General features: G+C 35.9%; 2 protein-coding genes across 3 annotated transcripts; both read left to right on the forward strand.

Moving 5' to 3' along the window:
- The first annotated feature begins 5,581 nt into the window (after positions 1 to 5,581).
- LOC140850415 (PTEN upstream open reading frame MP31-like) lies at positions 5,582 to 5,810 on the forward strand. Its single transcript, XM_073241079.1, is given in 2 exon segments — positions 5,582 to 5,648; positions 5,650 to 5,810. Coding segments are annotated over 2 exon segments (96 nt in total). The 5' UTR covers positions 5,582 to 5,606; the 3' UTR covers positions 5,704 to 5,810.
- A 24-nt stretch (positions 5,811 to 5,834) lies between these two features.
- Positions 5,835 to 103,920, forward strand: PTEN (phosphatase and tensin homolog). 2 transcript variants are annotated; one of them, XM_017660895.3, is made up of 8 exons: positions 5,835 to 6,596; positions 28,534 to 28,618; positions 64,649 to 64,692; positions 65,931 to 66,169; positions 79,579 to 79,720; positions 84,800 to 84,966; positions 87,622 to 87,846; positions 100,450 to 103,920. In XM_017660895.3, exons 1-8 carry the CDS (start codon positions 6,518 to 6,520, stop codon positions 100,633 to 100,635), a joined length of 1,167 nt encoding a protein of 388 aa, XP_017516384.1. In that variant the 5' UTR covers positions 5,835 to 6,517; the 3' UTR covers positions 100,636 to 103,920. The 2 variants fall into 2 exon arrangements, with proteins under 2 accessions (XP_017516384.1, XP_017516385.1); XM_017660896.3 differs by lacking the exons at positions 5,835 to 6,596; positions 28,534 to 28,618 and adding an exon at positions 61,132 to 61,155.
- Positions 103,921 to 144,179: the final 40,259 nt, after the last annotated feature.

Raw genomic sequence — 144,179 nt, forward strand, 5'->3', positions numbered from 1 at the left:
CCTTTCCCTGTTTCAGCATTGTATTTTGCTTATGTAACTTGCCTTTTTAGTTCACAGGTCTCCAAATGAAGAGGAGCAGCATCTGAAATGCCTCATATACATCTGGGCCTAGTGCATGTTACTAGATCTTGGACCCAAGAACCAATGCCATACAGAATGCTAATTTTGGTGGAGGGAGTGAGTGTATTTTGCATGTCTGTTTACAGATGTGGAGGTGTGAATTGGGGCCAGAGGGTGGATTAAAATAGAGTATTTCCAAGTTTGACTGCCAATAACTCCTACTATCCTAGCCATTCCTTTCATTAAGAAGTAGTCTTTTTCCTGTCCCCTTGGATCTGGGTTGGCCTTGTGACTTGTTTTGGCCAAGAAAATACAATGAAAGTGATGCTCTGGGACTTCTGAACCCTGATTTTAAGAGGCCATATAGCTTCTGCTTTCTCCCTCATGGTATCCAGTTACTGTGTAAAGAAACCTGTGCTGGACCACTGAATGATGAGCCATCACTTGAAGAGAGAGAGGCCCCAGCCATTTCAGCTACCCCAGCTGAGGTGCCAGATCTGTGGATGAAGCCATTCTGGACATTCCAGTCCCAGCCAAACCCACACCTGAGGGCAACCAGCTGACATCATAGGGAAACAGAAGAACTGTCCAGCTTTGCCCTTCCCAAACATCAGGATTGTGAGAAAAATGCTGGGGGGTTTTTTAAGCCACTAAATTTAGGGTGTTTATTATGCAGCAATATATAATTGAAACAGTTGTCATGTCAGGATATTTTCTTTTTCTTTAACTTTACTCCATGGGCTGTGAAGAGGTTGTAACAGTGTTAGACAAAGAAGCCAAGTTTACAAGGGGACTACATTCTATAAAGGCTGGACCCTATACACCATAGTCATTGCTCTGTCCACAGAACTTAGCACAATACTGGCACATAATGGCTCCCAAACATTCATTGATTGAATCATTAAATGAATGAAGACCACCTACCATAAAAAAGGTAGACAAAAATATACTTTAAATAGAGTTTGTCCATTGCATTTTCTCTTTCAAAAAACTGCTCTTTGTTGTCAGAAAACCTGATGCCTCAGAAGTCAGAAGGATGTTCCAAAGGGAAAGATTTGTAGGAGTGAGGCAATGGCCAACCCTGACTCCTTCTCAGTGTCCCTCCTATCCCTAGACAAAAGAGGACTACTTGGAAGTACCTGGTAAATGCCCCAATACCTGCTGGTATATAAACATTATTATCTTTTTCTATTATAGGAAGATGGAAGAGGTTTAAAAAAAAGTAAAATATATGTTCAGTAGGGCTAACGTTAGATATTAAGGAGTAGAATAGCCAAGAGCCCACATTAGGTTGGAGACTAAAATAGTCAAAGTGGTTTTGTCATGTTAGGTCTTTTCTATCACTCTTCACTCCAAGTCACAATTTCTGAATGCCACTTAGACAAAGTGAGTACCTATTCTGTTTTGTGATTCTCCCAGGAGTAACCAGCCCAACTCTTATTTCTCAGAGGTGATAATTTCATACTGTACACTTTTCTACTGAGATTTGAAAGGAGACACGAGTGTCATCTGAAATATCTCCAGGAGAGATGTAGGACATGAAGAGCTTATAAAAATGGAAATAATTCTTTTAGGATATAGTTGCTGGTATGATCCTTAACAGAGTCTTCTGGAAAAATGTCTCAGGCAAAATCTTTTCATTTGAAGGAACAGCAGTATTTGTAATTAGGTTAATTGAAATAAATAAGGGAAAAGCCTTCGGACCCTTGGAAGACTCAAACCTTTGATATGTTTTTTTCTATTCCATATTAGTTAGAAAACAGTGGTTAAACAGATAAAAATAGAGAAGATTGCTTAAAATTTAAAGCCATTGATTTAGATCTCTATTTGAAAGGTCAGTATGTGGGAGATGAAAAAGGCATGTAGTGATCAGAGTGCCCAACAAAAGAGATTTTACTAGCAGGAGTGACAAAGAGTACATCAACTATTTATATCACCCACTTCAAGTTGCTGGTCATTTCACTTAATGAAATAAGAAAGGAATTTTCTTTGGACATTCTTTGAGTGTAGTAACAATACAGTTTTGGAATCAGCTGTTACAAACTATAATTAAAGCTAGTTTATCATGTTCACTAATTATTCTACATAGTCTCCCTGAAGCTTTATATAATTCTCCCTTTGTTACAAGCCTCTATTTCTCCCTGGGGCATTCTGAATCCAGACAGGTAAAAAACTGAAGTGCTTGGAAACCAATGTGTTGTAATAACTGTTGAGCCAGGCAGATATTTGCAATTGAACTTGAGGGTCAGGTATTTAAAGGTTTCGCTCTACCACCTTGGTAAGATGTCTTGGGTAGAAAGAATAAGTGAAGGAAAACAAAAATTGAAAAAAGAATATATTAGTACTATGATCAAGAACCTATTTAATACTGGGAAGGGGAGGAGGATTTTATTCAGCAACTCCTGATAATCGTCTGATACTGCTCTCAGGCTGGCCAGATACCTGCCAACATCAGTGATCCTTTCATTCACCATCAGAGAAGTAGAGGGACTTGATTTTGATAGGAGGAGCAAAGCTCATTTTCTATTTTCTTCTTCAACTGATGGAAGTGCTTTTGGGCCCAGTCTCTATTCCAGCACTTTAATGCTACTGATGCACACTCTTTATGCTCCAGAATATCCTCTCTCCTCATGCCTAATACCAACAGGACAGGAGTGAACTCATTTTCTTCCCAGGAAGCAGATTTCAGAACTTCTCAGATACTGTGAAACTAATCCTTATAGTGTAGGCTCTAGAGGAGGAGCAAAATACGGCACTACTAATAACAGGGATTCTGGGGACAAGATAAACAACCTGGGAAACAAACAGGACATTTCACCCATACCCAACCCACTTGACTTCATTTAACTTCATCTTCATTTTCCCTCTCCCTACAAAGCAATAATTAATAATCAACTGAGCACAGCTCAGATATTTACCATACAATCTAGCAGAACACCTAGAAATCAGGAACTCCTCACCTTGGTTATTTAGAAAATAAATCTCTAGCTTACACTAGGCTGTGTAGACAGGACTTTCGTTTCTGGAAACCCAGTGGAGGTCTTTCTCTTTTCTCAGGTTGCTGTCCATTACCTCTCCCCAAGCTGAGCAGGACCATGTACAAAACCTGTCTCTAATGAATATCAACATTGAAGATTTAGCAGGTTGCTAACTCCTGCAAAGCTATCTTAAAAGGATGTTGTATATAATGCAGTTTTATGGAGCTTCAGAGATCTCTAAGAACATTGTAAATATTCCAGGTTTACACAGTAGTCCTGGAGTTAGGTAATGGCCTGTGGCTTCTAAGCTAGCTCTCTTGGGGTTTCTAGTCTTAAGGGGCTGCCTGCAACTATGATGTGCTCATATACAATCTTCTTATACACTGATTAAATCCTCTTTAGACCTTCCGAGGCACGTACTCATAATTACTGCAATACACATGCAAATTGATCCCCATTCTCCCAGGTTAAAAAAAAAAATTAGAGCCAGTGCCTCAGCCTACGTCTCAACTTAGATACTTTGGGACTCAAATTGTCTCAAGTTCTATTTCCCAAGCGAAAGAAAAGGAAGAAATTCCTAGATCGGCGTTGATTGATGCCCATTTTCTCCACGCAGAAGGTGAACAACTCGCTTTGTAGCCGATCAACGTCAGGGTAAACGTGCTTCAGTTCTCAGCATTTCTGCCAGCGTTCTCCAGACTGGTCAACCAATCCGGGCTGTAAGCCGATTTGACAGGTTTGTTCTGGGCTGACCGCCATTGACTAGGTTCTCTGACCAGATAAGTCACTTGGCTGAGTCTACAGTAGGTGGGGCGCGCTCACCAGCTCAGGGGTAGTGACTGGAAGTTTGTTGCAACATCGAATTTGAGCAGCGGGCTGCTGCAGAAAGATACCCTTGCCCTAAGGGGCAGAGCACTAGCGTAGATGTGCCAGGGCCCTGGGGCCCAGCCGCTTCTCCCACCGTTGGGAACGCGCCGTGTTAGCCGATCCAGACCTAGGGGTCTCAGGTTTCGGCCCTTTCTTGCCCTGTGGGTAGCAGGTGAAGGGTGGGACCAGCTCGGGAACTTTGCTCTGTGGTTGGAAGAATCAGCGGCCAGCGGTGCAGGGAGGCGGGGGCACGTGCTTGGATGGGAGTGCTAGTGTAATCAGCTCCCCAGGCGCCAGCCCCGACAGCACCCCGGCGGGAGGCTAGTCTGAGGCTGTTTTCCACCATGCCTAGGGAGGCTCTGGAGTCCCGCTGCGCCACAAGCAGGGAGCACGCTAGGAGGAGGCTGCGAAGGTAAAGAAACACTTGCTTCAGGAGATATCGTGGGGGAGTGAGAATTTGGAAAGTTTCCCAACTAGGAACGCACGTGACCTCCTCCTGAAAGTAGTTCCGACAGGGACCGTGTATCCCTCCACCTCCTTTTGAACCTCGTAGGTCTCCTCGGTCCCGCCCACTGGCAGGGGCTGCAGCTTCCTATGGTTCCGTATTTCACGCTCCGACCCAGCAACTCCAGCCTCCAGCGTGCACAGCGGCGCTAGGAGAGCGCAGGAACTTGGCCCCGGGGCGATCCACCAGCCGGGTTTTCACAGCGACCCAAAAGGGGTGGGGCAAGGTAGTCTCTAGGGACCGAGCTTGAGTTCGACGCGGTGAACTGAACTGAAGCCCCGGAGGGAGAGGTTCTCTGTTCTCTGCGGGGAAATGCAGGGGGCAGCGGGATGCAACCATGTCAGTCCACCTGGACAGTTCATCTTGGGGACCTAGACATTCAAGGACGATGTGCTCATACTCAGCGCCCTCGGGAGCTTTCATATTTAGAGCAAATGAGCTGAGTTGGGGAAGCGGGAGGTGGGGCGATGAAAGGGAGCCGGATGAGGTGATACACACCGGAGACACAATAGGGGGTTGTTCTTTGTGCGAAGATTGACACCTTGAGGACACGGGTGTGGGTAGATAGGAGAGGTAGGATTTCTCGGCAAAGGCTGCAACAGGCAAATCCCTGCGAACGGCTATGATCCGCCTGGGGCGCTCAGGAGAGAGGCTGCAGGCCAGGCCGGGGAGATTTGGGGGTGGAAGCAGGGACCGTTCCCGCTGCAGGGACCGCCCCTGCATTTTCCTGTTCGCCGAACAGAGCAGTCACCAGGTCCTTTCCACCTGTGCACAGGTAATCTCAGATTTGAGTGACAAGCCTCAAAGCACCCGCCTCTGCCTTCACCTTCAGTCCACCCCGTCGCCCCGAAATAATGTACCCTGCCTTTGGCTGGGTTTTGGGGCACAAGCCAAGGCATAGCCCGTTCCTCCGCCCTGCGCCGCTCCAGGTGCAACTACTGACGGGTGCCTCGGAACAAGCCCGAGCGAGCCCCGAGCAGTCATACTGAGCATGCTCAGAGGCGCCAGGAGCTTACGGGCTCGGCGCTCGCACCCGGAGCTGCCGCTTTTGTACCCGCCTTACCGCCCCTTCCCTGTCCAGCCTTTCCCACCCTCGGCGCGGCCTCGTCAGCCTTCCGCCTCCCCTCGGGCTCCCGAGGCGCCCGAACTCCCGGCGCGGCGGCGGAGGGGGCGGGCAGGCAAGCGGACGGGCGGTGATGTGGCGGAACTCTTTGTGCACTGCGGCAGGATACGCGTTGGGGTGCCGGGACGCGGCTGCGCTCAGTTCTCTCCTCTCGGAAGCTGCAGCCATGATGGAAGTTTGAGAGTTGAGCCGCTGTGAGGCGAGGCCGGGCTCAGGCGAGGGAGATGAGAAACGGCGGCGGCTGCGGCCCAGAGCCCCTCTCAGCGCCAGTGAGCAGCCGCGGGGGCAGCGCCCTCGGGGAGCCGGCCTGCCGGCGGCGGCGGCACCAGCGGCATTTCTCGCCTCCTCTTCGTCTCCTTTTCTAACCGTGCAGCCTCTTCCTCGGCTTCTCCTGAAAGGGAAGGTGGAAGCCGTGGGCTCGGGAGGGAGCCGACTGAGGCGCGGCGGCGGCACCTCCCGCTCCTGGAGCGGGGGGGAGAAGCGGCGGCGGCGGCGGCGGCCGCAGCGGCTGCAGCTCCGGGGAGGCGGTCGGAGTCGCCTGTCACCATTTCCAGGGCTGGGAACGCCGGAGAGTTGGTCTCTCCCCTTCTACTGCCTCCAACACGGCGGCGGCGGCGGCGGCACGTCCAGGGACCCGGGCCGGTTTTAAACCTTCCCTCCGCCGCCGCCGCACCCCCGCTGGCCCGGGCTCCGGAGGCCGCCGGAGGAGACAGCCGTTCCGAGGATTATTCGTCTTCTCCTCATTCCGTTGCCGCCGCTGCCAGGCCTCTGACTACTGAGGAGAAGCAGGCCCAGTCGCTTCAACCATCCAGCAGCCGCCGCAGCAGCCATTACCCGGCTGCGGTCCAGAGCCAAGCGGCGGCAGAGCGAGGGGCATCAGCTACCGCCAAGTCCAGAGCCATTTCCATCCTGCAAAAGAAGCCCCGCCACCAGCAGCTTCTGCCATCTCTCTCCTCGTTTTTCTTCAGCCACAGGCTCCCAGACATGACAGCCATCATCAAAGAGATCGTTAGCAGAAACAAAAGGAGATATCAAGAGGATGGATTCGACTTAGACTTGACCTGTATCCATTTCTGCGGCTGCTCCTCTGCCTTTCTGTCACTCTCTTTCTTAACGTGGGAGTAGACGGATGCGAAAAATTTCCATAGTTTGGGTGACTATACCATTTAACCCTGGTCGAATTTCCAGATCATGTGTACTTTGTGTCTTTTTTTGAATGCATTCAATCTAGGGTGTGTTCGGCTAGCCGGAACTCTTGCCTGCTTGTAAGCGTCAAGGCTCCGTTTGGTTTCTTAGTTTGTCTATGGGGGTCTCTTCCTAAGGGCTATTGTCCGTTAATACAGAATACAAGTACAGTGTTAGTGGATTAGTGAGCTCGGTAATCCGGTCTACTAAATGAACAGAAAAAGACGCTTTGAGGTTGAGCCTATTTCGATTAAATCTTGGCTGTAGGCCCTAGATCAAGGGTATAGATTAGATTAAAATGAAAAAATTAGTGTTGCACGTACGCACATTGCATCAGAATCTTGCAGTGATTGTTTTTAGTTTCCTGGGTTGCATTGATAGATTCTTTTAAAATGTGAGTTGTGAACCGATACGTGTAACTTTAGCAGAATCATTTGCAGCATATTTGGTGCTCATTTGAGGCAAAAGTAGGTTTGTACGTTTAAACGAAGTTAATTACAACTTTGAACTGCCTTTAAAAGTTTCGTAGTTTGAAATGAGTAGTGCCATATATAGTAAGGCGCTCTTCTTACATCTTTGTTAAATTTGCCTTTTTCTCTTCTGTTGGGGTGATGTACGATAGGGCATGAAATTTGCAGTTCAGTAGCACTTTATTCTGTGCTCTTGTCGCATGTAATAGAATAGAGATTGAATGGTTTTTTGATCCCAAATGATAATGTTGTATACGTTCAAGGGTATTGTGTATAGCAGATGGTGATTGCAGAGATTAAATTTAAATGTTCACTTGAAATTTAAGTATTGTGATGCCAGAATTGCTACACATTTTAGTAAGGTTTTAAGTCCTCTGACACCATTGGGTATCTGTTAATTTTACTCTGACTTGTATAGAATGTCCAGTATAATTTACCACCTAGTAACCAGAAATGCTGGGAAGAGTGGATTACCCCAGCTACAGATTGTAGGTATGTTAGCTTTTTTCTTACAGTGTATTAAATTAACTGAGTCAGCTTGTTGAATAAGATAGAAACCCAACAATTTTAACGGGTGTAGTTTTGATTGTCTAAAGGTTAGGTCTTTGCACTTCAGAAGATAGTGGTTATTGAAAGGCATTAATCTTTGCAGTTTCAGGTACAGTAAACTGATTTTGATAAGGTTGGGGATGAGCCGTCCTTTTTTGTAGAATGGAAAGTATCACAGGAGTTGGGTTACTGGTAGGCATGACAAACGGAATTAAGCTTATTGGTCTGAAATGATTGAAGCATTTTATCAAAGGCCACTATTAAGACCAGAAATTTGGTGATGCGAATTGTAGCAGTGGACAATATTTAGTTAAAATTATGTAATTGCATAAGTGTTATAGAGTATTCTCCATATTTATTAGCAAATATCAGTAAACATTTTAAAGATTTGAGTGTCCTGCTAAAAAATGTAAGATTTTTTTCTTTGAAGAAAAACATTTGAAGAGGTTTTATTTCTTTGGATTATGGAGCTGCACATAGATGTGCACAGCCAATGTTTTGAAGAAAAAGTTTGCGGAAGAAGTAGCTTTACAACACACAGAATGTGACAATTTTCTGTTAACTTAAAAAAGTAATATTTTTTTAAAAATTCAAAAATTTTGAAGTCTGCATCAATTGAAAAACTTTACTAAGACCGAACTTGACCCACTTGTCCAGAAGATAATTAATCATGGATAATCTCTTCTATTTGTAATCTAGTATTTGTGTGAATTAGCAGTCTTTTAGATTTATAGGAAAAAATAAATGTTTACTTAACTTTTTTTAAAAATCACCCACTCAAAAAAATTTCTAGAATGCTGCACGGTAGATATACTGCTTTTTGTACTAAAAGTACGTTTATGGTTTTTTACTTTACCCATTTAATCAAAAATTATCAGGGCTATTATAAGACTAACATTATTCTACCAGGATCTTACATGTGAGCAGTGAGGTGATTGGTCATTTCTCCTTTGATTTGCGAGTATGTGTTCCTCTATGCATGAAATTCATGTGACTTAAAACTTTCTCTAAAACTGTACTTTTAGTTATGATATGCATAGAAAGCAGTATCAATTATTGCATCAAATGACTAATAACACTTAATTTCTAGAGTTGTGGTTTTATTGAGCGAAATACTGATATGAAAAAAATCGTTTAGGAAAAAATTGATGAAGGGCTTGCTTTTTTGAGATTTACACTTCCAATAATTTTCACATACCAAAGCACTAAGGTTTGCTTGGTTTCACTTTAGTGTTTTGTTTGTTGTGGGGGAAATTAAAATGTCCATTGAAGACAGTCTTTGTCAGGTGGTAGTATCTAATTCAGCAGCTAGCTTATTAAATTCCTTTATGGAAAAATAGGTAGTATTTTTATCTGAAAAAGGTTGATAATGAAGTGATTTTTCTGAGGAAAATAGAGAATCATACTTGAGTTTTAAAATATTTTTGCAAAATTGAATTATTCTAACTGATTTGTTGATGGGGTTTTTATTAATGTTAGTCTGGAAAGTAGTGCTCAACATGAGACCTAAAAATTTAGCATCTTTAGATTTCATGGAAACTTTAGGCTTATTTGTATTTTTGTTTTGATAAGTTCATGTATTTTCAAATATTAACCTTTATAGGAAATATTTTTAACTTGCAGAGGGTATAGTGACTTGAACTTAGTTGTATTGTCTTTTAAGATTAGTGATTATTGAAATGACCATATTGTGAGGTTTTTTTAAAAAATTATTCTATTTGCAGTTTTTATTTCACAGTGTTTTATGTCTAAGTTGTATTTCTTTTCTGAACAACATTAGTGGGCCACCTAATTGCTATGACAATTTACGAACTGCATTTTCATAAAGCTTATTCAAGAAAGAGTAATTTACATTTTATGTGACTCTTAAAATTAGGAAGTAAGAATTTTATTGCTGTCCATTTTAAAAGTTTGCACAGTAGTACAGTCAGCAATGCAGATTTACCTTGTTTATCATATACTAAATACTAAATGAGTAAACAAAGTATGGTGAGATAAAAGCCCTTAATTGATTTTTTTTTTGGATGAGTAGAAGATACATTTGTGTGTATTACCTTTCAGAATTTTAACATGAGAAAGGTAACTGGCAGTATTTTTTGTGTGAAACAGTATCTGCTTTTTCCTAATAATCACATAAAATACACAAACCTCTTAATATTACAGAATTCCTTATTTTTTGGAAGTGGTCTTTTCAAATGTTCTCATTTTGAGATTTGCCCCATTTACTATTTGTTCATTGGTGATAGCTTAGTATTTTTTAAAAATTTTAAAGTCATTTAAGTATCTTCAGTGACTTTAATGGAGCAATATTTATTATGGAAAAGTCAGTTCACAAAGTTTCAGCATTAATTCACTGTAAGTAAACCTTCTATTTTAAAATTTTTACCGCAGCCTTTTTAGTAAGACAAAATATAGAAAATGTTTTCATATTAATATCGTATGTGAAAGCAAGTTTATAAAGATAAATTTAGAAGTGTGCATGTATGGACAGTTTTTCCCTTGACATATTAGGCCTTGTTTGTACTGTAAGGACAGATTACAAAAGATACATTATTAATGATAGTACAAGTAATTTATTTAATACCATATTTGTTTTCCTGTAGAGACTGTTAGTTCTGAAGTTTTAGTTCTACTTCATAAAACGCTCACTCTTCTCTTTCTCTGTTTCTATTAGATAAACTTGGTTATAAGTGGAGTCAGTATTGGAGAGTTCTTTTGTGGCCTGAATACATTAAGAAAAAGTGTTATAATTTGTTCTAAGGATTGTGACTTACGACATTGGTCTGCCTGTGAGATTGGTTACAGTAATGATTTCAGTAAATATTCAGTTCTGCTTTACAATTGCTTTCTAACTGAAATTAATGGAGTTGCTATCAGAGTTATCAATAATGTCGAGATTAGACTGAATAACCTTAAGTCGGTAAGGATTTGCTAAGCAAACTGATATCCTTAACTCTTTTACATGGGCCATATTACTGCCACATGCATTCTTTGCTAGATGGTCAAAGTGTTTTGGTCTTTGACAAGTGATTCTCCTGCTTAATATTGAAGATATGCACTTGCTATTGTACATTACTTTGTTTTGTCAGGAAAGGTGAAATTGGTATATTGGATTTGACTCTTCACGTGTCCTCTAATTTTTTGAAGTTTTTTCATTGGTTACAGAAAAAGATTAGCAATTTGGTTCCTTTAAGATAATTTGCACTGGAAATTTGACTATTAGAAAAATATTAATATAAGAATAATATAAATTGGGGTGAACTAATTTTAAATGGTATATTTTAATTTCAGTATAATTAAGGGAGATTCTGTTCATTTGCAACACTTTTCATTAAGAGGTGGGTGAACATCTTCAGGGTATAAGGTTATATACTTAGTAGTGTTGAAAATATTGACAGATGGATGCTGTGGCTGCACCTGCCAGCAAAAGAATATTTTTAACCTGTAGTTAGTGTGGGAAAGCAGACTGTTTATGCATTATATTTTCTTCAGTCAAACGCTCTCCCAACTGAGCTATTTCGGCAAGGACTGTTTATACATTATATTTTAAGTGGTTATACACTTAATTATCAGGAGTCATCACTTCAAGTGTGGACAGTGTATATAACTTATATTAAGTGTTTGAATACTTTATGTCTAAGTATTTAAATAAATACAAAGTTAGCAAATTGTCATAATTCTAAAAAAGAAACTTTAAAAAAGATTATCTTGGTGGATATTGTTTTATGATTTTCAAATGAGGTTACATCTATTTCAAATTACATTAAAATAATGAGTATTATTTTTATCTACACGTTGTGTGTACATTGTTTCATTTTAGATTTTAGGGTGGCAGGGTAAGCTCTGCAGCCAAACTGCTTGTGTTGGAATCCTCTCTCTGCCTCTTAGTAGCTGGGTGAGTTTGAATAGGTAACTTAATCTTTCTCAATCTAGTGATACTTAAAATGGGAATAATGGTACTTACTTACATAAAGGTTATCTTGGAGGATGAATGAGATAAGTAGTTCACTTAGTTTAATACCCGCCGTATTGCAAATACTTAAGTGGTAACTGTTATTACTCTTACAGTTAATTTTTAGATCACCCATATGTGAGAAATTATTTGTATTTTCATTTATGGGAGGAGCAGTGATTGTAACTCAGTTTTCTATATTTTGGATATGCTAGAATTTTCATTGATTTAAGCTTTGAATATTTTTAAAAACAGGGGTAATATGTCTGTGATTTACTGTTTATAGAATGTATGTCTGCTCACTCACACTGCTGACCAAAGAAAAATTAATCATGCTAACCAAAAAGTATTTACTTTAAGATACTAAGGTAAGATGAAAACTTCCTATAATGGTATAATGAAGTAGAAGTTTTAAAAGAAAAATTTTTTATAATATTAAATTTATTTGAGTGTTAAAGGTCAATTTAAGTAACATTTTAAATCACAGATTAATCTCTGTCTAAAATGAAAGAAAACTTTTTATGTATGATACAAGAGTTATGTAAACTGTTGCCAACAAAGGTATGTTTCTTGGCATTTCTTTTTAAGTTCAAAGTTTTGGGGGAGTCATGCAACTTTGAATGCCAAGTTACGTTATTACAATACGCTTTACACTTAATGTAATCTAGCATTGCATTAATATAATACAAGAATTTAAATTTACTGTTAAACCTTTATGTTATTGTATTCTGTTTTCACATTTGATTAAGAAATGGGAAGAAAGAGCTAAAAGATTTTTTCTGCTGTTATTCTTACCAGGTAGGGGAAAGGATAGACTAAGCTGAAGACCTGCCTAGTGAAGGCGATTGCATGTGCATAGGGATCATTCTTGTTTTTCCTTTGCCTGTGTTGGTCTCTCACATAGATCACAGTATCCTCACTAGTGAAGTTTTTGACTTCTAATGATGTTTGCTTGTTTATATGTTTTGCATTACAGAATGGGTGGTGACTGTAATGCAATGTGACTGTCTGATTATGTGATTTTTACATCTTTTGTTTTGTGTTGTATAAACAAACCAGTTGTGTTTTTGTTCCAAGTCTTAAGATGTAGAATTGAACTGCATTTTGACATCTGGGAAAACTGAGTTGCCTAAAACTCTCTTACTCCTACCCTCTTTTCTATCCTTCTAATGCTTCATGTACCTATGCTTTGCTTTATATCACTACTATTGAAGTCTTTCAGAATAGTTTTGTATTTTATTTCCTTAGATTTGTTTTTTTTGTAGAATTTCATGCTAAAATACAATAAGGTTCTCTCCTTTGGCAGTAACTGCAATGATTGCATTCTGCTAATTTTATGTTCATTGGATTTTTTGAAGAGGATGTAATTATTTAAGGTATTATGAAATGCACTGTGATTTGAATCTGGTAATCTTTCAATCAGATACAGTCTTAATTTATAAATAGAGCATACATGTATAAAATTTTGAACAACTCTTTGCCCTAAAATGTATACATTTTTGTATTTCCACTTAAAATTCTTTTGCATTCATGAATTAGATTTTTCTTTTTTGCATATTCTGCTCATTCTGAACTGATTGGAAATTAAGTGAATGGAATTGATCTTTTTCTACTTTTTGAGATAAAAGTTTGGGGGCTGTTACTAGCTTGATTTTAAGGTGTTTACTTTTAAAACATTAAAACATCTATTTATGAATAACGTTACTTGGAGTCTGTCAGAGACAAATGGAATGCCTGGGCTTTTTTGTTTCTGTTTTTTTTCCATAATGTAAAAAGAGTGATTGCCAGGCTTAATTTAGCCATATTGTAAAATTTATTTAACATGTTTACTTAATCATTTGTGAAAGATGAGATATGAACAAAAGAAAAGAGGACTTGAGTCGGAGGTTTTTTCTTTTTAATCAGTGTGATAGAATTAGCTAACGTACACCTTAACATGTCTTTATTTGTTGAGTATTCTTTTTTATTAACAAAGCCTTTTTTTTAATCATTAGTTTATTTGGTTTTGCAAAGAAAATAAGAGACATCCTAAGAGATAGAGCAAACATTACTTCATTTTTTTGCAGTATAAGAAAAGTAGCTCTAATATGAATCAGTGACTTGTTAAAAGCTAGTAGAAGGGTGAGTCCAAAGAAAGATGCAGGGTTTTTGGGGACCTGGGGCAGTATTTTTCCCATAATGTTACATCAGTGGATTTCAAACTTTAGAGGGTGTCAGAATAACCTGGAGGGCTTGTTAAACGATAGATTACTTGCATTATCCCCAGAGTTTCTCCTTCATTCATTCCAGGCTGGGGCCTGGGAATTCGTATTTCTAGTAAGTTCCCAGATGATGCTGATGCTTTGGGTCTGGGAATCACCCTTTGTGACCCTGAACCACTGTACTATCTCCCATTAATCAAATCTTTAATGTTTTTCTTCTTTAGATTAATATAATTTACACATACATTATCTCACTGGATCTGTAAACCCTAAAAAGCTCAGCGTAGCAAATATTATCCTTGTTGGTGAGGCAGTAAGGTTAGAAAGGCAGCATAGTGATATGGGAAGAGCATGGATCTTAGAGTTTGCTAGACTTAAAGTCTGACATAAAACCTTGCTCAGCCATTATCAGTTAAGTAATAAAGATACACTACTTAACCTTAGTGAATGAACCTTAGTTTCCACATCTCTAACATGGTGGTAAAAATCTTTTAACTTGTAGGATGTTTTTTTAGGTTTGTTGAAAGTATAGGATAGATGTTTTTAGAATGTTGGTTCCAACTGGGGGTGATCCCCTACTACCATGCCTGGGCATTTGGCAATATGTGGAGACATTTTAGTGGTCGCCGCCAGGGGATTGAAGCAGGAGGGATGCTGTTCTCATCTAATGGGTAGAGAGGCCAGTGATGCTGCCAGACAGCCTGCAGTGCACAAGGCAATCTCTCCCATAACACAGAATTACCCAGCTCAGATTGCCAGCACTGCTGAGGTTCAGAAACCCTGGTACATAGTAAGTGTGATACTTGAATAGAAGTCATTAATTTTGCCCCTTACGTTGTATTTAAGAAGGTCAAATTGCAAATAAATGATGGGGGTAGGCTTTTAACTGCTAGGTTTCTGACTGCTGCTGGGTCAGTGTTCTTTATTATAAGAATTTTGTCCACAAAAGATAAGCCTGGTAACAAAAAGGTTTATTTGAAGAGGCTCCTGTGTTATTTGGTTGATTGTGAAAGTGTTACTTGGAACTTATGTTAGAAAAGAATGAAGATGTTGTCAGTTAACAGGTTTAAGTGTAATACACCTTATGAGATATTCACAAGGATGTTACAGGAACTGCTCTTACAGGATGGATGTGCTTTGTTAAAAGAAAGCTTTTTTTGATTCTTATATTGCCAATAGCTTTTAAAGTAAACCTTAGATTGTTTCCATTCATTATGTAGTTGTTGAGCGGTAGAGAGATACTTTGCTCCCAGGGTCCTTGTTTTTTGTTGTTTAATACATTCTTAGTCTTACACTTTAATTCTAAAGCTGCTTTTGTTATAGTCAGATATGGTGAAATTAAGTGGGCTGATACAACATGGCAAATTTCTCACAAGTTATAGAAATTTCTCATTTTTCCAGATAAAGTAGAGCTGACTCTAAAGTTCTCTGTTGCATGTATTACATTCTTTCTAGAGCCTAAATTTGCTATGTCAGCCTGTTGAATTAAAGTGGTTTATTTATCTAAATTAAAAACTTGATTAAAGTGAAGTTCTTAGAAAAAATTGGGATAGAGTTTTAGATTAGTCCGAAGATGAGAAGATGTCAAGGTAGTAGCTTAGTGGATTCTGAGTTTTGTTTTGTTGTTTTGAGGGCAAACATGATTATGAAAGTGTTTAGGAATAGATTGCTAAGATTTTTTTTTCTCTTTCATTGATTTTACAATTTATTTTGCATCTCTCTTTGCACAAACAGAAGAAAACGTCAGTCCTGCTTTAAAATTCTTATCGTATTTAAGTTTTGACTGAGCATTGATTCATTTTGACATTGCAGGAGACATTTCAAAGATACTGACTAATATTTTAAAACCAGGACTGTTAATCATGATAGCTTCAAATTTGTTAAGAAAAACAGTATTTATTGCTGTAGTTTATTTAAATAAGGCTTATAGTGTTTATTTCAGTGTATGAATAAACACCATTTGTTTACTGTACTTAGGGAAACTTGTTTTAGAAAAACATGACAAAGAGAATTAAAAAAAAATTACCCACTGTCTTACTTCTCTGAAACTTCATGTTTCCTATTAGCATCTGGTTTTGTTCATGTGCATCTGTTTTTAAATGAAATTCACCATAGTGAACTTAAAAGGTATATATGTGTTTTTACAATTTCTCGAGCACCTCATAATTGCCCTAATTATTTTAAATGGTGAAGTCATGAGAAATATTTAATTATTTCCCTGTAGTTATTTATTAAACTTGTTTCCAATATGTGGCTGTATTTCTCCTTCTACTTTCTGATTTTTCTCAAGAGTGGATTTAAAATGAACTAAATATTAGGATTTTTATAATTTGATTTACAAAATCACAGTGTTACACAAAAAAATAGCTGAAGTGTTGGAGTTTTTCCCCTCGTTTTCTTAAAGGAAAGCTGTTGCTTAAGATTTTAACTGTATTTTACTTAGGTGAGACAAAATTAAATTTATCTAAACACTTTTGACCTGCCAAGTTTCCTTTTCCTATTGTTGGAATAATAAATTGTGTTGAAATTAAAGTGGATATTGAAGGAATTTTAATAAGCTATCACATTTTATACTTAAGTGGTTATAACCTTGTTGCTTTCTGGCTTTAATCAAAAGGGTATGGCTTGTTATGATGTTACTGTTCCCTGGAGCATATTTTCAATGATATAGTTTATTTGCATAGTTACCTAGTAAAAATTGGTGGTATTAACTGGTGGAGGGTTGCTGTGTATTTGCATTTATAATCAGTTTTTGTGCTCAAAAATGGCATTTGCTTATGTCAGATTTTATTTTTAAGATATTAAAATAGAAAAATTACTTTAGCATTATTATATAACTTTCTCAATGAATATATGTGGTTAAAACAAAATATTGAGGAAGAAACAAGCTGTTCTCTTTTTTAAACAAAATTACTTGTTAGTATAACATTTTTCCAAGCAAGATAAAATTGTTTCAATTCTTACACACAGGAAAATTTTGATCTAGGTGTGGTAATACCTTGTTGGATGCTAATGAAAATAGAGTGAAGGTAAAAATATTTGTGAGTATATTTATGTTTTTTGAAAACAAGTAATCTAACATGAATAGTTTTCATGGACTAGTTTTAGGAAATCTAAAATAGTCTAATATACAAAAGTATGGTATAATTTTGCATTGTCTGGGTTCTGTCCAGTATACAAGATTATATGATACTACAAAATATGCTAAGGTACTGGTTATTAAGGCTATTTAATACTGAAAAGGTCACACAGATTGTGGTTATTGTATAGTGTCCAAAAGCTAAGGCTTGCCATCTGTTATTCAAATAAAGGAAAAAAGATAATCTAGTGATATAAGTAGTTTTGATACTTCTGTTTTGGGAATCATCTATTGATGATTTTTTAAAGATTAATAGCAAATTTTAAACTTGGGCTAAAGTGAGACTTACTGGTTATGCCCGTGTTTATGTTTTTCTACTAAAACACAAAGATACTGGTTGAGAACTAAAAATTATGTAATGGAAGTCTGACTTTTAATCATTACTTTCACAAGATTGTTTGGATATTTAAGTGGAAACATGTTTCAACTTGAGATATTAAGTTATATAAGATTTTTGTATTTTTGAACTGTGGTTTTACTAATAGGTGATGTATAGAAATTCATTATTTCAAAACTCAGGGAACCGACTTAATTATTATTCCTTAAAGATTTGCTTTAAATATTTTTCAGGTTCTCTGCTTCTACTATTACACTCAATTCTGGTCTGTACTCTGTTTAGCAAATGAGTTGCCCATTTAAAAATTATGCTGTTGGCATTTTGAGCCATTACAGAAGTTGTTTCAATAACAATTTCTTTACACCCCCAAGAACTTGGCCTTGCCAGGTTGCATACAAGTCTTTAAAATTTCATATTGAGCTTAATATGATATGAATAATTTTAATCTACTTTTATTTATTATGTTAGCTGTTTTTATTGATAAGGTCATTGTCATGCAAAATGATGAATATGATCACATAAAATATTTCAGTTCAGGTATGATTTTGAATGTACGTTCTCACGTGTAACTTGGTGTTTCAGACCCTTTGTTTTTTGTATGAAAAACATCTTGCCAATATCAGATTAATGTCTGATGAAAGTAGATTGTTTTACTAGCAACAGTTTATAGAATTTGTTCAGGCTTGAATTGTAGGCCGTGAAAAGAATGGTGCTGTTTTGGACTTTTTGAGATAGACAGATAATGTGTACATTGAGTGAGGCACATACATAGGTGAGAATTTTATCCAAACACTGCAAGTTTAAAAGTCTTTACTTATTTTGTTTTCTTAATAATATTTAAAGGGTGTGAGGTGTTAAGCATTCCTTTCCCTTGTTCTCATTTTTATCCCTCTCATTTATTGGTTTTTCTGTCTTTCTGTGTGTTGCTTTTTTAAGTTTGTTTGCTGTTTGAAAAAAGTTGACTCCTTAATCACTTTTTCCTTCTAACGTTTCAGCTTAATTATTTTCCAAGATATTTTTTAGCATTTTCTCTGCATGTGAAGATTCAGCAACTAATCATGATCAGTAATTGTGTTCTTTTCCCTCAATTGCAGTAATTGGATTCATACTGAAATGGTATCCCTTCAGAAACAAGCATTTACAGGTAGCTGACTTAAGAGTGTTACCTGTTTAAACCAAGACTCATATATTTTAGTATATTTTTGAATTGCATATGATTAAATTTTAAAATGTGAATTTTGACCGGTATTTTAGTTTATGTAATTTCAGATTTTTTTGATAATTCATTTATTCCAATGATTTGTATAGTTGATATAATAAATAAATACCTTCAGTGGGGATATGAATCATATTTTGCAATGTTAGAACAAAGGCAATTATCATAAAATTAGTAATTGATTCTTACAAATGGAGTAATGAATGTGATCTAAAATAAAATAGTGTACTTAGGCAAAACTTCCTTTGCTAATTGGGAAAAAAAGCAAGTCATTTCCAAATTGTTTCCAGGCTTAAGATACAGAATAAAGACTTGGTTTTATTATATTAAAGCCAAATATAAAATGAAGCAGCTTAGCACAGATTGTGGCTCTTCTCCTTTAAAATGGTTTAATAGGTCTTTCTTTGAAAAAGACATTTGATTGTTATAAATTTAAAATTTTTTCAGTTTTGGCTTATCAAGAAAAAGGAAACCTACTTGCTGGAGAAAGATTTGTATTAGAACTTTGTTTTCTTAGTACCTTGTGTGTGTGGTAGTTTTTGAATCTTAGGAAATTAGTTCGTGATGATATCTAAAAGATCAAATAGGGTTGGAAATCTTGGAATCTTATTTTTTTCAAAATGCAGTTGGCTAACATTGAGTTAATTGACACAAAATATTACTAGGCCTTTGTCATTAAACTACTGACATATCCCTTGGCATCTGCTGTACCTTACCCGTTTGAATGTCTTTTTTCTGTAAAAGTTAATGGCCTTTTGTCTTTTTGCATAACTATATTGTAGCCAAAATCACTTAAGTGTTTTAGGTTGTCACTTTTGGTAAAATAAATGATTAAAGCATGGCTTTTATAATAGAATGATATTAAGGAAGTAACTTACAATTCTAGAGTTAATATAAAGATGAGAGCATAAAAGATACCCTCTTTTGTACTTTACAGTAATGTTGGATCAGTGTCATAATTTTAACTTTTATAACCTTATACTTTATTATGATTTTTCTGTAGAAAATTAGACTTAGCATTTGGCTTAGTTCAAGTATATAATATTGACATAGGTCTAATGACATTTTGAAAGCATTTTGTAAGTTATAGCCATATTTTGTTGATTTGTCACTAATAGTCATTCTGAGATGTTTTTTTAGTGGGAGCAAAACCATGTGAGAGTGGTGTGTATATTTGTGTGTGTGTGTGTATTTTAACTGCAGCTGAGTTCTGAAACAGGAAATCAGTCTTATCGTATTCATCCAGAGACCTAGGAAGAAGGCAATTGTTTGGTATACTCGTTAAAACCAGTTAGTTGGGCAACTTAAATTTCTAGAGGTTCACAGATGTAAGATTGAACAGTTGTAAATACAGTATTTCATAATTAACTACTTTGAGGAAAAGTTTATTAGTCAAGGGGTCTAATAATCCCTCAGCTAATACACTAAAAAATTGTACTTTGGATTTTAGAGTATTGCTAGCATTGTCAGTGACTCGATAAGATATTTTTCTCTGGTTCTAATTTGATTAAAGTTCAGAGTGTCTTGATTATTCCTTTAAAAACTAATTTTTTTAACAAAATATAATTGTAATATATCTGGCTTGAAATAATTTCAAAATGATTCTTTAAACAATCCAGTAGAAAAAAAGTTACCTTCTGTTTGAAATGTTTTGTCACTGGAAATTATGTTTCTCTGTCTATTAATGTACATATGTACATAATTACATACTTATAATCAGTGTATTCATGCTGTCTGTGATCTCTTTCCCAAAATAATTTTCATCTATCAGTGGATACTTGTCATTTTTAAAGCTATGTAAGTAATATTTCACCAGGCTAACTACCATGATTTGAGTTATTTACATTTTTTCCTTTCATAAATAGCATTATTACGAGTATCTTTTTGTATAATTTACTTTTTGTTGTTTTGTTCTTAAGAGTATATTTGTATATTGTTACAGTGGGATTGCTTGAATAAAAGGTACCACAGTTTCATAGCTCTTTGTTACAGGTCGCAGACTTCTTGCCAGATGAACCTATTTATAGTATTGCAACTAAATGTTACTAGCAATTCTTGATGCTACCTTTGAAGAATGTGATGTTTTCATTTAGAAAGTGAGATCTAGGCTTCTATTTCAAAGCAAAATTACTTGTAAACTTTTTGGTCAGGATGAGTTGGTGTTATATAAAAACATAAAGGAAAATTCTGAAGTTTTAATTGTTTGGAGAAGTAGAAAATTAGAGTTCATAAATTACTTGGCAGTCAGTTTTCCGCTAGCCAATAATTTTTTTTTTTGGTATCATTAATCTACAATTACATGAGGAACATTGTGTTTACTAGACTCCTCCCTTCACCAAGTCCCCCCCACATACCCCGTTAGTCACTGTCCATCAGCATAGTAAGATGCTGTAAAATCACTAGTCTTCTTTATGTTGTGCAGCCCTCCCTGTGCCCCCACACACACATTATACATGCTAATAGTAAGGCCCCCTCCTTCCCACCCATCCTCCCCAGTCCCTTTCCCTTTGGTAACTGTTAGTCCTTTCTTGGGTTCTGTGATTCTGCTGTTTTGTTTCTTCAGTTTTTCCTTTGTTCTTATATTCTGCATATGAGTGAAATCATTTGGTACTTGTCTTTCTCCGCCTGGCTTATTTTACTGAGCATAATACCCTCTAGCTCCATCCATGTTATTGCAAATGGTAGGATTTGTTTTCTTATGACTGAATAATATTCCATTGTGTATATGTACCACATCTTCTTTATCCATTCATCTACTGATGGACACTTAGGTTACTTCCATTTTTTGGCTGTTGTAAATAGTGCTGCGATAAACATAGGGGTGCATCTGTCTTTTTCAAATTGGCTAGCCGATAATTTATAAAAAGGAATCTAAAATTTATGCTAAAGTGAATTTAAGTTAATACATTAAAATTCCTTCTATAATTTGTAAAAGCCTGTGTTGAGTTGCCTTGTAATGAGCCATTTAAACTAAAATTAAATAACAGGACATTTCTAACTCATGTAACCTCACATAATAACACCTTATTTGCAATTTTAAAGCCCTTTGCAGTTCTACAAATTTACAGGTATTTCCAGAGACCTTATTTGATCCTTGAAACAGCCAGTAAAGAACTTACAGCAAGTGTTATTTTACAGAAAAACAAAAACACTTGTGACCAGAGATTGAGTATCTTACTTGCAGTCATAGACTTAAATTGAATGCTATAGACTAAATGGAATGCTATAGTCTTCTATATTAAATGACAATATGCATTAGGTGCTTAGTACAGGACCTGGCACCTAGTAAATACTTAAATGTTCCTGTGTTTTATGTTGTTCCTGCATGCATGCTTCTTTATTCTTAAAACCTTCTTTTTTTTTTTTTTTACATTACTGTAGTTCAGGCTTTTGTAACTATGCACCCTTTTCACTTTAGAACATAAGATTTTAGGCTGCATTAATTTGATATGTAAAGGACTGATTATATGCTTTTTATATTAGGGCAAATTGTTATTAAATAATGAACAGCACTTTATCAACTGGAAAATTTAAGGAACAGTTGTTTATTTTCTTCCCAAAAGCATCTTCAATTTAGAGACCAGATATAAACATTTAATACATTAATAGGGGAAAAATAAATATAGTAAGAAATGAAAACTCTTCCACTAAATAAAGTCATAGAAGTTCATGAGAGTGGCTGGTATTTAAAGAATAATTTGATTTAAAAAGTTGATACTAATAGGTATAACTGTGGCACACCTAATTTTAAACTTGGTAAAATCTGTTGAAAGAAGTATAAACCTGATGTATTTTATGTATCAATGGCTGAATTTCTTTTCCTTTGACTTGAGCCTTAAGTGTTGATTGAAAGCACTGATAGAAAGCAGGAAAAAGCTCCAGAAATTCCTGGAAAATAAAATCAAATGATGAATCCCTGATATTTGCTAACTTGTTTCTCTTGCTAGTCTGTTTATTCGTTCATTCCTGCTGCTGGGTTAGCTGTGTTCCTCTTGTGAGCCAAGCAACTTCAGATTTGCTTTTGGTGCTTTTGATCACTACCTCTGTAAGTCTGTATGTCACTTTCTATTTGGCCAGTTACGTTCCCTGTTGTTACTGTAACTGTGTTAAAGCTGCAGGTTGTTACTATAACTTTCAGTAACATAGAATTTTAAAAATAGCTTATATGGAATCTGTTGAAATAATTTTCCTTCAAATAATTATGGCAAGAAGAAAAGGTAGTGAATACGAGCGCTGCATTTTAGTTTGTAAGTTGTTTTGGGGGTAAGCATATCTATATATTAAATAAAGCACTAAAGAATCTTTTGACTGCTTTATTTTCAGTAATCATGCTTAAAATAAGATTCAGTCTATATGTCAGGAACACATTCTTATAAAACCTGGCTTAGGGAGCTATTTCTATTTATTATCCTGTATTCGAAAAGTCTAGTTCAATTTTAGTTTATAAACCCCAATTTTTAGGCTCAAATAAAATTTTGCGATAAGGTAGACTCATGACCTCAACTCACAAGTTGTTTTCTAAAAGAATTTTTGCTAATTAAATGTAACTTAGAACATATTTTTAGTGTAAGTCTTGATTGGATGCTTAGAACAGCCCATAAAAATTTATTTAGCTAATATAGTCACATTTTATAATAGGTCAGTTATATTATGAGTTAAATTGACTTCTAAGGGCAGACTATAGAACTTAATTACCATTTACTAATTTTTTCTTTGCATCATTGTAGCACAAATCAAGACTGTCCAAATGTATATATAATTATCAAAAGTAATCAACTAATAACTTAATATCTGTTTATTTTATTGAATGTAAATTATACCTCAATTAAAACAAAAAGAAATTGAACATATTTGTTCAGAGGTAGGGGGAAAAGTTTGTCCAGTTTATCTCAGATCTCCTGTAGCTATGGGCAAGGTAGAAAGTACCATGTATTCATTTCTTCTGCCACTCTCATTATTCCATGTACAGTGGCCACTGGTGTTTGGGGAAGGAAGGCTTTTAGAGTAATACTTCAGATATGTTCTTAAGTTAAAATAAGTACTTAAAAGGCAAGGTGACATAAAGATTTCAAAGAATTAAAAGTTTCTGTTAGGCTTTGGTGCTCCTTAGAAGGATTAAGTTATTCAACAAGTCGGTGTCATTGAAGAAAAAAAGCCAAATAGTTACCGTGAGCCCTTATGATGTAGGACTGAACCAGTTGTTCAATTGATAAGACAACTATCAAAGTGCTCTGAGCATTGTTCATACATTCTTTAATCATTTTAATCATGCTTTATCATAAGTTCTTTCATTAGCTCCATTTTACTTAGAAAACAGGCAGAGAGAGAGAATGCAACTTGCCCAAAGTTTCACATAAGTGAAGCTGGGGTTCAGACCAGGCAGTGGCTATAAAACGTTAAGTTCTTAACCATGGTACCACACGGCCTGCAAGTAAATCACTAAAATATCCAGCTTCCTCCAGTGACCTATAATTAGTATCATTTTTTATGCTTAGTAATTGTAAGTCATTAGATGAAAACTTTGTATTAAACACTCTTACTCAAAAATATATCTAGTAAGTACAGGTTAAGGTTATTTTGTATTAGAAATCATGCATATAGATTGTTTTTTCTCAGTTATTATTTGGTTTAAAGTATGTTATAAAAATTTTAATGTGGGGAAGCAAAAATGTTAGAAAAATTTTGTTTATTGTTATAATTCTTGGCCTAGGAAATATTTGCTTCATCATTCAGCACTGATTAGTTGCTGAATTCAGTTTTGAAAATGCCAGTAGATTTTTGTATTGACTTTTAGAAGTTTTCCAGTCTTAACATTTGATTAATCACTTTTATTTATAAACTTCTTCCTTTGAAAATGTTTTATTTTTATTGGTGACTTGGAAATAATAAAATTCTTAGTTTTTTTGTGAGGCAGCATGATATAAAAAGGTTGAGTTTTAGAGTTACGTACACAACAGGTTTGAATTATAACTTACTACTTAGTGGCTTTTGGACCTTGTGCAAATTACCCAATTTTTTTAACCCTCAATTTCATCATCTGTGAAATAGTAATATTACCTTATCAGATTGTTAGGGTTAATTGAGAATGTATTTGGCATACTGTCTGGCCTATGTTCTCTACATCTTTCTAACTAATGATTGAAGTCAGAATTTTGGATAAAATCTGAAACTATAAATAGGGAAGGTAAGAATCTGAAGGGAAACCTTAAAAAGACTGAATTCCTAGATTCTATTTAAAGGAATGACTGTATTTGTGCTCTGTAAGAGATTGCATGACCATGTATTGTTGGTCTGCAACACACTCTCTTGTTGATCCTGGCCTCTATTTATCCTTAAAACTAGAGGATTTTCCATCAGTCTTGCCGCCTTCTCCAAAAAGCACTGTGTGAGCTGTACTGGACTGCTTCCTGTTTCTGAATATTTTATATATTTCTATATCTCTGCTCTGTCCTCTTGGAATGTAATTGCTCTCGTTTCTTCTTCTGGCCACTGATATCTGACTTCTTATAAGGATTATCTAATGTATTACCTAAGCTTTCTCTGTGCCCCTGCAGAATTAATGCCTCTCCCGGTCTTAAAATATCTTGATCTTACTTATAATAACAGATACTTTGGCACAGTTGTAGGTCTGTGTGTCTGTTTTCTCTGATAGAATGGGAACTCTTTGAATGCAATAGTCTGCTTACTTAGCCTCATATTCCCAGTGCCCCTTGCACAGAACGTTCAATATGTGTTTGATCAGTGAATGGAAGGGGCCAACTGAGCTTACTTTAATCAGTATATAATGTCCCCACTTCTGTATAGCTATAGACAATTAGTTTTCTTAAGTAAGTTAACCAAGCCTTTGCAACCTTATATACTTGATTAGTTAGTTTCATAGTGCAGAGATAAATTTGAATTTAATCCTGGTTAAAATGATAACATTTCAAGGGGCTTTTCACTTCTATGCTTTTCTATAAGGCTAAAAAGTCTTACTAGCATTTTCAGTGAAATTAATGGCTAGGTTACATAAGCTTGTTAGTAATTATCATTTTCTGTACTATTATTGCTAGAATTATCTAACATAGTAGTAGTATAATAGTTCTTTGGTGCATTGCTTTGGAAAACTTGGATGATTTCAATTTATATTTTTGACTAAGATGTATTTGTAATTCTTTTAGCTAGGAATCCAGATTGGTGGTAACTGCTACTGCTTTAGGTTCCCTACTGCTACCTCATTTTTTTCTGTTATTTCACATTTTCTTATGTTTGTGCTCCAAGACAAGTTAAAAGTAAAGATTATTCACTTTCAGGAATTGTACTTGATTTGAGCCTCTCTTCTCTTATGCTTTTGTTTTTCTCATGAATGTACAAAATATTCTGAAGCATTTTGATAATTGCAAGCTCTTCTTAGGTAGGGTAATTTCTTATAATAGAATAATATATGACAGAATATTCATGATGTTAAAAATGATAATCCTCACAGTTTTATTCTGTAGTCTATAATAGAAAAAAACCCTTTGAAGTTGGTGAATTTATGTATTCTCAAAGTGACAAAAATTGTTCCTGGCACATAGTAAATGCTATATACATTCATTCATGCATGCATTCATTCATTCATTCATTCATAGAGACCATTTTTAAAAAGTGCATATAGCAGTTTTAAAAACTGCATATAGCTGACTGCAGGGCAAGACAATATTTTGTCATGACAGTAAATAGACTTGGATATAATTATAAAACAAACATAATTTAGAAAATCTGTTATAGAAACAGTACAGGTACATTGTACCAAAATTAGAAAATACAAAACAAGCAAAAAAAATGACAAAAATATATGTATTCACACCACCTAGAGATTATTACTTTTAGAGTCTTAGTTTGTAATCTTTTTGTCTACATATGTCTGTATGGATGTGTATATATTCTATTACCAAAATGGTATCACTGTACATTCTTTTTAGAAACCTTGTTATCAGTCAATAATGTCTACTTTTCTATTTCAGTAAATTTTCATGTAATCAAATACCCAGATTATATTAAAATTTCTCTAACTGGCTCAAAAATGTCCTTTATGGCCTGCTTGCCTAAAACTGTGTCCAGAATGGCATTGTACCCATGAACTTGGCTGTTAGAAGTCTTAAGTCTTTTAAAATCAGGATTGCTAATTCATCCCTCCCTTCTCACCTTTTAAGATATTTGACTTTTAGAAAGATACTTGAAAAGATACTAGGTCATATCCTACAGACCTTTGGCCAGTTTACTTTATCATTATCATTTAGTTTGTTTATCTCATATATTTTCTGTAAAGTAAAATTTATATCTAAATGGTTGATGGGTTCTTGAGTTGAAAATAACTTGGCTAGCATAGATGATATGTCCTTCATATTGCATCACGTGGGAAGTTTCATTATGTACTTAATTTTCTTGGTGATGCCAAGATTGACCACTGAAATTGAGTGATGGCAACCTTTTCTGCCTGTTTAATTATCTTTGACTCCTTACCATACCAAGAAGTAGAGTAAAATTGTAATGTCCAAATAACCCTTGAAATAAATCCTTTTTAATTGGTTACCAATTTGATATTAGGTTTATCTTCTTCTGATTGTTTCAATGTATGCTTCTCTTTTCTATGAAGCAGCCATTTTTATTAGTTTTGTGTGTGTGTGTTGGGTTCAGGTCCAAGCAAATATATGTATAAATATTATGTATTTTATCTAGAAGGAAAATAGTATTTATTTTATACAAAAGGTAGCATACTGCATACCCTGTGGTGCTTACTTTTTCTTAAAATGTTCTGTAGATCTGTCCCGTCAATACACAATAGTCGTATGGGTAGAACATACAGTACACATAAAACCTTTTCTTAAATTATATTAAAAGCTTTCAGTAATTTGAGAGTTTATATTTGGATTGAAAAAAATCAACTCAATGTGAATGAAGCAGAAAGTAAAGAAAAAAGGTCTAGAAAAGGGTACTCAATTTGGTGAATTTTGAATTGTATTTGAAAGATAAATGGGTCCAGAAATAGGTAGACAGAGAACTTTAGAGAGAGGGTCTTGGGGAGAGGCTTTTGGCAGCTAGTTTGGCTGGTTTGAAATGTCTGTATCGGAAAATCCTGAGATTACAGATTGATGGAACTCAAGAAGAAATGAGAGCTGAAATGATGGACAAAATGCATGGAAATGTAGATTGTTTGTTTTTCATAGTTTAATGTAAATTCTTCTGGAGTGTAGAAGTTTGTTTTTATGCCAACTATTATGTGTAACAACAGAATGAAGTGGGAATATTAAATATTGATTATCTTGACTGAACATGAGATTAAAGTCTACCTTAGTTCAGTATTTATTCAGTGATAAAATACCAAACCCTAAAAGAGATATGAGTGGTTGTTTCAACCTAATCATCATACAGAATAGGAAATTTAAGTCTAAAAAGATTAAGTGACTTGTCCAAATGATAAGGCTGGTTAGGGGCACAGCCAGCTCTTAAATCTGACTTTCTAACTCTTGATCGTATCTACTTTTGTATATACTGTGGGGACCTTGTATTACTATGAAGAATTAGAATTTATGCAATTTTTTGCTTTTATTTTAATTTTGGTTTTTGTTGCAAGATACTTTAGTACTGTGGTTTATAAAGTCTGAGGTTTTTGGTTTTGATATATACCTAAATACTGTACATATGAAGTTACCTTTTATCTTAGGTGCATTTTTAATGTACTAAGTGGAGGGGTTTGAAAATTATTTTGCCATATAATTGTTCTGAGAATCTTTATTTTGGAATTAATAATACATTACCTGCATTTCTTAATTGCGCATGATGTTTTATAAGTAAATACATTTGACTTGACAACCTTTATTAGCATAGTTATAGTAGGGAAAGCTTTCTTTTTTATAATCATCTAATATTTTTAAATGTGTAATGTGCATTGTTACATATTTCAGATATTTCCTTAACCTAAGTACTCAGATATTTATCCAAACATTATTGCTATGGGGTTTCCTGCAGAAAGACTTGAAGGCGTATACAGGAACAATATTGATGATGTAGTAAGGTAAGAACTCTTAATTTTCTATTTCATATATTGATGTATTATATCCATATTGTATTTTCATTTAGAAAAGATTTCGAAATAAAAAAAGATGTACTATGTGATGTCAACTTTGTTTTTATTATGTTGGTGTTCTGTAACTGCTTTTGTTTTGCTTTATCAATGGTATACATCTTATTTGTTAGCACTGACCTTTTACATAACGGGGTGTGCGTGATTTCATGGACTCTATAAATGTCTCTCACTAGACTAATGCCTGGATTCCATTGCACAATAATATTTGCCTTTTATTTCACAATTGACAATTAGGCTTAAAAACCTTGAGTGTATTTAGTCACTTAAATTTATTCACCCTAAGGTACAGATAACTAATATACCATGTATTTTTTAAATAGAGCAGTTTCTAATAGGGCATAAGTGTACCAAGCACCTGAAGAAGTATTTGGTATAAGGGATCTAGAAAGGAATTGCTGGGCATACCAAAGCCTAACTTAGGCCATTTTATAGTTTTGCATAATTTTCTAAGTTATTATCATTCAGCTCAGAACTGTACTTCTCAAGGCCCATTTAAATAATTTTTAATACATTTATGACCTAAGAATACATATTTTCTGAGAGAAGAAATTATGTCTTGCTTTGTAAATAGTCTTAATATATTTTTGATTTCAGAGCAAATATATATATTGATTTCAGAGCAAATATATATATTCGTAAATATATGAATAAACTAAAATGTCAGGAACTTTAATGACTTTTAAAAGTTAAATTTTTGTATTATTTCCTTGCCCTTTTTGAAAAGTATCTAGTATTTTTCTTGGGAGACTTTCAATTTAAATATTTGGTGGTTATGAGAATTAAATGTTAAATGAATAGGAAAGTACTTACTAAAACATTGTGCAGATATAGAATCCTTTTATAATAGTTAACCTAAGTATATAAGCCTACACTTGCACCCTTATATGAGCTAGCCTTAAGTAGTTTTTCTAAGTGGTTAATTTTTAATAATTTACTTTGAACCGAAGCATTTACATTTTTACTGCAGATTGACATTTTTGCAGCATTGAGTTGTGTCCACTTGGACTTCTGTAGTGTTTCTATTGTATTCAGAATTAAATTTCAGTATCTACAAAAACTACAAAAACCCTAAAACTTCTTTGTTGTTTTTATTACAATTATATGTGGTACATGAAGCTGTCAAGTGCTTTTTAAGAACTTGAGAATAGGGAAATAAATTTGCTTTCTCATGGACACAGTGAAAGGATTCTTAACATTGCAGATTCATGGGACAACAGCTTGATATGGTTTAGTCATTAATAATATACATCTACAGAAAATGCAATAGAAAATGTAGAAAAAAGAGTGATGGAAGTAATGTTGAATGGAGAGATCTAACTGGGAGATGGAGCGGTGCCGTCACCAGGCATGTATTCTTTGCTATGGTGCACGAGTGTTTATCAGGCCTTTTTATGGCCTATATGAAATACCTCACATGATGATCTACTTCATACTACTGTTATTCTGTATTCAACCAAGTACTAATTCAGCCAAAATCAGATTAGTATTCATACAGAAAAAGTATGAGTACTCTGAGTAGAGGACATGTTTCCTGATCATTGTAAGGATAGCTTTATGAATTAATCTTGTATGTTCTTTTGAATGTAAATTAGTCTCTCCTGACTGATGAATAAGTCACTCAAGCTGATGAATCATCTTTTAGGTTACTAATAAAGTCCAGTTTACAGATCTATATATTGCAGTATCTGACCTTAAATTATAATTATTTCACCAAGAAAATACTATTCTGGGAAATAGTTTAATCTATCGTCTTCTGACTTTATAATCCCTACCTTTATACCTCTGAATTAAGATTGATACATTCAGTTTATAATCAATAATCAAGGTTGAAGTTTATTTTATCTGCTTTAATTATCTATTTTATCTGGCTTTTGGTTTTTTTCAAACCTTTAATTCCTAAAAGAAAGCTTATGTGTACAGATTATTTAGCCACTGGTTGCTTTACTCAACTAATTTTGTCACTCCTCTGGTAATGTTAATAGCATATAAAAATGAAGAATTGTCAGCTGAATTATGGTAGCTCTCCTGTGGTTTGTTTGCTTCTTTTTTTGATTGAGTAAATGTCCAGTAAGGCTTTGTTAGCTTCCATTGCTCACCCCACTCTTTCTTATTTTATGAGAGAAAGGATGAACAGTGACCAGGAAGGAAGGTGTAATTTTTTCTATGAGCTAAATTGAAAATAAATAATTCCTCAGTGATTTTCCTATTAGGATTAACCTCTCCATGGAAATGACTGTCTCCAGTGTCTAAATGATTGAGTTCCTTGGTTGCTTCACAGTTTATTGGAGATAGTAGTAATAATCAGTAGGGATTCCTTTTTGGTTCAAAGGTAATAACATCTCAGTGAAAAATGTGTCTTTATTTTCTTACCTCTATTCTGTTAACAAACTATTTCAGTTGGATTTTCCTTTGCCTCTATATTGGGATGTCTAAAGAATATTTAAAATTATCTTCTCTAATTCCATATTTTTCCTATGATTTTCCCACTAAGGAAATAATTTGTAGAGTTCAGACTTTGTTGTTGTACATCATTTCTTTGAGTAAAATAAGCTCAAATTGAAAATAACTTTAATGCTTAAGTTGACCAGTATTATTTAACTGTTTTGGGGTATGGTTTGTTGAATATGGCAATATGACATTTTATACTTGAGGTACTCAAAATACTTTTGTTCAAATATTTAACTTCTCCTTTTGAGATTACCTGCTAGGTTCAAGAATGAATGTAAAAAATAAAAAAGGAGAGAGGAAAAAGTTAACCAAGCTCAAATTTTTTAATATCTTAACTGCAAATACTTTGTTTAATAAGTAGTCAGCATGGACAGGGCCAGAGACATCTCATGCAAGAGAAGTTGAAGAGCTAACTCTTCTACCACTCTCTCTTCCCCTTCTTTCTTGCCACTAAGCTCTTACCCTGACCAGCCAGTACTATGAAATGGTGTTTTATTCAGATTATTAGTTGATATGTCAATGTGAATCTTAAGCCCTCATATTGAAGTTATCTTATTTATATGTTACGTGGTATAAATCAAAGGCCTCATTAACAAATTGATGTTTCATGTGTTTAACAGACTTAGCTTGAAAACTGTTCTGTACCTAATAAATCAGGGAATTATAGGCTTAATAGTGATGACCTGGCTTTCTTAGTGCACAACCTTTAATATGCTACTATGCACTGTAAATCTCCCAAGAGTGAGATTCTAATATGGTGCTTTCCTTTTCCTTTTTTTCTTTTTCTCTCTCTTCCCCTCCCTCCCTTCCCTCTTCATTCTTTCTTTTCTTTTATAGTATATTAAATAACATCTCTCTAAACAGTGTTCCATGGAGCACAATTTGAGAAGTGTTCAGAATGAGAAAAAATATATATTATAGCAGGAATAACAATATTTCCCCTAGACTTGATCAGTAAGAAATAATTTACTTCCTTTTGTTATTGGAAAGATTTTAGATGTGGGAAGATTCTCATATTTATTGTAAGGAAATGCTTAGAGCTCTGTCTTCTTTAGTGATTTTTTCAAAAAGCCATTGTCTTGTATATGATCAGTGTTGTACCCATACATAAGCAGATGTATCACAGACTTAAAAGAGTCCATCTTTACTTTCCTGCTTTATATGTTTTCTTCCAAAGAAACTTCAAATAGTCTTCTTTTAATTATATGTTGATCTCTCAACCTTAATTGTATGTTAGTTTTTTATTAAAAGAGGAAGTGTTTGTCATCCTAACATTATCATTATTGGCTATTTAGTTAAAAAGAATGCAAAAAGAGATTATTTAGAAGAAAGCTTTAAAATAATACTAATTCCATTCTCCGTTTCCAACAACTTTTGGCTTTTCCCCTAATATTTCCTCTCTTTTTTTTAACTTGAGGTGAAAATCATGTGATACAAAATAACCATTTTGAAGTGTACACTAAAGTGAAATTTAGTTTCTTCATAATGTTTTGCAACCGCTACCTTTATCAAGTTCCTAAACATTTTTTATCACCCCAGAAGAAAACCCTGTACCCATTGGCTGCCTCCTATTTCTTTTGTTAGTCTTATTTCCTCACAAATAGCAGAGCTTTGATTGATTTGACTGTTTGTGTTACCTGCACCAATTCAATTTTTTATACTTTAATAATAGGTAACATTTATTGTACATTTATTTACATACATGTGTTACTATTGCATAAGTACTTTACAAATGTCATCCTACTAAATCTCTGCAGTAAACCTGTAAAGATCCCCATGTCATAGATGGTTTAAAAGAGGTCAACTTTCCTAAATGCCACAGCTGGTAATTGTGAGGTTGAGGGTTCAGTCCAGGTCTACCAGATTTCAAAGCTGATTTCTTTAATAACCATGTAATCCTGTATATCAAAGGACAAAAACTGTTTAAGTCTTGGGCTAATCTAGCCTGTTGATGTTCTTTATTTGGCCTACCACACTATTGGTCCATATACAGTATGGAAAATCATCAAGCAAGGTTTTTTCTGGTATTACCATACCAGAACATTTCTTTAGGATTTGAGTCTCCAGATTGAAAAAAAACTTACATGGTGCCAAGCCCAGTAAATTAAAATAGGCCTATACCAGGCATATTATTATTAAATTTCTTTAAGATACTATTATTAAAACTCATAAGAAATAATGAGAATGTCTCAAAACTTTCAGGATCATTTAGGAATGATTAGGATATAAGTGGCACCTAACTTCTCAGCAGTAGAATTAAAGATGAAAGATGGAGGACCAACACTTCAACAAGTTGTGTATACAGCCTAGAATTCTGTATCCAGCCAAACCATCAATCAAAAGTACAAAAGTAGGGAGAAAAAAAAACCCCTAGGACTAAAAAACGTATGTGTCCATGCAACATTTCTTAGGAGAATACTGGAAGATGTGCCTCAGCCAAACAAGGGAATAAACCATGAAAGTAAAGAAAAGGACTTCAGTAAGAGTCCAACTCAGAAGCAGTAAAGGAAATGACAGCTGTGCCAAAAGCTGAAGAGGAACCAGGTCTGATTGAAGCAGTAGGACAGAGAGCTTCAGGGGGGGAAATAGGAACTGATAGGTGGATATTGAAACATTGGAGAAAATGCAATAGATCTTAGGAAACTGGTAGAATTAAGAAACAGGAAGGAATTATTAACATCTGTTCCTAGATTTAACTCCAAATTGTGATACTGTCACTTAAGAGTGACTAAGAGAAGTGAAATGTGTGTGTGGGTACTACTGGTTTTGTAAGCCTCCTCTACTGTGACAGAAAATATGTAGGTAATTGATAAGTATTTAATAAATAGTATTATTGTATAATATATAGAATTGTTGAATTAAATACCAGAAAAAAGAGTCCCGAGTAGTTAAGGGTGGGTGCTTTTGGGGAGGAAGCAGGAATATGAGTTTGAGGATGAATAGCTAGAGATGAGTAATTGTGATCAGATACCTATATTTACCATTTTAACCACTTTTAAGTGTGCATTTCAGTGGCATCAAGTACATTCACAGTGTTGTGCAATCATCACCACTCTCCATCGCTAAAACTATTTTTATCTTCCCATACTAAAACATTGTACTCATTAAACAGTAATTCCCTATCCCCGCTATTCTCAGCCTCTGGCAACCATTGTTCTGTTTTCTGCCCTTATGTATTTGATTGTTGTAGGTACCTTTTATAATTAGCATCATACAGTATCTGTCCTTTTATGACTGACTGATTTCACTTAGCAATGATGTCTTCAAGGTTTATCCATATTGTGGCATGTATAAAATTTCCTTACATTATATGTATTTACCACATTCTGTTTATTCATTTATTCATTGATGGACACGGGTTACTTTAACCTTCTGACTACTGTAAATAATGCTGGTATATAAACATGAGTGTACCAGTATCTGTTTAAGTTCCTGCTTTCGTTTGTTTGGGTAAACACTCAGAAGTGGAGTTGCTGGAATCAAATGGTAACTCTGTGTTTAATTTTTTTAGGAACTACTATACTGTTTTCTACAATTGCTGTACTATTTCACACTCCCACCAGTAATGCACAGGTGCTCCAGTTTCTTCACATCCTCTTCAAGGCTTGTTATTTCCAGGGATTTTTTTTTTTTTTAATAATAGCCATCTTAATGGTGTGAAGCGGTATCTCACTGTAGTTTTGATTTGCTTTTCTATAATGATAAGTGATTTTGAGCATCTTTTCATGTGCTTATTGACCATTTATTTATCTTCTTTGGAGAAATGTCTGTTCAAATCCTTTGCCCATTTATGAATTGGTTCTGGAGTTTGCGATTCTTTAGTCTGGGTATTAATCCCTTATCAGATTTGTGATTTGCAGATATTTTATTTCATTCTATGGGTTGTCTTTTTACTTTGCTCTTAGTGTCCTTTTATGCATACAAGGTTTAGTGTCAGTGCAGTCCAAATACCTGTTTTTTCTTGCCTGTTCCTTTGGTGTCACATCTAAGAAATCTTTGCTAATTCCAGTGTAATAAAACCTTTCATCTGTTTCCTTCTAAGAGTTTTATAGTTTTAGGTCTTTTGTTTAGGCTTTGATCCATTTTGAATTCACTTTTGTAAAAGGTGTAAGGGCCCAACTTAATGCTTTTGCATGTGGATATTCACTCTTCCCAACACCATTGATTGGAAAGACTGTCCTTTCCCCATACAGTGGTCCAGCACACATGTCAAAAATCATTTGACCATATTCAGAAAAGTTTATTTCTGGGCTCCTTTTATTTCATTGATATACATATATATCTGTGTTTGTGTCAGTACCACACTTGTAACAAATTTTGAAATCAGGAATTGTGAGTCCTACATCTTTGTTCTTCTATTTTAACACTGTTTTGCCCATTCAGGGCCCTTGAAAGTCCATATGAATTACAGGATGGAATTTTCTGCATTAATCTGTAGATTCCATTTGGTGGTATTTCAAATCTTCCAATCCTTGAGCATGGGATTCCTTTCCATTTATTTATATCTTGAATTTTTCTCAACAGTGTTTATAGTTTCCTATGTATTAATATTTCACCTCCTTGGTTAAGTTAGTTCCTAGATATTTTATTCTTTTTGGTGCTATCGTTAAGTAGAATTTTCTTATTTTGCTTTTTGTATTGTTCATTGTTAGTGTATAGGAATGCAGCTGATTTTTGCATGTTAATTTTGTATCCTGCTACTTTGCTGTATATTAGTTCCAGCATTTTTTTATGGGATCTTTAGGGTTTTCTTCATACAAGATCTGCAAATGTAGATAATACTACTACTTTCCAATCTGGGTTTTTCCTTCTTGCCTAATTGCTCTGGCTTGGACATTGAATACTATGTTGAATAAAAGTGGCAAAATCACACCTCCTTTCTTGTTACTGACTTTAGAAGAGAAACTGCCTTTTACCATTACATATGATGTTTGCTGTGTAGTTATAGTGCTTTTTTAAAAAATAGACTTTTTTTGGAGCAATTTTATGTTTGCAACTATATTAAGCAAAAGGCGTAGAGACCTCCCATATATATTCTGCTCCCACACATGCATAACCTCCCTCATTATTAGTGTCCCCCACCTCAGTGGTACATTCAGTATAATTGATGAACTTACACTGACACACCATTATTATTCAAAGTCCATAGTTTCCATTAGGGCTCACTTCTAATGTTGTGCATTCTAATGTGTTTTGATAAATGTTAAATGACATGTATCTATCATTATGGTATCACCTACAGAGTAGTTTAACTGTCCCAAAATTGATCTATGCTCCACCTGTTTATATCTTCCTCCCCCAGCTTCTGGCAGCCACTGATATTTTTACTGTTTCCATATGCAAAATGATACAGCCATTCTGGCAGACAGTTGGTAGTTTTTTTATAAAATAAACATATTCCATACAGTCAAGCAATCCCATCCATTCAGGTATTTATTCAAAGGAGTTGAAAATCCATCTTCACTCAAACATTGATGTCATATTTAAATATCTGGTACCCAGAAGAGGAAAAGGGGGAATGAAGGAAAAAATAGACTCTAGATTTTTAAATCCCCTGGAAGCTGTTTCTGTCGGTGGACATTGCAAAAATACAGGCCTGCTGTGTCTGCACATTTTTAATCAGAAGCAGCAGTCAATGATCAGAATACAGATCTCTGATATTTGGAGGACATGAGCCCACAAGCTGGTGCTGGCTGCTATAATAGGTGCATGCTGCCTGCTGGGAGGGGTGAAGGGTCATGGGTAGCTGCTAGCTCACTAATAGTTGAAATTGACTAAAATGAACTATCATTTATTGTTCACGCTTCCACTGGAGCTGCAAGCTTTTGAATAGACTCCAGAGTTCCATAATAGTTACATCACAGATTATGTCAGTACAATTTTTGTCTAAGTGAGAAGATGGATTCTTGGTGCTTCCTGCTCTGCCATCTTGCCTTGACTGATTTTTTTTTTTTTAACAATGGCATCAAAAAAAATAAAATGCTTTGGAATAAATCCTAGTGAAAGATGTGATAGACCTATACTTTGTTTTTTGTTTTGTTTTTTGTTTTGATTTTTTTTTGTGATCATTAATCTACAATTACATGAAGAACATTATGTTTACTAGGCTCCCCCCTTCAGCAAGTCCCCCCCACAGACTGCATTACAGTCACCGGCCATCAGCGTAGTAAGATGTTGTAGAATCACTTCTTGTCTTCTCTGTGTTGCACAGCCCTCCGCATTCCTCCCCACCACAGTATACATGCTAATGGTAATGACCCCTTTCTTTTTCCCTGCCCTTATCCCTCCTTTCCATCCCATTCTCCCCAGTCCCTTTCCCTTTGGTAACTGTTAGCCCATTCTTGGGTTCTGTGATTCTGCTGCTGTTTTGTTCCTTCAGTTTTTCTTTGTACTTATACTCCACATATGAGTGAAATCATTTGGTATTTGTCTTTATCCGCTTCGCTTATTTCACTGAGCATAATACCCTCTAGCTCCATCCATGTTGTTGCAAATGGTAGGATTTGTTTTCTTATGGCTGAATAATATTCCACTGTGTAAATGTACCACCTGTTCTTTATCTATTCATCTACTGGTGGACACTTACGTTGCTTCCATTTCTTGGCTATTGTAAATAGTGCTGCGACAAACATAGGGGTGCATCTGTCTTTTTCAAACTGGAGTGCTGCATTCTTAGGGTAAATTCCTAGAAGAGGAATTCCTGGGTCAAATGGTATGTCTATTTTGAGGAACCTCCATACTGCTTTCCACAATGGTTGAACTAATTTACATTCCCACCAGCAGTATAGGAGGGTTCCCCTTTCTCCACAACCTCGCCAAAATTTGTTGTTGTTTGTCTTTTGGCTGGTAGCCATCCTTACTGGTGTGAGGTGATATCTCATTGTGGTTTTAATTTGCATTTCTCTGATAACTAGCGATGTGGAGCATCTTTTCATGTGTCTGTTGGCCATCTGAATTTCTTCTTTGGAGAACTGTCTGCTCATCTCCTCTGCCCATTTATTTTTAATTGGATTATTTGTTTTTTGTTTGTTGGGGTGCGTGAGCTCTTTATATATTTTGGATGTCAAGCCTTTATCAGATCTGTCATTTACAAATATATTCTCCCATACTGTAGGGTACCTTTTTGTTCTATTGATGGTGTCCTTTGCTATACAAAAGCATTTCAGCTTGATGTAGTCCCACTTGTTCATTTTTGCTTTTGTTTTCCTTGCCCAGGGAGATATGTTAATGAAGAAGTCGCTCAAGTTTGTGTCCAAGAGATTTTTGCCTGTTTTTTTCTAAGAGTTTTATGGTTTCATGACTTACATTCAGGTCTTAGATCCATTTCATATTTACTTTTGTGTATGGGGTTAGACAGTGATCCAGTTTCATTCTCTTACATGTAGCTGTCCAGTTTTGCCAGCACTATCTGTTGAAGAGACTGTCATTTCCCCATTGTATATCCGTGGCTCCTTTATCATATATTAATACATAAACCATGTATGTTTGGGTTAATGTCTGGAGTCTCTAATCTGTTCCACTGGTCTGTGGCTCTGTTCTTGTGCCAGTACCAAATTGTCTTGATTACTGTGGCTTTGCAGTAGAGTTTGAAGTTGGGGAGTGAGACACCCCCCCCACACACACACACACTTTATTCTTCCTTCTCAGGATTGCTTTGGCTATTCGGGGTCTTTGGTGTTTCCGTATGAATTTTTGAACTATTTGTTCCAGCTCATTGAAGAATGTTGTTGGTAATTTGATAGGGATTGCATCAAATCTGTATATTGCTTTGGGCAGGATGGCCATTTTTACAATATCAATTCTTCCTAGCCAAGAGCATGGGATGAGTTTCCATTTGTTAGTGTCCTCTTTAATTTCTCTTAAGAGTGTCTTATAGTTTTCAGGGTTTAGGTCTTTCACTTCTTTGGTTAGGTTTATTCCTAGGTATTTTATTCTTTTTTATGCAATTGTGAATGGAATTTTCTGATTTCTCTTTCTATTAGTTCATTGTTAGTGTATAGGAAAGCCACAGATTTCTGTGTGTTAATTTTGTATCCTGCAACTTTGCTGTATTCCAATATCAGTTCTTGTAGTTTTGGAGTGGAGTCTTTAGGGGTTTTTTATGTATAATATCATGTCATCTGCAAATAGTGACAGTTTAACTTCTTCTTTACCAATCTGGATTCCTTGTATTTCTTTGTTTTGTCTAATCGCTATGGGTAGGACCTCCAGTACTATGTTAAATAACAGTGGGGAGAGTGGGCATCCCTGTCTTGTTCCCAATCTCAGAGGAAAAGCTTTCAGCTTCTTGCTCTTCAGTATGATGTTAGCTGTGGGTTTATCATATATGGCCTTTATTGTGTTGAGGTACTTGCCCTCTATACCCATTTTGCTGAGAGTTTTTATCATGAATAAATGTTGAATTCTGTCAAATGCTTTTTCAGCATCTATGGAGATGATCATGTGGTTTTTGTCCTTCTTTTTGTTTATGTGGTAGATGATGTTGCTGGATTTTCAAATGTACCATCCTTTCATCCCTGGAATGAATCCCAGTTGGTCGTGGTGTATGATACTTTTGATATATTTTTGAATTTGGTTTGCTAATATTTTGTTGAGTATTTTTGCATCTACGTTCATCAGGGATATTGTCTGTAATTTTCTTTTTTGATGGGGTCTTTGCCTTGGTTTTGGTATTAGAGTGATGTTGGCTTCATAGAATGAGTTTGGGAGTATTCCCTCCTCTTTTATATTTTGGAAAACTTTAAGGAGAATGGTATTATGTCTTCTCTGTGTGTCTGATGAAATTCAGAGGTAAATCCATCTAGCCTGGGGGTTTTGTTCTTGGGTAGTTTTTTGATTACCGCTTCAATTTCTTTGCTCATAATCAGTTTGTTTAACTTTTGTGTTTCTTCCTTGGTCAGTCTTGGAAGGTTGTATTTTTATAGGAAGTTGTCCATTTCTTCTAGGTTTTCCAGCTTGTTTGCATATAGGTTTTCATAGTAGTGTCTAATAATTCTTTGTATTTCTGTGGAGTCTGTAGTGATTTTTCCATTCTCGTTTCTGATTCTGTTGATGTATGTTGATTCTCTTTTTCTCTTAATAAGTCTGGCTAGAGGCTTATCTATTTTGTTTATTTTCTCAAAGAACCAGCTCTTGGTTTCACTGAATTTTTCTATTTTTTTCTTCTCAATTTTGTTTATTTCTTCTCTGATCTTTATTATGTCCCTCCTTCTACTGACTTTAGGCCTCATTTGTTCTTCTTTTTCCAATTTCGATAATTGTGATGTTAGACTATTCATTTGGGATTGTTCTTCCTTCCGTAAGTATGCCTGGATTCTATATACTTTCCTCTTAAGACTGCTTTCACTGTGTCCCACAGAAGTTGGGGCTTTGTGTTGTTGTCATCATTTGTTTCCATATATTGCTGGATCTCCATTTTAATTTGGTCATTGATCCACTGATTATTTAGGAGCATGTCATTAAGCCTCCATGTGTTTGTGAGCCTTTTTGTTTTCTTTGTACAATTTATTTCTAGTTTTATACCTTTGTGGTCTGAAAAGTTGGTTGGTAGGATTTAAATCTTCTGGAATTTACTGAGGCTCTTTTTGTGGCCTAGTATGTGGTCTGTTCTGGAGAATGTTCCATGTGCACTTGATAAGAATGTGTATCCTGTTGCTTTTGGATGTAGAGTTTTATAGATGTCTATTAGGTCCATCTATTCTAGTGTGTTGTTCAGTGCCTCTGTGTCCTTACTTATTTTCTGTCTGGTGGATCTGTCCTTTGGAGTGAGTGGTGTGTTGAAGTCTCCCAAAATGTATGCATTGCGTTCTATTTCCTCCTTTAATTCTGTTAGTATTTGTTTCACATATGTTGGTGCTCCTGTATTGGCTGCATATATATATATTTATAATGATTATATCCTCTTGTTGGACTAAGCCCTTTATCATTATGTAATATCCTTCTTTATCTCTTGTTACTTTCTTTGTTTTGAAGTCTATTTTGTCTGATACTAGTACTGCAACACCTGCTTTTTTCTCCCTGTTGTTTGCATGAAATATCTTTTTCCATCCCTTGACTTTTAGTCTGTGCATGTCTTTGGGTTTGAGGTGAGTTTCTTGTAAGCAGCATATAGATGGGTCTTGCTTTTTTATCCATTCTATTACTCTGTGTCTTTTGATTGGTGCATTCAGTCCATTTACATTTAGGGTGATTATTGAAAGATATGTACTTATTGCCATTGCAGGCTTTAGATTCGTGCTTACCAAAGGTTCAAGGTTAGCTTCTTTAGTATCTTACTGTCTAACTTAACTCGCTTATTGAGCTGTTATAAACACTGTCTGGTGATTCTCTATTTCTCACCCTTCTTATTCCTCCTCCTCCATTCTTTATATGTTGGTTGTTTTATTCTGTGCTATTCTGTGTTTCCTTTAACTGCTTTTGTGGGTAGTTGATTTTATTTTTTGTCTTTGTTTAGTATTTGGTTGGTCTGCTTTCTTTGCTGTGATCTTATTTTGTCTGGTGACATCTATTTAGTCTTAGGAGTGCTCCCATCTAGAGCAGTCCCTCTAAAATACCCTGTAGAGGTGGTTTGTGAGAGGCAAATTCCCTCAACTTGGCTTGTCTGGGAATTGTTTTATCCCTCCTTCATATTTAAGTGATAATCGTGCTGGATACAGTATTCTTGGTTCAAGGCCCTTCTGTTTCATTGCATTAAATATATCATGCCATTCTCTTCTGGCCTGTAAGGTTTCCATTGAGAAGTCTGATGATAGCCTGATGGGTTTTCCTTTGTAGGTGACCTTTTTCCTCTATCTGCCTTTAAAACTCTGTCTTGTCCTTGATCTTTGCCATTTTAATTATTATGTGTCTTGGTGTTGTCCTCCTTGGGTCCCGTCTGTGGGGAGTTCTGTGTACTTCCTTGTCTGAACGATTATTTCGTCCCCCCAGTTTGGGGAAGTTTTCAGCAATTACTTCTTCAAATACACTTTCTATCCCTTTTTCTCTCTCATCTTCTGGTACCCCTATAATGCGGATATTGTTCCATTTGGATTGGTCGCACAGTTCTCTTAATATTATTTCATTCCTGGAGATCCTTTTATCTCTCTCTGTGTCAGCTTCTCTGCATTCCTGTTTTCTGGTTTCTATTCCATCAATGGCCTATTGCATCTTATCCATTCTGCTTATGAATCCTTCCAGAGATTGTTTCATTTCTGTAATCTCCCTCCGGACATCGTCCCTTATTAGCTCTTGTATATTTCTCTGCATCTTTGTCAGCATGGTTATGACCAATTTTGAATTATTTTTCAAGAAGATTGGTTAGGTCTTTCGCCTTCTCAGGGGTTGACTCTGATTTTGGTCTGTTTCAAATTCTTTTGCCTTTTTATGGTGATAGAGGTAGTTTTGTGGGGCTGGCGCTGTGTGTTGGCTGGGAGAACGTGCCTTTTTGCTGGTTTGTGGCCTTCCTCTCCTGGTAGAACAGCGACCTCTAGCGGCTTGTTGCTTGGCAGCTGCGCACAGACAGGGCCTCTGATTCTTGCCTGGCTGCTGTGTAGTTAAGCTCTGCAGTTGCTATGGGCATGGCCGGCCTCGGTCTGCTGCTTAGATATGGTGGAGCCGCGTTGGAGGGGAGACAGGTGGGAGACTGTTTATCGCCGTGAGGGGCCTCTGAGCTGTGCTGCCGCCCAAGGGGTTTGGGTGCCTGGGATTCCCTGGGATTCCCAGCTGCTGGGCTAAGTGTCCCAGGACACTTTCATCCAGCTGTGGGGTCCTTGTCCCTTTAAGACTTTCAAAAAGCACTCGCTTTTCTTTGTTCCCAGGACTCTGGCTGCGGGGACCCTCTCACAGGTCTTACTGTCCTGTTCCTCTAGTTTCCAGCACCCCACGCACGCAGTGTGTCTGTGCTCTGGTGCAGATGGCTAGGGCTGGGTAGTTAGCAGTCCTGGGCTCCCTCTCCCTCCCCACTCTGACTCCTCTCCTCCCACTGGGAGCTGGGGTGAGGGGTGCTCGGGTCCCGCTGGGCTGCGGCTTGTATCTTACCCCCTTCGCAAGGCACTGGGTTCTCCAGGTGTGGATGTAGTCTGGCTGTTGTCCTGTGTCTTCTGGTCTCTCTTTTAGGAATAGTTGTATTTGTTGTATTTTCAAAAATATATATGGTTTTGGGAGGAGATTTCCGCTGCTCTACTCAAGCCACCATCTGGGCTCTGGCTGACCTATACTTTTGTTTTTGTTTTTGTTTTTGTTTTTGTTTTAGTTTTAATTGAAGTATAGTTGATAAACAATCTTATATAGTAGTTTCAAGTATGGAGCAAGGTGATTTGATAGTTACCTATATTATCATGCTCGCCCCAGCTAGTGTAGTTACCATCTGTCTGCACAGAAAGTTGTTATAGAAATTTTGTGCACATTCTGTATGCTGTACTTTCATCCTTGTAACTGATTTATATTATGACTGAGATTTTGTTCCTCTTTGTCCCCTTCACCTATTTCACTCACCGACCCATCCCTAATTTTATTGTTGACTAATTTTTTTATTAAAAACTATTTATATCTTTTGAAATATGTGTTTATACATCATTTTGACAAATATAATTGTGAAATGCATTTAGCAGTTTATTTAGAATATTTCATAGGAATTCTTTGAAGAAAGGGCTTTTAAGGCCCTGTTTATTCTTACAGCTGTCTTTAATGAATTCAGATTTGTATATGTTGAAATTATTTGAAGTATAGTTGTATTAGAAAGATTTGTATTCTTGATTTTCCAAGCTCTTGTCTTAGTTTTTAGTCCCTACTTTCAAAGTATCTACAGTTAAATTTTCCCATTTCCCTTTGGAAAGTGCTGTGTTCTTGCCTTTTTCCGCCTTCCCATTGTATCAGACTTAGAAGGCAGTGAGCCAGTTGTGGGCATGGAGTCCTGGGAGGAGAGAAGAGGAAGTGGGAGGGGCAGCCAGGGTCAGTGTTTCCCTAAGTAATGCTCAAGTTATTTGAGAGAACTCAACACCCCCACATACACTTAGTTAAATGCTGTGTTTTTTTTTAATAAATTGTTTATTCTACCAGTCTCACTGTTGCCCAAAGTGCTACTAGATAAGGAATCTTAAAGTTCAAAGATTGAAAAGGTGAGCACACAAGTATGATTTCACCCATCCTCACTCAAATAAAATCCCAAAGAACTATATCATTGACTAATTGTCAAAAATACTGTAAAAGTCAAGATTCTTGATTGTACTTGACAGAAAGAAACCGTGATTAACTTAATCGGGAAATAATTTTTTGCAAGATAATAGCTCATAACTAGAGAATTAAACTTGGAAGATTTGCAGAAGCTAAGGGAAGCAACGTATGGTCAAAAGGTACAATAAGTGCAGTCTCTGCTTAGGACAGTACAGCTTGGACACTTGCTATCCCAGATATGCTGCCATGACCGGATAGCGGCAACTGTGCTCATAGTTTCAGCATTTTGGGAGATCTCTCTGGAGTCTCTCTCTGACTCCCCTGCACCTTACCTCATTACCTAGGATTGAGTGTCCAGAGCAGGTTTTAGGCCTGCATACAGGATAGAGAAAAATGGGGAAGGGAATATTTTTGCTTCTTGTCTCTTGTCTCCCAATTGGAATGGTTTTAGATACTGAGCAGCCTAAAGATGACAGGTAGCCCCTACAAATTTCTTTTACTTTATTCCTCCTATTCTCAGACCCTCTTCCCAAAGATATATAACATTAAAAGTTCATATATTATGTTTTTAAGAAACAATATATAAAAATATACTTTCATCTTATACCAACTTTTTAAGAAAATCAAGTGGAAACATAACTAAAATACTCTAATGTTCTGCTTCTGGCTTTTTTTTTTCCATTTAATGTACTTAGGAATTTCCCAAGTTTGCATGGAGATATAACATATTCTTTTATTGGCCTTTATTCCATTTTATGATCATAACATAATAGAGTTCCCTCTGATACTCATTTAGGTTGTTTCCAGTTTATTGCTATTGAAAACAGTGCTTTAATAAACATTTTCGTACATGTATCTTGGTGTCCTTTTGCGAGTAGATCCTTAAATTCTTAGCAGTGAAATTTCTGAGAACAGTGGGTCCATGATTTAAACTTTTACTCTCAAAAAATGGTATTGTTTTGTATTCTCACCAGCATGCATGAGAGTGTCTTCCCCTTGACAGACTATTATTCACACTTAAACTTTCTGCAGTTAATGATTTGATTTTCAGTTGCATTTCTTTGTGTTGTTTATTGGCTTTACATATTTTTTCTTTGTTTTATATTTGTATACTGACCCTTTGTTTCTTTTCAGTTTTCTTCCTTAATGATTTGTATGAACTCTGAAAAATAAGGAAGTTAGTGGTACTCTTTCTTCAGAGTTTTATAATGCCCTCCTCTTGCCATTTAAATTTTATTAGTGAAAGATTTAGGTGAAGTTGTGATAAAGAGCTTGGTGGATTAGCATTGTTATGAATTATTGATTGCTAAATATCTGCTTTACTAATATGTGTAATCATGGAATATCAAAGATTTTTCTCAACAGCTGCTTGTAAGAAATAGCCTTGCAGAGACAGAAAATAGAAAATGCTTTTAATCCAGAGCATGTCATGCACCCACCAGTCTTGAGTTATGGAATCAGCAACATTCCCCTGGACATGGAAAAGGGAATTTAGGAGTTCCTAAACTTTTTTTTAAAAAGGGAGTCCTCCTTTTTCTCTCCCTCTAGCATTATACAACTGTCTAACCTGTGGAATTCTACCTTACTCATAGTTCTTTTTGGTTTAAACATTATCCCCACTCTAAGCCTTTTCTTTTTTTTTTTCACATTTTTGTTCCTTTATACGTACAATTATTTTGTATTCATCTGTAATTATTTCCTTTTTTTTCCTTGTTGTCTGAACTTTGTAAGTAAATTCTCTGCAGGTATATTGATTGGTCTTAGATAATTTGTTTTTAGTCTTTTTTTAAATCTCGTGAGTAAATTTCCTGCACCTGTGTTGATTAGTCTTGGATTAATTTCTATTTTTACTCTTTTGCCTTTTTTAAGCTAGGATAATTCATAATTCTTGATACCTAATTTTACTTTTTAAACCCTCTCTATAGTCTTTCCTTTTAGATTTTGACTTGTGAATTTATAACCTGTTCCTTAAATGAAACTTTTGAAATCCGTTTTACTGATCTGTATCATATCTAACTATGCCAGTATTTCCTTCCTTGTCTGACATGAACTCTAAAATTATATGAACACTTTCTCCCTGTTTCCTGGCATTTCCACTCAAACTTGTTGCTCATTCTTGCTTAGAAATATGTCCAGAGTTGTAGTTCCCTTCATTTTATTAATCTACTGATAAAATTAATCAAAAGTATAAAAGAATTTTTTAGAAACTGCATGTTGTTAAAAATGTTTTTTCAGTAGATATTTTGACCATTGTGAAGTTCCCATTTATTATTGTATCTTTCCTCTGTTTCAATTATATGCTCTATTTCAGGAATATACCCATTTCTGCTATCTTACTAGGAGACATATGTATTGTGTTCCAGTAGGTTTTTTTCAGATATGTGTCTTTTAAACTTGTTCTATCCAATATGATAATTGTAATCTTGTTACTCTTAAGAATAAACTATGGAGGTGTAATTTATATGCAGTACAATGTACCCATTTTAAGTGTGCAGTTCAGTGAGTCTTGGCATGTGTGTGTACATATAGATAGATAGATATATAGATAGATACAGATATCTATATATATATGTACATACACACACATACAGCTGTGAAAATACCACCAAAACTCCGGTTTAGACTATTTATATTACCACAAAATTTTCTTCATGGCCCTTTGCAATGAGTTTCCAACCCTGGCTCCAGGCAATCTCTAAATCTACTTGCTCTCACTGTAGATAAGTTTTGCCTGTGCTAGAATTTCATATAAATGCAATTGTGTGCTATGTATTTAGTGTCTGGCTTCTTTCTCTTAAAATAGTGTTTTGAAATTCCATTGTATGGATATGAGGTCTTTTTATCCATTCACCTGCGATGTACCTTTGGATTGTTTTCAGTTTGGATCTCTTACAAAGGTGCTATAAATAAGCATTCACATGCAAAGCGTTTGTGGGCATGTATTTTCATTTCTGTTAGTTAAATACCTACGATGGGTAGAATTGCTGGGTTGTATAATATAGATTAGTGAAACAGAATAGAGATCCCGGAAAAACTCACATATGCATTTTTTGCCAAAGGTGCCAAGGTAATTAATTCATTGGAGAAAGGATAGTCTTATTAACAAATAATGCTGGAACACCTGGGTGTCAGTATCTAAAATAAAATGAATCGACATATTTCTCATAGTACACAAAGGTTAACTTAGCACTGGTTATAAATAGAAACACAAAAGTAAAATGAAAAATGACAAAAGTTACAGATAAAAACAGAAGGAAAACTTTCTGACCTTCGGGTTAGTCAAAGATTTCTTTGCAGTACATTCAAAATGAGCCATATTAAAAATTGAAAAATTGGATATCATCAATATTTAAAAACTTCTGTTCTTTGACAGACATCATTAATAAGATAAAAGAATAACCAGAGGCTAAGAGAAATATTTACAATGCATATCCCTGACAAAGGACTTGAATTTGACACAGTATAAAGATGCTCTTACAAATTCGTAAGAGGACAAACCCTTAAAGAAGAGAGCAAAAGATGTGAACAGAATCTTTACAAAAGAATATGTGTAAGTGATGAATAAGTATATGAAAAGATATGAAATCAGTTAATAGGGAAATGAAATTTAAAACACAGTAAAATGCTGTTTTCATATTTACAGGGATGGCTAATGGGTTGACAAAAGTGTAGATTGTAGATTAACTGGAACTCTCATCCTTGATGATAAAAGTGCAAAACAATACAACTTTGGAGAAATGGTTGGTAGATTCTTATTCGTACTATTTTTAAAAGCCTTCTGAATATTTTTATGGGTTATAGGTTTTTTTTCCCTCTAATTTTGTTTTCCCTCTTTTTTGTTTTCCACTTTTTGTTTTCCTAATTTTGTTTTCCACTTTTTGTTTTCCCTCTAATTTTATACCTCTTTAGAGAGAATAGAGTTTCTTTAGTATTGGGGGTCACTATCTTTGAACAGAATTAAATATAAAGCTCTTATTTTTGCTTTTCTGTTTAACATGACATAATATAGGAGAAGCAGTATTGGTGGATGCAAGATTTGAAAGTAAGTTTTCAACAGGATACTTTCTTTGTACTGGATATGTAATTTTGTATTGGATGTGATTTTAATTCTGCCAACTTGAAGATGACTAGGGGAAAAGAGTTAACGACTAGAATGTTTGGAGCTTGCCTGTGTTAATGTGATTAAAGCAGAGATGATTTATGTGTTAAAAAGAAAAGTTTATTTCTTGTTTTAGTATATTAGCAGTAGCAACTGTTAGGACTCTGAGAGCAAGTGTTGATTTAGCACAAATACAGTTGAATATTACATAGTATGTTATTTTGCCTGTAGAGTGCTGCAACTAGTATAGCAAGTATATGGAAACATGTATGTATTAGATTTCATGAAGAAATCCTATGAAGGTTAATTTTGAAGTTGCTTTATAATCACTGACTTTTTTAACTGGCATGTTTCATCTATATAATTACTGATATATATATTTTTTCTGTATCATTAATGTACAATTACATGAGCAACATTGTGGTTACTAAATTCCCCCCATTATCAAGTACCCACCATATACCCCGTTATAGTCACTGTCCATCAGCGTAGTAAGATGCTATAGAGTCACTACTTGTCTTCTCTGTGCTGTGCTACCTTCCCCATGCTTCCCTTACATTATGTGTGCTAATCATAATGCCCCTTATTCCCCTTCTCCCTCCCTTCCCACCCATACTCCCCAGTCCCTTTCCCTTTGGCATCTGTTAGTCCGTTCTTGGGTTCTGTAAGTCTGTGGCTGTTTTGTTCCTTCAGTTTTTGCTTTGTTCTTACGCTCCACAGATTAGTGAAATCATTTGGTACTTGTCTTTCTCCGCCTGGCTTATTTCACTGAGCATAATACTCTCTAGCTCCATCCATGTTGTTGCAAGTGGTAGGATTTGTTTTCTTCCCATAGCTGAATAATATTCCATTGTGTATATGTTCCACATCTTCTTTATCCATTCATCTACTGATGGACACTTAGGTTGCTTCCATTTCTTGGCTATTGTAAATAGTGCTGTGATAAACATATGGGTGCATATGTCTTTTTGAAACTCGGATCATTCTGCATTCTTAGGGTAAATTCCTAGAAGTGGAATTCCTGGGTCAAATGGTATTTCTATTTTTAGTTTTTTGAGGAACCTCCATAATGCTTTCCACAATGGTTGAACTAGTTGACATTCCCACCGGCAGTGTAGGAGGGTTCCCTTTCTCCACATCCTCCCCAGCATTTGTTGTTCCTATTCTTTTCTATATTGGCCATCCTGACTGGTGTGAGGTGAATCTCATTGTGATTTTAATTTACATTTCCCTGATAATTAGCTATGTGGACCATCTTTTCATGTGCCTGTTGGCCATCTGAATTTTTTCTTTGGAGAAGTGTCTTTTGAGATCCTCTGCCCATTTTTTAATCGGGTTATTTGTATTTTGGGTATAGAGGCATGTGAGCTTTTTATGTATTTTGGATATTAACCCCTTGGTGAATATGTCATTTACAAATATATTCTCCCATACTGTAGTATGCCTTTTTGTTCTGCTGATGGTGTCCTTTAATGTACAGAAGCTTTTTAGCATGATGTAGTCCCATTTGTTCATTTTGATTTTGTTTCCCTTGCCTGAGGAGATGCGTTCAGGAAAAAGTTGCTTAATGTTTATATGCAAGAGATTTTTGCCTATGTTTTCTTCCAAGAGTTTTATGGTTTCATGACTTACATTCAGGTCTTTGATCCATTTTGAGTTAACTTTTGTTAATGGGGTTAGACAATAATCCAGTTTCATTCTCTTGCATGTAGCTGTCCAGTTTTCCAACACCAGTTGTTGAAGAGGCTGTCATTCCCCCATTGTATATCCATGTCTCCTTTATCATATATTAACTGACCATATATGCTTGGGCTTATATCTGGGCTCTCTAGTCTGTTCCATTGGTCTATGGTTCTGTTCTTGTGCCAGTGCCAAATTGTCTTGATTACTGTGGTTTTGTAGTAGAGCTTGAAGTTGGGGAGCATAATCCCCCCAGCTTTACTCTTCCTTCTCAGGATTGCTTTGGCTATTAAGGGTCTTTTGTGGTTCCATATAAATTTTAGAACTATTTGCTCTAGTTTATTAAATAATGCTGTTGGTATTTTGATAGGGATTGCATTGAATCTGAGGATTGCTTTATGCAGGATGGCCATTTTGACAATATTAATTCTTCCTATCCATGAACATGGGATGTGTTTCCATTTATTGGTATGTTCTTTAATTTCTCTCGTGAGTGTCTTGTAGTTTTCAGGTATAGGTCTTTCACTTCCTTGGTTAGGTTTATTCCTAGGTATTTTATTCTTTTTGATGCAATTGTGAATGGAATTGTTTTCCTGATTTCTCTGCTAGTTCATCATTAGTGTATAGGAATGCAACAGATTTCTGTGTATTGATTTTGTATCATGCAACTTTGCTGAATTCAGATATTAGATCTAGTAGTTTTGGAGTGGATTCTTTAGGGCTTTTTATGTTTAATATCATCTCATCTGCAAACAGGGACAGTTTAACTTCTTCCTTGCCAATCTGGATGCCTTTTATATCTTTGTGTTGTCTGACTGCCATGGCTAGGACCTCCAAAACTTTGTTGAATAAAAGTGGGGAAATTGGGCATCCTTGTCTTGTTCCCAATCTTAAAGGAAAAGCTTTCAGCTTCTTGCTGTTAAGTATAATGTTGGCTGTTGGTTTGTCATATATGGGCTTTATTATGTTCAGGTACTTGCCCTTTATACCCATTTTGTTGAGTTTTTATCATGAATGGATGTTGAATTTTGTCAAATGCTTTTTCAGCATCTATGGAGATGATCATGTGGTTTTTGTCCTTTTTGTTGATGTGGTGGATGATGTAGATGGATTTTCAAATGTTGTACCATCCTTGCATCCCTGGAATAAATCCTGCTTAATCATAATGGATGATCTTGATGTATTTTTGAATTTGATTTGCTAAAATTTTGTTAAGTGTTTTTGCATCTATGTTCATCAAGGATATTGGTCTGTAATTTTCTTTTTTTGTGGTGTCTTTGCCTGGTTTTGGTATTAGAGTGATGCTGGCCTCATAGAATTGAGTTTGGGAATATTCCCTCTTCTACTTTTTGGAAAACTTTAAGGAGGGTGGGTATTAGGTGTTCACTAAATGTTTGATAAAATTCAGCAGTGAAACTATTTGTTCCAGGGTATTGATGTATTTTAAGTCTGTATTTTTTCTCATTGTATTTAGTTGTCCAACAGTCATTCATTCATTCATTCATTCATTCACTCTCATTCCTTTCATTCTCTCTCATTACTCTTCTCCTGTTCTCTTTGGAGTTAATATAATATTTTCATGCATTTCATTTTAATTCCTCTATTGGCTTTTTAGCTATCCCCATATGTTTTTTAAAGAGATTGATCTAGGGATTACATAATACATTCTTAGTTTGCCATAGTCCTCTTAGAATTAGTATTGTAAGCATTAAAGCATAAGAACCTTAACACAGTAAAATTCTATTTCTCTCCATTTCTTTTGTATGATTTTTGTATGTTTTATATCTACATATGTAATAAATTCCACAACACAGTTTTATTTACTTTCTACAGTCAGTTGTCTTTCAGAGAAATCAGGAATAGAAAAAGATGTCCTTTTATATATGATCTTGTATTTACCGTTTCTGATGCTATTTGTTTCTTTAAATCCAAGTTTTCATCTGGAGTTAATTCTCTTCAGCCTGAGGCAAGTCTGCTGTGCCAAATTCTTTCAGCTTTTGTTGATTGAATTTTGAAGGGTATTTTGCAGGATATAGGATGTGGGGTTGACTTTTTTTTCCTTTCAGCACTTTCTAATTGTTATTTCATTAGATATGATGAGAAGTCAGCCATTATTCATATTAATATTCCTTTGGCTGGTTTTTTTCACTTACATTTTTGGTTTTCAGGGGTTTTGACTATGATATGCATAATGTGGTTCTTTTTATATTTATCTTATTTGGGGTTTATTGAACTTCCAGTATCTTTAATTGGATATTTTACATCATGGTTGGGAAATATCCAGCTGTGATTTCTTTGGGGAAAAAAATGTTCTACTTCATTCTCTTTCACTTGTCCTTCCAGAACTCTAGTAACAAATATGATAAACCACTTTATATTGTACCACAAGTCACTGATGAGCTAGCTGTTCATTTTTTTCAATTTCTTCTGTTCCTCAGATTTGGTAATTACTGCTAATCTGTTGTCAAGTTCATTATCTTTATATCGAAGTTACTCTGTGGCCATAACAAACCACCGCTAAGCATAAATCTGGCATTGAACATTTATTTATTTTATACACATAGATTCAGTGAATCAGGAGTTCAGACAAGGCATGACAGAGATGGCTTCTCTCAGCTCCACAACGTCTGGAGTCTTACTTGGGTAGACTCGGTGAATGGAGAGGAGTTGGCAAGTAGGGGGCTGAATGATCTGAAGGTGTTTTCACTCACACATCTGGTGAATGTTGGTTGTTTTCTGGGTCTTCAGCTTGGCTGTTGGCCAGAACTATACTTGGCCTGTCCAGTGGTCTCTCCAGGTAGTTTGGCTTCCTCATAGCATGGCAACTTGATGCCAAGAGTGAAGATCCAGAGTCCAGGGTGGAAATGCATGGCATTTTTATGACCTAGCTTTAAATATCATTTAATGTCACTTCTGCTATACTCTTGGTTGAGGTAATCACCAGAGGTGTGCCCAAGTTCAAGGGGGAGAGACCATAGACCCTACCACTTGATGGAGAAGTGTTAAGGTTATGTTGTATGAAAAGCATGTGGAATGGGAGATGGCAGCCATTCTTGGAAAATAGAATCTGTCACATCTTCTGTTCTTCAGTCTTCGATCTTCAATCTTATGTTAAGGCTACATGGTAGATTTTTGTTTTTTGATTACTGTACTGTTGAGGCCTGGAATTTCTATCTTTTATAGTTACTATATCTTTGCTGAGACGTTTCATCTTTTTACTTACTGTAATGATTTTTCTCTACATTCTTGTTGTTATATTAGCTGTTTTAAAGTCCATGTCTGCTAATTCCAACATCTAGTTTGTCTTGGAGTAGGTTTCTATTGACTTTTTTTCTTGGTCATAGGTCATGTTTTTCTTCTTTGCATGTCTAGTAAATTTGATTGTATGTCAAATGCTGTGGATGATATGTTGTAGGAAGTCTGGACTGTTACTTTCTTTAAGGGTGCTGAGTTTCATTTTGGCTGGCATTTAAATAAATGGCTAATCCTCTGGTAGTGTCACACTTGGTTTTCTTTGTAAGGTAAGCCTATTTCAGTTTTGTCTTCTTTGTTTGGACATGGCTCTTATTCCTGAGGCTTGACTTTTCTGGGGTCTCAGCTGAATATCTGGAGTATTCAAGGAGCTCCATTCCCTTCTCCCAGTACTGTGCTCTCTCTAGTGTCATCTCTGTTATGCTTTTATGTCCACTACATATGCATCCCAGCCCTTCACCAGTGACCTGAGGTGAATTTACATACAGACTTCTGAGGTCCTCCCTCACCCCCTTTTCTCTGCTTCCCTGTTCCACAAACTGTGGCTGCCTAGCACCCCAGAATTCCAGTATCTCCATGTTTGTCTCATGAAACCTTTGTTCCATTTCCTTCTGTGTCAGAAAGGATCCTCCAAGGTGAAAGCAAGCAGTCATGGGGGTCACCTCATGGTTCCATTATGGCCCATAAACCTTTTGTTCAGTGACTAGAAACATTTTGTGTAGTTTTACAGTTGCTTATAACAAGAGGAAATTCCTCTACCAGATATTCTATAATGTTCAAAAGTATATAAATGTTACTGTAAATATTTTTAAGAGATGGATCCTTTATATTGAATACCAATATAAAAAAATCTTTTAGAACAAAGTTACTTAAGGCCTGTGAGAAACAGGACTTCAGTCTACTTACAATAACTTCACTATATATAATAATTTATAATGCTCAGATTTTACTAATAATTTGTATTGGTTTTTTTCTAGAAATGGCAAATAGAATATTTTATTATTCTCTCTCCCTTACCAGTGGCAGATGTTGCTAATCAATCATAATATTCTTTCCCAGTGTGAAAGCAGAAATTCTCAGCAGTTGTGCCTATAATAAATAATATGTGAAATTTAAAAGAGAATAAAAAGTTGGCTTTGAATATATATTACAGATACCTAGCTAAAGTAACATAAAAAGTATTTTGATGAAATTAAAGAATAGGCGTTCTATGGCTGTAGTCTATAGGAGAGATTTAAAGGGGATAAAACATTACCAGCATTTTAGCAAATTGTTTTAGTTTCCTTAGTTAATCATCATTTCTCACTAAGATCAGATTTGTGATTTTATTGATGGTATCTGCCAATAATTTTTTTTAATGTCCTCAAGACAGGTTCTGTATGAATGAAGATAAAATTAAAAACTTCTTGAGTCTTTATAAACAGAAATTGCATGAATCTCATTAAAACTAATTTCTCAAGGAGCACTGTTGTTGCATTAAAAAAACTGGTTCTATTTTCAAATTTTAAAATAGTATATGAAAACATTAAGTTTCTGTAAACTCTAAAAAATACTGTTCAAAAGAAGTTGGACTTCTATTTTAAGCTCATCCAGCCTATGTTCCCACTTTTTGGAGATAAAATAGTATGACATAACTTAAACTATTCTGTATCTTTTTAGAAAATACAATAGGACAGAAAATTTTTTTTTTCCTTCGAAAGTAGTATATGCTAGTTTTAACAACACACTTGCAGGGGTATTGAAAGTGAACAGTGAAAAACCTCCGTTTCTCCCTGAAAACCATGATAAATCGCTATGACCATTTTGATGTGTTTTCTGTCAATCCTTGAGATTCCAGTTTAATGTGGATACAGGGCCGCCATGTGTGAATAGTGTTCCCTGGAGTTGGGCAATAGGGTGTGCATATCCCAGCTAGTACAGTGCCAGTTTATGTATTCGGATTTAAACTTCAAATTGCCATATGCAGAATGAGCTAAAAAAATGAATTGTTAATCCTCCTCCAAAGTACCTTCTTTTCTGCTCTCATTTACATTGTAGGTTTTCTGGGAGAAAATTGCATTTTGCAGACCATTTCTCGCTTCATTTTCTCTCAATATAAATTTAAGGGTGAAGATATCGCAGGTGGAGATGAGTTGTTATTTTTTAAATTTTATAATCACTGTCCTTCCTTCAAATGTTTGTCATTGTTTTGGTTATTCCAATAACCCTTTATTAGTATTTATCTCATTTTTGAAATTTCTAACCAAATTAAAACCTGAGAAAAGGCTAAAAGTGTAAAGCTTCTAGAAGAAAACAGAGAATATCTTTATGAACTCAAGGGGTAGGGAAAGAGTTCTCAGGATAAGAAGTGCTAAACAAAAGAAAAAGATACATTGGATTTTATCAAAACTTAAAATGGGTGGTTATCAAAACACATCATTAAGAAAATGAAAGGCAAATCATAGACAAGGAGCAAATAAATATTTGCAATATATATGAAAAGGACTTTTACCCAGCATATATAAAACATGCCTTTAAATCATTACTAAAAAGACAAATATCCACTTGGGAGGAGAAATGAGCTGATGGCTTGGACAGACATTTCACAAAAGAAGAAGGTGTAAAAATGGCTCATAAATGAAAAGTTTGCCCTCATTAGTCATTTGGGAAATGAAAACGAAAACCGCAATAAGATAGGGCTACAATTTTGAAAGAAACTGGCAGCACCAAATGATGATGAGACTGTGGAGCAACTGAACCTCTTTTACAGTGTTGGTAGGGCAATAAAACCTCACAACTGCTTTGGAAAGCTATTCAGTAGTTTCTTAAAAAATTAAACATACACCTACTCACTTTACCCTATGACCCAGCAATTCTGCTCCTGTTACTTACTCTAGGTAAATGAAAGCCTGTGTCCCCAAAGAGACCTGCACAGGAATGTTTATGTACTTTATTCTGAATAACCACAAACTGTGAATATCCCAATATCCATCAAAAGAGAATGGATAAATAAATGGTGTTATATTCATGCAATGGAAGAAAACTCAGAATGAAAAGAGTGAATTCTTGATACATGTAACATGGATAAATCTGAAAACATTAGACAAAGTGAAAAAAGCCAGTTTCAAAAAAAATACACATGGTATGATTGTATTTATATGAAATTCAAGAACACTGCCAAACTAATTTATGGTAATAGTGGTAGTAGCTACCTGGGAGCTTGGTGGCATTTGACTGCCAGTCGGCATGGAGGAATTTTCTGGGGTGGTGAAAGCATTCTGTATCTTGATTGGGATGGTTGTTAAAAAATCTACAGAATTACATGCTTAAGATACGTGTATTTCACTTCAGTTTAAAAAAAATTGAGAAATACATACTGGGAAAGGTTCAGGGTATAGAAGATGAAGAAGGTGAAAGAACTGAGTGAAAGAGTGTGTGACACATCACTTTTTCTTGTAGTGTATTCATAGTCTACTAGAAGCCTTAGCAGGATGGTTCAGTGCTTCCTTGGTTGATTGAAGTAGTGGCTTAAAACAAAGAATCATAAAAATGACACACAAAAGTTGTGCACATGAAATACTAGAATCACGTACTGTTCTATAGAGTTTATTCACCACCACCGCAACAAAAAATGTAGTTACTTTCCCTTGGTAGTAGTTCTTAATCTCTCTTTATGCCATCCATGTACCATTTTGGCAGTCTGGTGAAATGATTAATCCCTTGTCAGAGTGATTTCAAATACATGAAGTCCATAAAATTACATATATACTGATAATACTAGTTTTGATTATAATTGTTATAAAACTATTAAAAGCCCAATATCTGATATAATAATAGCTAACACATTAAATAACGAAATCTATTGGTAGATCTAATGACTGTTGATTTTGAAGTGTTGATTATAAATATTTTGATATCTGCAACAATTGTAGTGTGACATAAAAATTTATCATTTCAGTTAATGAGAAAATTACAAGCACTGCTTATGTTACTGTTTAACTTGATTCTTCACATCCAAGTTTATGGACTTTTTCTTTCCCCACCCCAATCCCGTATTTTCAGACTTCCTTCCCAGGAGCCTGCTTTCTCCAGGAGTCTTCTGGTCAGCCCTAATCTGGAGTACTTACTCTTAGACTTTTATGGCTTCTACCTGAGATGTTCCTTCACTCTCATTCTGAGGATTCTCCTTTCCCTTCTCATGAGTTGGATTCTTCAGTTTCTAGAACTCAAATCTTCTTTCATGTTTCCCACCATTAATTTGATTGAGCACATCTGCTAGTAACTTCCTGAGAGAATGTATGGAAAGCAAAATTATTTGAGACTGCTTATTTTAAAATGTCTTAGTATATATTCACACTTGATTTATAGTCTTAGTATGGAATTCTAGTATGGGAACAATTTTCCCTCAGAGTTGGAAGGTTTTGACCAGTTGTTCTCTAGCTGCTAATGTTGCCATTAAAAAGGATGTCTTCTGATTCCAGATTCTTTTTATAAAGTCTATTTTCTCTTAGATGGCTTCAAAGGTCTTAGCTTTGTATCTTCAGTATTCAGAAATTTCACTAAGATATGTATGCATTTATTTGGGTCTGTTTTCTACATTTTGCTTGATACTCACTGTGCTCTTTCAGTTTGTAAACTCATGTCCTTTAATTTGGGGTATTTTCCTTGAATTATATCTTGGATTTCTTTTCCTGTATTTTCTGTTCTTTTCCCTGAAATGCCTGTTCTTATGTTAACTGTCCTGGACTTTAAATGTTTTAAAATCTTTTTTTCTGTTTTCTATTTGTCTTTTTGTTCTATTTATTATTATGTTACCTTAGCCTTATAGTTTTCTAACTCCTCTATTACCTATCTCATAGGATTAAACAAATTTATACACATAAATTACTTAAAATAGTGCCTGGCATACAGTAAGTGCTTGTATAGGCGATAATTGTTTTTGTTTACTTTCTTAACTAATCGTTTTGAGGGAGAGGTCTTTGGACTTGATTCTTTGACACATTAGCTATATGACTTTGGGCAAATCATAATTTCTTTGATACCTACTTCCCTCTTATGTAATATGTGGGCTCCACCTTGAAGATGTTACTGAGAGACAAATGAGAATATATATGTGAAAACAACTAATAAACTTTGTACAGAGTTAGTAGTTACTACTTGCATCTTACACATATCAAAAATTTTTAGTTTGAAAGAAAATGATGGCTGAATTTTCAGGGTTATTTTTAAGATTACTTAATTGCATGTGACTATTTCTTGCAAATCTTTATGAGTTAGTGAACTTGAGCTCAAGTGCTAATGCTGCCTTTTAAAGAAGTTATTTCTTAATAGCCTTATTATGTTAGACTGAAGAGAGAAGATTATGAAAGTATTCATTCTATGAAAAAAGCTCTGGCTTTACTTCAGATTGTATAAATCTATGTAATGTGATAGTTATTTAGGATTTACCTGATTACTAGATTAAACCCATGGGAGGAATATTTATTGGAGTTTATTTTTCTTAAACTGTATTTGAGATGAGGAAAAACAGAATCTGCCATTTGGTTTTTCTCAGTAGTATTAATGTAATTTCAAATGTTAGCTCATTTTTGTTAATGGTGGCTTTTTGTTTGTTTGTTTTGTTTTAAGGTTTTTGGATTCAAAGCATAAAAACCATTACAAGATATACAATCTGTAAGTATGTTTTCTTATTTGTATGCTTTCAAATATCTTCTAAAATAACTATTAAGTGAAAGTTATTTCCTTGTTAGAATGAGGTAGAGTTAAAGGTATATTTTAACAGAATTGTATTCCTAAAACAATTATTCAAGAAGTCTGATTAAGAGCATTGTTAGGTCATTTAGAAAGTGTAGTGATGAGGTAAAACAATGTTGGCACAGATTCATATTACTTGATCTGCTTTAAATGACTTGGCATCTAGCCCATCTCTGAGCCAATAATTATGTGGTAACTTAAGTGCAGTTCACAGCAGAGCTTCTGTTCAAGCATTAATGGCATCTTCCATGGAGGTATGCTCCAGAGTGGATATGATTTTGTTTATTCTGTGTTTCTAGGTCAGTTGTTTGAAACACCTATTAGGGTATTCTCTAACTGTATATAACATAAATCAGTTACCAAAAATTGTTGAATTGGGTGGTTTCTCTTGTCTGGGGCAGTGATGTAAGGATTGCCTGCTTGGTAACAGGTAGTTCACTTTATCTTTAATCTTTTGTTTTTTTTCGTTGTGAGTGAAGATATATGAAAAGATTAAAAAGACCAAAAGAAAAATAGGAAGAAAATATTTTACCATTTTTGCCCTTGGAGGCAATTTTCTTTTCCAAAATATTGACCCCTGTCTAATTTTTAGAAGTGGTATATAAAATATGTTCTTTTTCTACCTGGCTTATATTTTTCTTATGTGATATCTATAACTTATGCAGTGGGAAAGTTTTTTTATCCAAAGTTATATAAACTAATTCACTGTTAAAATTTCTGTAGAGTATTTATCAAATATAAGAACAAGATTCTGCCTTCAGTGGGCATTTAAATCTTAACCAAAAGTGATGAAAGATTCTCTGTGCCTTACTGGCTTGTGGGATGTTGCTTTTTGTGTCCTTAGTGGTCTTTCTGTTGTGATAAGACCTCAGAATACCTGAGAGTGAAGTGTGAAGTAGCCACCAGTGTTGTTTTTCGTAGTGAGTTTTCACTAACTTCCTCAGATTTACAAGAAGCAGTTATCAAGTGCTTGCCGCATATTAGGTATTATAAAATATGTTGGCAGTACAGAGGTGAATAAAGTGTAGTTCTAGTCTCAGGTAGTTTATAGTCTAATGTGAAAGAATATCTCGGAAGAGGTGACCCTTCTGTAGAAGAGAACCCTGAAAGTAGTAACTGTACCCCATAGGGAAGGTTTTATAAAGTTATGTGTGAGCTGGGGTGTAAAGAATCAGTAGAGGTTGACCCTCAGAACTCAGGGTAGGGGTTGGGGAGGGGGATGGGGACTGGCATTTTCAGCAGAGAGAATGGCGTGTAAGAAGTTTGTTGATGTAATGGTGTTAAGAATATGGTACATGATCCATAGAGTCAGATTATGGTATGTGTGTGTTTGGAGGGTGTGGTGGTAATAGTTAAGAAGATGAGAAAAAGTAAAAGACGCTGTAGACCCTGTAGTTTAGGTTGGGCCCCAACTTACAAAGATCTGTGCATGTATCCTCTTCTTTTCCTGATTAACCTCTCCTACAAACCTTGCTACAGATGCCATAGTGTTTCTGTGGAGGAAAATAAAAACCATAAAACTGTACTTTTTGAACAACTGGATTCAGAGCTTAAATTAAAAAAAAAAGGAAAGGCAGGACAAGATCCTATCAAAAGCTGAAGTCCATTAAATGAGTCATTTCAGGTTTATGCCGTCAGGACTGGGCATTTAGAGAGTCCAAGAGGAAAGTAGAAAGATACTAAAGACAAATTTTACCTTTCCCAGAATTTTATTCAAGTCTGAAATTATATCCAAAGAAGGGAAGGAAATTCTTTTCATGCCTATACACAGTGGCTTCCTACTTGCAGAATTTAGGATTTAGGCTTGTACATTCAGTATTATGGGTTACTTATGTTATTATGGTTAAAGTTGACATTGGGAACTCGACTGCCTGTTTGTTTTGTATTTCTATACATTGGACTCCCAAGTTAACTGTCTCATTATTAGTTGAGAGTAGCTTTTGGTGCATATAGTTTAACTCCCCCTCCCCCCTCTGCTTATTGGGATCATAGACTTTCAGAACTGGAAAGTACCTGAAAGAGATCATTTAGTCCAACCTTCTCATTTTACAGATGGGGAATCTGAGGCCTAGAGAAGTTAAGTGAGTTGAACAAGGTCACACAGGTACATAAGGTAGCAGACCATCCACTGTTTATGCCAATATTCCCTTTCTGATTTTGTTTGTTTGTTTTGTTTGTTTGTTTGTTTGTTTTAACCTCCCCAAATTTTACTTCAGAAGTTTCTGGAACTACCAAGTTATAGCATGTTTTGATTCCTGATGCCACTTTTCAGTTGTTACTTTTTTCTACCCTTGTTTATATTTCTGGCTCTGCTGTAAGTGAGTCTGGCAAGCAATAGATGTTTCTGTTATATTTCTTTTACTTTTAGGATATTAATTACATGGGAGGTATATCTTTGCAGTCATATAAAATGTGCACTAGATATATCTGTATTTAATGGTGTATTAAACTTTTTATGGCAATTATATACATGATGAAGAGGTGCTTAATGTGGGACTTTCTGATAATTGACTGTATCTGTTTATATCTTCATATTAGGCATTCAATAAGAATAAATCTAGCCTCATATCATTAATCAAATTTGGGTATACTGATACTTAGTTAATTAGTTTGTTTTGTGCAAGTGTGTGATTTCATTTTTTATATGTTCCTCTGTATAATCTGTGTTCTGGTCGGGGATAAGTGGAGGATGGGGGAGACAGAGAATAAAGGCATAATATAGTTCTTGCCTTTGAGGAACTTAAATGTTCACTGGATATTAGTTATTAAAAGATTTACTGTATTTCATTATATATTCTATTTGACATACAACTCGCCATCATTTTTTGGTACACCGTTAGCTGCTGTTAATTTTTATCTGTTCAGTTTTCTTTTGTAAGATAAGGATAGCTTCTTTGAAGAGCATAAAGAGATCTATATGCCTAGCTGATTCTATGGCAAGTCTAACTTCTCTGGCAACTTTTCCTATTAATTTATCCCTTCTTCACTTTCTGACTTCTGCTTCATTAAAAACCCTCTTTCAGTCCTTCTTCATTTCTCTTGTCTCATATAAATCAATATGAAGTGATAATAAAAAATACAATATCTTTTGAGTTTTAGATATAACGATGTATAAATAAATGGTTAGATCTGCCTAAAACACTTGCCTTAGTCAAATCCCATTTGCCATTTATGTATCTTCCAGTTTGGGTTTGTAGAGAATTCCTCTTACTGCTAACATACTGCAAAATATTTACAAGAAACTGTGTGTGTGTATGTATGTGCGTGCATTATCGGAGAAGGTTTTAATAAGAGAGTCTTCATTCTTACCCTACAAATCTCTCGCAGGGTCACTTTCATCGCTATCCATTCCAGTGTATGTTCTCATATTCCCTATCCATATCTAAGATTTTCATGACTTTTTCATGTTTTCATTTTCACTTTTGTACCAAATATTGCTCTTGTTAGGGAAGCTGACTTAGAGTAAAATTTATTATTGTTTTTTTCAAATTTTTCTATTTTTTATTAAAAGTGGGAATATGGAGCAGTACTGGAAAAAGTTTGACTTTTGTAATAAGAGGGTCTGGGTTTGAGTCCTGGCTCTTCCATTTACTTGGGGCAAGTTTTTTAATACTCTTCCAAATCTTTGCTTTCTCATATATAAAATGGAGATACATTAACTGTTATCTTGTAATCCTGAGGATGAATCATAAAACATGGAAACTCCTTTTTAAGGTGTGCATATCTTGTAGGCATTAAGTAGCTCATTATTTCCACTTCCCATCCATTTTTTTCTTAATAGTAATATCTGAGAATGAGTTTATGAAGGTAGTCTTAAACAATGTTTGTCAAAACATTTTGAGCTCCTGAGAAAGCATGGGAATTTTAGACAACTGAAGCTGCATAAAACTCAAAATGTTTATTTTTTGTTTGCTATCATGAGATTACTTTAGAAGTGTTTCCTAGTTTGTACCTCCCCCCATTGCATCCTAAGCTCTGTCTTTACTTGATAAAATATTCCTTTATGGACTCTTCACTGGTGACCATGTCTCTTCTTTAATCTGTAACAAAGAAAGTGTAAAATGTTACTATTTTCTTGGTCAGTCTTCTTCTTTGTACCTGTCATGTTTTCTTTTTTTTTTTTAGTATGAGTGTGTATGAAATTACTTAGCAAGGATGCATATATGTGTATATGTCATTACTAAATATATTTTCTTTCTAGCAAAGCTCAACATATTAAATTATAATATGCTAAAATAGAAAAACTTTGTTTTGAGTTGCAATATGAAAGTTGATTTATTTCAGGTCTCATTAAACCAGTGGATTGCAATTTGTATATAATTATTTCAACCTTCATGTGAGTTTGGGCTTAAAACTATTTAAAGTAGAGGAATTATACAGGTACTGTCAGAATTTCTAAATATAAAATGTAGGCCCACAGTCATTTATTTGAAACTCTTGGGACCAGTTGTGTTTCAGTGTTTAGAATTTTTCAGTTTTCAGAAAGTTAACATGGAGGCATATACTTTGTATTACATAACAAAGGAGGTTTGGAATGCCTAGAATGAAATGTTTTACTCTTCACTCTAAGTGTATTAATTGAGGTCTACATGCAGTGTCCTAAACTCAGATCAGATTCTGTTGCATTTGAGTTTGCCATAAGTTTAATAAAAAATGTTATATGTTTTAAACTTCTGGAATTTTGGAGTTTTGGATTAAGGAGCTGTGGACCTTAGCTAAGTTTTTATTTTAAGTAATTTTTTAGAACTCTGGTTTGGTTAGTGGTTGGAGTTAACCAGGATGCTGCTGACCACAAACTAGAATATGGGGTCTCTTTCTAAGCCTATTAATGTTTATAAATACGGCCTCTTAATCATGAGTAAGCCAGTGCATGATAACAAGTGCACCACTGCTGTTTAAAAGGCAAATTTTAGCATGCTCAACATTTTACTGTTCTGCATTGATTTTACTTATTACTCATTCATTACTCTCAGGCTTTAGTCAAAGTTTGTCACCTGAGAGATTATTGAAGAAGATGACTGTTGGCTTATCTAAAGAGAGAGGGGTCTGGTTTAAGAAATTTTACTAAGTGTTGTGTTTGAGTAGATTAGCATCATTCAGTTCATTACTTTTCCTTTACCCTTATAATTTATTATTTTTAACATACATCTTTTTAAATAATAGTTTGGGGAAACTGTGTATGATCAACTGTGAGGTAAAGATAATACTGAAACTAGTTGGTTGTTTACACATACTGGTAAAATCAAAATAAATTCTATCAGCATGCAAACTTTCCACAAAGGAAATTTGAAAGTGTAGATGTAGCTGAATTTGCAATGTTATATATTAGTGGCATCACAAGTTTTGTAAGCAAATGTATAAGCTCTAATTGCACATACTTAACATTTTAAGTGATTTCCTTAATTTTAAAGTGGGGATAATAACAGTGTCTATTTCTTAGAATCCTTAGAAATAAAATAAATATTTAATATGAAACACTTAATATAATAACTGGTACATTAGAAAGGTTCAGAAAAAATGTTACTGTACTTTTTTTCTTAAGTACAAAAGAAAACTTTTTATCACTAACTTTTTATCATTTTTAAACTTTCTTTTAGGTGTGCTGAAAGACATTATGATACCGCCAAATTTAACTGCAGAGGTAGGTATAAATGTACTTTACTATATTATATAACAAAACTAATAGAGTAAGTCTTACTGTCATAGCAATAATGATAATCTTGATTACTGAGATAAATATTTATCTAAAGGGTGATCTTAGAAAATATGAAAGATAAATTTCTCTGTTGTCTTTTAGGAAGTAAGTATCATAACAACCTGCCAGTAGTATTTGGAAAACTAAATTGCAGAATAGACTAAGAATTAGGAGAAATTCCTAGACTAACAATAGACTAAGTTGGGGGTTTATCTACTGTTTGAGGCATTTGGTGTAATAATAAGGTTATAGAGAGAAAGCAGACAACTTAATTCTGTTGAGGACGTCACATAAAAGGTGGAAAAGAATATAACAAATACAGGTAAGAGTAGCTTGGTAAATACGAGTAGGGAACTTCTTTAAATGAATTCTTCTCCAGGTATAGTAGATTCTGTCTCAGAGCCCACAGAAACTTTCATTTGCATTTGTGGAACCCCTTAAGCCATGAAAGAACTGGAGAGTTGAGAAGTTGGGCGGGTACTATGTGATAATCAAAAAAAGAAAGTGGTACCAGGCACTACAGGTTGAAATATTTGCCACTGATCCTTCCTAAAAATCTAGAATGGACTTTTCACACAGTTTGGTGTGAGAATTGAGAAACAGTAATGTCTGAGAGCCAGTATAGATTCATTAAGAAGGTTTCTGTTGTGAATTTAGGCACTGCTTACTAGGCAAAGTGTGTTTCAGTCAAGGTTTGTCTAGCTTAAATGATGTTCAATAGGTTTTCCTGCATGTTTCTGTGTGCCACTGGGGAAATGAAGATAGAATGATAGTACATTTAGGCAGATGATTAAGTGACAGCTGTCCCCATGTAGTGGTTGGTAGTCATTGTCTACCAGAAGAGCTCTCCGGTCACATCAGAGGACTTAACTGATTGTATCCTGTACTATATTATGAATGACTTGGTTGAAAATATAAGAAATACTTTTCACATATTTACACGATATAGAGGATAATTAGGTACATTAAATGTCGGGATTTTGAAGGATCTTAATCAAGTGAAACTAAGGCAGAGACTAAAAAGATAAAACTTAATAGTGATATATTTGAAGTCCTATCTCTAGACAAATTTAAAAAACCCTCAACTCTGAATGGGGAATTGAGAAGTTTTGGGTTCTTACTAACCCATGTGAAAATACCTGAAACTTCATTTAATAATGAATGAGGTTATGTTTTTACCACAGTTGCACAGTACCCTTTTGAAGACCATAATCCACCACAGCTAGAACTTATCAAACCCTTTTGTGAAGATCTTGACCAATGGCTAAGTGAAGATGACAATCATGTTGCAGCAATTCACTGTAAAGCTGGAAAGGGACGAACTGGTGTAATGATTTGTGCGTATTTGTTACATCGGGGCAAATTTTTAAAGGCACAAGAGGCCCTAGATTTCTATGGAGAAGTAAGGACCAGAGACAAAAAGGTAAGTTCTATTTGATTTTTTTTTTTCTTCGTCCTAGATATGAGAACGTATTGGAAAGCAGACTTTTTTAAAAAAAGATAGTTACTAACCCTATTTCTTCTAAACATTTAAATCAGTTACTACCTTAACTTTCATATAAGCGAATGACTGATTTAACTTTTCTGTTCATGCTAGCATTTTTTATCATGTTAGCAAATCTTACCCATTTATTATATTGTGTATTTGGTGTCATAAAATCCTTACAAAACATTTTAAAAAGCAGCATATTGATCAAAAAGTAAGCTTGATATTTCTGAAGCTTGAGAATAAAATGTCTTGGATACCATTACCTATTAAAGTGTGATCTTTATAATATGTAAAGGTTATTCTTTGATATGAATATTCATGAATATAGTTAAAATTAGTCAAAGTTCTTCTCTTATTCAAAAGATTAAAGACCATGTTGAAAATCAATGACATTTAATTTGTGCTGTACATTTAAAAGCAAAAGTCAACTCTTGGGATAACTTTTACAGTGATTTTCAAGAGATTCATTTCTTTGGATGATACCATGTTTACATTTCTTACAGAGATTTTGTGCATTTCCCTGTCTACAAGAAGGAAAAAACCCCAAACCATTCCAGATGGAAGGCATAGCTTATTTAGAGAGCTCTATTGAGGGAGATGTAATAACTATGTGAAGAATTTATTCTAGTTTTAATAATGTTTACCTTCAGGAAAATTCTCTTCCAGCTTAAGCTAATTTCTTTTTAATTCAACTTCAAGACAGAAACCTAAGTGGCTGTTTCTATCATTTGAGCTGGGTAGTAGTACTGGTTCCTGGTTCCCTTATTCCTTCCTCATTTCTTGTTTTGTCTTTGTGACTTTTTTAAATTAAATCTAAGGATGCCAAAGTACTGTTTATTGGTGGTAGTTTACAAAAGTTGAATCTTACATATTAGTGCATGATCTTGGTTAATGTTCATAATGATAGGTAGCCTTACATTTCTGTATACTGTGTACATTGTGAGATGATAGCACTAGAATGAATTCCAGAGTGGAGTATCTTGAGATGTTTACTTGGTTCATTTTTCATAATCTAAGTGGAAACAATTGCTTTGAGCTGATGAAAATGTAGAAGGTAAATTGTTCTACACCAAAGTGAGTAAATGTGAGGACAGTGCAGGGAAAAGACTGAATGGAAAGAAAACCATAGAGAAATGGGTCAAATTAAAATGCAGTCTTAGAAGCAGTGGTAGAAACTTAAAACAGGTAGTGATAAAAGTTAGGTAAGAAGAAGTTAAAATAGTAATGGAAAATTGTTTAATGGGGAACCAGAATGCTACATGTGAGCCAGGGGCACTTAAACTGTTTCTTATATACCTTATAAAGATATAACAAAAGCTGTAAATATTCTCCCACAAAAATGTTCATAGTATACCTGAACATAAAATTTTTGTTTTGGTATCATTAATCTACAATTACATGAAGAACATTATGTTTACTAGGCTCCCACCTTCACCAAGTCCCCCCTACATACCCCTTCACAGTCACTCTCCATCTGCGTAGTAAGATGCTGTAAAATCACTACTTGTCTTCTCTGTGTTGCACAGCCCTCCCCGTACCCCACACACACTATACATGCTAATCGTAATGCCCTCTTTCTTTTTTCCCACCCTTATCCTTCCCTTCCCTCCCATCCTCCCCAGTCCCTTTCCCTTTGGTAACTATTAGTCCATTCTTGAGTTCTGTGATTCTGCTGCTGTTTTGTTCCTTCAGTTTTCCTTTGTTCTTATACTCCACATATGAACATAAAATTTTGCTTATAGATTTTAATTGCCCTGAAAATTATTACTTCTCTCTCTCTCTCTCTCTCTCTTTTTTTTTTTTTTGCAAAAATCAGTGGCCAGTAAATTAGAGTGATGAATAAATCTAAGTGTTATAGATTACTAAAATTAAGCTTTAGTTCTGCTCAGTTTGTCTTTGACTTGGCGACTTCTATGTCATCTTGATATTCAGTCAATTTTGATTTTGTTTTTGGGGAAAACAGATGCTGAAAACCCTATCTCACAAAAGAATGAAAGAGCAAATGGAATCTGTAGGTTCTTTTGCCGGACAAAAGTAGTATTGTTTAAAGAAATAAGCATTCTCTAGGACTTCAGATAAATTCGTGTTGCATCATTTTCTCTGCCTTTTAGCTCATGAGATCACTTTTTGGCAAAATCCTGACATAATGCTGGGTTAGGAAGGAAAGAATTATGACTCCACATTTTAGTTTTAAGGTTGAAGAGTTAAACTGTGTAAATGAGTTTGTATTTATCTAGTTAACAGCAGTTCAAATTCTGGTGTAGAATTTGTCTTCAGAAAGCCAGTGAACTTAGGTGTAGCAAAGAATTTGATAGTTACTCCTACTTCTTGGCAAAACGTCTTGAGAAGCCCTTGATTGAAAGTCTTGGCTTTCATGAATTTAGCAACTTACACAACAGTAGATTTTTCATAAATCATCTTGCACAGGCTATGATTCAAGGCTTGGCAATCATGAAGCAGTATAATACTTTCACAACCATAGATAAGATTTCTCTCGGGATTGGTGATAGAGTCTTGCACCCCAGTGCATACCGATGAACCAAGCAGTGAGTCACAATGACTTGTAGAGCTCTGTCTTTACCAAAGCAGCAAAAGCGCATATTTTGCCAGGCATTAAGGAGTGCTGTCCATCCACAGAATACTGAAACTTCTTAAGAAGTTCTGCTTTTGGTATTTTTTTTTTTTTTTGGCAAAGAAACTTCACCATTTTGAAAATGTTAATGTCCCCTGAAGTTTCCAAACAGGAGTCCAAAATAGGAATTATTCTTTGAGTATGTTACTGTGCATGTATCTGATGAAAACTCATAGCTGGCTAAACTGAGAAGGCTTATGTTGATGGAAAGTGCTATTTTCAAACCTGCTTCATAGTTTCAGAAAAAATGTCTGGTTTTTTGAGATGGATAAAATTGTTTAATAGAGATGCTGGAGCAGTCTGTCTTTTCTCTTGCAAGCTCTGAATATATTTGACCATTTCTAAGGTCTTTACCTTCACTTTTCTCAGTTATATTATTTTTTGGTTTGTTTGGCATTATAATCACTTTGTAGGGTAGTTTGATCAATTGGGGGCAAATAAAGGTTTTTGTAATAATTTAGCTTTTTCTAACTAAGCTATACTCTCACATGTTCTCTTTTCCCTGCTCTTTTACATACCTTCACACACTCACATGCATGCATGAGTTATTCTGTAGCTGAGGTAGGTGCTTCTTCAGAATAGAACTAGGCACATAGGAAGCACTTGTGGTATTCCATCATCCCATCATAGTAAGAGATAAAAGTAAAACTCAAGGATACTTAACTTTATTATACCTTATTTTTTGTTTCCAGTTTAAGTTAGATCCAAGAGAAGTCTCCATAATCAAAAAGTGATGACCTATTTCAGTTTGTGAATGGGAAGATACTTTTAGTCATCATGATTTGGTAATATTGTCAGTTCTGTTTTTCTCTGTAGAGATGAGATTTGTTGAAGAGACAAACCCCATGAGATGTTGTTTTAAATAGGGGCCAGACCAAAAAGATAGCAAGACAAGTATTTTATGCCAATAAAATGTAAAGCCTTTCATGTCCTGTGGTAGAATGAATAGTACCTACATCAATAGTGGAATTATTTTTGACAGAGCATATTCTCCATCCTCTTAGAGGCTGGAAATTCCAAGTGAAAGGTGATAGATGGCTAAGAGAAAATGGAGTTCTGTGCATACTATTAAGTATGCACTTAATTGCTATTAAATGATATCAAGATTGAGAGTTAAGTAATTTAGCCCAAAGTGATCACTTTTAGCATCTTGGAGTCAAATCATTAAGATCTGCTTTGCTTATTTTAGTTCATCATTAATTAATACACCGAGACCATTTTTTGGATGTTAGCCACAGGGTCTAAAGGAGTATTCTGATGTGCTAATACCTTTATCCCTGTGTATACTTCAAAAAGGGGAAAAGAAAGACATGAGCAGATGTTGCTGAGGAAGCTGCATTTTACTAAATGCATTTTACCATTTGCATTTTAGGTTTAAGCAGCATTAGAAAACTAGATATTGTCAATAAAAGTCATAAGACTATGAACTTTTTTTTTACAGGAGTGTTTCTTATTTTAGTTAAAACTGAGGCCCAGAAAGATGAAGTGCTCTGATTAAGATTATTCAAAGAGTTAATGACAACAGTAAAAGTAAAATTTGAGTTCCCTGACACACTATTCAACTTCTATCTACACTATCAAGTTCACAAATCCTGGAACTGCAAAAGAATTTTGAGACTGTTCAGAATTAATCTCTGTATGGGGTTAAGCCTTCCTGAAAGATCTTGTAATACTGATGAAATAGGCCTATTTTGACACATTCCTCTGCTGATACCGTTTTTACAGGTGCCAGGGCATTCAGTGACCCCTGATGTAAATAGAATAAGAACAGCTTGAGGTTGTTGCTCTTAGAAAGCTTCAAGCTCCCTTTAAATCTTTGAAAAGTAATTGTCTTAAAACTTTCAAATATATCATGTTTACTTAATGGTTAGAGTGCTAGTGAAATAATATATTTTTAGCCTTTAATGAATATAACTAATTTCATCATAAGAAAACTGGGACGAGCATGGTAAAGGTATTGTTACACAACTTTGTAATTTTCCCAGAAAAGTATCTTAGAATAAATATAAATGATTATCCAAAGTAGTTTTATTCTGGAAACATCTAGTAATTGATTTATTTTCTTGACAGTATTTCCTTTTAGGTTGTGTCTACAGATTTGCACTTTTTAATTGTGAACCACTATTACAGGAGATACATCTACTAATTCTTCAGTTTGTATAGGGTTAGTTTTATTAGAACTGTCTTTAATGTTGTTTTGCTCATATTCTTAATTTTAATTATGGAAATATTAACAAGCTGAGGAAATTGTTCTGGTGACAATTACATAGGAGCAGATTATTTCTTCTCCTTAACTTCTTTCTCTTCCTGCCCCTCTTCTTTTCTTCCTTTTTGCCTTCTGCCTCCCCTCCCTTTTTCCCCCCTTCCCCTTGTTTTGAAGAAAAAGGAGCCAGTTGTCATGTTTTGGTGAAGGTGTTTAGACTGTAGAGAATCTCCTCCAAATAATCTGGTGCAGAATTTTGACATTTCCTCAGCAGACTTGGTACAAATTATATCAGAGAGTAGTGTGTCCCAGCTGACCATAAAATGTGCTATTGTGTTAGTAATGCCCAGGTAATACTCAGGTTTTAAATGCTGGGGAGAAGTCAAAGTACAATTGGTATCTCCTATAAAGAAAAATGTTTTCTGAGAGTAGAATAATCACTAGAGGGAAGGAAGACTCCTATATTGTAGTCAATAATTTATGTGAAGGCAACTACATTACACTTTCCTAGGAGTCATCCCTTTGCATATTTGGTCCTTTGCTTTAGGAGCATGTGGTTGGTTAATCTAAAAAAAGCTCTCAGTGGTTTACCTCTCCTGCCCCACCGGTACCCCCCACTGAGGAAACCTCTAGTTGGTTCCCATCTAGTCTTATGCATTGCCCTAATTGTATTTGCATTTCTGTTTCAGAATTATTATCAATAACTCAAAATATTTTATTTGTAAGCTATGAATAAGGAGTTAAAACATTCTACAAATGCTGATAAGTATGTATATATTTTTGAGAGATTTCCAAAATTTCTGAATTTAACTTGTTAACCTTCTATTATATGACAAACTTACCCAGAATCTTTGCTACTCCTCTTTCCCTTGTCTTCCCCCTTGTAGAATGGTGACATAAAGTAAACATTAATACTTGCTTACTTTCTTTGGTTAAAGTTTTAGTAAAAAATTTGAGCTTTTATTTTCTTCTCTTTGTTTTTGTCTACAAAGCAATTACTAGAGGTAAAGTTCTTATATGTTATGATCTCTGTATGTGAGTTCATTAGCTTATCTTTAATGAAGACTTAAATTTCTAGATATGATAAATATTAACTTTTTTCTTATTTTAGTATAATAATATATTTATTATTCTTTGATCCCGAGAGGAAATTTTCTGATTTCTATGAGGAATGATTTTTATGTCCTAATCATATGGTTTTGTTATTTTTTTCTAGACTGTCTACTATATTTCCCCAAACGGTAACTTAATGAAATTTTCACATTTTCTCTTCATTTAAAACAAAATAAGCTGTAATTATCCTCTTTTTCAGTTAAGAAAAAACTAATATAACATTCTTATTTTTTTTCTAATACATTTATTCTTCTGGTCTAAATTGTGTTCCTCTAATATATGGTGTTTAAGTCTGTTATCCAATTTATGTATCTATAAAATTACAAGGCTTTTATATATTGAAGGACCTTAGCAATTATTTAATTCAGAGCCGTTCTAATATGAATGATAAAACAGATCTGCAAAGATCTGTCTGAGGTCATTTAATCTATGTAACAAATTAAAATTGTATCTCCTAACCTCAAATTCAGTATTATTGTTACTGTATTATGTTCTCCTGTCCAAATTATTTTTCTTCATTATTTTGATCCCCAAAGTAGAGATGGAAACTTAAAAAAATTAAAAAGTAGCTGTATTATAGTGTTTTGGAATTCTTCAGTTTCAAGTCACAGAAACCCAACTCAGCATACCTTAAACATACGGAGACTTTTATTGGTTTATATAACTCTAAAAGCTCTGGCCTGAATCTAGGTGCTTAACAAATGCCAAGAATCTCACTGTCAATTTTCTCCTTTCCCCTGTGTACACTTTATTTTCAGGCAGGCTCTCTTGCAAGTAACGGTAGGGTATGATGCCTAGTAGCTCCAGGTTTACATTCTCCTTACTTTTGCAACTACAATAGGAAGAGAGATATAGTTTGAGCCAGAAATTCCTCAGTTAGGTTCTGATTTACCTGGATTAGGGCATGTACCCATCCCTGAACCAAACTTTCTGGCCAGAGGCTTGGGGCATATATCTGAGGCTGAAGAATAGGGCCTGACTGCTCCCCTCTGCCCCCAACCTGAAACCCCAGGGAGAAGGATAGCTTCCCACAAGGAGAAAGACTGTTGCCTAGAGAGAAAAAATACCAGTTGCCTTTTTCATGTTATTCTCAAGGATTCTGTGGTCCATATATCACTATTAGTACTTATAATTAGTTTCATAGAACTGAAGCACTATACTACTCTAAACTTTGGAGATTTCTTAATAGATGGGAAAAATAAGAACTCAAAGAGGTTGTGACTTCTTTCAGATGATATAGTTACCATGTGTGTGCTATTAGTAAAACTCAGGGCACAGGAGTAAAAATGGTTTAGAATCAGTCACATTTAGGCTCAGATGCTGGTTTTGAACAAAATGATTATGTGCATTGGGACTGTTTTCTTATCCTTAATGTAGAGGTGACAATATCTATCTTGTAAAATTGTGGTGGTGTTAGGGGTATATGTGAAATGTCAGCACAGAGCTTAATATATAATAACTAGTTAGGTGTTGTCATTATAATAATAGCCTTGCCTAAGATCCGTATTACTACTTCCCTGTAATAATCTTACTGTGATTATTCTGAAACAGACTTCCAAGCTTCAAGCAAACGCTATTATGTTAAAAATGTACATTTCTAAGTTTAGAAAGGCAAGTGAAAAGTTTACTAAAGTAGAAAATTATTCTTTTTGAGGAATCTAGATTGTGAATTCATCTTAGACAAGATGATCTGGGAGTGTTAATACAAAGAATATGAACAAAACATTATGTATCTTGTGTTGTGGTGTCTAGGTGATAAACTGGAAGTATTGTAGGTTTGAAGGATAGGTATAACCTAATACTTCTTAAGTCTCTTTTTTAAGAGATTAATCATATAAGGAGATTTACATAACACAATGCAGGTCAAAAAAATTAATGGTTCATTAAAAATACATCAGGCAAATGTAAATTCCAAAAGTAAGTGACAAGATATCAGAGTGTATTTTACAGCAAAATGCATAAAACTGAATCAAGAATGTGATTTTATATTAACACAGGTTACATTCCACAGGGAAGACTTGGCAGTTATGAATTCTTATGTACTGAACATAAACATCTAAATATGTTAAGCAAAAGCTGGAAGAAATGAAGAAAAATTGATAGAAAAGCAAATTAAAGTAGAATCTTTTTTTTTTTCATTAAGGAATCACTGATATACACTCTTTAAGAAGGTTTCACATGAAAAACGTTGTGGTTACTACATTCACCCATATTACCAAGTCCCCCCCATACCCCATTGAAGTCACCTTCTGTCAGTGTAGTAAGATGCCACATAGTCAATACTCGTCTTCTCTGTGCTACACTGTCTTCTCCATGACCCCCTCCCCCCCACATATGTAGGAATCTTTAATCAAGAAGGTACAAAGTAAGATATGTAGATGGCTTGAATAATAAAAATTAAAAAATAACCATAAAATTTTTCTTTTTTTAATCCACTAAACAGTTGCCAGGATTAATTCGTTAGGTCAGCCACAAAGAGAATCTCAACTCTAAGTAGAAATATATAAACCCCACTCCTTGATTACAGTTCAGTAGAGGTAGAGATTTTTTTTAGACATTTAATCAAACCAAATGAATCATTTGGAAATTTAAAGTCACTTGCTTAAATAATTTTAGGTAAATGAGGAAATACAAATTTGTATTTGAGATTAAGATAATAACAAGTAGGCAAAAGGGATTAATAAAAATGGAAATAAAAATTCATGAATTAGCGAACAGTAAGCCATTTGAACTAACAAATCCAAACACTGATTGTATGAAAATGCCTATAAAATCAGTACATCTCTTTTAAAGCCAAAGGAAAAATAAAAGAGAATCAAAAATTCGATGTTAAGTAAGGCATATAATCACTTGGCTATTGCACAGTTGCAGGAGGTGACTGAACTTGCAAGGCCACAGAAAAACTAAAGCTGGTGTTTTAGTAGGAATTTCAGAGTCAAAATCTGAATTCTGACATCTGATAGATGTGTAAGAATCAAATAAGAGTATTCTGTATGAGCTTAACCTCTGGTTTCCCTTCCATTTTGTGTGCACAATGAGTGTGTGTGTGTGTGTGTGTGTGTGTGCGTGTGTGCGCGCGCGTGCGTGCTTGTGTGTGTACATATGCACATTTATGTAGGTATATGTATGCCAGGTAGTTGATATGCTGACTGCTGTACCCATCTCTGCCTCCACTGTGCTTTCTGGACCTCTGCCATGGTGCTGGGGTCCCCTCACTTTTCTATAAATAAATAAATAGGTGGATGGATGGATGGATGGATGGATGGATGGATGGATAGAGATAGATATCACTGCTGATTCAGATGTTCCCTTTTCTCTAGCAGTAAGAAGATGGCAGGATAGTATGTGTAGTTGTTGAGTGTAAATTCTGGAGTTAGAGTGTTAGGGTGACAAGACATGACCTTACCTCACCTGTAATATGTTGATAACAGTAATACTCACTTTATGAGTATTAAGTTACATAATTTATGAAAGCATCTAGAATAGTGCAAAAAATGGTAAGGACTCAACAAGCAGTGGTGGTGGTGGTGGAATTACAAGAGGTTTTAGCCTCATATGCTGGAGAAAATAGTGAACATTAGTGACAGAAATAACCAAAGTCAGTCCATGCAAGAATATGAAAGCTTCAGTTTTTGGATATGTTGTGTTTCCAATGCTTGTGAGACTTCCAGCTGGAAATGTTCAGCCAGGTGTTGGAAATTCTGGCCTGGGAGTTGGAAATAATGTCATAATGAGAGACACCGGTTTCAGAGTTAATATGTAAGAGTGATAATTACTACTGCAGTAGATAGGATTGACGTAAAGAGGGGATAGCTAAGGTCAGCTTACTGAGACATGCCTACTTTTGGGGATAAGAAGAGAAAAGATAGTAAAGATAGGAGAAAACCTTTAGAAAGGTACACTATGACAGAAGCAGGGTATTTTTGAAATGGCAGCCAAAAAAAAGAGCCAGGATGAGACTAGGAAAATGATAGGAAATGACTATTAGGGACTGCTAAGAACTAACCACCATTAAGAAATTAGCCTCATAATAACAATTCTGTGAGTTAAGGAATAAAGGCTTCTAAGAGTGTAAAGAAGGGAGGATGGTAGTTTTAGCAAGATACAAGTTGTGGAGTGTGGGTTTTTTGTCTCTGAATTGTTTGCTAGTTTTGGATAAAGGGTAAGGATTACCTGAGCTAGCTAATACTTGGAAGAGACAGGTGGAGTGAATAAAAGCCAAATGCCAGAGGAGATAATTAATAGAGCACTTGCCACCAAAATGCAACCTAGGTGAACATGAAGAGACAAATTTATGAAATATCAGCAGTGAAAAGATTTTAAGATGGGACAAGGAAATTTGAGAGTGCTCACATAGGATGACCTCAGGGTTCCCCGTAAAATAAGAGCTGAATTCATTGAGGATATGGTCTAAGACAGGATAGAGAGGTGAAGGAAACAAAGTGCTGAAATCATTGTGATTGAGAGTTTACTAAGTGCACACCAGAACAAAGAGTTACTGAATGGTACAGATTTGAGACTGAGGCAGTGGTATGTGGACTGGAAGGAATAGTGGGAGCAACAGCAAATATCCACCTGAATTCTTCCTGCTGGTCTGTAGACATAAGGGAATTGAAGGAGCAATGGCTGCCTTCTGAGATGATGGCCAGGAATGTGGTGCTAAGTCCACCTGAAAAATTCTAAGTTTAGTTAAGATTAGAGTGTTTTAAAAATTGTAAAAATTGTATTTGGGAAAAATAAGTTAACAATATAAGTAATTTTCTTAACAATTAGAATAGAAAAGGAATATTAGTGGTAGAGAGTAGAATTATACTTTTGGTATACAGCCATAGACAGTTTAGCTTAAAAATTTCTTAGAGAATAAAGCTGATTTTTATTAGTCTTAATTTAAATGAAAAATGGAAATTTTGAGATGTATTTTTAATATTGAAGAGCTTTAAAGGTCAACCTTCTTTTCATATATGTAAAATAAATTGCTGAAGATCACTAAAATGTTCATTTCTTAGATTTTTAAAGAAGATAATGTATTTTAAATCTTTGTATTCAAGATGCTGAAGGTAAAACATGCACATAAATCATTGTTTTGAGTGTGTGCGATGTGTTTATAAGAGGTGAGAGTGGAAGAGGGAACATTAAGACCTGTGGTCCATATACATTTTGACCTTTCAAGTTTTTTTATTTCTGTTAATTTGGACACATTGAACTTGAGTTACTGGCTGCTGACAGTTAAGAATTGCAATGTTAAGGTACAAAAGCTAAATTATACATAATTCTATAGTGAAGTAATACTTAAGTTTACAATTGCACTTTTCCGTGTTTTTGTTTGAATTGTATTCTCTAATTTTGGTTCAGCTTGTATTTACACCCAGTGTTGACAACTATTTCTTCTCCACATATTTGCCTAGCCCTCTTAGGTAAGGATTAACTGGGCATATAAACACTTACACTGTAGATAGGCTACAAATCACTTGCTATGTGAGAAAAAGAAAGGCTTTGAAAACCTTTTAATTATTGTATATTGTTATATACAAAATTATACCAAGAGTGGAGATAAAGGGAAAAATATCACCTCTCATTCCAGTAAACCCCAATAAATAACTTACAACTTGGTCATCTTATAGACTTGACACTGATTTAATTTTTAAATTTTTATTTAATTTTTAAACTAGATAATAAATTTACATGGTTCAGAAAATATTCCCTGCCACCCTGCCATCTTCCATCTGCTATTTCCCCCAACCTGCTTTGAAATTCTGTGTTTTTCTTGATAAATATGAATAAGTTGTTTGCAAAAATGACATTAAATAATGTGGTATAGTAAACCATTTTAAGTTTAGTTTAATTACTTTTTAAACTTTAATGATAGTCTTTGGCATTTTTATAGCAGCTCTTCAAAATAATACCATTTTACTACTACTTTTTTAGAAAATACATAGAACTAAAATTCTGGCAATTCCAAAACTATACCTTAAATATAGCTAGACTTTCTAAAACTGTTAATTAGGATTTGTGTAACATTTTGTAGTTCTAGCATTGTTTTGTGTAACTGCATTTAGTGTTTTAATCCTCACGAAAATCTTGTGAAGAAGGTCGGGTACACATTACTGTCCTCATTTTACTGCAGAAACAAATCAGAGTTTGTATTTTGACTGACATCATTCAAATTCTCAATTGTATGGTCTTTGTACTACAGCAAAAATCTTAAATTATTTGTCCTGATTTGAAATGACTTTTATCCATTTTTCGCATCTTATGTATATTTTTAATTGTAATAAAATGCTAACCTTTAAAACAATACCTATATACCTGCCATTCAGCATACATGTCTTTAAGGTCACATAAATGTACTTTATACTTTTCATTAGAGGGAAGAAAATATTTGTGTTCAGAGTTTTTAACACATTGGGAGATTTAGATGCCAAAAATAACTTGAGGAGAAATATTACAAATTCTTTTTTTCTTGAATATATTTTTAAGTTTTTTGCCGGTCATTTTTAACTGTCAGACTTCTTGATGTTATTATTTGCCTTATATATCTAAATTAAATGCTTGGATTTTTCTGAAATTATATTGTATAACAGGAAAATAAACCTTATGAAGTCATAGTTGTATAATAGAACAAGAAGCCTTAGGTACATGCCCTCATACCTCATTTATTTAGCATCATTAATGAATGCCTTGCTGTGCACATGAGTTTTTTTTTTCTTTAAAAAATACCACATGAGTTATATATATATGTTTTTAGCATTTGTAATACTTAGAAAAGAGATGTATGTAACTCAGGGACATCTCTAAGTACCTCTGTAATTGGATTATTGCATTCATTTATGTCAGCCACATATTGCTGTTTTTCTTGGGCTCTGAAGCCACCATCATCATTTTTTGCTGCTACTCTTCCTACCTCTTATAGGCAATATTCCTTTATATAGTGTGGTGACTGTGACAAGCTTTTGCCTGGAAAATAGGTAACCAAGTTTGTGAGGAATTGTGTGGTTAGTAAAAGTTTATAAGTCCTGTGGGGAAGCCCTATGTGTAAAGAGCACAGCAGTAGTGCAGAGGCCTTTGATGGTTATCTTGAATACGCAGTTGCTTTTGCTTATTGGGTTCATGGGTCAGAGCCTTGTTGTGACCATTAAGTGGGAGTGTTAAACTAAGATAATTGTATTTTAAGGGAGAAAAGTTATTCTGATACATTTCTTTGTACTGATGTTGCTCTGATTTACTTTATTGAGCTGGATTTAAATATTAATGATTTAAGGTCAAATTTCTAATACATGTGTGTGTATGTGTCTGTGTGTTCAATGGGTACAACGCAGTTACCGTAACAATTTAGTGAAATAACTGTAATGGAACTTTTCTTTTGAATTTGGCTTTTGTTTTTTTTCTGTCCACCAGGGAGTAACTATTCCCAGTCAGAGGCGCTATGTGTATTATTATAGCTACCTGTTAAAGAATCATCTGGATTATAGACCAGTGGCACTGTTGTTTCACAAGATGATGTTTGAAACTATTCCAATGTTCAGTGGTGGAACTTGCAGTAAGTGCTCCTAATTTTCATCCTTCCATGTATTGGAACATTTTTTGTTACTATATGTAGAAGTTAATGTGAAAATCTAGGAAGAAATTTACCACACTTAAAACTTATGCCAAGAGTGTATATTTCTGAAGTAAATAATAATTAGCTCGGCTGATCAGAACATTGGGCTAAGGAAGACAGCAGCAATGGATTTTAATGTCTTTGAAGCCAAATTGTATTCATGAAAGAAATAGTCTGTTCTGCAACTTCCAAATGCAGCCTAAATTCTGATCAGATGACAAAAACCTAACTCATCAGAGATCCAGCATGAGAGTAGCAGTGGGATTGATCAGTTTATTGGTATTGTGGCAGAGGCCAGTTCTCAGGAAGACTAAATATTGATAATGGTGACAGGGACAATAAAAAGGAAAGGAAAAAATGGTAATACATGGTGATAAGCTGAAATATATTGAGTGAATAGTGTTGAGTCAAAGTATGAGGTGAAAACTTGGATTTAGATCTGAGTTCCAGTCCTAGATCTGTCATTAATGTTCTTTGTAACCCTGGGCACATCATCTACCTACCTTTATGTTTGTTTATCAAATAAAGGAAGACATTTTAAAATCAAAGTCTCCTGGATAAGTACTAAATAAAGATCATGTCATTGAAGTCTGCCTCTAATTTGTTTCTTTCTTACCCTAACCTCTGTTAGCCACCTCAGTCATCCTGATTTTATTCTGCTTCACTACTGTTCTTAGCTCTTAGCTAGACCTTAATACCCAGAACCAGAGCAGTCAGTCAAAGGATAGCACGTGGAAGGAAGTACTGTGACTTCTGCTATTTTTTTCTGTAACAGAGTTTTATATTAGTTTCTACCTGGAAAGCAATTAGTCATGTCTTCATATTTAAGAAATATTTTGTTTATTTAGAGTCCAATTTTGTAGTTTCCAGATAAGATGCCACTACATTTTATTTCTTTTAATACCTGTAATAATATTTGAATAATATTTGGCAGTTTATTAGTGATTTTACTTTTTAACTCTAAGTTTTTGCTTTGAAAATATGTAATTTAAAATTTTCTATCTGTAAATTTGTTGGTAATCTCTGTAGGTATAATTACCCTCATCAGATCTTTTCTGTATTCTTAAAGCAAGGCAACTTTTGTCAAAGGCAACAGGTTTATTAATATAACATATTAAAGGCTTCTAGAGTCCTCATTGATGCTTCTGTCATCTCATTACAATTTTAAAACTTGCTGAGTGCAAAGCACTGGACTGTCAGATGTGGTTTACACGGAACTTAACAGATCCATAGAGGAGCAAGAAAAAGGAAGAAAGAACTCTTGCTCTTCTGGTAGGATAGATAACAGGTATAAGAGTCAAAATAAAGGTATAAAATACTAAGGAGTTAATAAAGGAGAGAGAACATTCAGTTCAGTAACCTTATCTAGTATGATTTTTTCACATTGGTTTTCCTAGCAGAAATCTTCAATTTTGCAACACCTTTCTACATTTTTATTTGGTCTCTCAGTGTTACGTTTAAACTTCCAAAATTACTGACTCCTGAAATCTTTTCAATCTTTTAATCTTTACTAAATTTCTAGTTTTTCATTTATGTACTGTGATTTAATACTATATAGAGAAGCTGTATTATAAATAACATAATTAAATGGGAGGTTATTGTATAAATTACAAAAGGGTATATTCAGAAAAAGAAAAGGTTTTGGGGGTTGTCAAGTAGTTTCATGAAGGAAGTCCAACTTTTTATTGAACATTAGACAAAGCATACAGTTTTGATTGGCATTAAAATTGAAGTAAATATTGCAGGCAATAGGAAATAGCTTGAATTGAAACACAGCCGAAGGAAATGAGCTGGACAAGAAATGTAGAGACAGAACAGAATGGGAATGGAATGTGTGGTTGACTGTTAGAGGACCCTGAATGGGAATATCAGACACAATTTAATAGATACTATCATGTCAATGATAATACCAGTGGCTTATTAAACAGTATTTTAAGTACAGTTGTGTTGAAAGTGGTGATTTCAAGAGAGAAAAAAAGTGATGGAAAGTAAACCAGTTAAGTGACTTACTTTAAGCCAGAGCAATTGAATGGGATTTGATCAGTTTTTCTTTGGCATTTATATATGATTTTGTCAGAGTTTTGATCCTGGCTATGTGAATAATCCACAAAAAAGGGTAAAAAGAAAAGTGATTCTAACAGACTTGGAGACATGAATGTTGATGTTTTGGGTTTGAATCACATGGAGGTGAGCTGTTTATGTGAAGATATTCAGTAGGTACTTGAAAGTATGAGTTTGAATCTTACGTGAGAGAGATATCTGATATTTTGGGAAGCATAGGGAAAGACAATAGTAGCTAACCTTTTCATGTAAATATGGTGTGGGGCTAGAGGGATGGAAAGGCTCAAAGGGAAGCAAGGTGAGGACTGAGATGGGATGTGCAGCAGTTGGGTTCAGGAGGAAGAAGAGAAATCAGTGAAGAAAGAATGTGAAAATAAAGTGCCTTATGCAAAGTTGTCAAGAGGTTAATCTTTTTCCTATTTGAGTATTGTCTTAATATTTCTAAATAAAGGAAAAGTTACCATGTTCTATACATCTAAAAGGGTTAAAATGTTAATACAAGATGATCAGTGTGATTTTCTCTCTATTATATCAATATGCATATATCCAAGAAAATGTAATTCTGATTTGTGTTTACTAGTATCTATTTGTCATTTCTTCAGAACACAATTATATCAAAGGCTAGATCTCAGAATTGTGTCTTAGAAGTCATCAGAATCTTACTAACTGTTGACTTTCTGATAAGTTAGGTTTTGTCTATCTAAAATGTGAAATACATATTGTAAAGAAAATAATTTTCTGCAGTAATTTGAGGAAATCTTTTCCAGTAATTTTTTATTGAAAATGTTAAGCTTAGTTTTGGGGGAAAATCCTAAGTAAAGTAACACTGATTTGTAATTAGTTTATGATTATTTAAACAATTCTAAAATTCTTGAAGGTACACATTTTAGATGTAGTTTAATTGAAATTTGGGTTATACAGTTAATTTGCTTTTTAAAGTCTTAAAATCAGGATTGTCAGATTCTGAATTAGAGGTGTTTGAGTTAATAAAATAACAAGGCATTTTCATCCTCATTGAGTTTTATAACAGCTTTAAAATCAGACCTTGCTTTGTTTGCTTTTTTAGATGTTGCAGTGGGAAATTTTCAGTATCACATCAATTCTTACAAAATGGCTCATTCTACTTTGAATCTTTAGGCTAAGAAGTGAAAATTATTGACAGGGTGCAAGTGTAATCTTTCTCTTTTGGGGTGCCTTTTTCTCATGTTCAGTGTCCCACAAATCCATATTGAAATACCTCACATACTTTCATCAAATCTATTTATTATGTGATTGTAGGTACTGCTTTAGATGTTGCTTTAATGAGCGAGTAGAAGTTTATTACACTGGAAAATTAATTTGACTCGGATAAACTTTTTACCTTGTTTACAGTTGCTGGTCGTATTGATAAAGAATATGGTACTTTTTGTTTCATCTTTTAAGGATGATGCCTTTTGGTGCTGAGAGTATGTCTGTTTATATATACAGTTGACTCTTAAATGGGTTTCAACTGCTTGGGTTCACTTATACGATTTTTTTCAACAAATATATTGGAAGGTTTTTTGAAGATTTTTAACAATTTAAAAAAACATTTTGTTTTCTCTAGTTTGCTCTAGTAAGACCATTTGTATTACACAGAACATACGGACTGTGTACCAACAACTATGTTATCAGTGAAGCTTTTGGCCAGTATTAGTAGTTAAGTTTTGGGGGGGGGGGTCATATATATGCAGATTTTTGGCTGCATGGTGGGTCAGCACCCCTTACCCCCACATTGTTCAAGGATCAGCTGTGTGTGTGTGTGTGTGTGTAGGTATGTAAGTATATTTCTTATGCACTTTATGGAAGCTTATGTTTTTATTTTTTGATTGTCTTGGGATATTTCCTTCAAGACCCACTTCTTACCTCCTAAGGTTAATCATTTTCTCTTTAATGAACTCTGGTTTTTGAACTCCATGTACTATTGAATTATACAATGTCAAATTATTTAGGTAACTTAAAGTTTTTAAAGTCATAGGATTTTAGCATTCATGTCTTTAAACTAAATTCTTTCATTAATGTCATTAGGTGTAATGTATTTATGAGTAGATTTACAAAAAAAACATACCTAATCCTCCTCTTTTCACACTTTACTACTACCTTTTAGTTCAGTAACTAATATATAAGCATGATACATTTTGAGAGATTATATTTTACCAGTTATTTCAGAACCAGGCATGGGCTTTCAAAATACTTGCTAATGAAAATAGGATGTGGTTTGGAGGGACGGCATCTACATTATAGTGTGTACTTGATGTCTATTATATTTTTTTGTAGACATTTCAAATCTCTTCCTGTTTCTCAGGATAATGGATTTACATACTTTGAAAAAGTAAAATGTAAACTATAGAGGGAAATGAATGATAATTACTATTTGTTACAAATATTGGGACTTGTGTATATGGAATTTATGATAACTTTGTCATAGATTATACTCTCTTCTTATGAACTTTATAATAATGTGTATTTTGTGGTATTTGTTACATGGTAGAGACTTTAAAATTCTGCAACAAATACCTGTTTTAAAAGTCACCTTTTAAACAGTCTAAATGTGCAGAAAATCATTTCAGCATTTATTAAATAATTTTTAATATTTATTAAAAATTATTAAAACAATTTATATTAGGTTTTTAATATTTTAATGTTAAAGTTTAGATGTTACTAAAGTGCTCAAAGTCTAATCTTGTGACTTACTCTTTGTGAAAAGAGTTGATTTTATATACCAGTATTACAACCTTACGTTGAAGGTTCAGTTTAGGGAAAATCTTGTATTGATTATATATTTTTACCTAATTTATTTTCGTTGATTGTTTTAAATCAGGGTTACAGATGCTATTATTTTGTGTATATTGCTAATATTAATTTTAAAGTAGTTTTTGACAGTTGGGCAATGAAAGGCATTTCCTGCAAAATGATACTAGTATGTATTTAACCATGCAGATCCCCAGTTTGTGGTCTGCCAGCTAAAGGTGAAGATATATTCCTCGAATTCAGGACCCACACGACGAGAAGACAAGTTCATGTACTTTGAGTTCCCTCAGCCATTGCCTGTGTGTGGTGACATCAAAGTAGAGTTCTTCCACAAACAGAACAAGATGCTAAAAAAGGTTGGTGCTTTAGTACCTTCATTGGGAGAACAACCACACCTTGAACAGTAACCTCAGATCTTTGCTTAAAGCTTTTGATTAGGCAAAAATCATGCTGTGAGGAAAGATTGAAAGACACATTTTAATTTAGTAAATAAGTCACAGGGTGAGAAGTACAACACAGGGAATATAGTCATAATATCGCAGTAACTTTTATGGTGATAGATGGTAATAATACTGTGCTGAGCATTTATTTCATAATGTATGGGTGAATCACTATGTTGTATACCTGAAATTTGTATATTATATATCAACTATACTTGGATAAAAAAGATACATCTTTTATGACTGAAACCTGCTGAATTATAATTGATTTTCTATTAGATCAGCACATGCTTGGCTTACTATGGAATTGACAAATCATTATAATGGTATATAATACTATTAGGAGGAAAAGGCCATATGTCATTATAATTGATAGAAATTTTTCTTGGGTTATGCAAAGAAGTTTCCTAAAAACATTAAAGATTGCATACATACCTCATTACATCAGTTACAGTCCTCTTGTAAAGGATGATTAACTGAGAGGAAATTAGCTTGGGATCATGAGTTCGAAAAAAGTTTGATCTCTATGTATAAAAAAGATCTGTTCCATGGTCTTGTGTAATGGTGCAAACTACTTGCCCCCTTTTTGGTTTATGTTTCTTGATACTGGGTCATTTTATATTTAGCTTCTTCAAATTTACTGAATATTTCAATTTTGAGCTAGGAGAGAAATAGATATGAATAAGTAATAATGAAAAACGGTATTATTTAAATATGCAGGTTTAGAAAGTTAATGAGGTTTGCATCTAACTGGCATGTATTTAGAGAATGTAAGAACTCATTTTAAAACAAATTATCTTAATTTAAAATTACTAAATTGAATTAAGCATTCATCAAGATGCACACTAAGATTTGTACACTTCATTGTATGTACCTCAGTTTTTAAAAAAAACTCAGTGTGAACATATGATGTGATCCTAAGGTGCAAATTTTTGGGTAGTAATGATCAAAAACACTAGATAGTATATTACCATTAGACATTCTCAGTATTTGGATTGTTTCAGTTTTCCTGAATTTTAGCTTACTTTTTTAAAGAAAAGAAAAAAGTTTCATTTACTACAAAAATTTTAAACTCTATTTTTACTTATCAGAAGAAATATAATTTCCTTTATCCAGTCTAAGTAGCTGAAAAGTCACAAAATATAAAACTGGTTTTTTCACCAGAAACACATTTCCTGTCTGTTCTGTATAAACAAAGGTTAAATATATATCAATAACTTTGAAAAATTATTTTTCAATAATCCAAGAAGTGTTAGCAAGTATTTTAAAATTAAGGTAAGTAGTTTTTTTCTTCTGTTCATTGTAAGACTGATAATGCATGCAGTTTTATATTTTCCTTTCAAAAATAGGCACCTGCATCACTATTTTCTTATACCTTTAGGAGTGTACTAATTCTTACCATTTGAGTTCTTATTATCTACATTACATTAGTACATGTAAAATTGGAGATTAGATTAGTTATAATATATTTGTGTATCTTGGATCACTTTACCTGTATTTCCATTGCATATGATTTTCGCTGCCTTTTATAAATGTTTGCTTGTGATTTAAACAAAAACAGTTTTAGTATATATAATCAGTGCATATATATATATATATATATATATACAATCTACATTTTTGGAAATTTAAATATTCTAGCTCATTTTCTTCTCACTCTAAGTAAAATAGGTATATTACTAACTCAATGACTTTGTTAATATAATGAAATTAACACATTTTATAAGATTGTTTTGCTAGGTACTGGTAAAAGATAAGACATTTAAGACATAAGATACTTAAGGGTCTTACTTAACATCATCTTAGGGAAAAAACCAAAATTTTAAGATAAATATTCACATGGCAGTTCAAGGCACCAGGAAAGATGTCGTAAGACTACGTCAGTTGTCAAATGATCCATACAGACCAAATTCCAGTAATTAAGAGTAGATAGAGAACATTTTCTGTGTTGGTCGAGAAAGGTTTGAAATGATGAACTTCTGATGTGGTTTTGATTAACAAGACCTCATATTAGTAAGAAGTGATTTTTCTTAAAAATAGTCATAACATAAAAAACGTCTTAAGTACTTAACCTCATCTTCCCTGTATTCTTTTAATTAAAGTTTTACATTGTCATGTAAGAAACTTAATGTTTGTATTGCTGTAGAAATAAAAAATGTCTCTGACTTCATCAGGAAGCTGTACTTCAAGAACTTTGTTAAAGTAAATTTTGAAACATTGGGAAATTAAATCCATTTCTGAATTTTTTAATACATACATACATATAAAGTCAAACCATTTTTTAAAGCTAATATTAGACTAACAAGAGTTTTTGCTTAAGATTTTAAAAATAAGTTACCTTGGAACTTGTGGAATTACATTTTTCTAAAATTTGAATAAAAGTAAAGACTTGTGAATTCAGTGCAACAGATAACCCACATATTGCCAATTATTAATTTTTGTGTTTACCTTTATTCAAGATATCACATGACATGTTTTTTTGTTGTTGTTGTTGACTTTCTGGAGCAAATATTGAAGAAAGTGGTATGTTCTATATATTTTTTAAATTAAAATATGTCTTCTGTTTTTTAGGACAAAATGTTTCACTTTTGGGTAAATACATTCTTTATACCAGGACCAGAGGAAACCTCAGAAAAAGTAGAAAATGGAAGTCTATGTGATCAAGAAATTGATAGTATTTGCAGTATAGAGCGTGCAGATAATGACAAGGAATATCTAGTACTCACTTTAACAAAAAATGATCTCGACAAAGCAAATAAAGACAAAGCCAACCGATACTTTTCTCCAAATTTTAAGGTGAGTTAAAAAAATTTTAAGTTGGTGGGTAGCTCTATGTGTTTGTTTTATTTTAAGCATATAGCTGGTAAAGGACTTGCTCAGCTAATTTTTAAATTAAGTATTATTTAAAAGCAAAATTGATGTGTCAGTAAATTGAAAATTTCTGACAAAATCCAGGAGGTTGTACACAAAGCCAAAAAAGCTGTATTTTCCTTATATTTTATAAGGTGTTCTTGGGTGAAGTCTGGGGCAAAGGTTGGGATATGAAGTAGGAATGGGGGAGGAAAGAAGTGAAAGATAACGAATCATGTGGAATTGATTCATATGGAGTGTTCTTACTATTTCTACCCTTGACCTCCATTTATTGTCAACCTCTCAGAGTGATCTATGGCATAGACTTGATTGTGTCACTTCTGTTTACACTTTTTAAAGACCTTATTTATGGTTTTTTGATATGACTTAGAAGGATGTGCGTAATTTAGCATAGGCCTACCTCCCATGTCAACTCTAGCCACATTCTCTCCCAGCTCCCTGAAATTCACCCATACTGGTCTCTCTTCAGGTCTTAAGCATACTAAGCTCTTCTGCCTCCAGTTTTTCCAATTCTTTTCCTTCTCCCTGTACCTCTCTGCCCTCAGCCTTTGCCCTCCCCTTCACATGGCCGTCCTTCTCATATTCTAGCCTTAGCTTCAATCTTGTATGCTTGAAAGGCTTTTTCTGACACCCTCTCCTTTTACTCCCTTTTAAAATGCTGTCTCCTTCCTCCTATCATGGAATTGTTGGGTTTGTTTTAGCCATATGTGATGTGTGTGTGTACTTCTGTTTCTATTTATAGATTAAGAATGCTCCAGGTTAAAAACTATGACGTGTAAGCATTCCCCAATGGTGGTTTGCCATTTTTTCTTCTCCTTTCCTTTTTCTTATTCTACTTGATTTTTATCCCTTCCTTTCTCCTTATCCTCCTTCTTTTTCTTTTTTTTTAAATGCTCTTTTTTTTTTGCTTCATTCCATTTTTTAAATTTTGTTATCATTAATCTACAATTACATGAAGAACATTATGTTTACTAGGCTCCCCCCTTCAAGTTCCTCACACACACTCCATTACAGTCATTGTCCATCAGTGTAGTAAGATGCTATAGAATTACTACTTGTCTTCACTGTGTTGTACAGCCCTCCCCATGCCCCCCTTACATTATACATGCTAATCCTAATGCCCCCTTACTTTTTCCCTGCCCTTATCCCTCCTTTCCCACCCCTCCTCCCTAGTCCCTTTCCCTTTGGTAACCGTTAGTCCATTCTTGGGTTCTGTGATTCTGCTGCTGTTTTGTTCCTTCAGTTTTTCTTTGTTCTTATACTCCACATATGAGTGAAATCATTTGATACTTTTCTTTATCCGCCTGGCTTATTTCACTGAGCATAATACCCTCTAGCTCCATCCATGTTGTTGCAAATGGTAGTTTTCTTCTTATGGCAGAATAATATTCCATTGTATGTATGTACCACATTTTCTTTATCCGTTCATCTCGTGATGGACATTTACGTTGCTTCCATTTCTTGGATATTGTAAATAGTGCTGTGATAAACATAGGGGTGCATCTGTCCTTTTCAAACTGGAGTGCTGCATTCTTAGGTTAAATTCCTAGAAGTGGAATTACCGGGTCAAATGGTATGTCTATTTTGAGCATTTGAGGAACCTCCATACTTCTTTCCACAATGGTTGAACTAATTTACATTTCCACTAGCAGTGTAGGAGGATTCCCCTTTCTCCATAACCTCGCAAACGTGTTGTTGTTTGTCTTTTGGATGGTGGGATTCTTACTGGTGTGAGGTGATATCTCATTGTGGTTTTAATTTGCATTTCTCTGATGACTAGTGATGTGGAGCATCTTTTCATGTGTCTGTTTGGCCATCTGAATTTCTTCTTTGTAAAAGTGTCTGTTCAGCTCCTCTGCCCATTTTTTAATTGGATTATTTGCTTTTTGTTGGTTGAGGTGCATGAACTCTTTATATATTTTGGATGTCAACCCTTTATCGGATCTATCGTTCTTGAATATATTCTCCCATACTGTAAGGTACCTTTTTGTTCTATTGATGGTGTCTTTAGTGCTGCACAGAAACTTTTCAGCTTAATATAGTCCCACTTGTTCATTTTTGCTTTTGTTTCCCTTGCCTGAGGAGATATGTTCATGAAGAAGTCACTCATGTTTATGTCCAAGAGATTTTTACCTATGTTTTTTTCCAAGAGTTTTATGGTTTCATGACTTACATTCAGGTCTTAGATCGATTTCGAATTTACTTTTGTGTATGGGGTTAGACAGTGATCCAGTTTCATTCTCTTACATGTAGCTGTCCAGTTTTGCGAGCACCACCTGTTGAAGAGACTGTCATTTCCCCATTGTATGTTGAGGGCTCCTTTATCATATATTAATTGACCATATATGTTTGGGTTAATGTTTGGAGTCTCTATTCTGTTCCACTGGTCTGTGGCTCTGTTCTTGTGCCAGTAACAAATTACCTTGATTACCGTGGCTTTGTAGTAGAGCTTGAAGTTAGGGAGTGAGATCTCCCTCCCACCCCCACTTTATTCTTCCTTCTCAGGATTGCTTTGGCTATTTGGGGTTTTTGGTGTTTCCATATGAATTTTTGAACTGTCTGTTCCAATTCGTTGAAGAATGTTTTTGGTAATTTGATAGGGATTGCATCAAATCTGTATATTGCTTTGGGGAGGATGGCCATTTTGATAATATTAATTCATCCTAGCCAAGAGCATGGGAAGAATTTCCATTTGTTAGTGACCTCTTTAATTTCTCTTAAGAGTATCTTATAGTTTTCAGGGTATATATAGGTCTTTCACTTCCTTGGTTAGGTTTATTCCTAGGTATTTTATTCTTTTTGATGCAATTGTGAATGGAATTGTTTTCCTGATTTCTCTTTCTATTAGTTCATTGTTAATGTATAGAAAAGCCACAGATTTCTGTGTGTTAATTTTGTATCCTGTAACTTTGCTGTATTCCGATATCAGTTCTAGTAGTTTTGGAGTAGAGTCTTTAGGGTTTTTTATGTACAATATCATGTCATCTGCAAGCAGTGACAGTTTGACTTCTTCTTTATCAATTTGGATTGGTTGTATTTCTTTGTTTTGTCTGATTGCCATGGCTAGGACCTCCAGTACTATGTTGAATAACAGTGGGGAGAGTGGGCATCCCTGCCTTGTTCCCAATCTCAGAGGAAAAGCTTTCAGCTTCTCACCATTCAGTATGATGTTGGCTGTAGGCTTATCATATATGGCCTTTATTATGTTGAGGTACTTGCGCTGTATACCCATTTTGCTGAGAGTTGGTTTTTTTTGTTTGTTTGATTTTTTTTTCAGGACCTTTTCATTTATTGAGATTTTGCAGGGATCAGTTGAGAAGCAGTTTTATCTTTTACCCATTTGACTATTTTTTTTAAACTGTCCTTTTTTTTTTGTTGACAGGGCATCTCTCATATTTATTGATCATATGGTTCTTAACAACAATAAAATTCTGTATAGGGGACTCAATGCAAAATCATTAATCAACCCCAACCCTAATTCTCAACAGTCTCCAATCTTCTGAAGCATAATGAACAAGTTTTTACATGGCGAACAAGTTCTTACATAGTGAATAGTGAATAAGTTCTTACATGGTGAACAGTGCAAGGGCAGTCATCACAGAAACTTTCAGTTTTGATCACGCATCATGAACTATAAACAGTCAGGTCAATTATGATTATTCGTTTGATTTTTATACTTGATTTATATGTGAATCGCACATTTCTCCCTTATTATTATTATTATTTTTAAATAAAATGCTGAAGTGGTAGGTAGATGCAAGATAAAGGTAGAAAACATAGTTTAGTGCTGTAAGAGGGCAAATGTAGATGACCAGGTATGTGCCTATAGACTAAGTATTAATCCAAACTAGACAAGGGCAGCAAAACATCCACGGATGCAGAAGATTTCTCTCAAAACAGGGGGGTTGAGGTTCTAAGCCTCACCTCTGTTGATCCCCAATTTCTCACCTGATGGCCCCCCTGCGACTGTGCCTGTCTTAGGTTGTTCCTCCCTTGAGGAATCTTACCCATCTCTGGCTAACCAGTCATCTTCTGGGGCCATACAGGGAAATGTAAAGTTGGTAAGTGAGAGAGAAGCCATATTGTTTGAAAACGTTAGCTTTTTACTTCTTTGCAGATTTATGCCCTGTGGCTTCTATGCCCAGCATTTGTCTTGAGGTATCTTTACAACTTGGAAGAATTATGATACTTGGTAATTTCGATATGAGGCACGAATTCTATTTAGGGGTTGTAAGTATGAAGGAAGAAGAGAAGCTATAGAAGTAGCAGATGGAAGAAAACATGGGAAGATTGATTATTTCTTTGACCTATCTTCTTGTTGTGTAACATAAGTGTGTATACGTTTTAAATTACTAATTAAATTGTGTGCACACATTAACGTAATAGGAATACAGCTACATAACCAAAGCAGACCTACAATTACCAGCCATCTCCAGTGAAAGCAAGAAAACCAGTTAGGCACCCTAGGCAGTTGTGAAAACTTATCAATGATATGATGGATATTGTCTAACTGAATTTGAATAGTTTGAGAAAAATCAGACAAATTAAAATAACACATTCCTGGGAACTGTTCACATCCCATATGTTCTTTTAACAGTAGATAGTCTATAGTTACGAGATTTTGGAGTGCTGCAACTTGCACTTCTCCTGATTCTTGATTGAGTTCCGACAGTATAGATCCAGTCAAATTTGTTGTTTTACTGTATGCACAGGCCAGCGTAGATATCTCCTTCTTCATTCCAATGGCAAGTCCAGGAACCGGTGGGATGAATGCAGCTACAACTGCAACAGCACTGGGATCTTTGTTGAAGTTTTTTGATGATTATCTTCTGGAATGACTCTTCCAGAGGATATTGATATTGGAAGTTCTTCTTCATATCGTGTCTTAATTCGTTTTCTGGGTAGCCGAATTAGGCTTTGATCCTCTGTGTAAACACAAACAAACCCTTTGCCCACGCTTTGATATGCCCTTTATACCACTGTGAAGAACTTATTGAAGATCACCACACAGGAACTGTTAATCCATTCTTGGGTTCTGTGATTCTGCTGCTGTTTTGTTCCTTCAGTTTTTCCTTTGTTCTTATACTCCACAGATGAGTGAAATCATTTGGTATTTCTCTTTCTCCGCTTGGCTTATTTCACTGAGCATAATACCCTCTAGCTCCATCCATGTAGTAGCAAATGGTAGGATTTGTTTTCTTCTTATGGCTGAATAATATTCCATTGTGTATATGTACCACATCTTTATCCATTCGTCTACTGATGGACACTTAGGTTGCTTCCATTTCTTGGCTATTGTAAATAGTGCTACGATAAACATAGGGGTGCATCTGTCTTTTTCAAACTGGAGTGCTGCATCCTTAGGGTAAATTCCTTGAAGTGGAATTCCTGGGTCAAATGGTAAGTCTATTTTGAGCATTTTGAGGAACTTCCATATTGCTTTCCACAATGGTTGAACTAGTTTACATTCCCACCAGCAGTGTAGGAGGGTTCCCCTTTCTCCACAACCTCGCCAACATTTGTTGTTTGTCTTTTGGCTGGTAGCCATCCTTACTGGTGTGAGGTGATGCCTCATTGTGGTTTTAATTTGCATTTCTCTGATAATTAGCGATGTGGAGCATCTTTTCATGTGTCTGTTAGCTATCTGTATTTCATTTTTAGAGAACTGTCTGTTCAGTTCCTCTGCTTATTTTTTATTGGATTATTTGTTTTTTGTTTGTTGAGGTACGTGAGCTCTTTATATATTTTGGACGTCAAGCCTTTATCAGATCTGTCATTTACAAATATATTCTCCCATACTGTAGGGTACCTTTTTGTTCTATTGATGGTGTCTTTTGCTGTACAGAAGCTTTTCAGCTTAATATAGTCCCACTTGTTCATTTTTGCTGTTGTTTTCCTTGCCCGGGGAGATATGTTCAAGAAGAGGTCACTCATGTTTATGTCTAAGAGATTTTTGCCTATGTTTTTTCTAAGAGTTTTATGGTTCGTGACTTACATTCAGGTCTTTGATCCATTTTGAATTTACTTTTGTGTATGGGGTTAGACAATGGTCCAGTTTCATTCTCCTACACGTAGCTATCCAGTTTTGCCTGCACCGTCTGTTGAAGAGACTGTCATTTCCCCAGTGTATGTCCATGGCTCCTTTATCGAATATTAATTGACCATATATGTTTGGGTTAATGTCTGGAGTCTCTAATCTGTTCCACTGGTCCTTGGCTCTGTTCTTGTGCCAGTACCAAATTGTCTTGATTACTATGGCTTTGTAGTAGAGCTTGAAGTTGGGGAGTGAGATCCCCCCTACTTTATTCTTCTTTCTCAGGATTGCTTTGGCTATTCAGGGTCCTTTCTGGTTCCATATGAATTTTAGAACTATTTGTTCCAGTTTGTTGAAGAATGTTGTAGGTATTTTGATAGGGATTGCATTGAATCTGTAGATTGCTTTAGGCAGGTTGGCCATTTTGACAATATTAATTCTTCCTTGCCAAGAGCATGGGATGAGTTTCCATTTGTTAGTGTCCCCTTTAATTTCTCTTAAGAGTGTCTTGCAGTTTTCAGGGTATAGGTCTTTCACTTCTTTGGTTAGTTTTATTCCTAGGTATTTTATTCTTTTTGATGCAATTGTGAATGGAGTTGCTTTCCTGATTTCTCTTTCTATTGGTTCATTGTTAGTATATAGGAAAGCCACAGATTTCTGTGTGTTAATTTTGTATCCTGCAACTTTGCTGTATTCCGATATCAGTTCTAGTAGTTTTGGAGTGGAGTCTTTAAGGTTTTTTATGTACAATATCATGTCATCTGTAAATAGTGACAGTTTAACTCCTTCTTTACCAATTTGGATTCGTTGTATTTCTTTGTTTTGTCTAATTGCCATGGCTAGGACTTCCAGTACTATGTTGAATAACAGTGGGTAGAGTGGGCATCCTGTCTTGTTCCCGGTCTCAGAAGAAAAGCTTTCAGCTTCTCACCGTTCAGTATGATGGTGGCTGTGGGCTTATCATATATGGCCTTTATTATGTTTAGGTACCTGCCCTGTATACCCATTTTGCTCAGAGTTTTTATGATGAGTGGATGTTGAATTTTGTCAAATGCTTTCTCAGCATCTATGGAGATGATCATGTGGTTTTTGTCTTTCTTTTTGTTTATGTGGTGGATGATGTTGATGAATTTTCGAATGTTGTACCATCCTTGCGTCCCTGGGATGAATTCCCACTTGGTTATGGTGTATGATCCTTTTGATGTATTTTTGAATTTGGTTTGCTAATATTTTGTTGAGTATTTTTGCATCTACGTTCATCAGGGATATTGGTCTGTAGTTTTCTTTTTTGGTGTGGTCTTTGCCTGGTTTTGGTAGTAGGGTAATGTTGGCTTCATAGAATGAATTTGGGAGTATTCCCTCCTCTTCTGTTTTTTGGAATACTTTAAAGAGAATGGGTATTATGTCTTCTCTGTATGTCTGATAAAATTCTGAGGTAAATCCATCTGGCCTGGGGGTTTTGTTCCTGAGTAGTTTTTTGATTACTGCTTCAATTTCTTTGCTGGTAATTGGTTTGTTTAGATTTTGTGTTTCTTCCTTTGTCAGTCTTGGAAGGTTGTATTTTTCTAAGAAGTTGTCCATTTCTTCTAGGTTTTCCAGTTTGTTAGCATATAGGTTTTCATAGTATTTTCTAATAATTCTTTGTATTTATATGGGGTCCATCGTGATTTTTCCTTTCTCGTTTCTGATTCTGTTGATGTGTGTTGATAGTCTTTTTCTCTTAATAAGTCTGGCTAGAGGCTTATCTATTTTGTTTATTTTCTCAAAGAACCAGCTCTTGGTTTCATTGATTTTTTTTTTCTATTGTTTTATTCTTCTCAATTTTGTTTATTTCTTCTGTGATCTTTATTATTCCCTCCTTCTGCTGACTTTAGGCCTCATTTGTTCTTAGCAATTTTGATAATTGTGACATACTATTCATTTGAGATTGTTCTCCCTTCTTTAAATATGCCGGGATTGCTATATACTGTCCTCTTAAGACTGCTTTTGCTGCATCCCAGAGAAGTTGGGGCTTTGTGTTGTTATTTCTTTCCATATATTGCTTCAATAAATTCCAAATATTCCAATAATTCCATATATTTCTCTATTTTAATTTGGTCATTGATCCATTGATTATTTAGGAGATGTTGTTAAGCCTCCATGTGTTTGTGGGCCTTTTTGCTTTCTTTGTACAATTTAGTTCTAGTTTTTTCCTTTGTGGTCTGAAAAGTTGGTTGGTAGAATTTCAATCTTTTGGAATTTACTGAGGCTGTTTTGTGGCCTATTATGTGGTCTATTCTGGAGAATGTTCCATGTGCGCTTGAGAAGAATGTGTATCCTGTTGCTTTTGGATGTAGAGTTCTATAGATGTCTACTAGGTCCATTTGTTCTAGTGTGTTGTTCAGTGCCCCTGTGTCCTTACTTATTTTCTGCCTGGTGGATCTATCCTTTGGAGTGAGTGGTGTGTTGAAGTCTCCTAAAATGAATGCATTGCATTCTATTTCGTCCTTTAGTTCTGTTAGTATTTGTTTCATATATATTGGTGCTCCTGTGTTGGGTACATATATATTTATAATGGTTATATCCTCTTGTTGGACTAAGCCCTTTATCATTACGTAATGTCCTTCTTTATCTCGTTACTTTCTTCGTTTTGAAGTCTATTTTGTCTGATACTAGTACTGCAACACCTGCTTTTTTCTCCCTGTTGTTTTCGATGGAGTATCTTTTTCCATCCCTTGACTTTTAGTTTGTGCATGTCTTTGGGTTTCAGATGAGTCTCTTGTAAGCAACAAATAGATGGGTCTTGCTTTTTTCCCCGTTCTATTACTCTGTGTCTTTTGATTGGTGCATTCAGTCCATTTACATTTAGGGTGATTATTGAAAGATATGTACTTATTGCCATTGCAGGCTGTAGATTCGTGCTTACCAAAGGTTCAAGGTTAGCTTCTTTAGTATCTTACTGTCTAACTTAACTCGCTTATTGAGCTGTTATAAACACTGTCTGGTGATTCTCTATTTCTCTCCCTTCTTATTCCTCCTCCTCCATTCTTTATATGTTGGTTGTTTTATTCTGCGCTATTCTGTGTTTCCTTTAACTGCTTTTGTGGGTAGTTGATTTTATTTTTAGTCTTTAGTATTTGTTTGGTCTGCTTTCTTTGCTGTGATTTTATTTTCTCTGGTGACATCTATTTAGCTTATTTTCTCTGGTGACATCTATTTAGTCTTAGGAGTGCTCCCGTCTAGAGCAGTTCCTCTAAAATACCCTGTAGAGGTGGTTTGTGGGAGGCAAATTCCCTCAACTTTTGCTTATCTGGGAATTGTTTAATTCCTCCTTCATATTTAAGTGATAATCATGCTGGATACAGTATTCTTGGTTCAAGGCCCTTCTCTTTCATTGCATTAAGTATATCATGCCATTCTCTTCTGGCCTATAAGGTTTCTGTTGAGAAGTCTGATGATAGCCTGATGGGTTTTCCTTTGAGGTGACCTTTTTCCTCTCTCTATCTGCCTTTAAAACTCTGTCTTGTCCTTGATCTTTGCCATTTTAATTATTATGTGTCTTGGTGTTGTCCTCCTTGGGTCCCATCTGTGGAGAGTTCTGTGTACTTCCTTGGTCTGAACAATTATTTCCTCCCCCAGTTTGGGGAAGTTTTCAGCAATTATTTCTTCAAATACACTTTCTGTCCCTTTTTCTCACTCTTCTTCTTCTGGTACCCCTATAATGTGGATATTGTTCCCTTTGGATTGGTCTCACAGTTCTCTTAATATTGTTTCATTCCTGGAGATCCTTTTATCTCTCTCTGCGTCAGCTTCTATGCGTTCTTGTTCTCTGGTTTCTATTCCATCTATGGCCTCTTGCATCTTATCCATTCTGCTTATAAATCCTTCCAGAGATTGTTACATTTCTGTAATCTCCTTCCGGACTTCATCCCTTAGCTCTTGCATATTTCTCTACAGCTCCATCAGCATGGTTATGACCTTTATTTTGAATTCTTTTTCAGGGAGTTTGGTTAGGTCTATCTCCCCAGATTCCTTCTGAGGGGAGGATGTCTGGGTTAGTCTAGTCTGTATCAAATTCTTCTGCCTTTTCATGGCAATAGAGGTAGTTGTGTGGAGCTTGCGCATGTGTTGGCTGGGAGAACATCCCCTCTTGCTGGTTTGTAGCCTTCCTCTCCTGGGAGAACAGAGACCCCTAGTGGCTTATGCTGGGCAGCTGCGGCAGACGGGTTTCTAATTCTTGCCCAGCCGCTGTGAACGAATATCTGCCCTGCTGCTGTGGGCGTGGCTGGCTTCAGGCTCCTGCTCCACTATGGCGGAGTGGCGTTTGAGGGGAAATGGGTGAGAGGCTGTTTATCTCCATGAGGGGCCTCTGAGTTGTGCTGCCACCCTGGGGGTCATGGCTCCCGGAGTTCCCTGGGATTGCCAGCTGCTGGGCTAAGTGTCCCGGGACTTTTCCGTTCATCTGTGGGGTCCCTGTCCCTTTAAGTCTTTCAAAAAGCACTTGTTTTTCTTTGTCCCAGGGGCGCCAACTGCGGTGACCCAGTCGCAGGTTTTACTGTCCCATTTCCCTGTATCCAGCACCCCACGCACTGTGTGTCTGCGCTCTGGTGCAGATGGCTAGGGCTGGGTGTTCAGCAGTCCTGGGCTCCCTCTCCCTCCCTGCTCTGACTTCTCTTCTCCCCCCGGGAGCTAGGGTGAGGGGCGCTCAGGTCCTACCGGGCCGCGGCTTGTATCTTACCCCCTTCTTGAGGCGCTGGGTTCTCGCAGGTGTAGATGTAGCCTGGCTGTTGTCCTGTGTCTTCTGGTCTCTCTTTTAGGAATAGTTGTATTTGTTGTATTTTCAAAAATATATATGGTTTTGGGAGGAGATTTCTGCTGCTCTACTCATGCTGCCATCTTGGCTCCGCCACCTGCTTCATTCCATTTTTATAACATAAATTCAACGATAGCTTGTAAGAATATTGCTAGTAATAATAAAAATAATGGGAAACTACATGTTTTAAGTGAAATAGATTCAGTATTAAGTGCCTTTAATCTTACATTTCTTTCAAATGTTTAGAATTTAGAAGTTTCTTTTCAAATTCATAGGTTTTCATTTACTTTGTTTTTTCTAGGTCTACATTTTCCTTAATCGTTAGCCTTTAGTGTGACTTTCTCTAGTTATGTTGTTTTGTTTTAATATTACTGGGGGCTTTATATTTGTGATTGCAAATAAATCCTATTTCAATGATTAGTAAACAAATATCGTATGATGTTAAGTGCTATGAAAAAGTAAAACAGATGGGATAGAAAATGATCCTGATGTTAGCTGGATGGCTAAAAAAGGCCTGTCCAAGCAGGTGACATTCGGTCAGGCTAAATCAAATTAGTGAGCTATACAAATATTTGGGCAAAGAGGGAAGAGCAGATGCAAAAGCCCTGAAACAGGAATGAGCTTGTTATATTTAAGGAGCTATAGATAAGAAGTCATTTTGACTAAAGTACACTGAGTATGAAGACGTTGAAGTGTTTCTGGTTCAGGAAAGATATAATCTGAATTCTGTCCTTAAAAGTTCACGCTGTCCAGTCCTTTTTAATACAGACTAGTGAAGAAAGTAGGTAGAAAGGGACAAGAATGGAGATTACACTGTTGGAGATTAGTTAAGAGACTGGTTTCTTGAACTAGTGGCAGTGAGGAGTAATGAGAAACTGTCAGGTTAGGCATTTTGAAGGTAAAACTGAAAGGATTTGCTGATGGAGTGGATGTTGGATGTGAGAGAATTGGTAATGACTCTTGGAGAATATGTGAGGGACTATCGATAAAATGAGCAAGGAATTTGAAGTCAGATCTGATTTAAGTTCCACATCCACTACCTACTAGATAATGTGGCCTTTAATTTAGCAAGTTCCCTAACCTTTCCAGGGTCTTAGCTTCATCTCTTTTAAAATAGAAATGTCTGCCTTATAGAGCTGTTTTGACAATAATTTCAGCTGTGTCTGTAAATGTCCTTGGTCCATTAGACCACTGAATGATGTTAACTTCCTTCTTCCTCCCTTTAGGTGAAGTTTTTAAGGTTAAAGGGATCCTAAACATGATTGTTGATCAGTATTTTGCATAGTGTAATGTTTGTATTTGTTTTATGTTGTAAGTATCACAAATCACATTGAGTTTCAGACAGAGGTAGTTGGTAAAACTCAGCTATTTGTGAATTGAGTTTTATGATTGAAAATATGTGAACTGCTGTTAAATTTCAGTCTCAGTGTATTTCCTTTGTAGACTTATTTAGTTGATGTTTGCAACTTATGCTTATTTAAAGAGTGTCCTAACGTCCCAGTGTATCTTTTAGTATATAAAAAGAAAGAAAATGTAGAAAATCCTGAGAAGAGGGTTTAAAAGGCAGCTGCCTCTTAAAGACCATGTTTAATCATAGTACTTAAAAAGTGAATCTACAAAAAATATGTATCTTTGCTAAATATTTGAGATTAGTCAGATTTATGGATATTCCACTTACAGAATCTTTCTCTTCTTTCTCTAGGTGAAGCTGTACTTCACAAAAACAGTGGAAGAGCCATCAAATCCAGAGGCTAGCAGTTCAACTTCTGTAACACCAGATGTTAGTGACAATGAACCTGATCATTATAGATACTCTGACACCACTGACTCTGATCCAGAGAATGAACCTTTTGATGAAGATCAGCATACACAAATTACGAAAGTCTGAATTTTTTTTTTATCAAGAGGGATTAAAACACCATGAAAACAAACTTGAATAAACTGAAATTGGACCTTTTTTTTAATGGCAAAGGGACATTGTGTCAGATTACCAGTTATAGGAACAATTCTCTTTTCCTGACCAATCTTGTTTTACCCTATACATCCACAGGGTTTTGACACTTGTTGTCCAGTTGAAAAAAGGTTGTGTAGCTGTGTCATGTATATACCTTTTTGTGTCAAAAGGACATTTAAAATTCAACTACGATAAATAAAGATGGCACTTTCCCATTTTATTCCAGTTTTATAAAAAGTGGAGACAGACTGATGTGTATACGTAGGAATTTCTCATTTTGTGTCGTCACCAACTGAAGTGGCTGAAGAGCTTTGTGATGTACAGGTTCACATCCTACCCCTTTGCACTCGTGGCAACAGATAAGTCTGCAGTTGGCTGAGAGGAGATCCTAGAGGGTTTTGCTACATTCTAATGCATGTGTTCGGGTTAGGGGAATGGAGGGAATGCTCAGAAAGGCATGTATTGTATGCTGGACTCCGGACCATATACCATCTCCAGCTATTTACACGCACCTTTCTTTAGCATGCTACAGTTATTAATCTGGACATTTGAGGAATTGGCCGCTGTCACTGCTTGTTGTTTGTGCATTTTATTTTTTTAAAGCATATTGGTGCTAGAAAAGGCAGCTAGAGGGAGTGAATCTGTATTGGGGTACAGGAATGAACCTTCCACAGTGTCTTCAAAGTCCACGAATGAAGGGATATAAAAATAATGTGGTTGTAGATAAGAAACACAGCAACAATGACTTAACCATATAAATGTGGAGGCTATCAACAAAGAATGGGCTTGAAACATAAAAATTGACAATGATTTATTAAATATGTTTTCTCAGTTGTAATGACCGCTCCATCTCCTGTGTAATCAAGGCCAGTGCTAAAAGTCAGATGCTATTAGTAGCTACATCAGTCAACAACTTAAACTTACTTTATTAGTTTTTCAATCATATACCTGCTGTGGATGCTTCATGTGCTGCCTGCAAACTTCTTTTTTCTCATTAAATATAAAATATATTGTAATGCTGCACAGGAAATTTCAATTTGAGATTCTACAGTAAGCGTTTTTTTTTTCTTTAAAGATTTATGATGCACTTACTCAATCCAATAGCTGTCAGCCGTTCCACCATTTTGACCTTACACATTCTATTACAATGAGTTTTGCAGTTTTGCACATTTTTTAAATGTCATTAACTGTTAGGGGATTTTACTTGAATACTGAATACATATAATGTTTATATTTAAAGGACATTATTTGTGTTAAAAAGGAAATTTAGAATTGCAGTAAAATTTCAACACTGCACAAATAAAAAGGCATTTACTTTTTCAGTAGAAATTGTCCCACATAATGCTTGTCTCAATTTGCTATTGAAAGGATAGACTTTTTTTTGATGTGCAGTGTTGAATCATTTTTTCGTAGTGTAGAGTTAGGACTAGGACTTCAATTTCACTTCTTAAATGTCATAGATTTTATATGCCCAGACTGCATATGATTTTAAGCAAAGTACAACTACTATTATAAAGCTAATGTGAAGATACTATTAAAAAGAATTTTTCCCCATAAATTTGGTGTCTTTCAAATTACACCTTGACCTTGAAACATTTAAATATTTAGCCAATTTATTTCTTAATCGTGTAAAATCTCGCCTTCAATAACTTATTGGTGCTGAAATTGTTCACTAGCTGTGGTGACCTAGTTAATTTACAGATACAGATTGCATAGGACCTACTAGAGCAGCATTTAGAGTTTGATGGTAAATAGATTAGGCAGAACTTCATCTAAAATATTCTTCATTAAATGTTGACATATTTTCCATACTCGTCAGTTTCATTCAAGTAAATTTTTAGATTTTTAACAAAGCTCTTAGGATTTACACATTTATATTTAAACCTTGATATATAGAAAATTGAATGTTCATTAAGTTAAATTGGTAAGTTAGGGGCAACTATTCCTAAGATTTCATTGAAATTTATATGCCACCTGTCTTTCATAAACGCTGAAAATTGTTGACTAAGATGAAAATCAACTATTCATGTTTTGAAGGTAGTTATTAATACTATTATTTGTTACAGTTTTGGGCACAATATATTAAAACATAACTTGTATTGTTCCAATGTGTAACATGGAGGGCTAGGTCATAAATAATGACATTATAATGGGCTTTTGCACTGTTATTATTTTTCCTTTGGAATGTGAAGGTCTGAATGAGGGTTTTGATTTTGAATGTTTCAATGTTTTTGAGAAGCCTTGCTTACATTTTATGGTGTAGTCATTGGAAATGGAAAAATGGCATTATATATATATATTATATATATATAAATATATATTATACATAACTACTCTCCTTTATTTCAGTTACCATCCCCATAGAATTTGACAAGAATTGCTATGACTGAAAGGTTTTCGAGTCCTAATTAAAACTTTATTTATGACAGTATTCATAATTAGCCTGAAATACATTCTGTAGGTAATCTCTTTGAGTTTCTGGAATGTTTTCTTACTTAGACTTTTTGGATGTGCAGCCGCTTACATGTCTGAAGTTACTTGAAAGCATCACTTTTAAGAAAGCTTACTATTGGGCCCTGTACCATCCCAAGTCCTCTGTAGCTCCTCTTGAACATTTTTTGCCATAATTATTAAAGGGTAGTTGAATAAATAGCATCACCATTCTTTGCTGTGGCACAGGTTATAAACTTAAGTGGAGTTTACCGGCAGCATCAAATGTTTCAGCTTTAAAAAATAAAAGTAGGGTACAAGTTACATGTTTAGTTCTAGAAAATTTGTGCAATATGTTCATAACGATGGCTGTGGTTGCCACAAAGTGCCTCGTTTACCTTTAAATACTGTTAATGTGTCATGCATGCAGATGGAAGGGGTGGAACTGTGCACTAAAGTGGGGGCTTTTAACTACAGTGTTTGGCAGAGTTACCTTCTACCCTGCCAGTTCAAAAGTTCAATCTGTTTTCATATAGAATATATATACTAAAAAATTTCAGTCTGTTAAACAGCCTTACTCTGATTCAGCCTCTTCAGATACTCTTGTGCTGTGCAGCAGTGGCTCTGTGTAAATGCTATGCACTGAGGATACACAAAACAAAATATGATGTGTACAGGATAATGCCTCATACCAATCAGATGTCCGTTTGTTATTGTGTTTGTTAACAACCCTTTCTCTCTTAGTGTTATAAACTCCACTTAAAACTGATTAAAGTCTCATTCTTGTCATTGTGTGGGTGTTTTATTAAATGAGTATCATTTCAAGTACTTAAATTCTTTGAAAGTTTAAATAGTGAACAGCCACATGTGATTAGGTATTCTGTAAGGTTTTTTTGTTTTTCCTGCTGTCCTTCAAAGCCTTTGGTTATAAAAGCATTGGGCCTTTGCCAACTTGGGAGTAAGAGTATCAATCTACTCATGTTCAAGAGAGGCACTTAATATATTTGGGGCCTTAGTCAACACTTCAGTTGTTTTCAAGCATTAAATAACATAGTCCTGAAAAAAATTCAAGATTCTTGAAAATTTGAGTATTTTTTTCCAACTAAGATGTCTGAAGAATGGATTTGATACTTCAAATTTCAATTTTGTTGCTTTTTCATTCTTCATGATTCTGTAGCCTGCCACTGACATATGGGAAGCTTCATCTACTCATTGTGACTTGTGCCATTTAAAATTTGATTTTCCAGAATAGTTTAAAGGACATTGTGTACTTGAGTTTAATCTTACTGTTTCTAATATTTTTAAGAGTTTAAAGACTAAAAGCTTATCCTTTCAACAAAACATAGTAAAGTAATAAGTGGAAGTGTAGCTTGTACAAATGTTTTAAAAATAATGCAGAACATTTATGTGACAGTGGAATTTAATATTTCAAGTTTATTCTTTTCATGTGACTTTACAAGTAGATGTGAATAATGTATTATAACCTAAAGAACTGAAAAGTGTGTGTACACAGTTTATTTTTTCTTCTTAGGTATCTTAAGTATGGTTGAAAACCATATACTGGAGTCTAAATTATTTCAGACGTGATGTCTGAAAAATAGGAATTTACTGGTAATTTAATTTTTTTCACATATTCTCACTACACTGTAATTTGAGCTAGTTTGGTTAAAGTGAATGCCATCAACATTTCCATTGAGAATTAAAAACCACCAGTGTATAACATGCAGGCTTCCAAAGGCTTACAAAAATCAAGACCATTATATCTAGTTAATTTGCTGCTAACGTCAGACTCGTTTTGTTCTTTTTTTCTTGCCAGATAATTTTCTGCACATCTTAAACTTGGTCTTAAATGGCCTAATAAGTTTTGAGTAGCTGTTAGTACAGAAAGAAATGTTTGTGAATGGAAACAAATACTCCGTCCAGACTAGTGTAAGGACAGTACCTAAAACAAGCAAAGAAGATAATAGAGGAAAATGTTTTAACCTTTTAAAGCTATTATTGATTTTCCTATAGAATTAGATAACTATAGGAGGCCTAATAATTAAGTTGCTTATCAGTTGCTGTTAGTTTTAGAGCAAATCCACTTTTATAACCATAATCTTGCTATTTTAACGTCTTTCAAGAAAACTTCCTTCTTGAAAGAAAGTAAGAATGCAGGTAACCACTATGACAAATTCACATTGGTTAATGGCTTTAAAAGTTGGTAAAGTGAAGACAGGCAAGGACAAAACAGTTTCTTTGGTGTTAATACCCTTTGGTTCTTAAATTAGCTATTTTGAGACTACTTTACCATAACATCAAAATAATCACTCATAATCCTACCACATGGAGACAGCCATTAATACGTAAGTGACTATACAATCATGTATTTTCTGTAAACTCATATATATTTTTTTCTTTAAAAAAATGAAATTTGTACAGTAAATACTCTCAAAACCTTTAAGCTTTGTATTTCCATCATGGATTGATAGAATATTCAATTACATCAGAAAATGAACTGATTCAGTTCTAAAGCTACATGTGCAGTTTATGTATGTTACTCAGAGCCCTTTTCCAATTCAGTGGGTTAATGATGAATGTTTAAGTATTGTAGCATCAGGATGGTGTATGTCTAAGTAAATACAACAGTTATATTTATGTACCATAGACGATATAGATACTTATCTTCAAAAGCCATTGTAAACATTTGCATTTTGGAATTGTATGTTAAATAGTTAACATAATGTGTGAAACACTATATTAGTCAACTTCATCATCACGTATTTCCTTTACAGGTTGGTAAAGAAGGATGATGAGCTTTTCAGTTTTTGTAGTTTCCAAACAGTTGCTCAATTTATAGTGAATTGGTTTTAACACCTGCAAAAAAAGAAGCTATTACTGGTTTATCCACTTGTTTTCTTTAAATCTGTGTTGCTCATGTGAATTCCATCACTTCAAAAACAGTATTTCACAAATGGTTCACCTTTAGCTCTGGAACTTACTCTGTTTAGGTAATTGGAGTGCTTATAACACAACATGCAACTCTTTTTTGACAATTACTTGAGAATGGATGAAAAAAATTTAGCTGGAGAGCAGTATGTAACTTACAAACCAATGTGTTGATATTTTAAGAACATTTTTACTTATATGAGTAAAGTCAACTGCCATCTTTGAGCATTACCACAGTTTAAAATAAAACTGCATATTTTTAAAGTCTTTACAAGGATTTATATTTTTCATTTTTTTTATTAAAAATAATTTATATCTATCTCCTTTGTTGCATGTGGATTTCCATCTGTCCTTGAAATGAGTTACAGATTTTGTTTGTGTGGAGTGGAGGAAAGGCCTAGTAGTCATGGCTCTAGTGTTTCCGTTTGCCAGATCTGCTTACTGTAGTGAAAAATCTTAAAATGTTTAGGTGAGGCTTTTTGTAGCCTGTCATTTATTGGCTTTTATTTATGTGTTACCTTTAGGATTTTCTTCCTACTCCATGCAGTTGTCCAAATGATACCCACATTTACAAATACCCTTTCAAATTCTGTTTTCTTTTTCCATTACATTTCCCTAAATGGGGAGTTTATAAGTGTGTGTGCAGGCACTGGCGCATGAGTTTGTGTGTGTGAATTAGGTTTTCGGGAGTATGAGACTCCAGCTTTAGAGGTCAAATAGTTTGATTTGGGCACAGTCCTCACTGGAATTTCACAGTTCATTGTAATGAAAATAATGTTAATCCTGGATGACCTTTGACATACAGTGATTATTCTTGAATATTAATTTGTTAACATCTTGATGTGTGCATTGAATTATTTTCAAAGTTGTGCATTTAACCAAAGTTGGTATGTTGAAAATGCTTATGTCAAGTTTATTTGGCTACTGATGGACATAAAAACAGAAATGCTTTCCTATGGAGAGTATTTTTTCTTTAAAAAATTAAAAAAGTTAATTATTTTGAATATTTGGTTTTAAATTTTTTATTCAACAAATATTTATCAAGTCCCTGCTATATATAATATGTTTGGAGTACATTAGTGATCAAAGCAGACATACCTTCTCTTGCCCTTGAGGAGTTTACCTTCTAGTAGAGGAAATAAGACTATTAAAATAATTATAAACTGTGATATGTACTGTGAAATATGAGATGCATGTAATACAATAATGATCACCAAACATTCCATGTGCTCCCCTAGATTTCCATTCCCTTTATGTTAGATGAGACCATTATAACTAGTTAATTCCCATGAAATAGCAGTTAAACTGGTGTGACACTTCAGAGAAAAGGCATTAAAAATAAAATCCCCTGTGCAACCCTTCTGCTTCCTTCTTCCCCTACTGCAGGGACCCCTACTACAGTCAGCCAGATGCGCTCATTATCCTTTACAAGAAAGGACTTTGACATTCCATATGATGCAGCTCTGTCAACCTGGGTCTTGAGTGACTACATGGAGCAGAAGTCCCTCAAATTCTCCCTTGCCCCACATTGAACGTATTAGACAGCATGAGCAAGAAACAAATTATTACCTTAATTAACACTAAGATTCTGGGACAGTTTGTTACCATAGCATAATCAATCTCATTCTGACTAATGCTTTAGGATCAGAGAAGGGTAACAAAGAAGGATTTCATGAAGCAGAATAAAAAGTGACATCTCTAAACAACATGATGCAATAAAGAAACTAAATCGCAAGTCACTCGGTAGTGGCTCACTGAGAGCCACCTGGTGTGTGTCGGGTACTGTTCAAATGCTTCAGAATCGAATGGGAGAACAGAAGAGCCCTGCCCTCATGGGGCTTACATTTTAGCAAGGGATAATAGATAATAAACACAAAAAAGTTAGGTAATAAGTACTGTCGGAGGGGGAAATGTGGAACAGGCAGAGGAAGATCAGGTTTGAAGAGGTGAAGAGAAAGTAGCGTGAGTAGGATAGTCCAGAATAGGCCTCACTGGCAAGGTGAGAATTGAACAAACCCCTGAAACAGTGGTAGAAGTTTCTTTCAAGTCTGTTCCTCTTCATTCTCAAGAGTTCATTTTAAAAATTTTCTTAAAATCCTCTAAATGTGTTTGTGTTTTGAAAATACCTTGATATCACTTTTCAGTAGAAGTTAAGTTCTGTTATGGCCTTAAACATTTCTGTAAAGCTGAAAGGAAATGTCGTTTCTGATTTATTGATGGGAAACAAGTTATAAATTTTGAGTTACTTGAGAAACAAAAGAAATGTATGACCTAATGCTATATGTTTTAATTCACAACTCATAAGCAAAAACCTGTGGAAAACTACCCTTATCTAAATTGTAAAAGAGGTATTTTTTCATAAAGCAGGAATTTCCCTCTTCTCCTACGCTATTTCAAGATCCAAGAAGTTCAACTTTGATCAAGGGAAAGTAGTATAGCTGAATTAATTTGATACAGTAGAAATTTGCAACTATTTATTCATAAGGGCATTGTTAACTAGTATTTGCAGTGATCAGCTTTTTTCCTCCCATTAAGGCAGATAGCTACAATTGGGCATGCAATTTGAAAAAAAATGTTAGCTATTAGTTTTTCTCGTTTTAAATAAAATTTTTAGTTTTAAAATAGGACTACATGATTTTAAAGACATTTCCTTGAAAATTTTGCATTTTTTTTATTCCAAGTCTAATGAGTTTTTTGGTTTTTTTAACATTTTATTTTGCTTTAGAAAGAATATAAGGTAGCTGAATAGGTTTCCCCAATGTTAGAAAAATTGTCATGTAAATTTAGAAAAAAATTTTGCATATATCCTCTGTTCTTGGCCTAAGGGTTAAAATTTACTTACTGGGAATGTCTCCTGAACTTACTTCATTGCAATTTGAAAGTACATTCTAATAGTATTGTGAGTTGCTCCTTCAAACATTTTTTAGTAAGCCTGAAACCTAGTTTTCAAGGAAATAAGCTATGTTTTTAATGTAGTATTTACTCTTCTTAAAATACCTGAGACTTGGAAGAATTTAGTTATGTTTTTCAATTTAATAGTATGGTTAAATGTGACCTATAGATACTGTAAACTTATCAAAAATATATTTAAAAATACTGGTATGATAATACTATCTTTGTAATAAACTTAGCTAAAGTAGTCCAGTTAACTGACATTACTACACATCATGACATGTAAATTAGGAAGAATATTAGCAAATTAGAACCATGTTTATGCTTCTGTTTTCTATTATAATCATATTTTTGTATTTAGATATCTAAACTTGATACTCCTTATTAACAAAAGGAAGAGAAATGAATTTAAATTTCTTAAGTGGATGTGAAAATTATCAAACTTGTTCATTTAATATTTTCATGAACATACCATTGGCAAGAAAGCCCAACTTGGTTATTTTCAACAAGAGAACTACAAGGGTTCCTTAAGTAATTAATTAGCGAATATTTTGTTTACTGTGTACAGCCATCACAATTAATATGAATAACACATGAGCATCTTAGGATCATTAGCACTGTATATTAATGTTTGAAAAGGAAAACAATTTTTAGTCTTCGGTAAAGGTGAATTTTCTCTTTCGCCAAACTCAAGAGATTTCATGTGTTTAAGCTCTCCTTGGAAAAGACTGAAGCCATTATTTCTATAAAAAACTCCAATAAGTTTAAAACAACAATATCATTATGACCATGATTTACTGAGGTAAAATCTTGACTAGGAGGTACTTGACAAACTCAAGCAACTTGAATCTTTCTCAAGAAAGTAACAGTTTTCCGTCAGAAAAGCTGAAGACACATAGAATTCATAGGAATTCTACGATAAGTCAGCTACTTAGAGACCAAAATAAAGGAGCCCAAAGAGAAAGGAGCTGAAGTGAGAAGAGAGAAAGCAAGAAGGGAGAGAGCCCAGGAAGAGTTCAGACTCAGGACTGGAGGGTTGTTAGAGGGATAGGAAAATAATATTATTTTGAGCCTGCTGTATGCGTCAAAAACTAGTGACATTTCACATGCTTTACCCACCTATCAAGGTAGGTGGTTTTTATCTCATTTCATGCACAAAAACTGAAAGAATACTTAAATTACCTGGGTTTCACAACCAGTAAGCAGATAAATGAATTTGAACCCAGGGTCATCTGTTGTTTTTACCACACAAACAGAATCAAATTTACAAAGCAAATAAAAAGCAAAAAAAAGCCTAAACGGAATCATGCCAGTATTCTTTGTTACAGAAGAAAAGAAAACTTTAGGATAAAAGTATAAATCCCAATAAATGAACAACCAAGAAGAGAAATATTTAACAATTGGAGCCATGAAAGAGAAAACAACTCTGTGTATCTTGCAAAATTCTCAGTGAGATGATAAGATGTTGGCACATATTTTTGTATCAAGACTCAGAATGAAAGTTCTTTTTTTAATAGTTTGGTGTTAAATCCATTGAATAAGCTTGTACTTTAGTTTTGCTTGAACTACAATACTTAGTTTAAAGCAATTGGTTCTCAATTAAGCAGGCTACCCAGCCATCTAGTAAGTATGTGTGTATGCTTACTGTGTCCATTTGGAATTAAATGGTGTAGAAGAGGAAAACTAGTGCAGAGTGAGTGACAGGAAGGGTGGTGGAAGATGAAATCTGGAGAAGTAGTCAGGGGAACTTCTGGGTCCAGCCAAGGTGGAATGAAACTACTCAAGCCTATTTCTCCATCTGACAACAACCAAAATCCTTGGACTCAATGCAAAAATCAAATACCTAAGAACTCTGAAAAGTAAACAGAAGCAAGCAGATTGTGTAGGAGAGTCAGGACTTGGGAAACAACCTGTATGAGGATGTTTCCATTTTCTCTCTCTTCTTCTACAGCTTTGCTGTAGAAGCTGCACCCACTTGTGGAGCTGCACCATGGTGGAGACATGAGTAGTTAAAACTCAGAGAAATCCAGTGTTCTGGCCAAAGGAATCAGGATATGTTGGCCAGAGAACATGCAGTTGGAGGGATGAGGAAAATCCAGAAGAGGAGAGGGCTGGAAAGGGGATCTTTCCACAATGCCAAGGCTCCCTCCTGAGCTGGCATGTGCAAGACAGACCTAAGGAACCATAGCAGTCTCTGAAAATGAAAATGAGATGGGAACAATCTCTCACAGAAGGTGACACAGAATTTGCAATCTGAGCCAAACTGGATTGATTGATGGTGTAAACAAACAAGCAAATAAAATATTTCCAAAAAATTCTAACAGGATCCAGAGTTGGTACAACCCAGTATCCAAAATTACCTAACAAGGAAGAACCAGGAAAATGTGACCAATTCCCAAGGAAAAAAAACTCAAGAGATGCCACCCTCATGATAACCCAGATATTGGAATTATCAGATGTGAAAGCATCTATTTTAATTAAATTGAATGAGATAAAGATAAATACACTTAAACAATGAAAAGATAGAAGTTCTCAGCAAAGAAACAGACATTATAAAAAGAACCACATGGAAATTGAAATTTTATAGCAAAAAGTATGATATCAGAACTTAAAAATAAAAACCACTAGACAACAGAAAAATGTAAATGACAGGCAAGAGTCAGCAAACTTGAAGATAAATTGATAAATGTCCAACTTCAATGATGACTTTTAAGTCTTAAAAGTGGACAAGGCTTTGGAAAGCAAAATGTATCTGATGGCGACTCTATAGGGAGCTTTAATAAGATATTAATCAAGTACAGTCATGTGGCTCTCACACATGAAGAAGTTCCTGCTGATTGTCAATTACATTGGATAAAAATGGCATTATCATAGGTCTAACCATATGATTCTGCAAATTTTCTATTACAGTATTTTAGATAGAATTATGTGTAAAGAGTTGCAAATACTGTCTGTATTTACAACATCCAAGGTGATGTATGCATCAACAAAGAAAAGTTTCTAATTGGGTCCATTAAGTTGTGTACCTGCAGTAAAAGCCATTTTGAAACATAGGAGAGTCATCACTAGATAATTGTCAAGTTCAACATCAGAATCAGTGCCTGGTAGTTACTTTGCTCTCCTGTTCTTGTTAAGTCTGATTCAGTCTTTGCAAAGGGCACTTTTCCAAATACGGATGTTATTACAGGCATGTCATATGAAAATTGACCTACCACATAGGCACAATACATGCTTTTCAATTTTATAACAGAAAAAATGCAATGTCTAATGTCGCTAGTACTTAGAAATCTGTTATGAGAAATCATTAGGGTGAGTTCGGAGAAAAACTGAAGTGGTATTATGTTTGGAGAAAAGACTTCCTGATAAAAGAGAATATCAAGGCTTTAGAATACCTACCATTGTTACATTAACACCATATTACTCTTAAAAGATGTGTAAATTCTTGCAATGGTGATGATAATTCTGGATTTAATAGTTAAACAAGTGTTGTACTCTCTCACTCCGTGGGGGAAAAACAGTGTCCATGGAATTTTGGACAGGCCAAATTTGCCTGGCAGTAACTTTCTAGTTCTGAGCTACCTGATACTGTAGCCACTAGCCACACATGCCTATTGATCACTTGAAGTATGACCAGTCCAAATTGAGATTTGCTTTAAGTATAAATCACATGCTGGGTTTTGAAAATTTAGGATGAAAAATAGAATGTAAACTATCAATTTTTATATTGATTACATGTTAAAATGATAGCCTTTGGATACATTGAGTTAGATTAATATTAAATTAATTTTACCTGTTTGTAGTCTTTAAAATACCTGACTAGTGGAGAATTTAAAATTACACAGATGGCTTGCATCACATTTCTATTGGAGAGTGCTATTCTAGCAAGCAGAGTTACCCCCAACAGAACAATACCTTGAAGAGGAACCTAATTTTACTTCTAGTTTTACTTTTTGAAGTACGTGAAGAGAGACTGGGTCACAGTTTTGACAGGACTGCTGGGACAGAAGACTCTGTTTGCCTTGTATTTTGTCACTATTGTGTTCACAATCTGTGCTCAGATGAGTGCTAGGGCTCCACCGAGCTCTGCCTCCAGGATTTGCCAGATGTAAGTGAGGGAGAAGACCAAGAAGAATGCCTGACGTGGGGCTTGGGAGCATCTCTCCTTCCTTCCTTAATTCAAGCAGAGAATTGTGCAGCATATATTAACTGTGTGAATGAGTGACTGTACAAAATAATAGGTGTGCATTTCAGGTAAAATGGCTGATGGTCTAGGGTCAGGCTTTGGGCCAAGTCAGGCCACTGGTTTGATGCTCAATGCCACTGCTCACTACCTCTGTGAGCTCATGAGCCCACTCTGTGCCTCAGTTTTCTACATCTGCAAGACATGGGGTTTGCATGTGCAATACTCAACAGAGTGCAGATTTCCCCAGAAACAGGTCATGCAGCTAAACATATTTGGCAGTGGATTGCATGAATCAAGTCTTAGAAGAGAAAACTATATACAACAACAAGAAACCCTTCATAAAAGAAATACCTGGCCTGTACACAAGTTGTTAAACACATCCTCCCTGCCGTGCCTCTCTCATCACCTGTGCAGCGTGCTTTTGAAGCAATTCCGCAGTGCTTGTGAATAAGGCAGGTCTATTCCCTGCCCAGACACCTTCAGCAACGTGATCTTACAGAGGGAGAGCCATCTGGGGGAAATGGAAACGTCAGGTTCAGTGAAGACCTATTATATGCAAAGCAAAGTCTCTTCTGCACTTCCCGTCCAAACCTGAGTCTGGCCAATCTGGAAGCATGGAAAGGGGAAGTAAACTGTTATCTTACACGCCTGCTCACTGACTCCTAGGATTCTAAAACACGGCTGGGTGGTGAGCAGCGATTATTTTTGCAACCCAGAATACTTGATAATCCTATTTTACTCCTCTGTCTAGCTCGCTCCCATTCCCCAGACCTTCATTGTCCTGCTTGGTCCATCTCTCCCACCTTCTCTTTTCTCTCTCTCATAGAACCTCCCCTTGACTTCTACCGAATATATAAAATAGAGGCTATCATACTGCATGGAATGCCTTAACTTTCTGCCCTCATCTCTGTCAGCACCAACCCTCTGCCTCCTTCAACCTGCCTCCCTCTAATTTTAAATGACAAATATTTCCCCTCTTATTTAGGTCTAACTTTTCTACTGTGCTCTTATTCCTTTCTTTCCCAGATCTAAGATCATGTTTTGTTGAATTATATCTTTTTATTTTCAACATTTTAGTCTCTTTTTAATCATTTCTTAGCATCCATACATTTTTTAAGTTTTTAGACTTAAAATTTTTAGATCTAAAGTTTCTAAATTCCTCCAATTTTTTTTAATAAAGGGAGAAAAAGAAGGAAGCCTTCTTTAAGTTGCCTTTTATTTAGTTATTACTCTCCTCTATCTTTTTAAAACCATGTTCAAAAAGAAAATTACCCTTGTCTCTATCCACTAATTTTCCTATTTATAATATTTACTGTGTTAATTTACTTACAAATGCACATTTAAAAATCACATATGTAAAACAATATATCAATTTATAAATATTCAAGACCTCATCAAATTATCAATCGAGTATAAAGGTAGAATATACAAACTTTCAAATATTTAAGTATTTGGAAAGTTTATCTCCTGTGCAACCTTTCTTGGGAAGGTGCGGGAGACTATGTTCTACCAAAATGCAGAAGTAAACCAAGAAAGAGGAAGACATGGGATCTGGGAAAGGGGAGGGAGAGCAGCAAAGGGAAGTCCTAAAAATAAAAGCAGTGTAGCGGGCCTAGAGAAAAACCAGTCCAGATTGCAGCAGAAAATGGAGTCCTCAGAGAGAAAGGTCTCCAGGAGGAAAAAAAAATGGAAGCAGTATGTGTGCTGTGCAAAAGTTGTCAGTAGTTAGGTAACAGAAATGTTGGAGCATTTTGGAAAGAATGTTAAGTGTTAGTGATACATTGAAAATCAACTAAATGAAAAGATGAGGTAATTATCAACTCTAGGAAAATACAGGGTTGAACAAGATAAGGAGTATGGTTACAAATGACTATTTGGTTCCTCAGGAGCATTACTATCCATTATTGGAATGTAAACACTGACTCATGCTTTTACCAAAAATTACTGAGATGTTAGTGAGGGTGGGAACAGTGGGGCGGGGTGAAGGGTGACGTAGAAGAGTGAAGTCCTCATCCATTGAATGTGAAGTCAATTTAATCTAATGCCTATTGATGAACAAAAAGATAACATAATGTTCAGTTAAATATAACGAACAAGTTCTTACATGGTGAACGAATTCTTACAGAGTGAATAAACGGAGGCAAAACAAGAATAGTGCTGAAGTGGTAGGTAGATGCAAGATAAAGGGGTTTGAGACATTGATTTTGGAGAGCAGGGCCAGAGCATGGAGAGAGCTGTCTCTGGCTAACCAGTGAGACATTGATTTTGGAGAGCAGGGCCAGAGCATGGAGAGAGCTGGAGGTAGGAATCTGTTCTTTTTCATTATAAACCTTAATCAGTGACCTAAACATATTTTATGGGCAGCATTTAAGTAATCATACGCTAACACTCACATTTCTTTGATCTATTTTCTTGGTAACTAAGGGCTTCACATCAAGGCAGCTAAGGACTTTCCCAAATGCCTACTTTCTCATCTAGAGGATAGAAAACTTCCAAGTGAGTGGCTGTACCAAGAGTGGCTACCAAGCCAAGCAGTAAACTAGACATGGAAAATTTACTTCCTATGACAGAGAATGAAATGTGGAGGTCAAATGACCGATGACAAATTCCCCCGCCCCATCTAACCCTAGGCAGGCTCGGCCTCACTTCTCTCCACGCCCCTGTTGACTTCTTTGGGAATGGTTCTGAGAGCACACAGTATCAGCCTTCCAGTCGGACCGAGGGAAGGGCTCAGGGGTGCCCAGGAGACTCAAGGCGACTCAGGGACAGTCCATGTACAGAACTTGGGCCAAATATCTGATCTGGTATTTACCTCTATGTTTCTAAATAATATGTGGCTTCTCAATCTCTTTATTTTTAATTTTAAAGATTTTATTGACTTCCTATTTTGGTATAGATGCTGTTTAGTACATATGTGCCTTACCTGTTCAATCTTATCCTCTTCTAGTCCTCCTGGTATACTTATATCACAGTTTTTTATTAAATCACTATTAAATATTTGCATCACTGGACTAAATAAATGCTTTCTGCTTTGCCAAAAAGGGTACTGATTGTTTCTTATACAACTTTTTGTTTTTCCTGTAGTTAGTAATTGCCTGATTTATTTTCATTTGTCTGCTTCCTTGTACCTTGTACCCTTGGCTAATTTTTCCCCTTCCTTTTAATATAACATCCCACGTGGTCAAATCTGGCTGTACCTTACTTACTATTCCATTTATTTTCCTGGAGATTACTTTGACCCTCTCTGGTTACCCTACAGGCTATTATATGGCTGTGATCCTGAGATACTCTTTTCCTTTTGTCTTGTGTTAGATTCCCTATTTCCTAGCTTTTGTGTCTTCCTCTTTCTTGGTTTAATCCATGTTTTAGTGACGTTCATAATTTTGGAGTTTCCCCAGAAAAAGATGCAGAGGAAGTGAATTTTTTGTTGAGGTTTTGTATATCTGAAACGATGTTTTTCCTATTCTTATAATTGTTTAAGAGATTTAGTTAGATATTCACTTCTAAGTACCAACTCATTTACCCTTAGAATTTTGAAGTCTTCTTGTTTTCTTTAAATTTATTTAGAAAAAACTTCAGTAGCAAATATTAGGTTGCAGACACTCTTCTGAGCACTTTACAAATATTAACTCATCTAATCCTCATAACAACCCAATGAGTAGATACCATTGTTAATGCCGTTTTTCAGGTGCACAAACTGAAGCATGGATTGGTTAATTCACAGTACAAAGTCACATTGCTTGTAGGGAGAAGAGTCAGGATTCAAACTCAGGCAGCCAGGTTCCCAGGTTTTACACTGTAATGCCATTCTGATGTAACTGTTGTGAAGTCCAGTAGCATTTGGAATTCTGTTCTTATAATAAGACCTATTTTTTCACTCTGAAAGTTTTTAAGATCTTTTTATTTTTGGTATTTTAAAATTTCATGATCATGTGTCCTAGGGGTATCTTATATTCATTTTGTATAATAATAGACCCTTTTAATTTATAGCTGGAGTTCCTTTAATCCTGCAAATTGTGTGTTATAGTTTTTAAAATTTCAAAATTTTTTCTGCTTTTTTTGTGGTTTTCTTCAAGTTCCTTTTTACAGTTTTCTTTCTTATTATCTTTTTTAGCATTAGCAAAATGCAGATATTTCTTGGCTGTCCATTCATATTGAAGAGTAAGAGATCCTATATTTCAAAAGCTTTGTTTTCAGTTTTACATCTCTCCACCCCAATACCACACAACTCTGCTTCCTACATCTTCTCAAGGCATGGCAGAATAAGCTGACTGTCTTTTCATTGGTATCTCTCACTACAAGCATTTAAGTTTCACTTTCTACTATCCTGATAGGTGGTTACTATTCTTCCATATCTTTTCAATTCTTCATATTTTTGTGGTTTACAAATGTCTCCAGGATTCAGTAAAGGTGGAATTTGTGTCTCTGTTCTCATTCTTCTTGATATCTGGAGGAGATTGCTGAGAGGAAAAATGTGCAGAAGTATCTTTACTTTGCCATTTTAAATGGAAGTCCACCACCCCTTCTCCTGGAAGCACCTTCCCTTCTTGGTCTCTGTGATTCCAGTCTTCAGATTCTTCTCTCACCTCCGTCTTCTCTATAACATGTCTAAATTTGGGCATCCCTCAGGTTGTAGTGTTTGGCTACCTACTCTTCTATCACATTATTGAAAAAAGAAGATTCATCATGCAAAAAACAATACTATGAATGTATTTAATGCTAACATGTACAATAACATATAATGTACTGGGAAAAAATTCCAAATCTTACCACCCCCAAACTGGTGATGGGTAGATGGCAGACAGAAGGGAGGCAATAGGAGGACATTTATATACTTATTTCCATATCTTTCATAAGAGACGTCAGAAGATGTCTGTTCATTTGGGAACAGAGACATTTGAAAATATGGAAGAGACACGTGGATTTAAGTTTTTTTTTTAAAAGAGTAACCACTGGTAGACCTGAAGCAGTCCAGATTACCATTGGAGGAAAAAATATTAAAGAAACAGATAAAAGCTGAAAAAATGGTGATGTGTTTAAAAATGTATAAGATGGCAGAAATAGGTCCAAATGTGTATTATTTGAAAAGAAATATAAATGTGATAAAATCACTAACTAAAAGAAAAAGTATCAAGTTGAGTGAAAAGTAAAATCCATTAAGATGCTATCAGAAAGAGACATGTAAAGCAAGGTAACAAAGAAAGTTAATCAGCATTTATTGATTCAGCCAGTCAGGAAATTAAATTATTGCCCACCAGTTGCCAGGTATAGTTCTAAATGGTATGTTAAATATATAGGAAATGACATGCAAATTCAAACAAGAGGAAACAGGATTCCTGTTTTAACACAGAAAGTTTCTATATTCTAATAAAAATCAACAAATAGAATAAAGTATTTCTCAAAATGAGAATAAAGAGGACTGTTTTATTGTTGACATACACAAACTTCTTACTGAAATTTATTTATATATTTATTGAAGTGTACATAGTATTTATTATACCAACTGTAGTGAAATTATATGCCCTGAACAATATAACAGCAAAATGCATAATGCAAAATCTATTTGTAAGGTGTGAAGAAAAAAATCAAAGCAATAGTGGAAGGAAAATTTAGCATAATTCCTTTGAGTTTTTACCTAACCAAAGAGACAAAAGTATATATATGATTATAGAAAAATTGCAGAATATAAATTAACAAGATTTTTTAAGTACACAGCAAATTTTGTTCTTTCCAAAAGAAAACCTCTTATTTTTAATGTCCATGGAACAGTACATGACTTTTTAATTAAAAATAACATGTGTATATGATTTTATTTTTAAAAATCTGTATACATATATACAAATTTATTCATATAGATAAAAAATCAGGCAAGACAGAGACTGCTATAGTAATAGTGCTTTCTGTAGGTGGTGAGATTTCTAATTATTAACATTTCCCTTTTATTTATATGTGTCTTCTAACATTTCCTCAATGAAGTTTTATTGCTTGTATAATTTAAAAAGTGAAGGGGAGAGCTAGACAATTCATGCCAAAATAAAATATTATTAGAAAAGAGATGGGCCATCACAAGAGGGTGATCAGTAGGAAGGAGGAAGTATGCACAGAGATAAAAAAACATCAGTGTGTTTCGGGAAGCTTTAGTAAACTACAGGAATTGAGAGAAATCCAAGAAAAATGTGCTATTTGAATATATATGGAAGAGGAAGCCAAGACAGTACAAAACTAGAGGAAAACTCTCATCAAGGCAGAAGGCTTTCCCAAGCAAAGCATACCATGAGATAAAGAATAGAAAGCAATAAATCTCAAAGGAATATACATATTAAAATTAATGCTAACCCTGGAGGAATTATATTGCTATGCTGTGCATTTTGGAAAGTGAAGAAAATTTCAAGCCTCTTGAAATGATAAGAGACACTGGTGTAGTAAAAAGAACCTCATGGAATTAGGCACACTTGAGTTGAAAAGTTCTGCTACTCAACCAGCTTGTAACCTGATTACTTAGAGGTCTTTGACTCTCAGTTTTCTCATCTATTAAATGGGGAATAATAATGGTTTATTTGGATGAGTGTATACTGAATTATCCAAAAAAAGGATATATGTTTGTAGTGATTCTATAGCATCTTACTACACAAATGGACAGTGACTGTAATGGGGTATATAGTGGGGACTTGAGAGTCGGGGGAGTCTAGTAACTATAATGTTGCTCATGTAATTGTATATTAATGATACCAAAATAAAAAAATATTCAAAAAGTATGTTTGTATGTGTGTATGAATATATTTATATATACACACATACATAACATCAGGCATAAATTAATCCAGGGTTGGTTAGGAAAAGCTTTTGAAAGAAATTGAGCTGGATCTTGAAGGACTAATCTGGTATGTATGCCTTGAGTATTTAGTACTTACCAGGCACAGGGGCTTAGAGGGAAACAATAGAGATCTCATTTCTGCCCTTAAGAATCTTACCTTCTAGAGGCTTAGAACCTCACCCCCCCTGTTTTGAGAGAAATCTTCTGCATCCGTGGATGTTTTGTTGCCCTTGTCTAGCTTGGATTAATACTTAGCTTATAGGCACACACCTGATCATCTACATTTGCTTTCTTACAGCACTGAACTATGTTTTCTACCTTTATCTTGCATCTACCTACCACTTCAGCATTTTATTAAAATAATAATAATAATAATAATAATAAGGGAGAAATGTGGGATTCACATATAAATCAAGTATAAAAATCAAACGAATATTCATATTTGACCTGATTGTTTATAGTTCATAATGCGTGATCAAAACCGAAAGTTTCTGGGATGACTGCCCTTGTACTGTCCACCATGTAAGAACTTATTCACTACGTAAGAATTTGTTCACCATGTAAGAACTTGTTCCTTATGCTTCAGAAGATCGGAGACTGATGAGAATTAGGCTTGGGGTGGAGTAATGATTGTGCATTGAGTCCCCTATACAGAATTTTATTGTTGTTAACAACCATTTGATCAATAAATATGAGAGATGCCCTCTCAAAAAAAAGAATCTTACCTTCTAGTGATGAGTAAGAGTTTTCTAGGTAAAAAAGGTGAATGGTTGAGCTAAAGAATAGTGTAAATTGGTTTACATTATGTACATCAAATACCATACAAATAATTTTTTAAAACCTTGTCCCAAATTTATCTTTGTTATTGACTAAAACCTTTAAAGCAACAATTTACATAGGGTAGCAATTTATATCCAGGAAAAATATATTCATTTGACAAACACTTAATGAGAATCTTCTATAAATACAATGATAGATCCTGTTAAGGATAACATAGTAAAAGCATTTATATATTTTTCTTAGAGACCTTGCAGGCAAGTAGGAAGGTTAATACATATACAGTAACGTCTACAAAATAAGTATAAGAGATTAGAGAATGGACTACACCGACGGCAGAAATATCATGTTGGGCGGGATAGTATCAGGGAAATTTCAGAGGAGATATTGGCACTTGAATTATAGGAAAGCTATAATAGTACTTGATGGGCAGCAGCAAGTGTGATAAAGCACACTCCTGGGATAGATATGAAAAAAGATGAAAAAGGCCAGAGAAGAAAAATAACAAGTTGTCAATAGAGAGTAATTTGATCAGGTCAATAGTAATCATAACATCATTTTTTTTCTACATGATTTCAGAGTTTTGCTTGGGATAGCAAGACAAGCATATAGAATTGAGTAGGTGATTATGGGAAGTTGACAAAAATCAAATTCTCAAGTATTTATTTCTGCCTGCCTGCCTGTGACCAGTATTTCTCAAAATGAGTGAGAAATCAGTACCCACGTGCTGACTAAGATGTTCATGAGAATGTCAGGGAGCTTGTTTGTTAACACTAATTGACAGTTGATGTTTAAAAGACAAAACATAATTCTCATAATTTAATGGGAACATATTGCTATTTAACGCCTGAGGTGGAAGGACTAATATATGCAAAAGCCTGTAGAAATGAGAAATATGGACAAAATAATCCTGTTTTTGTTTCAGAAAATGTAAAGTAGTGCCCCAGGGATTGTTGGCAAATATAATCTTTGAAAGTTACTACTTAGCACAAATTTTGGGAAACCAGAGGCTTCTGTGTAATGTGAATCTCAAGGAAAGAATGTCCCATTTTTTTTAAAGGGGAGAAATAAACTATTTAATTTAATTTAATTAATTTATTTATTATTATTTTTGAGAGGGCATCTCTCATATTTATTGATCAAATGGTTGTTAACAGTTAACAACAATAAAATTCTGTATAGGGGACTCAATGCACAATCATTAATCCACCCCGAGTCTAATTCTCATCAGTCTTGGATCTTCTGAAGCACAACGAACAAGTTCTTACATGGTGAACAAATTCTTACATAGTGAATAAGTTCTTACATGGTGGACAGTACAAGGGCAGTCATCCCAGAAACTTTCGGTTTTGATCATGCATTATGAACTATAAACAATCAGGTCAAATATGAATATTCGTTTGATTTTTATACTTGATTTATATGTGAATCCCACATTTCTCCCTTATTATTATTATTATTATTATTATTTTTAATAAAATGCTGAAGTGGTAGGTAGATGCAAGATAAAGGTAGAAAACATAGTTTAGTGCTGTAAGAAAGCAAATGTAGATGATCAGATGTGTGCCTATAAGCTAAGTATTAATCCAAGCTAGACAAGGGTAACAAAACATCCACGGATGCAGAAGATTTCTCTCAAAACAGGGGAGGTGAGGTTCTGAGCCTCACCTCTGTTGATCCCCAATTTCTCACCTGATGGCCCCCCTTCGACTGTGCCTGTCTTAGGTTGTTCCTCCCTTCAGGAATCTTACCCGTCTCTGGCTAGAATGTCCCATTTTGTGGCCAAAATATTTTAGTGGGATACTGAGGAGCCTTAGTGAAGAAGGCCAGGGGTCAGGGTCAGTTTGGAAGAATTTTCTGCTGTTTTTGTAGAGACCCCTCCATAATGCATTTCTTTCCTGGCCTGTCTGGTCGGACGGTTTCATACGATTACCTGCATTGGGAGCCACTTCCATCTCTAGGGATATAGTTCCTTCTTTCTCTCCTCATTGCTTAGTTTACAGCAGAGTGTAATTGTACTCTACTCATTTTTTCAGGTGCTGAGGAGCTGAAGGGGGGCTGGCCTCCAGGTCAGCCCAGGTCAAGCGGAGGTGGGCTTCCAGGAGGTGTAAAGACACAACAGATGAGAGAACACGGCTTATTTGGGCAAAGGCAAATGGTCCAATCGGGTTGAATGTAGTGTGAGAAGAAGTCATGAAATGAGGATGGGAAAGTAATCAGAGGCAGAGCAAGTAAGAGCCTTGATGCAAAAATAAGAAATTCGCATTTTTATCCCATATCAAAGGAGACTGTTGGAGAATTTTAAGGGGAATCTTTGTAGCTGCCACTCAGTTACTCACTCACACCCTCAGCAAATATTTTCACAGTTCCATGTTGGACCATTCTGGTAGCAGCGTGAAGGATGAATAAAGAAAAGACATTTGATGAAGAACATCAGCTGTTTTCCAAAATATACTTCTCCTTAACTTTCTGCCTCTCGTGTTGTTAGGTGTGGCCACGTGTCCTTATCCAGTCTATGGAATGCGAACAAAAGTGAATTGTGTTACACCTTGGCCAGGCGCAGTAAAACCTCGCCTGTGCTGGGTTTTATGCGTATTGGCTGACTGGTTTGAGACTTTGGAAACCAACTCACGAAGATACTAGTGCTGCCATCGGAATAGGCCTCCCTACTGTCTTAAAACACGCCCTAGATTGTTACGCGATCCAGAAATAAACATTTATTATGTTGAGTCGTTGTGTATTTGGATTTATTACCGTAGTTTAGCCTACCCCAATAATACAGAAGGAAGGAAGAGGTTGGTGTGAGGAAATTTAAATCTCAGGTAGAGACAGTGGGAGTGGGGATGGAGAGGTCGGGGGTGAGGGACCGACCGTGGGGAGAGCTGTTCAGGAAGGACATGGAACGAACAGGCTCTGGGAAGGGGCTGGCTTAGTGGATTAGGGGCGGAAGCCAGGTCCAGCATGACTCCCGGGTTTCTGACTTGGTAACTTGTCAGATAATGACACTCATGCATATAATAATACCGCAGGAGGAGCAGGTTTGAGATAATAGATGCTTGTTTTTTTGTTTTTGTTTTTTAATGAGAGATGTTTGAAATTAGGTACATGAATCTGGCTTAGTGAAGAGATCTGGGATTTAGATAAATATTTGGGAGACAATAATGTTATAAAAGTATGAAATCATACATTTAAATATAAAAGTAGAGTATATAGAAGAGGATAGATAATGGACATCTATGAAACACCAATATTTTGTTTTTTAACACTGGCCTTAAACTATTTTTATTATGAAATTTCAAACATGTATAAATCTAGAGAATGATATAATGAACTCCTTGTGCACCCATCTCCATGCTTACATAATTTCACTTTTACTAGTTATCGATTGCACATAACAAATTACCCAAATTTAGTGACTTTCCACAATATGCCTTGACTGGGGCTTAAAGATCTGCTTCCAAGGTGGTTCCCATACATGCCTGGCAAGTTAACACTGGCTGCTGGCAGGAGTTCTTAGTGTCTCTCAATGTGCATCTCTCCAAAGAGCTGCTCAAGTGTCATGTCGTGTTAGCTGCTTCCTCCCAAGTGAGTATCTTAGAGATAGCAAGGCAGAAACTATATTTGTGACCTATCCTTGGAAGGCAGACACCTTCGTTTCCGCAGTAACTTGTGGTTATTCAGGTCAACCCCATTTAATGTGGGAGGGGATTACTCAAAGCATGAATACAGACAGGTGAGGGTCACTGGGGCCAGTTCTATTATGGCTGCTGGCCATATGTCATTCATAGCCAATCTTGATTGATCTATAGCCCACCCCACTTCTCTTGCCTAGTTTTGAAACAGATCATCAACATTCTATCATTTTTATTAAAAATTAAAAATTTCAATAAATACATCTAAAAAACAAGGACTCAATGCTATTTTTACACCTACAAAATTAACAATACTTTCTTAACAGTATCCAATATCCAGTCAGCATTTAAATTTTCTTGACTGCTTTGTACATAGAGAATTTGCATAAACATATATACCTATTTATTTTATAATTTATTTGAGCCTTATTGCTACTTAAGTCTATACATTGAAGTTAGTTAATATAACTATTTGGACCCAATTTTGTGGGTTCACCTTTTTTTTTTTAAGGATCATATTTCTTTGTTGAGGAAAATGGTCTATTTATTTTGTCTCACAATCTGCTTTTTGATTATTGCAGTGTTACTTAATATGTCTTTTTCCTCCCTGTTCTCACTGAGACATCAATATTTAAAGTGCCATCAGAGAAAGATAACTTATAAAGACACATTTGCTGAACGGCCTAGTGTTAAAATTAGCATTTGGTCCATATTAATATACTATCACAGAATTAAATTCTGGCATATAAGAATAAATTTGAATGCTTATTTTAAAATATAATTATTATTACTATTTTGCTAATTAAAAACTGAGTAGTCAAATTTGAAAACTGTGCTATCTTAGTGTAGGAACCCTCATTCCTTAGTGCTGTCTGGACTTTTGTGGTCAAGTCTCAACAGGTTGACTATGTTGAACTGTTCACTTTCAGTTGAAGTCTGTGGAGGAGCAAGGCATTTTGGGTTCCCCATTATTCTCAAATTCTTTCTTCTTTTATTTCTTTTATATTCTTTCTTACGTTTATACCAAAGATAACTGGTTATTGTTGTGTCCAGATACTGGAGAGCCTCCTACTTGTGAAACTTGGAGTTGGCAAAGGTGACATATTCCTTTTAATTTATCCTGTTCACAAGGCATGAAAGGATTCCTAAATAATTTCCTTTTTCTTGAAAGACTCTTGGTCTAATGCAGTCAAATAACTGAATGTTAAATGTTGTTGGCAGCCGCGCTCAGAAAATGGCGCCCAATGCAGGGCAGCCGGAAAGCCCCGAACTTCCTAGTGACAAAACATCCCACGCCACTAAACCACATGCTAATTGCGCCTTGGCATAAGGACCAATGAGACCCACCAAACTGTTATGCTAATGAAGCGTATGGAGCCGCACCAACCAGGTCAGAGCATGAGAACTATATAAGCAAGCCTCTCCTTCCCCTCTGGGTCCTGCCCAACGCATTTGTTTCACAAAGAGCTGAAGAATAAAGCTTTCTGCAGAAGAATCCTGCTGTTGTTGCGTGCTGTTCTTGCCGGCGAGGACGGGGCACGCGACAAGTGGTGCCGAAACCTGGGAACCAGAACATCACCGGCACAGGGAGGACCCTTCAGACATCTGGAGAGGATTCAGAACTGCAGGACAGAAGAAAACCCGGAGGGGTAAGTTCCGAGAGACGCGCTTTTTAGGATAGTGGCTGATGGTTCTCTGTAAATAAGGAGGCATCATGGGGAATGCACCGTCATTAGTCACGGCGCTGCAGACAGCTCTCAAAGAGTGAAACTTGAGGGTCTCCAGCAAAGTCTTAAGATCTTTTGTAAAGGAGATAGACCGTGTGGCCCCCTGGTTTATTTGTTCAGGGTCCCTCTCAATCCCGAGCTGGGACAAACTGGGGAAAGATCTTGATAGAGAGGAGGAAGAAGGCAGCCTGAGGGGAGGCACCAGACCCCTCTGGAAACTGATTAGAGCTTGCCTGCAAGATGAGAGGTGTGAAAAGGTAATAAAAGAAGGTCAGAGAGCCTTGACAGACATCCAAGAGAGCATGTCAGAAACGGAACGGGAGACAGAGCAAGCTCGCGGCCGAAAAAAGGCCACAAAAACGAAAGTAAAGAAACCCCAGAGTGAGGGAGAAAGCCCGCCTAGGGCAAAAGCGAAAGAGCCCCGAGAAGCGAGTGACGATCGCCTCGGAGAAAATAGTAAATACCCCTGGAAAGAGTTGAGGGACCTCCAACTCTCCAACAGGGAATCTGAGGAGGAATTAACGTCCGCAGAGGAAGGGGAAGAAAATAAAACCGCAGAGTGCAGAAGTAAGGGAACCAGCAGAGTCGAAAAGCGGACCAAGGAAAAAATGAAATCAGGGTGTCCCCCGACGCCCTTTGCCCCGCCACTTTACGTGAGCCGCGCACTCTCTTTTTGCCACCCAGATACTCTTCAGGCAATTAGACAAATGTTTCCTGTATTTGAGGATAATGGCGTACGCTCTCACCAGCCCCTGAGCCATAAACAAGTTAAGGAGTTAGCGGAGTCCATTCGGGCTTATGGAGTCAGTGCTAACTACACCATAGCACAGATTGAAAGACTAACAGAAACAGCAATGACACCCGCAGACTGGCAATATGTAACTAAGGCATGCCTTTCTAGTATGGGGCAGTACATAGAATGGAAGGCACTGTGGCATGATATCAGTATGGCCCAGGCACGCGCAAATGCAGCCGAGGGACAGCCTGCGTGGTCATATGATATGCTGATGGGCCAAGGACAGTGGGTAGCCAACCAGACCGCCTTCCCCTTACAGGTATACGCACAAATGAACACGTGCGCCGCCAAGGCATGGAAAGCCCTCACCAACAAAGGAGAAGTGTCAGGCAATTTGACAAAAATTATTCAAGGGCCGAGCGAGCCATTTTCTGACTTTGTCGCTCGTATGATGGAGGCCGCAGGCAGAATATTTGGAGATCAGGAACAAGCGATGCCCCTAGTGGAGCAATTAGTGTTTGAACAACGTACCAAGGAATGCAGACAGGTGATAACACCCTGGAAACAGAAAGGGATACACGCTTGGTTGAAAGCCTGTAGAGAAATAGGAGGACCACTCACCAACGCGGGCCTAGCTGCAGCCATATTACAGAGCCACAAACAAGCCAGGATCACTAACAGAAGTATTAAATGCTTTCACTAATCTGTCACGAGACCTGTCCCAGTATCTTTCAGGAAACTGGTCCCAAGACTTCGATGGAGCACTAGAAGAACTGCGGCGAGAAATAATCCACATCAACTCCACCCGTCTAGATATCTCCGTAGCAGAAGGACTCTCTTCCTGGTTCCTCAGAGCTCTCTCCCACGTCAAGGAGTGGGCGGGCATGGCTGGGATGGGCGTGTTCATGCTTGGAGGTCTCATGCTCCTACTCTGGTTGTTATGCAGACTCCGCAACCAACATAAGCAGGACAAGGTGATCCTTGCTCAAGCCCTAATGGCGATAGATGTTGGCGCCTCTCCCCAAGTGTGGCTCAACATGCTTAAGAAGGAAGCTCGGCTTTAGCTTGAGGTAGCTCTTGCACCCTGAGCCCATGTGGCACTGCACCAGGCCCGAGTACCTCATTGCTTAATCACAGCTTTCTCTAAGAAGCTCATGGTGCAAGAGGGTTGAGAAAAAAGGTCCAAACCCTTTGTACCAAGCGGTCCCAACGCCAGCCAGAGGATGCGAGGCAAAGCACTGCAAGAGGTCTTGGACCCCTCTGAGAGGCATGCCTGACTGCATAGGGGTAGATGCCCAGAACCCCTCTCCAAAAAGGGGGCATCAGGAAGTGTGATGGAGGTCAGGCCTCTGTCTCCGCCTCTGCTGGCAAGTTCCGCCTTGAGCTTCTATTAGACAAAAAAGGGGGAGATGTTGGCAGCCGCGCTCAGAAAATGGCGCCCAATGCAGGGCAGCCGGAAAGCCCCGAACTTCCTAGTGACAAAACATCCCACGCCACTAAACCACATGCTAATTGAGCCTTGGCATAAGGACCAATGAGACCCACCAAACTGTTATGCTAATGAAGCGTATGGAGCCGCACCAACCAGGTCAGAGCATGAGAACTATATAAGCAAGCCTCTCCTTCCCCTCTGGGTCCTGCCCAACGCATTTGTTTCACAAAGAGCTGAAGAATAAAGCTTTCTGCAGAAGAATCCTGCTGTTGTTGCGTGCTGTTCTTGCTGGCGAGGACGGGGCGCGCGACAAAATGTATTCTTAAAAATGACTTTATTTTCATGAATGCTAGTATACCAAGAAATCCCACAAAGACTAAATTTACTGTATCTTATCTTTACTATTTAAACCATTATTATTACTAAAATTGTATTTAAAATGTTATAAACAATTTTTGATTCAAAAAATATCATATTATTGCTAAAGATACTTAGTAAACATACCATCTCCTAATATTGATATTTAACTGATGTACTTCCTTATTCAACTATTTGAAAACCTTTGATAATAATTTTTGTACATGAAATAGGCAGGTTTCACAATTATTATCGCAGCATTTTGCTCTTGTAATGATATTTTTCAAGAAACTGGTAGAGATTCTACATATCCAACACAAGATTTTCACTCCAAGTTACAACTAGAGTATTTATGTTTGAAAGTGAGTATTTTGATATTAATAATAAGTCTGAATGACATGTTCTTTCTGTGTTACTGTGCTGTAGTCAGACATTATGGGAAGCCTATGCTATCACTGTTCAGTGATGACAGAAATACCAATGAAGTTGGCATTGAGCTATTTGGTCTCTCAAGCTGAAGCCAAATACTGAGGTAGAAGAGGATTGAGAGGGAAATCCAGACAAGCTGGAGAACCAGGAAAGCGTAGCATTCAGCAAAAGTTTGTTTAGAGTCTATTATAGGCCAAGCACTGTCGTAGGTACCTGGGATACATTAGTAAAAAACAGTCCCCTGTCCTTAGGGAGCATATACATTCTCATGTGATGGGATCAGGGAAACTGAGGACAGAGTTTCAAAGATCAGTCGTGTGTCAAAGCCAAGTAACGTCAGGCTGAAAAGTGTTCGGTGGACTTGGCAAACAAAGAGTTAAGGTGGGAGTCTTAGTGAGCACAGTTCTACAGGAATTGTTGGGTTGGAGGGCAGACTGCCAGGGGCTAAGCAGTGAATGGGAGTGGAAGAAGTAGAAACAATTGTACAGAATTCATTTAGATGCTTAGCCATCAAGGGAAAGAGAAAAGGCAGTAGCTAGAAGAGGGGTGGAAGAAGAAAGGCTTGGAAAGGCTTGAGCGTGTTTTACTGAGGTACAAATGAGTGTCAACATCTGGAAGAATAAGGAGGCTTAGTAAGAGGTCAACGGTCAGGGACGAGGTGAAGAAGAGACAGAGTTCTTTAAACATGCCAAAGCTGCCAGTGAAGGAGAACTGCAGGGAGTGCCCTTAGATTCTACCAAAATGACTTTAGCAATATGCTCTCCCTTCTCACTAGCAGAAAAGAGTGACACATGCAGCCATTTCTATCAAGAGCCATGGCAGGAGATGCCCTCCAACCCCCAGGTCCTTACTAGGGTCCAACCTACTGTAGCTCAGGGCTTCTTTACAAACCACAGAAAAGACAACCAAAAGCGGTGGGGCCACCCTCAAATCTGAAGCCACTGTGCAAGATACTTAGGTCATAGAAATAGGAAATGGCAGAATTCCTCCTGCTTTTTCTTGGTTTTCAGAAAATCAGGAGTTCTGTACAGGAACTTGGAGTGACACACTCAGGGCGCAGGATAAGGTCAAGCAGATTGCCCACTGTGTAATAACACCTGGGCTAGGGAGCAAATGGAGACCCAAACCCTCCGTTCATCAAGCCTCATGCCAGGGGCATGTGGTTGCAACCCAGGGAGCAAACATTTTTTTTTTCTAATTCATACAGACTCCATATGGGCTAGCAGTAACTCTGGAAAAAGTGAAATAAATACCTCTATAGAAGCTCTACCAACGGGTCACATGAGGAATTCCTTATCTTTCAGATGTTTAATTCTACTCTCTTGCACACTTGGAACACACCTGGAGCACCCGTCTGTTTCCAGAGTCTAGTAGGAGCTTCTGGAGTGAGTATTTTTAAAACGTGATGTTTCTGATAACCAAGAAATCATCTGCAGATGAGTCACACAAGAAGCAATGCAAATATTAAAGAAACACATGGTAAAAATCTACGACCTCATTAGAAAACAAAGAAAGTAGAATAGAGCAGCCTCAAGGCAACATTTAAACCCATAAAGATGGAATGATTATCATGCCTTGTGTGGGGAAGTTGGTGATGAAACTTACATTCACAGGACAGCTGGCATCATTTGAGGACAAACCCATTTGGAAAGCAGGATGGCAACATGCATCAAGAACTATAAAGATTTTTCTATTCTATTTTTCCCCACTCAGTTATCCTATGCCTGGAAATTTATCCCATGGAATTAATTCAAGGAAAAAAATGCTATATGCCTGAAGTTGTTCACTGCAACATCACCTATAGTGTCAGATAAAAAAGTAGGAGCTCAAGAAATAACCATGCAGTGATCTAGAAATAAATGAAAATGTTTCTGCTGTAGGAATGTTCTTATATAGGTTAGCCCTATGAAAATGTTTCCAGAAATCATATGCAAAATGTGTCCCATTTTATAATTGAATAGCATATACAAATCAGATAGTGGTTTCTTTTGTATTCACAAGTAATCTTAAGCAAACTTCTTCAGAGGGAAATAATCTAGGTATTGCTTAGTGCTTAACATAGAGTAATAGTTCTCAAACTTAGGTGCACATGAGAATAACCTGGAGGACCCCCCTGAAGAGGTTCTGACTCAGTACGCTTAGAATGGAGCCTGAGAATCTGCATTTTAACAAGTCTCTAAGAGATGCTGATGCTGCTGGTCCCAGGACCTCACTGTAAGAACCACTAGTTTAGAGTAATTAGCTTTTGCCCAGGAAATCATAATTATTACTCCATGTATGGAGCAGAAAACAAACAAAGGTACAGATTTCCAGAGGTCATGAATTATGTCTGACTCATCTGTGGACAGCTGGCACCTAAGCCCCTATAAGCATCCAGGTAAATGCTTGTAAAGCTGAACTGTATCCACAGCCAGGAATTTCAATAAACAGTGCAGTTCTTCACTTCTCTTTCCAATTTTTTTCCATCTACTGGAAGTAGGATTAACACGACCACTTGGTCACAGTAGTGTTTATGTTGATGCCATCTGGTTGCCACAAGCTCCTGATCTGACCCTTGGAATATTTAAACTGCTGCTGAGACAGGGCAGTGGGGCAGGTGATGAGTTCTTTTCTTACTGTTTTTTGTGGCTTTTTGATCCTGGACTCTCAGCAATGGATGCTGAAAAATGGACCCCCTGGCCTAGGATGAATACCATCCACTTTCCATAGAGAGGAGCAGGAAAGAGCAGTGCCTGTGAAGTCAGTGGGCCTTAGACTGTTGAATGGATGTCCTACCATTTAAAAAAACAGTTCAATGAATACCTCTACTTTGTGTTTTCACAAATTGTGGAAATGCTAGTCATCACATGTTTTCAAATTGCTCTGCCGAAGGGATTTGTCATAGTTAAAACGTTTTTTTTCCAGTAATAAGGCTTCTTGACAGTTTGCTGATATTGGATAATGTTAATCTCTTAAATTAAGGAAAAATGATATTTTTATTGTCTTAAGTTGCATTTTCCTAGTGAGGTTGAGCAAATCTCATATGCTTATTGTCCATTGATATTTCTTCCTATGTGACTTGCTTGTTCTAATTTTTTGCTCATTTTCAATTGAATGGTCTTTTCCCTACTTATTTGTAATTACTTTTTTGAAGTTATCAACGGTAGTCCATTGCTGGTTGTATGTTCTCTAAGTCTATTGAATGTCTTTTAACATTTTAATGCTGTTAGGATCCACGTATTTATCATTTTTATACAATCAAATGCCATTGTTTTTGTTTTTGTTTTCTGAGTTTTCTGTTCTGCACTAAACATTTATAAGATTATAAAAATATGCTTTCTGTTTTTTAAACTTTAGTTTTGTTTTAAAATATTTTGTTCTTTAATCTATCGAATTCACTTGTAATATGACATGAAGTAGTGATCTAAGGAATATCAAATTTTCACAATATCATGATTAGCCTTTCCCTACTGATTTGAAATGCCACATTTATAATATTTTTAATTCCCACATACACATCAAATTTTTGAATATTTTGTTTCAGTGAACCGTTTTTCTTTTCCTTAGCTAATACTAATAGATTTTACTCTGGCTTTTTAGAATTTGTCAAGTTATCCTTCACTGTTATTTAAAAAATGCCTTGGCTTCTCTCATTCATTTTCCTTATATAAAACTTAGAAAAAGACAAGTTCCAGAAAAGTTTTTAGTGGAATTTTGGTGAACTTTGAAAAAATTTAAAACAATGGTATATCTCCACTTATTTAGGCTTTCTTTTATATTATTTGTGTGTTCTTTCATGTTTCTTTTTGGGGTTTCTGTGTTGCTGTTTTGAATAGTAAGTTTTTTCTTTTAAGTTTCTGATTATTACAAACGATTAGAAGTTCTGTTAAATTTTGTGTATTGACCTTGTGCTAGCCATATTTACTCTCATATGAGTTCCAGAAATGTCTTAATTTAGTCTCCTAGGTTTTATGTAGACAATCATATTATCTGCAAATAGTGATCATGTCTTTTCTTTTCCCATGTGTACGTTTCTCTTAAAATATTTTCCTGTTTTATTTAATTTGTTAGTAACAATGGTAAAATGTTTAATAATTACACAATAGCATGTTTTCAGGTCTTTTTTGATTTAATGGGCATTATTTAAATTATTTCAATGTTTCTGCATTAATATAGTGCTTTCTGTAGCCTTCTGCTCTATACCCTAATAACCTTTGTTAAGTTAAAAAATTTTCCTTTTGTTCCTTTTCTAAGGCTTTTCCTTTTAAATTGGAATATGTACTGAAATTTACCAAATGCTTTTAAAAGTCTATTAAAACATATATATTTTCCTTTGGTCTGTTATTGTAATAAATTACATGATTGTATTCCACATAAGATATAGAATAAGTTCTACTTGGTTATAAGATAATATTCTCTTAATATTCTGCTGGATTCAATTTTCAAATACTCTCTTCACATTAGTTCACAAGTGAAATTTGCTTATAAACTATTGATCACATATTAATTGAGCCAAGGCCCCTCTTTGTGTTTGTTCAATATGAGTTGAGTTTTGCTCTGTTCTACTTTTAACAGTATTTTTTTCTTATGTATGTTTCTATTTTCAAAGAATTACTCATGATTTCTAGTCACTGATGAGACTCTCATTTTCTAGAGCTAGTTGGGCTTATTCCTGTTATATTAAAAAAAATTGGCAGTCCATCTGTGTTCAATCTATCATCTTGATCCAACTCCAAATAGTTGCTGCTTTTTTTAGAAAAAAATTTTATGCCTATTTTTAAAAAATCTTTCTGCCCTATTGAATTCTCTTCTTCAGACTGATAGTTTTTAATTATTGCTTTTGAGTGTTTTAGATAAACAGTGATATTATATATCCGCAACAATTTTATGGCCTTTCCAAAAGCTACATCTTACTTTTCTTTTCATTGTCTTATTTCATTGACTAGAAATTCCAGACTATGTGAAATGCTCATGGTGAGAAAGGACATCTTTTTCTTATTTCTCATGTTAGTGGGACCCAGTTTTTTACCATGCACATGGTTTTTGCTATTGGTTTTTTATAGACATTCTTTATCTTGTTTGGGTTATATCTTCTTGTTCCCTCTATTTCTAGATTGCTAAGCAAGTTTTTAAAAATTAGGTATTAGTGTTGAATTTGTATCAAATTCCTTTTGACCTTTATTCAGAAAGTCAGTTTTCCCCCTCTGATTTAATGAAATAGATACATGTCCTAATTGAGGGAGGTCACTGTCATTCTTTTTCCCTTGGTTTTATTTCCTTGTTCCTGCCGTCATTGCAGAGCAGGGTGAACAGCAAGCCCCTAAGTGGTAGGACTCCCCTGCAGGTGAAGATGGTCTGAAGTGTGCTTTCTTTTTTCTTGTTTTTTCAGTCATGGCAATACATTTTCATCATTCTCCAGAAACCTAACCCAGATGCCAAAGAGAACAAGGGCCTGCAGAGTCAGCTTCCTGGCCAGGCTGCCAGGTACATACAGGCTGTGGCCACTGAACAAGATGAGGCCAACCGGGGAACAGGATAGCAACCATGGCCCTGGCTCTGTACCAACTAAATAACCAGGCACAGGCGTCTCAGAGTTTCTCTCTGCCAGTTCAGTGTGCGGAAAGGGGATGTACGGGCTGAGTTAATCAAAATGCCCAGTGTAGCTTCTGAACCGCTCCCTATGTTGTTCGTTTTTTGTTTGTTTGATTTGACTCTGAAATACTCCCTATTTGCAATTTTCCTTAATGCTAAACTCTTAGAACTAAATCTCGGGATTTCCAACAGCTATGGCATATGCTTTTCTTGTGCATGCTGTCTGGCAAATACGCCCAGTTTTCTCCTATGCTCACAATTATTTCCACAAGTAACACCCTGGACCTTTCTAACTGGACATGAGGCTAATGAATTATGTGTGTGGGGGGGGGGGGAGATCTTTTTTTTAAAAAATATTCATTCATGGAAGGTGAGGCATCTTTCCGTGAAAATGTGATTGCAAAGGCCTTTTTTAGTATTTAACTACAGTGTAAGACAACAGCCTGAAGATTTTTAAGGCCAGTGATGGTTGCCAAGGTTACCGAATTGTGAAAGAGTGTTCAGGGTGTTATCCGACCCAAAAAGGTGCTCAATAAGGGGGGACCTAGGAAACGGATATGACCCCTAGACAGCCGTAGGTCAGCATCTTGGCCCGTTGGACCGGTGAAGAGCCCATTGCCTGTTGTAACCACGACCCCCTCCTAAGAGGAGACGCTTTGCCGGCGGGTGGTGCAGCTGTTAGGGTATCTGTCCTCACCACCACTGCGGCATTGCACGCACACAGAACAGGCTCAGGGGACCTTGGTAGGCTCCTCGGTGACCTTGCTCACAGGGCACTCGGATGAATCCCGTTGCTTTTTCAGTAAGTTTGAATAGGGGCGCTGAGAGACTGAGCCAGCTACGGAATGGACATGATCACAGCTCAAGTTGGGGCAAGAGAGGCCTGAGAAGCCAGTGACAGGTTAAAATTATGAGGGAGAGGAAAGACTATGAGGGAATGGAAGACAATGGGCGGCAAAGAGAGAAGAAAGGAACAGACCTCTAACAAAAGCAGGCAAGTCCTCAGAAATAAAGTGATCTTGGTTCCTAATGGTTCCCAGCTCTCGTTCTCCTCAGGAACCAGGCAGGAAGTGGTGTAGTTTCGCCTCCTGGGAATTCTGTGATTCCTATGTGTCCCATAATACCCACCCTTTTGGGAGTATTATGAGTATTCTTACAGTCAAAAATCCTGTGCTCGAACACCTACAGTATGAGAAGTCCACCCTCAGGCAGGCGGTGGATTCTTTAAAACTTGTTCTCACTTTAAAAAAACCTTTGGGACTGGGGCGTGACTTTCTTGGCGCAGCCTGCGGGCATCCAGAGCTTGGGACTGATGTCCCGGCAGGACTGAGATCTCTTCACAAGCCTACCCACAGTGGATCTTCTATCAAGACGCTTTCAAGTCACAAGTGATTGTTTGCAAATGGTGCTGTGGACTGTGTCCTCCATGTCCGTTCACACCTCCAGGACTGTTGCGGGGACCATGTCACTCGGTTCTTCCCCGTTCAGTTCTTTGGAAACAAAAGAGCAAAGGAACGAAAGGTAAGAATTAATTGTGGGGAGTGGGCATGTTAGGAAAATATTTCTGATTACAGCTCCGTGGAGAAAGAGAGGCTTGAAAGCGATAGAAGTCAGTGCCAGGAGCTTTCTGAGCACTGTAGGACTCCTACGGAGCCTGCCGTCATCCTTCAAGGTCCAGTTTACAGAGCAGCTTTTCTCGAATTGGGACTTGGAGCATGGATAGAATTTGGACACACAGACATGAGAGGAGCAGCATTCCTTTTGGAGAAAATAGCATTGCTGAAGATGTGGAGGGGTCACGGATGCTATGTCCACAGAAAACCAGGGGCAACGGAATTCGGCTAGGGCTGTTCCCGTACAGGAGAGGTAAGGGTCACGGTGAATCTTAAGATAAACCAGGCTGAATCCCTCAAAGCTTTGTAGGCAGGCTTAGGGAATATCCAAACATTAGGACCAGGAGGGTGATTCATCGGCTGTCTTTAGAACGATTGTGTTGTGAGGACTGGAGTGAGGAAGGAGTGGAAGTCAGGAGACAGGGGGAAAGGTATGAGAATAGTTTCATTTTAATGACAGAACAAGAAGGGAGCAGATGAGAAATTACAGATAAATGGTTGATGAAGGCCATGAAAAAAGCAGGCTGAGTTCTCCTTGTTAGCTGCTTGCTTGCGTGTTGGAAGGAGGAAGGACGGTGCCTTTTAGGGAATTTTCAAGGAGGGGGAGGGGAGGGGAAGACGAAATGGGGGAGGGGTGGCCTCTCTTTGAATCACTTTAAGAAGCTTCAATGAACTGTGAGTTAACATCAGATTTAAACACACCCTGTCTCAGGGAGAGACTCAGAAAGATAAACTTATGTCACGGCTAAATTAGACTGAAAATTTCACGTATGCACTGGGGGAAGTGTTTTGGTCCATGTCTGTAATATATATACCATTAAATTCTTCAATGTTCTTGTAATTTGTATAAAATTGTCAGGAAAAGAAACCCCAAACAACAAAAAAAGTGTTTTTTTTCTCCAAGAGGGATGAACTATCCTATGATATACAGCCTTCAGTTTTTATTTCATTATGATTATTTTAAAATTACTTAAAAGTTTCCTGTATATTAACAATTTATGACTCCAAATTTAAAAAAATCTAAGGCCTTCTGTCTTAACACATTTCATCTCTGATAGGACATTTTTTTCTACAGTGCCATTTGAAGGATCTCTGGAGGTGACCAATGGGACAGTAATTTTGAGTGAATTTTGAGATTTAATTACTGTTTTATTTAATTGCAAGTGGGTATTGTGAAAACAAAAACGCCGTCAACAAAGGAAAAAATTGTTGCAGAGAGTTACATCTGCATGGCATTCTTTGTCAAAAGTTTTCTCATTAAAAACATGTTTCTTTAAAAGTAACTCAAAGCAGCTGATGAAATACAAGAGCATGGAACGCTTCAAATCCTGGTGCAAATTTGGATTCATCAAGATCATTTGCCAGAGCCTTGACTCAGTGTCAGAAGGGCTTCTCACCATTTCTTCTCCCTTCCCTGGGTTTCATACGTAGTAAGTTCAGACGCCTGGAGTTTAATTTCCAAGGCTGGGTATTTTCCACTTAAACACTTCCTTTTCATAATACTTCTGGTGCCACCAGAGTATTATTACTGTTTGATTTTTTTCCCTTTAACAGTGACTGACTGTTGTGTTTCTTTGAGAGAGTGGCTAAAGACAGATGAAGCCATAGACAGTTGTCCTAATGAGGAGACAGTCTTGTAAACCATCCTGGCGTGCCTGAGCCACTGGCAAAGATGGGCGGCTGGGAAATGGCAGTTACCAAGTTTATTCCCAAACACCTAGGTGTTTTGAAACCACAAAGATCAGGCCTGCCTGAGAGGTCACTGGGCCAAATCTTACAAGAGAATAACACCATAGGAAAATATGGCTGTGTGCTTAAAGCTGGTGTTGCTGGGAAAACAGTGGATGGGCAGAAGAAGAGTAATAAAGACAAGGTCAAAACTCAGATTTGAGCTGGTGCTTTCTAGAAGAAAAGGCAGGCACCTTATCAGTGAATTTAATAAGCACCTATTATTTAATGAGGATATTGCCAAATGGTGTGGGAACCCCCGTTTCAAGGGTGTTTACAGTCTGTTAAGGAGACAGGTGCTTATATTAACCACCCAAGTGATTTAATTATCATTTCAGGCAGGTTTTGCTGGATGATCTCTCTAAATGGAATCCCCATCAGAGAGCATTGTGATTTCCTTTTTTCTTTTTTTCACTTTCACAGCACTTTTTCTACATATGTAATTATACAGATGTAGAAAATTATATGCATGTTTCTTGTCTGTCTCTCCCATTGAGCTATAAGAACAATGAGGGCAGGGGGCCCTGTTTGTTTTCCTGTTGCTGTATATCCAGTAACTAATATGGTGCCTTACACATAGTAGGTGCTCAATAAATGTTTCTTGAGTGAGTGAATGAAAAGACAAATGTCAAGACTGATTGGAGAGTCTCAAGTACCAGTAGAATCCATTGCATGACAGCTCAAAGGAAAGCTTGTTAAAGCAACATTTTACTTCCCTGAACTGACTCCAACCTGCTGGTGGTATGTCCCAGTGACAGTGCCCAGAGGGGCCTCCTAACTGAGGGCCTCCGGAAACAATAAAGGAATCAAATGAAGATGACTTGTGTGCTATTAAGGAAGAACTACATATATTTTATTCTCTGTTAATTTAGCCATATATAGTCAGGGGTAAAATTCTGATGATGATGACTACTTCCTTCTCCCTGAGGAACTGCTGAGAACCTTTGCTCAATGTGTGTGGCTCAGGGAAGCAGCTTCTGTTCTGGTTTGATCCAGATTCCTCTTCTCCCACCTTCCACTGACCTCCTTCTGAGTTTGACATTGGTCCTTAACCTAGTCTGCCTGCTTGGGAATGAGTCACTTCCTTGTTTTGGGGTCTTTATTACTATGTGCAGATTATTGTCTCTGAAAATGTGATAGCTCAAATTTCTCTTTCAAGACAGTGTATTTATAGAACCCTCTACTACATGCTGCAGAAAGCTTCCTGCCTTTTAGAATTACGTATCTGGGTTCTTTGCTCAGCAATAATGATGAGATTATCAACAATAAGAGCAAGGCCACTGTTTACTTAGGATTTACTGTGTGTCAGGTGTTGTGCTAACTCCTTTAAGGGATTTAATCTTTGCCATAGATGAGGAAGCTGAGGCACGCAGAATTGTGCTAAACAGAGTGGAGTAACTACACAAAGCCTTATTTTTGGCTCATGGTACTGTCCATGTAGTTTGGTGGTCAAGGGTGTCTATTGCAATTATTCAGGGATTCACAGTCCTCCCATTTGGAGGTGCCACCATCCTCTAGGGTGTCAGAACCCTCCATTAGGTCCTCTGAGTCTGGTGGCCGTGGATAAGAAAAGGAGAGATGATGTGGAGGACTGAATATAAGAGTTTAGACTCTAGGCCTGGAAGTGATATGTCCCTTTTGCTCAAATTCCATTGGCCAAGAACCAGTTACATGGCCCCCATCCAAGTGCAAGGGGGCTGGGATATATGGCTCCGCTATATGCCCAGGAAGAAGAGGAAATAGTTTCAGTTAGCATCTAGCTGTGGTCTCTGCTACATAGAGATTAAATGGCTTGTAACACTATAAATTAGTGCAGATCTTGGACTCCAACCCACATCTGAATGGACTTCAAGGCCAAGCTATTAACCACATATCTCTACTCCTTTTACCCATCAGTTTTGTTTTGTTGTGTATTATGCTATAGCCAGACCATGAAGCAGGTGATAATCTGCTCTTTGCCAGGAAGGCTCACTGCTTGATTGAGAGCCAGGCTGAAAACAGACTATTTGAAAAATGGATATATGACACTTCCTCTGTGATACCATAAAACCTCCCTTTTCATGTCCACAGCTCAGGGGTGCTGTTCCTGCTTAAACAATTCCTGCCAGATATCATGAGGTCACATTAAACTAAGCCTGGTGGTCAGCCTGCTTATGCTCTCTTTGCTGGATGCCTTTAAGCTGCAAGTGTAGTCAGTCTCCCATTGCTGTACGTGGAGGGCCTTGCCCCTCTGTAATGGGCATACCTGTACTTCACAAGCTCAGATGTGCATGATATGTACTTCTGAATGTTTTTTTTAATTCAAATTACTGGACTTCATTAATTCTAATACACTCCTTTTCAAGTGTTAACATCTCTGAAATCAGGACCTTATAACTGATGGCACCTTTGAATTGCTATTGGCCTGGTAACAGTGCTGACACAATTGGCATTGTCTGTGCATGTTCGAACTTGATCATAGGTTTTATGTTATTGTCCCTTCTGTTGTATTATACACATTGTTGGTATTACCCAAGTTGAATTGAGTTGCTACTTGAAATGTTTTCAGAAAAAATCATCCTGAGTTGAAGTATTGACAGTTATAGTTAACCGAGAGGTTTGCAAATAGAGCAGCAAGATGTAAATATGATATTAGAAAAGCAGATATTTTCATCTGAGGAGTCACTGTGAAGTAACAACCTCATACAGGGTAACAGAGGTAGATTACTACAAGTATAATGAATCTCTGATACATTTTGTTACAGTTATGTGAAAGACATTGCCTGTCAGTATATGCCAAGCAAGAATGTATCCACCTTGAACCTTTCTGAATGGGTGGCAACATCTTGGAAGAACGTCTTGGGCTAATAGTAGGAGTAGCTGTAAGAAATATTTCATCAACAACAGGTGGACAGTGTAGGAAAAATACAACATGGAATGCACAAGAGTTAGACTCTGAATATGAAGATAATTTCAGGACTTGCTTAACCAATTTATTTTCCTTTTTATATATATACAAGATGGATATTTAATAAAGTCTATGTCACAACTCTAGAAGAGTTTTTACAACAAGGGTAAAATCAAAACTCTAAGTGATGAGAAAGCATTGTTTCATAGATTAATTGGCATCTTTTTTTCTTAGTGGCACATAAATTAATGATGCATTTTGCAACCGATGGCTTCTTAGTATCAATGTAATAGCTACTTTCTCATTTGAGCTCCCCTTCCTTTGGGTATTAGAAATTAAATTTCAGGCAATTCAGCAGCACCCTTCCCCATGATTCCATTGCATTTCCTGGGGGGTTCACGTAAGGCTCTCATTTAGACTGGGGCAGTGCGGTTGTTGAGCATGATTTTCTGTCTGTGCTGGCAGCCACCGAGATGTCCATTCTGTCTGACCCTGGTCATCAAGCCCCATGGATAATTGCTGGATTCTTTTTGTTTTCATCTCAAGGCCCTTTCAGAGCTGGATGGCATTTTCTGCTAGTTCAAGAGGGCTTGGGGCTGCATATCCCTAGACACAGAAACTCTGAGGCTACTAAAGCTCCGGCCACTCTGTGGGCTCTTTGCAGCATAAAGGATATTCTGCCCCTTTCACATCCTAGCCAGGCTGGGTACCAGGTGGAATTCATTCCTCCTGAGCTACTCTCAGGCATGCCAGAATCCAGCTTTTCTTCGGCGTCACTTCAGAATGGGGAAACCCAGCAGCTGCTGTGGCTGCTTACCTCTGCTGGGCCAGCTTTTCCACTCTGGCATCTTGCAGCCTCCCTGGCTTTACCTAGGAAAGGGGCACAAATACCCTCAGGCCTGAGTAGGGTTTGTGGCCTTTCCTGTCCCAGTCCTGCACAATCATGGGGGCAGCCGGGCTGCAAGACCCACTGTTGGGGACCCACCAGTGTCCAGCCTCTCCTAGCTATGTCTCCAGCTCTTTTTGGAGCTTTCTGGCACTCTTCATCCCAGTTTGGGCAATGCTTTCCAATCTTGAGGCCCAGCAAGCCTCTCCCCTACTTCATGCCCTAAATTCTTCCAGCTCCTCAGATCTTGGGGCTCTAAGACCAAGCCAAGAACAGATTTACGGTTTTCCCTATTTTCTGAACAAGTGCCACAGAACACACAGCAGACTGAATGCGAGGAAGGTCTGATGAATAGAAACACAAGCAAATCACACTGGCTAAAATTTCAAAATGTTCTCGAAATGCAAGTTCTCACTCTGAACTCTCTCACCTGGATTTTTGCATGTTCTTCAGGTTCATTCCTTCCTTTGCTAGTTTTCTGCCCTCTGTCTTAGTAGCCTGGTGCCTGATTTCAGTGATGCCTCAGATTAATTTTCCCTAATTACCTCAGAAAACACTGAAGTGATGGCCACTCTTTCTCCTCCTTCTATTGTTATAATATCAAGTTTATAGTTTTTGTTCGATTATGCAGAGTCAGTGACATGCAGACTAATCGGAAGGAAGGAAAAAAAATCATCTATAACCTTACTAGTCTAAGATATCCTCTGATCAGTTACAATTTGTTGTTTTTTTTTCAAATCAGATTTTACAGCTTAGTTTGCATATATTTTTTAGGTAGTTAACATTATATCAGACATAACAGTAAAGCCTGGTCTGTTCATTCAAACCAGGACAGAGAATTTTTCTTTATTATTTTCAAGTCATCAGAAACTTTAGTTAAATGTACTGTTTATTCAACCATTCCCCTAATGTTGAGCATTTAGGTGGTTCCCTATAGTATGCATGAAGATTTTCCTACTTTTCTGATTATTTTCTTAAGATAGACAGCTAGAATTGGGATCCCTAGAAAGAAGCGATTTCCCTAGACAGCATGTAGTGTCTTCTCTCTAAATACTGGGAAGTCTTTTGTCCGGATACACTGTATCAGGCTGTACTTGACATTTCTGGTGGAAAAAAATCTGGTTGTAACTGATGCAAGAACATTGTACATCTTCATGATAGTAAAATTGATGGTACAAAAAATACAAAACCAAAGATCTGGCTGTTCTCTCCCCATTTATCAGTTGTTATAGTAACGTTTATCTGAGGGTAGTATATACCATTTGGCCAGGAGTTTTCCACAAGCTGCTTTCTTTCAACTCCGGCTTCTGTGGCTCTCAATGGCTTTTTCTGGCCTCATTACAGCAATCTGGCATTTATCCACAGGAGATGTACACTGTCTACAAGTACGAAGTCTGACTCAGTTACTTTAAACTTTTATTATTTTTTAAGCTAAGCTGTTGATAGACACAACCTGTGGCATTAGAACTAGAGGATTACGTGGAACATTAAAGTGACTCTAAAAGTTTTGTGGTGGATTTTGTCTTAAACACGCAAAGCTGATACATTCAAAGTACTGTTCTCTCCAAGGAGCTTCTCTAGATGGCTGAGCTCTACACTCAAGGTGTTTTAAGGCCTCCTCTTTTGAAACTGCTGTCAGACTCTCTGGCACATTCTTTTGAATATCCTCAATGAAGAAAAAACTCTTAATCCTTTGAGGAAGAATTGGGTCTTTTGAGCCCTTCAGTGGGTATTCAGAATCAAATCTCAGTGGACAGTGGAGTGGCAGGGCAGATGGACAAGATGAATAAAAATAAAACACTAGTGTGCTGTCGTAGAGCAACAAAGCTGATTTTGTGTGTATGTGTGACTAGTAAACAGCATGGTATATGAAGACAATTCTCCTAGAGAAAGGACTTACATTGTAAGCCATGGCAGCATCCTCGGGACAGATGGATGAACCATGTAGATGGCCAGGGGAATCACTACACACTCTGAAGTGTGCACCTATGCATTAACTTAGGCTCATTACTTACTAGTGATGTCGTTTCAATTAAAATATTTGCATGTTTTAAAAGAAAAGTGAAGTCTGAGATAAAGAAAGAAAAATAAAATCTACATATTGAAATTCATGGGTTTAATGAATTTCAACACTCCAGGGAAGACCCTTTTAAAGCAATTTAATTCATTTAAAATAAGCAATAGAGACACATCACAGGGAATTTGGAAAATACAGGAATTTCTTCAGTCAGAGATATTCCCTCTCAATATTTTGATGTAAAAACCTGTTAGATTGAATTCCCCAGAAACAGACTTTGGGACAAAATTTACATGCTGAATGTTTATTGTGAGGTGCTCTCCGGAGACCTTCACCCACCCCCACCCATCCAATAAGAAAGTGAGGGAGAATGCAGAGTGGAATCTGACTCCAGATGCAGTTGCCTGGAGACTCTGGTGATTATGTGAGGGAGCAGGGG

The sequence above is a fragment of the Manis javanica genome, chromosome 7, assembly GCF_040802235.1.
Source record: "Manis javanica isolate MJ-LG chromosome 7, MJ_LKY, whole genome shotgun sequence".
NCBI classification, from domain to species: Eukaryota; Metazoa; Chordata; class Mammalia; order Pholidota; family Manidae; genus Manis; species Manis javanica.

Bases quoted from the DNA above. Each gene is read 5' to 3' on its own strand.
- PTEN (XM_017660895.3), top strand. From the start codon at position 6,518: ATGACAGCCATCATCAAAGAGATCGTTAGCAGAAACAAAAGGAGATAT. The intron at 84,967-87,621 runs GTTGGTGCTTTA...TCTGTTTTTTAG, and splicing joins AGAACAAGATGCTAAAAAAG to GACAAAATGTTTCACTTTTG. The intron at 87,847-100,449 runs GTGAGTTAAAAA...TTCTTTCTCTAG, and splicing joins ACTTTTCTCCAAATTTTAAG to GTGAAGCTGTACTTCACAAA.